Raw genomic sequence first — 144,179 nt, forward strand, 5'->3', positions numbered from 1 at the left:
ATGAATTCCATATATTTATTACTGAGTAAAGCATTTTAATTTTTTAAAAAATCAAACCACTTCCTCAAATTTCAAGGAGTACTCTTCAATTTCTGGTATTCTTGAATATAGTGAAATAGTCCATGTGTATCATATTTCTTACAATTTTTAGATTTTGATAACACATCCCTTTTAGACACAGTTTTTCTAGACAATACTTCAGTTAAAAATGCCCTTTCAACAATATATATGTCCATCATAGGTAGGGCTGCCAGATAAAATACACAATGGCTCATTAAATTCAAATTTCAGATAAACAACAAAGAATTTTTAGTATAAGTATGTTCCATGCAATATTTAACTGGCGTCCTTTATTTGGGGAGGGGGCGGTTCACTCTGGCAGCCCTCATCGCAGAGTACACCTGTCTGTTGAAGCAAGAATATATGATTAATGTTACTGTAAATTTGTGTTTTAAATATACTGTGTTTTTACTGACTGACAATCAGCTATATTATGGGCCCGGGAGGCAAGATGTTTAGACTACTTTGAGGGCAGGGATGAGGAGAAAAAGGAAATTTGTCAATAACTTGCATCTGCTAAGAAAATCACTTCCTGCAATTGGGAGGTCTGCAAAAGTTGCCAGAAAATTTTACATTAATGAAAGTAAGAGATTGCCACTTAGAAAACTTATTCAGGCAGGTAGGACTTTGGGAAGAAATATTTGATAAGGAAGTTCCAGAAGGATTCCATGGGAAGGTAAAAGTTTGAGAGCTGGGCAGGTGGCTGCAGACAGAGCAGTTTTAATCCCTTCAGTCAAAAAATAATTATTAAGGGGCTGTCCCCTTGGCCGAGTGGTTAAGTTCCCGCGCTGCGCTGCAGGCGGCCCAGTGTTTCACTGGTTCGAATCCTGGGCGCGGACATGGCACTGCTCGTCAAACCAGGCTGAGGCGGCGTCCCACATGCCACAACTAGAAGGACCCACAATGAAGAATATACAACTATGTACCGGGGGGCTTTAGGGAGAAAAAGGAAAAAAATTAAATCTTTAAAAAATAATTATTAAGCACCTATTATGTGTCACGCACTGTTCAAGGTACAGACAAAAGTCCCTATCCTCATGGAATTTACATTTCAGTTGGGGAAAGGTGATACGCACGATATACAAATAAATAAGGGAAACATATAGCATGTCACAGTGATTAGTGCAATGGAGAAAAATAAAGCAACGAAGAAAGATACAAATTGCGGACGAGAGAAGATTAAAATAGAGTACAACTGTCCCTCGGTATCCCCGGGGGATTGATTCCAGGATCCCCTGAGGATACCAAAATCCGGGGATGCTCAAGTCCTTTAGTCTGCCCTCCATATCCCCCGGTTCTGCATCCACGGATTCAACCAACCGTGGATCGTGTACTGTGTTTACGACCAGCAGTTGGCGCATTCGTGGATGCAGAAGTCGCGGACATAGGGGCTGACAGTATTCAGGCAATGCCTCATTGAGAAAGTGACATTTGAGACCTTAAATAGTTGAGGAAAAAAGTCATGTTTCTATCTGGTATAAAAGTATTCCAGCAAAGAGAACATCTAGCCAAAGCCTAGCTTTGTGTAGGAAAAGCAAGGAGGTCAATGTGGCTGATGTTCAGTGGAACTAGTAGCAGAGGAAGTAATGGGGAGGGAGATGTAGAGCCTTCCTGTGGAGCCTTATAGGATAATGCAAGGACTTTGTGTTTTACTGTGATGGTTAGCCACTGGAGATTTTTTAAGCAAAAGAATGACTTTTTAAAAGGGTCACTCTGGCTGCCATGTAGAGGATAGAATGTAAGGGGATAAGAACAAAAACAACATGACCAGTTTTAAGACTAAATGAGGAAGAGATTGAAGCTCCCTTCTTTGAATTATGGCTAAAAGTGGTGAAATAAATTTTTATTAAACAGTAAAATGACACCAAGGTGCTATTCTTTTCCTTTAATTAAGCAAGAAATAGTTTTGTGCAGCGGAGTCCTCATGCAACACTCGAGCTCAGCTAGATGCTTTGTTAGAGACTTGAAGAAGTAGGATTCTTGCATTGCATTAAAGGGTATTGCAAGCTAATAGGCTATAAGTTATATACCTTGTCTGGGCCCACATTTTACATCAACCCCTGCCTATCCAAAGTCTCCTACCTCTTCAAGACTGGCTGGAAGCCTCCAGTCCTTAGATAGCAAATTCCTGTGACACCTAGAGCCATTCTTCCAACCCAGGCAAATCATCCCTGCTTACGGTGCTTACAGTGAGCCTGAAAACAGCCTCAGAATCCTCCTCAACACCATATTTTTTTAGACAGCCATTATTGATTCATTAGACTTGGCTTCAAAACTTAAATCTGTTGAGCATCACTGGTTTCACAGCTGCTTTGTTATTCAGTGAACCAGTGCACCTGCATGAGAGAATGCGATGGGGCTGATATCCAACTCATGCTCTGCTCTTTTTTTTTTTTTTACTGAGGAAGATTAGCCCTGAGCCAAGATCTGTGCCAATCTTCCTCTACTTTATATGTGGGTCCCCACTACAGCATGGCTGATGAGCAGTGTAAATCCGTGCCTGGGACCCAAACCCATGATCCCTGGCCACTGCAGTGGAATGCGCCGAACCCAGTCACCGTGCTGTGGGCTGGCCCCGCAATGCTCTGCTGTTAGTGCTCTGGGTCTGTGTTCTGAGAATGCCTTTTTCTAAATCGCACAAAGGCACTGTATGGCCTAGCAGCAGCTCTGTCTGTTCAAGGGGAATAAGCAGGGGGTCACTTGGTATATTTGATTCAAATAATAAGGGAGAGAATATTTAAACCAGAGAGAGAGAGAGATGAGTGGAAGCGTTCATCTTTGAAGAATGGCTAAGATGTGAGTTTTTTCTTATTTTAAGTAGGCAATGATTTGTATGATGACGAGGTTATTGTGAAAGTGGTTTAATTAAGCTGGTTGTTGTAAGTAGAGAGCTGTAGAAGCAGGATTGTAAAGAATGGGGTCGACCTTGCCTAATGGAGATGCTCACTTAAGTGGCTATTTGCCTCTGCCTCTTGGCAACTAAAATAAAGCCAACCTTGGCTTCTGAGCATGTGCAACATTGGATGCCTTTCCGTTAGAGAAATTTAAATATAAACAAACCGAAAGTAGTTTTCTATTTACTGATGCAGTTTCATTGTTTACTTATGTTCTGTATTAAAGAAACACATATAGGACATTCTGGATTTATATAATAGGTAAGTCAAGTGCTAAATGATTCATAGTGCACAGTTCCCCAAGAGATTCTGATGTACATGACTTGGTTGAGACACATGGAGCCTAAAAAGTAAGTCAATTGGCCTGAAGGGGGAATCAAACCAGAACCGTTAAGAAGCAGCTTTCAAGCCCCTTAGCGGTATATAAAGGCATCCTTACATCCCCCATCCTGTCATGTCGTGTCATGTAATGAGGAGGCATTGGATTAGGATAGTTCAGCTGAATGAACATAGAGAAAATGGAAAAGCAAAACTTCAGCCCCAAGGCTGAAGCCATTTGGAGGAGAAACTGTTTAGCACGCGTGCTCTGGCAAGATGCCAGTGACAAAGACTGCCAGCCACATAGCTCTCTGATGAGGCTTACTCTTGGCCAGTTTCTTGACTAAGAGTTGTCATTTTATATGTAGCCTGGCCCCACCCTACTGCCTCACCTTCTATAAGCCCTTCATCGGTTGAGTTGCTTTGCTCTGCATCTTCTCCAATTCTATTATTCCTGTCTTGTACATAGACCAGAACTTCCAGAAATGAGCCCAGGTGTGGACGTCTCAAGGATTTACAGAAAAGTAGAATGACTGCTTACCAGGTTTTTTTTCCTAATTTTCTTAATGATATTCAACATTTTCCTGATTATCTTGGCCAAAGCAACCTTTGGGCAGCTGTCTTCAGGGGACAGTCCACACGGACTTATGCCTCCCTTTCCCAGGATGCAACAGCTCAGAACTCATCATTCTAAAACATGCTTGCAGAGATGGAGTAGTGAGGAGGTCGGAGAGGTGGAAATATAGACATGATCTGAAAAACCAATTTGAATAGAGATATGTTGTTGGGACTGTTCATTTGGGTGGCTCTTTGGAGAAAACACTTCATATCTGCATAATGCTTTAAGGTATATTTGTACTTAACCCTCACAATAACTCTGATGAGAAAGGCAAGTGGACTTTTCCAGTGCCATACAGTAATTATGCAATGACACTGGAATTAGAACCAAAGTCTGGCTCCTTATTTCATGTTAGACTGCTTTATTAATTATTTGTTAGGATCCCCTAGACAATCTTGCCATCACAAAACAAATCGTCTATTTTAGAAAAGTTTTTATTTGAAAGAAAAATATCTAAAAGTTTGTATGGCAAATTTATAAAGAATTTTATGAGACTTAAGGTAACCAATGGGGTAGGCCTGAGAGAATGCCCATCCCCCTCAACCTGAAGAAAATGGAGGGCTCTCTTTGAGCACCCATATTGTAAACTTAATCATGTTTCAGGCTCTAAAACCTTAGTGGTCGAAGATACGACAAAGGACCCAAGGAGAACGTTATTTAAGTAAGATCGTCAACTGTCCAAAGCAGCTGCAGAGGGCGGGCTTCTGCAATTCCACTTCATTCTTGGTGAGCGTTATTTTCATTTCATGCTGGGAACTGTTCTTTCGCCATCTCTCAGATTACTTTGTGAGCCATTTGCTTCCCAAGTATTTTTTTCTCCTTTAATGGAAAAAATGGTTAAGGCTCATTATCAAATTGGAATGCAGAAACACCGGCCCAAAGTTTAAATTTGCCAGTACAGAAACTGTGAAAAAGAAAAAAATATATATATAAAATGAAGTTCGTTACCCACCGAAAAATTCTGAAGAGACCTTGATATATTCAAGGCTGCCAACTTTAGTGAAATATTCAAATTCACTAAAAACACGCAAACGAAGCAAGACATTTCATATTTCTTGAAATTTCAACTGTCCAAAAGGTTTTGACCTTTCAGAATATAAATAGAAGAACAAATCTCCCTATCTATAGATGCTTATGCATATGAAATCACTTAGCAGTCCATTAGCAAACTAAATATAAACCAAACTTTACTACTGGGTGTGAGTAAGTGAATGGAACAAACTAACTGATCTGAGCGAGTGGGAAGAGGCTGATTCTAAAGAAGGAAAGGAAGGACGATTGGGTAGCACATCACCAACTCTAAGGTTCATAGTCTATACACAGCAGTGCATACTGCACCACTGTGCTTTTGAAAAAATATAAAGGTACTCAAAGAAAAAGTAAAAAAATAACAATTTAGACTATACCAGCTGAATGTGCTAAAGAAAACATTGTAGGGAAATAAAAATAACATTGTTGGTAAGACAGGCAAACTGACAGCTGGGCTGTCTACTTGGTTGACTATAAAGCTGTACGCGTCCTCAAAACAGAGCCCAAATATCTAGCCTAAGAATAAAACAGCAGGTACTTTTTCAAAAATGCTACTTTCAGGGACTTTACAATGGGCAGTTGGTAGTCTGCCCTGTGAATGCCTTGAAAGTCGAAATCAAAAGACCATAAAACGTAGTTCTTTGCTTACTCTTAATAATCTGATTTGGGAAAGTACAAAATTCTGGGGTTTTATTTGATTATTACCTTGATATTACTAACAGATCGCGGATAGATCTATAATGCCAATTGATAATTAAGGCAATTATCTGAAATGATTCGGACAAAAAGCTCACTCTCACCTGCATTTGCTCTGCTCTTCAATGCTCAAGTTGCAGCAGTGAGGCGTGTCTTAAATTTGTCATGATAATAAATTTGATGTTAAACTCCCTCTGTCTTAGATGATAAGTATTAGAAGTGAGACAGGAGTGAGTATCTATTAACCACCTGATTTCCTAAGTGAGGGACTCAGGCCCAGAGGGGTGAAATGACTTGCCTAATATCACAAAAATAAATGCTGGCACAGTTGGAGTACAACTAGGTCTCCAGTTTTCCAGTGTAGTTTACTTGTGATTTTAAGAGACTGTCCCAAGTCTGAACTGATTACTGCCAAAAGGATATAATGATTTCTGTTTTATAGAACTTTCTGATTCTAAAGTGATAACAAGAGTAACTGAGTGCCTGGTAGATGCCCCCTCTCTGTGCTAGCTACCTTATATTATTTAGGAGAATTGACATCATGGCAATATCGAGTCTTCCAACCAATGAATATGGTGTATCTTTCCATTTATTGTTTTAGACAATATTTGACTTCTTTTGCCAGCTAGGTAAAGGCAGTTCTTTCTGATAAGGCTGTTGTCTTCGCCTCAAATTATTCCAGCTTTTCGGAACAGTTGCCAGGTCATTCTGCTCTGGTTTTTTTGTTTTTTGTTTTTGGTGAGGAAGATTCTCCCTGAGCTAACATCTGTTGCCAATCTTTTTTTTTTTCTTGAAGACAATTAGCCTTGAGCTAACATCTCTGCCAATCTTCCTCTATTTTTTTATGTGGGATGCCTCTAAAGCAGGACTGATTAGTGGAGTAGATCTGTGCCTGGGATCCGAACCCACGAACCTGGGCTGCCAAAGTAGAGCACACAGAACCCCAACCACTCAGCCATGGGGCTGGCCCCTGCTTTCATTTGTTAAGACGAAATGATAACCAGTAAAATTCCGTAAAAGTACAATGTTTATTCAGAGAAAGTCTGTCATTTGGCTCCAAATTAACATAGAAATGACAGCAAGAAAGTTATACGACATTCAGTATGAAAGCTTTTCAGGAAAAAATATTATGAATTGATATTTAATTTTTAACAGCTTGAGTAGGATATAATTTGACATTCAATAAAATGAGTACATTTAAACTGTACAATTTGATACATTTTGACATATGCATATACACATGAAATCAATGAAATCATCACCACAATCAACATGGAAAACAAATCTACCACCTCCAAAAAATTTCCTCACGCTCCTTCATAATCCCTTCCCCATGCTCAATCCCCCCTCCCACATTCCCAGGCAACCACTGATCTGCTTTTGGTCACTATAGATTAGTTTGCATATTCTAATATTTTGTATATATGTGGACTCATACAGTCTGAACTCTTTTTTTGGGCTAGTTTATTTCACTTAGCATAATTACTTTGAGATTCACCCAAGTTTTTGCATGAATCAAAAGTTCATTTCTTTTTAGTGCTGAGTAGTATTTTGTTGTATAGACATATCACAATTTGTTTATTCTTTCATCTGTGGATGCATATTTGGGATGTTTCCTGTTGGAAGCTATATTACAAATAAAGATGCTATGAATGTTTGTATACAGGTATTTCTATGGACATATGCTTTGATTTTTCTTGAATAATTACTTAGGAGTTGAATGGGTGTGTCATATGGTATGTGTATGTTTAACATTTTGAGAAGCTGCCAAACTGGGTTTCCAAAGCAATTGTACCATTTTACATTCCCACAAGCAGTATATGAGTATTCCAGTTACCCCACATCCTTGCCAACACTTGGTATGGTCACTTTCATCTTAGCCATTCTAACAGATGTGTAGTGGTATCTTACTATGTTTCTTACTATGGTTTCATTTATCTTACTATGGTTTCAATTTTCATTTCTTCAATGACTAATGAAGAGCATCCTTCCATGTGTCTATTTGTCACTCATATATTTTCTTTGGTTAAGTGTCTATTCAACTCTTTCCCATATTTAAATTGGGTTGTTTGATTTCTTATTATCCAGTTTTGAGAGTTCTTTAGATATTCTGCATGCAAGTCTTTATCATCTATATGCAAAATTTTCACCCAGTCCATGGCTTGTCTTTACATTCTTTTAATAGTTTCTTTCAAAGAGCAGAATTTTAAAATTTTAATGAATTTCATTTTACCAATTTTTTGCTTTTATGGATTATAATTTTGGTGTCATATTTAAGAAATCTTTGCCTAATTCAAGGATGCAAAAATTTTCTCCTACATTTTCTTCTAGAAGTTTTATATATTTAGGTTTTACATTTAGGTATATGATCCACTTTGAGTTAATTTTCATATATGATAAGAGGTATGGACCCACATTCATGTTTTTGCATATAGATATGTAATTGTTCCAGCACAATTTTTGGAAAAGACTATCTTTTCTCCATTGAATTGCATTTGATCCATTGTTGAAAATCAGCTGTCCATAAATATGTGGGCTTATTTCTGAACTCTCTATTCTGTGCCATTGATCTACAAGTATAGAAAGATACACTAGTGTAAAAACAGTACCATAAGGTTTTGATTACTGCAGATTTATAATGAGTTTTAAAAATGATACTCTTAGTCCTCCAAATTAGTCTAGATCCTTTGTATTTCAATATGCATTTGAATATATATGGATCTATATATCAACTTGGAGAAAATTGACAAAATGACCAAATTGTGTCTTCTAATATATGAACATCATGTATCTATTTATTTATAATTTATTTAATTTCTGTCAGTAATGTTTTGTAATTTACAATATACAGATCTTGAACATCTTTGTTAGATTTGCACCTATGTATTTCACGTTTTTTAATGTATTGCTAATAGTATTGCTTTATTTAAATACAATTTTTAATTGTTAGTTGCTAGTATATAGAAGGAACATTGATGTTTCTATTTTTATCTTGTATCCTACAACCTTGGTAAACTTGCTTATTATATCTAGAAACTTTTTTGTAGATTTAAGATCTTCTATATAGATGATCACGTTGTGTGTGAATAAAGACAGTGTTACTTCTTTCCTTCCAATCTGAATGCCTTTTATTTCTTGCCTTATTACACTTGCTGGAACATCAGTACAACGATGAATCGAAGTGGAAAGAGCAGACCTCCTCATCTTGTTCCTGATCTTAAGAGCAAAGCATTCGGTTTTTTACCACTAACTGTGATGTTATCTACCGAGTTTTCGTAGACACCTTTTCTCAAATTGAGGAAGTTTCTTTGTATTTCTAGTATTCTGAGAGTTTTACAAGGAACGAACCTTTTTAGTTGTCGAGTTGTAAGAGTTCTTTAAAACTTCTGAATATTGAACACATCAAAAATGTGATTTGCAAACATTTCCTCCCCTTCTGTGGCTTACCTTTTCACTCTCTTGGTAGTGTCCTTTGATGCACAAAAGATTTTGGTTTTGAAGAACTCCAATTTATATACTTTTTCTTTTGTTCCTTATGACTTTGGTGTTGTATTTAAGAAACCATTGCCAAGGGGGCCGGCCCATTGGCACAGCGGTTAAGTTCACACATTCCACTTCGGCGGCCCGGAGTTCGCTGGTTTGGATCCCAGGTGCGGACACAGCACCACATGTCAAACCTTGCTGTGGTAGGCAACCCACATATAAAGTAGAGGAAGATGGGCGCAGATATTAGCTCAGGGCCTGGCTTCCTCAGCAAAAAGAGGAGGATTGGCAGCAGATGTTAGCTCAGGCTAATCTTCCTAAAAAAAAAAGAAAAAGAAAGAAACTATTGCCACATCAAAGGTCATGAAGATTTGGCTTGTTTCTTTTCTTCTAAAAGTTTTATAGTTTTGTCTTTTACATTTAAGTCTTTGATCCATTTTGAGGTAACCTTTTAATATAATGTGAGGTAACGGTCCAATTTCACTCTTTTGCATGTGGCTGTCTATTTGCCCCAGCAGCTTTGTTCAAAAGACTTTTCTTTCCCCATTGAATGTTCTTGGCACTCTTGTGAAAAATCAATTGACCATAAATGTGAGGGTTTCCTTCTGGACTCTATTCTATTCTATTGATCTATATGTCTATCCTTATGTCAGTACCACACTCTTTTGATTAATGTAGCTTTGTAGTATGTTTTAAAATATGGAAGTGTGAGTCCTCCAACATTGTTTTTTTCCAGACTGTTTTGGCTATTTGGGACCCCTTGCAAATCCATACAAACCTGAGGATTGGTTCTTACATTTTTGCAATAAAGGCAATTGAGATTTTTATAGAAATTGCATGGAATCTGTACATCACTTCGGGGAGAACTGCCATCTTAACAATATTAAGTCTTCTAAACCATGAATATAGGATGTCTTTCCATTTATTTAGGGCTTCTTTAATTTCTTTCAGAAATGTTTTGTAGTTTTCTGTGTACAAATCTTTCACCTCCTTGGTTAAATTTATTCTTAAGAATTTTATTCATTCTGATGCCATTGTAAATGGAATTGTTTTCTTAATTTCCTTTTTGGATTGTTCATTGCTACTGTATAGAAATACAATTAATTTTGGCATGTTGCTCTTGTATCCTGTAATTTTGTTGAATTCATTTATTAACTTTAATTTCTTTTTTTTTTTGGAGGAAGATTAGCCCTGAGCTAACTGCTGCAAATCCTCCTCTTTTGCTGAGGAAGACTGGCCCTGAGCTAACATCCGTGCCGATCTTCCTTTACTTTATATGTGGGACGCCTACCACAGCACAGCTTGCCATGCGGTGCCATGTCCACACCTGGGATCCGAACCGGGGAACCCCGGGCTGCCAAAGCAGAAAGTGCACATTTAACCGCTGCACCACGGGCCCTAACTTCTTTTGTGGATTCTTCAGGATTTTCTATACATACAATCAGCTCATCTGCAAATACAGATAGCTTTACTGCTACCTTTCCAATTTGAATGCCTTTAATTTCTTTTTGTTGCCCAATTGCTCTGAGTAGAACTTCCACTATGTTAAAATATGCAGTTTTCATTTTTGAGGATGTACATGAAGTTAAACCAACCTAAGGAAGTTTTCATGCAAAGCCTTGTCAAGATTTTTTTTGAAAAGAATACTCTACAATCAGTATATTAATATATATATGTGCATCTCTGCATGCGTGTGTATGTGTGCTTGAAAAATTCTCAGAGTTCATGTGTTAAGGATTGCAGACTGGATTAATTTGCTTGGCAAATTTTTTTAAATGACAGTAAAAATGTATACTTAATGCTAACCTATAATAGTTTAGCATACATTTTATATTATTAGAATCTTAGTGTGGTTTACTGTACATACTTATTTAAATGCCAATACTATTGTCAAATATATGCATTTTATGGTATGGAAAATTTTTAAATCACTGTAAAAATAATTTTTTATCTACATGTAGGCAATTATTTCAATTTAGTTTCTATAATTAAAGCTTCCTTGGGCAAAAGACATATTGTATAATGTATATAGCATAAAGTTACAAACAGAAAAATTTTTTTTTTGGTGAAGAAGACTGTCCCTGAGCTAATATCTGTTGCCAATCTTCCTCTATTTTGTATGTGGGATGCTGGCACAGTATGGCTTGATGAGTGGTGTGTAGGTCTGTGCCCGGGATCCAAACCTGTGAACCCCGGACCACTGAAGCGGAGTGTGCGAACTTAACCACTATGCCACTGGGTCAGCCCCCCAGAAAAATATTTTTTCAATCAACATTGATGATTGATCTTAAGTTGTGGTTTTGCTTATGTCAGCATTTTGGGGGCGTGATATCTTTTCGAGACTGTGTAGTGTCTGGGGGCTGAACAAAAGATTTAATAATCATCATAAACAGAAACACACAAATATATTTCCATTCAAATATTCCTGAGAGGGCAGACATTACATGTGAAAGTGCCTAGAGTTCTTATTCATTTCTAGAGGCAGCTCAGGACTTACTGCTGTGTGTCCTTCTGAAAATCACTTAACCTCTCTGGACCTCAATATTTCTCATCAGTGAAATAAAGTAATATTGCCTACATAACTCAATAACTCATGGGATTTAAAGTAAGTACAGTACACAAAAATACTGTGTGCGTTTTAACAAAGCATATAAACAAAGGATGGGAGTGTGTAAATAATTTTTAAATTAAAAAGTTAAAGAATTTATACAAAATGCTTGAAAAGCAATAATTTTTAAAAGTGAATATGATTTCAAGGTTATTTCATCATCAAAGATATCTGTCATAATAGAGTTAAAATCTTGATAAGCTGTCTCAGGGTTTCATAAAAAGGTTTTCTTGGGCCAGCCCCAGTGGCCTAGTGGTTAAGTATGGTGCACTCCACTTCGCTGGCCTGGGTTCAGTCTGCAGGCATGGACCTACACTACTCATCTATCAGTGGCCATGCTGTGGCAGTGGCTCACATACAAAAGGAGGAAGATTGGCAGTGGATGTTAGCTCAGGGTGAATCTTCCTCAGCGAAGAGAAAAAGGTTTTCTTATGATAGAATAAAGCAATACTACTGAAAATCTGTAATATTTCTTACAGTTTTTGTTTGCATAATTTGATGTCCCTCCCAAAACTGTTACATGTTTAGGGAATAGTCTATGTTATTCACATCCATTTGTACTATTTGTCATACTTACAATCTGCCTTCGGGGTCGCCTGATGGGGAGGGAACTAATCTCCTTTTCAGATGAGGAGTAATTAAGTAATCCTGGAAGCCACCATCAAAGTATTCAAATGTGAAGAAGATACATTTTTCCTTGCAAAATTGGTAAGAACTAAACACAGCATCATCAACTTTTAAGACAGTTTTGAACCCTGTCATAGAAGTGAGAACTGAATGCTCATTGAAATGGCCAGAACAGGTAAAGCATCTGAGTTATATTTGATGAGGTGAGATTCTTTAGTTAAAGGAAAATTCTACGTGAGGTCTACGTTTTGGCTCACAACATAGCCACTTTGGGTGCTCTCCAATTCTCATTTACAATGTTATTACTTTTTTGACTCAGTTCCTAGACTCCTCCCTCCCCCACCCAGCCCCCACCCCCGCCTCATTCGGGTTGAGCCTGCACACCACGAACAGCAGAGAGCTGAGGCACTTATCTGAATGAGTCGACCCAGACCAACAAGCGAAGAGCAATTGGGATGGCACAAAGAGGGGACCAAAAAGAGGCTTTGTGTTCACTTTTTTTTTGCAGAGCGGTGCAGGGCTTTAAAATAATTCATTTATGTAATGAATAGTCTTCTTCACAGAAGATCTTTCCATTCATTCAAAGAAATCTTGTATGCTGAGGAGACGTGCAGAAATGGAGAAGGATGAAAAACCAGGGCCTAAAAGCAAGCCGGCCTCCTAAAATGTAACCAGCCCACTGGAATATTACGTAACCAAGCAATGCTCTCTAAGTTTAGGGTCGCAAGCTATTGCATGGGTCAGACTTACACTAAAAAATTATTGGTTGTTTACCTCAAATTCAAATTTAACTGGGCATCTTGTAATTTTGTTTGCTGAATCTGGCCACCCTGTGAATCCGTGGCATTTAAAATTCAGAGTCAGGTTTTATAATTTAACCATCTTTAAAAAACAAAGAGTTTTGACACTACTCTGTGGAGAAAAAAAAATGACGTTTTTCCCTGACAGTAAACAAGTTTAACTTTTTAAAAAAGTTTAGTATGGTAATAATTTCATCTACGGAATTTAGATTCTAAGTTCCCACGCAGTATCAATATCAATGTAAGGGTAAGCTCTAGGTTTATAAGTTTTCTGGCTGTCCACGAATTCTCTGCCTTCTTAATTGGGGCCCTATATCTGTTAATACCACACTTTCTGTTTCAGTGAGCTTGGGGGAAGGGAGAAAATTCAGGAACACCCTTTTGCTGTTAGTCCTAGCTCAGGAAGCACAATGTGGACTCTGTGTCTGCTTCGAGCTTGCTGAGCAACAGAGGGTTAAAATCTTTTTCAATATTGCCACTCAAATTGCTGTTTACCATCCAAAGTACAGGGTACAAAGTGAGGAGAAAGGCCACAAGGGTCATTATGCTTTGGTGGCAAAAGACCTATCATTATTTTCATTCTATTCAATGCCAACAAACCATTTATTAAAGGACAAAATTGGAAATTCTCCACTTTGCCCTTTTTGAGAACTGTTTTATTTTATTTCCACAACCTGAGGAAAAGAAAGAAGGCTTTACAGATGCAGCACTGCAATTGTCAGGGGCTTTTGGCGCCCATAGGCTGCCCTTATCCACTGACACTATGCTCATTGTTGAGACAATTGAATTTCATTCTCTTCCTTATATTGAGTTGAAATACCTTAAAATCTTGTTGCTGAAACTGCCTTCATGAGACCGACATAGCATTTGGTCAGTCACTGAGGGAAACTAATCCCATGAGGTTTTCAGCCTGGAGGAATCTCTCCCTTCTCTGAAGTTGCATTCTATTTCCTTTGTGCCCCTCCCCTGGCACTTATCCCTTTATGCTGTGTAGTATAGTTGTTTGCGGCTTATCTCCCCTATTCAAGGATAAACTCTGAGCTCTCAGCAGGGTCCATGTTTACTCCTCCTAATCTCCTCATTCAGAACTTTACATTGCACATCACAAATTCTTGATAAATGTTTGTTGAATGGATTTGTGAACTGTTTTTATTTTGTACTAACCATAGCAGATCAGAGGCACACCCAGATGTGTGGGGGCTTCCAAGCAAATACCTTAGAAAGGAGTTTTTTCCCTTTTGTTAACTCAAAATAAAAGACTTTGCAGTTCTGTCATTCAGGACTACTTGGATGCAGAGAGAAAGAAGAGAAAGGTTTTGGCATTTTCCCCACTGACAAAGGAAGTAAAGCTCAGCAATTAGAATAAGTTCTTGGGCCCCTGCGGGTAAATAGAGAGCTTTAGCTGAAGTGAGTATTGACTGTAAATGCAGTGTATTCTCCAGTCTTAAAACAGGTCTCTTATCATACTCTCAAAGCCAAGCGGTAACAACTCCAGCCTGATTGGATGTCATCCATAATGAGTTGGATTTTAGGTCAGGGTGTGTTTGCATATCTATAGGAAGACTTGAATGTGGCCAGAAGAGGATGACAAACACTGAAGGGCTAGAAAAGTTATTCTGGAATAAGGGGAGGGGAGATTTAAAAAAAAAATCTTTGATACAACAACAAGTTAAATGATGAAAAATAAAAGTTTTAAAAGGGGCCATGAAAAAAGTATGGCGCTAGTTTAGAGAGGGTCCTCTAAGTAGAAGACCAGAGGAGTATATTCATTATTCAGGAGGCTAAGGACAGAACTTTTCATCTAGAGAGACGTGGTCCTAGATTCCAGAACAAAGGAGCCTAGCTTCCTTGGAAATAAAGGTGGGAGGGGGGAGGAAACGTGAAAGAGAAAGAGAGCAAAGAGATGGATCAAGCAAAAAGGGCTAAAACTAGAGAGGAAGAATTGTGGATCCCATAGGACCAGGGCTAAAGTAATGAGTTTAGGCACTATATTAGAAAATCAGACAGGAATTATTGAAATTTGATTAACCAATTAAAAAAGGATATTGGGCACTTACTATGTGCCAGTCATTCTACTAGGTTCTTTTACTATTATATCTGATTTAATCTTCAAATAACCATGCAAGTAGAAATTTTTATCTCCATTTTCCAGACTTAAAAAATGGTGGCTCATATACATCATATTCAAGATCACAAAGATAGTGAAAAATTGAGAGAGAATTCCAACTCAGGAATAATTCAAATGTATCGTGACAGACTGAGGCCCAAGCTCTTTCCACTATACTTAAGGAATAGAGCTTGCATCAGGCTGCATGTATATGCATGTATGTATATCTATATTTAGTGTTATATATATATATATTTAGTGTATATTTATATTTAGTGCTATATAGTCTATTTGTTACCCCTGAGATTTAACAACACAGGAATATATTAATTTTGCAATACCTAAAGGCAACTGAAATTCTATAGAGGAGAGAAGTTCAAAAGGAAAATTAGATTGTTCAAAAAGCATATTTCCCATTTCCTGACATGGTGACAACACAAGTACATACTTGGACTCCTTCCACCTCCCCTCAACCCCCATAGCTCTCAATCCTCTAATTCTAGGAACCAGTTTAACCAAATCACCTCTTATAGGTGTGTCCTTACCTCACACCCTAACCCAATCCTGATTCTAAATGGAGGCAGGTGTGGTGTGAAGCCCCATCAAGGAATTTAGCGGCTATTATTCACACCACTCAGTAAGACTGAGACCACTGAAAGAGCCTTACAGCTTTGTTCCTTCTCTGATGTGGGTCTGCCAATAACTTGTGCTTCTTCTCCTGCAGTCCTTCAGTTGATGTCCTGCCTTCTCCCTCCCCTCATCACCACTCCCCACATCAAGTCTTTCCAGGGACTGGATTTGTTTTTTGGGGGTTTTTGGTGAGGAAGATTGGCCCTGAGCTAACATCTGTTGCTAATCTTCCTTTTTTTGCTTCAGGAAGATTCGTCCTGAGCTAACATCTGTGCCACTCTTCCTCTATTTTGTACGTAGGATGTCGCCACAGCATGGCTTGATGAGTAGTGTGTAGGTCCGCGCCCAGGATCCGAACCCTGGGCTGCCAAAGCAGAACGTGTGAACTTAACCACTATGCCACCTGGCCGGCCTCAGGACTGGATTTTTTTGACCCTGAACTCTAACACTTGTCGACACTGAGTCACTGGTACCTGGTGCCATATCTTCGAGATGTTGACCACCACCAGCACTTCCTTTGATTCTATTATTGACGAAAAAACCTGTGAACTTTACAAAGCACTGTTACATTTGTTATTTCACCTGGTCCTTACAATCCTTTATACTTAGGTACATGTATTTCTTACCCACATTTTAAGGATAAGAAGCCCGAAGAGTTGTGACTCGCCCTAGGACACAAGGATATTAAGTGCCAGAGCTCCTTTTTCTCATTTTCTGACCAGTGCTCTTTCACCTACGCCCTGTTGCATTCTGACTCTCCTTTCTGCCTATTGACCGACATACTGGTTCCAGATCTATCTTTGACCGCAAATTCCCACATACTTACTGTTTGTTCTTTGCCTCTAATGGGTCCACTTCTTAAACTAATGTTCCTCCCTAGCCCAGAGATTCTCAAACTTTAGAGTGCACCAGAATTGCCTGGGATGCTTGTCAAAATGTGGCTTCTGAGAGCTTAACCCCAAGGGATGTGATTTAGTATGTTTGGAGGGAGGATGCAGGAATCTCCATTTTAATAAATAATCGAAGTGATTATGATGCAGGGAGTCCAAAGACCACCATTTAAGAAATTCTGTTTTAGCTATTTGGAAATAAGGCTACAATCAGATAATCCTCATAGTATAAACTGCTGGGGAATTCTTCAATCTGAGTGTGTGTTGCCTTGAGTTACAAAGCTCTTACACAATGTGAAATGAATAATGTGAAACATTCAATCAACACAGTTGTTCACTGCAATAAAATGTCAACATTTCAAGTCTTTTTTCAAAAGACTTCTTAAAAATTACTCTCTCCACACACGGTCCTGTTTAAAAGGAATTACAGCTGCTCCTACTTTTGTAACTGGCACTTCCAAATATGTCTATAAAATATTTAAAATGAACAAAGTGCAGCTATAGTTATATTTGCAGTTGTGTAGAACAAATCCCTTGCCTTTAAAATTATAAGTATGACTAATTAAAGCTACCAAAGAACTCTATGGAATTAGAATGGAATTTTTAAGCATACAAGCCATGGAAGAAATTGCAAATGGAAAAATCAATAGATTTGAACCACACGCAAATGGAAAAAAAAATGAAGCTGAAAAGCCATTACTAAACAAGAAAACCTAAAAGACAAGCCACAAACTGGGAAAAATACTTGCAATGAACACTAAAAAGGGATGATAGATTTGAAATATTAAAAAGCTCACCCATAAATCAAAAAGGAAAATGCGTAAAGAACAAGAACAGAGATAAATACACATGAGACAAGTTCAAGAACCTAATGGCCATATTTTTTTAATGTTCAATATTTAAAAATAGCAGTGGAATCTACCATTTTTGCCAATCAAATTAAGAACTTTTAAATGATTATTTGGGAGAGAGTTCAGTGAAATGGACAGGCACACTCAAAACACTGCTGGTGGCTGGGTAAATTGGTATAAATTTTCTTTACAACAATCTTAAAATTCTTACCATGAATGTTTTTTGGTGAAAAAAAAATCACACACTTAGACCCAGTGAGTATCCTTGTATCTCGTCTAAAGAAACAATCAAAAATTCAGATAAAGATCAAGTACAGAATTATTTTTAAAATGGAAAAATTGGAATCAAACAATGTTCAACAATAAAAGAATGTTATTTTTAATAAACAACCTGTGGTATATTTATATTCATATGACAAAATATTATATAGCAATTTAAAATGGTGTTTTCAAATACTTAATGGTACTTGAACATGTTTCAAATGCAAGGATGCTTTGAAAATCCAAGATATAGCAATTTATGCATAATGTGATCCTGATTTCCTTTTAAAATGTTTTATATGCACAAAAAAAGCCATAAATAAATCAAACTGCTAACAGCTGTTATCTCTAGGTGTTGAGATTTTTATTCTCCTCTAAGTACTTTTCTGTACTATCAATTCTCTACAATGACCATATGTTACTTTTATAATCAGAAAATGCAACAAATGGTATTTCAAAAGTCCCTCTGAAAGAATAACATAAAGAAGGAAAAGTTGTCAACTTAATTAATTTATAGTTTGCAAGTGACAGAGAACACTCACCACTTGTTTCTGCAGCAGGCACTGGAATCCATTTAGGGAATGCCAGTGACCTTATATTCTCAAGACAACTGCTTATCTGTCTCCTTAATTGAAAGAGGGGGATATGGAGTAAAGACAACAGTCTCTGGGAACAGATGTCTGAAGGCAGATAAAACAAGCATCAGAATAAAGCAAAAGGAAATTTTACTAACAATCCTCAGTCTAACTACATTCTAATTTAGAACTCTTAGACCAAAATGTTTCTTCTTGTACAATCCGGTACAACTGCTCAACATGACATCATTAATATTTATGAGTTTTTTTAACAGAAAAAGATTTCCTTCAAGAATTTTAAATTGTAATCATAAGAGAAATGTCTTATTCCTTCCTTGACCGTTGGATGGTTGGGTAGGGGGTTGATTTTGGTAAGTAAAAGACTGAAAAGATGACACGTGGGATATTTGACCCACCCCAACAAAGACCAACTTTACATGAGAAAATACCAAAGAATCTTAGGCATCCATATTAACTTTGTATTGATCACGCTTGATAGACTGATGGGACAGAGATAATTCTAGCACACTACTTGTTAGCAGCCACCGAGAACCCAATTCCTTCATATTAAAATCAGCATGGAAAATGGTCCCTTCTTGGTTGCTGGGCAAATGAAAACAAAGCGAGGGTTGCTTCAGGTAATCTGGAAGGGAGGTAGGGCCAAGATTTTTCTCCCAGCTTCATAGGAGGTCATTACTTGAGCATTCCCAAATTCAAAGCAGGGAATTAGACATGGTGAATTTAATTCTCCATATTTAAAAGGACAGGTTCAAAACTGAGGGATTTCAAGCCAGCCCTGATGGCCAAGTGGTGAAAGTTTGGTCCTCTCAGCACTTCAGCAGCCAGGGTTCATTTCCCAGTTGCAGAACCACATTGCCTGTCTGTCAGTTGCCATGCTGTGGTGGCATCTCACATAGAAGAACTAAAAGGACTTACAACTAGGATATACAACCACGCACTGGGGGGATTTGGGGAAGGAAAAAGAAAGGAAGATTGGCAATAGATGTTAGCTCAGGATGAATAATTCCTGCAAAAAAAACACACAGGGATTTCAAAGGTTGATGCATCATATCTAACATACCACACCTCTCCCAGGGCTAGACATGCCAACTAACACACTGAGTAGTCACCATATACAATGAAATTTGAAAGATAGGCATTATGCATTCAAGTATCCCCCCCAACCCCCTCAAACAAGCTGTCATGAGGCCTGATATACATCATTTGCCAGGACATTACGTTACAGCTAGATTGAGACACAGATTGGGAGGGATAGTAAGGAGTCAGCTAATAACATATTAGCACAGATGAACTTATCTAATCCAAACCTATCCTTTGGTATTTAGCAAAAGAAGGCAGAGACTAAGAGCACACATGGAAAGGCAGATATTTTTAAGGATCCTGTGAAATGCAGGAGAGTTACTCAAATAAAGGAAAAGAATGGGTGAAAGAGCTCTAAAGAAAGATTTTGCCTACATTAACTTAACAGACATTTATTGAACCAGGCACTGTGTCGGCACTACAAACGCAAGGAAAGGGGCCTTCCCTTAGATGTCGTGGTCTAGTGGGGAAGATAGCTATGCGAATTAAAAAGCATAGGCAAATCCTACATTCTAGTAAAAGATGTGGCAGACAACTCAGTCTCTTCTTCATCTTTTATCAAATATTTATTTGCTCCACTACATACCTGGGACTTAGTTAGAAAACAGGGATACAAAGCCCAATAAGGTGGAATCATTGCCCTTCAGGAGCTTCATATATCTAGTTGGGGAAATAGACAAATCAACAATGGCAACACAATGCTCTGAGAGCTAGGTATAAGACGTTATGAGAATGCAGAGGTAGACTCCTTAGCGCTGCCTAGAGGGGCTGGAGAAGTCATCTCCAAAGACACGTCATTTGACGTGGGACTTGAAGGATGGTTAGAGATTTGCTAGGTTAAAAAAGAACATGAAAGCAGACCTCACAGAGGGACAGAGGATAAATGATAAGAGGTACTATTTACCAATACTATTATATATGTGCTATTTGACCCTTCAGCAATAACAGTTAATTGAGCACATACTATACACCTAGCACAAGGCTGAAGTGCTAATTCTCTGAATTTTCACATGAGGTTACCAAGGCATGCAGAGATGAAGTGACTTTCTCAAAGCCACACAGAGAGTAAGAAACAGATTCAAATCCAATTCTGACTCGTTCCTAAACACACGTGTTTTCCATTCCACCCCTAAAACTGGATTGTATAGGTATACAGGCATATCTGGGAAATGAAATATCTGGTTTGGCTAGAATATCAGCGAATATGGGGAGAAGGTGGGAAGTGGCAGCAGAAAATCTGTGGAATGTTTCACTAATTTGCATGTTAAGGTTTACATATCTGATCATTTGCATTTGATTTTAGAAAAGGAGAAATAATTCCTCTTTTGTGCATCCCCGAGAAGATCCCGGAACAGATAAATTAATAACTTTTTAAAGTTTTTAGAAACTTATGACCCCATAACATTGAGGAGGAAAAGAAACCAAGAAGGAACTAAAATAGATTCTCAATGCAACCATTTTTTACTTGCAATTACTTTAAAATGTCATGAATATTTATCACCCAGCTTTCCAGACAACATGCCAGAAGGTAACCAATGATAAGAGAACAGCTGTCTGAAGCAATATGGAGAAGGGTACCAAAGAAAAACAACAACCTTCATGTTGCATCATAACGATACTGTGTTTATCTAATTTCATGTTTTCATATTCCAAAAAACATTGCCAAAATCAGCATGTACCTTGGAAACTCATTTCTTATAAAATTGAATGATCTATAAATGTGTTAAATAGTGTTACAAAAGAAAGTGTTTTGCAATAAAGATTGAGTTGTTGAGCAGTGCAAACCAATAGCCATTCCACAGGATTTCTATTAAACTTTCAGGGAAGTAATTGAAATGACCTATCTTAGTGATCACGGAAAAAAATTGTACCCTGTACTGAGATTTAAGATGTTGGCTTTCAGTTTGTAGATGTTAATGTTTAAGCAAATATTTAGCTTCCACAAAGCAACAAAGCATTATAATTAATGTAATGGCTTTTAATAGGAAAAACTGAAAACATGGAAATTTGCTTTGAGCATGGCACTTTCATTTTACATAATTTTAAATAACTGAAAAACCTACTAATGGTTATGCATTTCTTGAATTTATATCATGCTTTATCCTTTCATCCACGTCATACACATTTTATAAATTATCTATCAATTTCCCTTTTAGAAACTGAATTTATACTGCTAATTATTTATAAAACACTATGAGACATTTGGAAAAACTATGCTACTACCAATAAGCATTCAATTAGCCCAATTTTCTGACCTGCACTTTGGAGGTTGAGTTGTTCCAAACCTTCAGAGGATTTTCTTTCCTCCACAAAAAAATTGAGTTGATATAAATATTAATGGAAGTATTGATTCATCTTTTAAAAATTCATATTTAATTCAAAATGGAAAAGAAGGCATAGGAAAGACCTTAATGTTCTGAATCGTTTCTAGTAAAAAGAATGATACATATTACTATTTTAAATATTCCAAGACAAATTTTAAAGAAGGAAGAATCCTGGACAACTGGTTCTCATCTTGCACATCTGTTGTGTGTATCTGGGGAGATTTAACACATAATCATATGTTGCTAGGAGGCAGGAGAGGCGATATTCATATTTGGGTTTAAAGGAAGTACTGCCAATCCTTTGCAATCTGTTACCTATGTCTCTCACCTTGGTGGGTCTTCAGCTCTGCTAAAGTTGTAACTTACACTGATCCAGAATGATTATGCCATTTTAATGAGCAGTACCTGCTTCAATCAAGGTTAAAAAAAGAAGCTGGAAAAGATAAATAAGGCTAGAATCTATTTCTCAGATTTGATGAAGAGAAAGGGCTTCATTCTCCTCCACCAGAAGAGAAGGAATTTGGTATACTCAACAATAAGGTAAGGGAGAAAGGAGAATTAAGGAAGCAAACTAGAAGTCTCTCCATTGTGTGGTGGAATGACCTGACAAGTGACCTCTTTGCAGACACTGAACTGTTCCTAATCATGTGAATCATTCACTCCGGCTTCCCAAGGAATAAAGTAGTGTCTTTCATGCCTCTTAGAATCAGAGTAATTAATAGAGAGCCGACTCAAAGAGCAGTTGGAATAAGGGATCCTTGCATTGTGTGATCTGTGGGGGGCACTGTCTCAAAACCAGCAAATCCTCTCTGCTGGGTTGCTATACAGGTTTCCTTGCCTTACCTTGCCTCCTTGTCAAACCTTCATTTTGATTAGGTCCTTGAAGCTTGGATTTTGCATTTCCTTTGGTTGACAGAGTTCCTAATCTTGGTCAGTGCTGGCGCTACTTTGTGGTCTATAGGTGCAGGGCTTTTGGAGACCCACTTACACCCTACCTGCTATTTGACCTCAGCCAGTACCCTACTGTTGACCTCCCTTCTCCAGGAAACTGACAGCTGGAAGAGCCTCCACTTTAGTTCCAGGCAGAAGTTACGGCAGTGTCACTGGAATGCATCATTATCTAGCATATTTGCAAATCCACACTTAAAATTGAATTACATAGATAGAAAATTATAATTCTCAAAATGCCACCTGTTAAAGTAACCTTATAAAAGGACTTTGAAAGAACCAAAAGATTAGGGTAAGTCATTTCACTCCTGTGGGCCTCAGTTTTACTAATCTGTAAAGTGAGGGAGATAGTCTATAATGTTCCTTCTAATACAAAAATTCTATGATTCCAATTATCAAATTATTTTACTTGTTAAATTTGTTGCTTCAAGAGACTCTGTGTTAAATAAAATCAAATAAAATACCAGCCATATGTTATGGGTGTTTTTGTTATCAACACATTTATTTTAGAATATATTTAACTTGCTTAAAACCACACTCCCACAATGATTCATGTGACCCCTAATTCAGAGTTCATCACATAGGACAACTTGGGCTGTAATGGTGTATTTTCTGGAAAATCTGATAAATTACACCTCTGTCTATATCCTGCCTAGAGGATAAACTGAAAATCCATTGTTTTGTATCTGTAACAAACAAAACTGGTTTGATAAATTTTTCACTGAAATTATCCTATATTTTAATATCCCATAGAATATAGATTGAAAATAAAACACCCTTCTCTTCCAGTCTTCATAGTACTAAAACATCTACATTATTAATCCTGGACATTACCTTAAAATATTACTAAAGAGGAAGACAGAATTATATTCTTCCTGCTGCGATCAGCGTAAATTGCTATTACATGGATCCACTGACTTAGTCTTCAAAGTTGACAGTGCCATTTGGTGGAATGAAAACACCATGTGTAGAATTATGAAAATACATATATGCTACTATACACAGCTAACACTGGATTAGGCATGAGTGTGATAAACCTGCCTGCTTATCTATGAGATTTACCACTAATGGGCTAACCAATTTTCCATGGAAGTGAGAACGGTGACATACTCAGCTGTGCTCCCGCGCTTTACTCCTTGGGATAAAGTATAGTGAACATTTCCTGTAAGATCCCGTGGTTCAGTGCCAGGCTGTAGAGTCAGACATGAGATGGAATACTCCCCTACCCTGTTTCCTGCGGCCCCCAGCTCCTGCATTACGAGCCAAATATCTTGGGCAAAAGTTACTTATTCCATGGGCCTTAGTTTTCTCACATAAAAATACTGCTTCCATTCATGAAATAGTTATTAGCATTAAATGAAATAATATATGTAAAGTTCCTAGTACAAGTCCTGCCACATAGAAGGAGTTGAATAAGAGGTCGTTGTAGTTGTTGTCACTTTTTCCCCTTGGTGAAACTTTGCCATTGTGATTACATTCAAGTTTGAAAGACGAAAAAGAAATTAGAGTAGAATATAGCCATTCATCAATTGCTTGCTATTAAAGATTGCGAAGACCTAAGATTGTGATAAGGGCAGGGTACTAATTTCTATCTTAATCTGTTTCATATCTTCAGTCATGAACCAACTCTTAAATACTGCTTTAAGAACACAACTCCATCCAGATGCCAAGTCCATATTGGAGCAAGCACAGGAACCTAGACTGGGGTCAGCTGGCTAACTACAGCTGGCAGGCCCAATCTGTTGCCACTGTCCTCATAAATAAAGTTTTATTGGCACACCATCATGCCCATTAGTTTACTTATTGTCTGTCTATGGCTGCTTCTGTATTACAACAGCAGAGCTGAGTAGTTGCAGCAGAGACTATATGGCGTATATGCCAAAAATATTTACTATCTGGCCCTTTATAAACAATGTTTGCTGACTCCTGCTTAAAATATTCCTTAGGAGTCTGATCTCATTTCACATGATGTCCTATCCAGAGGACTCCCAAATATTCAAAAATTTTTAAAAAGCTTAGTTAAGCTTAGTTATGGACCTACTCCATTCCATGCACTAAATGGGATACAACTTACATAATGCTGCCCAATGTGTGAAAGGGAATGCCTCTCTGAATGGACAGCTTTACATTCCGTTTACCCTCTTGTTCAGGTGACCCTATGGTATTGATAAAGAAACAAACCAGTGAAAGCATTCTTGGTTCTGAATTATCAAAGAGATGTTTGTTGATTCAAAATGAAACTTCTTGTCCTCAATCCTTTTGTGACACTTTCTAAGGAAGCTTGTTGTTATTTAGACCCATGATTATTATTATCCAATTATTTCTAACTGCAATTAGTTATTAAAACCTGGGCATGATTTAAATCTTTAAATCAATATAGTAACATGATTACTTAAACTTTTTAAAATGTATCAAAGAAGAAATATCATCTTTTGCTACCTGAGTTCTGTTTCTGGCTTATTTGATTTGCTTAAAATGTTTCTTGGGGGCCAGCCCAGTGCACAGTGGTTAAGTTCAGCACGCTCTGCTTCAGTAGCCTGGGGTCACAGGTTCAGATCTCAGGTGTGGACCTACACCACTCATCAAGCCATGCTGTGGCAGCAACCCATATACAAAATAGAGGAGGACTGGCACAGGTGTTAGCTCAGGGCCACTCTTCCTCAACCAAAAAGAGGAAGATTGGCAACAGATATGAGTTCGGGGCCAATCTTCTTCACCCCCAAAAAATTTAAAAATAAATAAATAAAATGTTTTTGATAATCTTTAAATCTGTTTTCAGCAAATTGAACTGCTTTGTCCTTTCAATGATAGTGACAAACAAGGAATCATGCTGGCTAAGAGGTAGATTACTTTATCTTCCAAGGCCCTTTCAATTTCTGAGTTTAGTTTGTCTCTTGCAATACAGATCCTTCATATATTTGTTTTCTGCCATCCCATGTATATCCTCATTAGTATGGTTTTCCTGTGCTTAAGCAGCCTAATTGTGTCAATCTCTTTTTTCTAATACCAGCTTTGTTGAGATATAACTCACAATACTGTAGAATTAAAGAAACCTCGACAAAATTAGAGTCAAGAAGGCCCCATAGGGAGAGCTCTCACACCCTAGCATATATAGTTAATTACTCCAAACAGGAAGACACTGTAGGCTTGCACATCCAATAGGAAGGCATTTACTACTTTACTACACAACAGAAGGGAGGAAGATTTCTCTCCTTGCCCAGCAACAGTCCAGCCAATGAGAAGTGCTGTAGCTCAGCCAATGAGAAGCCATTGCTACCCTGAACTCTTACTTTCCTCCAATCAACTTTTGTTTTAGAACAGCCCCTCCCAAATCCCCCCTTTTCCCTTATAAAAGCAAATCCCTTCTTTTGTCTCTCTGGATTTGCCTGTGGTTGGCCATAGCATGCACTTAGTGAGTTGCAGTTCTTTTGGTTGTTCCAGAATAAACTCATTTTGTGGCTAAGACAACTGGCTTTTAAGTTGACAATACCATACAATTTGCCCGCTTAAATGATACAATTCAATGGTTTTTAGTGTATTTACAGAGTTATGCAACCATCACCACAGTCTATTTTAGAACATTTTCAAGACCCTAAAAAGGAACCTGTTAGCAGTAACTCCCCATTTTCCTCCAAATCCACACACCTCCCCAGCCCTAGGAAACAACTAATCTACTTTGCGTCTCTATGGATTTTCCATTTTTGTACATTTCATATAAATGTAATCCTACAATATGCGGTCTTTTGTAACTGGGTTCTTTCACTTAGCATAATGTTTTCAAAGTTCATCCATATTGTGACTCTGTCATTTTTAAAATCACATTTTACATATTTAGTAGACACAGACTCAAATATTTATAGCATTTTAAAATCCAATTATATTCTCTCTTTCTCTCTGTCATACACACACACACACACACACACACACACACACACACTCCTAAATTCCCCAAAAGCTGGCCTAACATACTTAGGAATCAAGCAATCAAACATAACAGGCTAGACAGACTATTTTTTAGGAGCCTGATTAGTGGTGTAGAAAATTATGGATAATCCTTATGAATTTTGACATATGCTCTACAGTTTATTCTGAAGGGTCTCCAGTATATCTTTTTTTTCCTGAAGTAATATTGGTTCATCTAGTATATTTTTAACAGACTCTTCTCATAGGAAACCTCCAATATTTGAAATTACATTCTAATGAAGGTTTAGGTTGAATATTTCATCCAAAAGAATGCTTTTATAACTCAGACACACAAAATGGTGAAGTCAAGATATGCATGTGAGCTAGTGCACTCACCTACCTTGCCCTGTAATTTATAGGCATGTTCAATCATCAAATACAGTAAAGTTGCAGAATACAAAATCAACATACGAAAATAAGTTGCATTTCTATACACTAATGATGAACTAGCAGAAAGAGAAGTCAAAAATACAATCCCATTTACAATCCCAACAAAAAGAATAAAACAAAATAAACTTAACCAAGGAGGTGAAAGACCTATACCTGAAAACTATAAGACATTGTTGAAAGAAATCAAAAAAGACAGAAAGAAATGGAAAGATATTCTGTGCTCATGGACTGGAAGAATAAAATAGTTAAAATGTCTATACGAAAGCAATCTACAGATTCAATGCAATTGCAATCAGAATCCCAATGACATTCTTCACGGAAATAGAACAAAGAATCCTAAAATTTATATGGAACAACAAACGACCCCCAAAAGCCAAAACAATCCTGAGAAAAAAGAACAAGGTTGGAGGTAGCACAGTCTCAGAATTCAAATTATACTACACAGCTATAGTAAATCTAAACAGCGTGGTACTGTACAAAAACAGACACACAGATCAATGGAACAGAATTGAAAGCCCAGAAATAAAACCACACGTCTATGGAGAGTGAATCTTTGACAAGGGAGCCAAGAACATACGATGGAGAAAGGAAAGTCTCTTCAATAAATGGTGTTGGGAAAACTGGATAGCCACATGCAGAAGAATGAAAGTAGACCATTATCTTATACCATACACAAAAATTAACTCAAAATAGATTAAAGACTTGAATATAAGACCTGAAACCATAAAACTCGTAGAAGAAAATATAGGCAGTACATCTTTGACATTGGTCTTAGCAGTATCTTTTTGAATACCATGTCTACTCAGGCAAGGGAAACAAAAGAAAAAATAAACAAATGGGACTAAATCAGATTAAAAAGCTTCTTCAAAGCAAAGGAAGCCATGAACAAAACAAAAAGACAACCCACCAATGGAGAGAAAATTAGTGCAAACCATATATCCAACAAGGGGTTAATTTCCAAAATATATAAAGAATTCATACAGCTCAACAACGACAAAAATAAACAACCCAATCAAAAACTAGGCGGAGAATATCAATAGGTACTTTTCCAAAGAAGATATACAGATGGCCAACAGACACATGAAAAGATGTTCAACATTACTAATTATTAGGGAAATGAAAATCAATGTACAATGAGATATCACCTCACACATTTCAGAATGGCTTAATTAACAAGACAAGAAATGTGTTAAGACAAGAATTGTTAGGATGTGGAGAAAAGGGAACTCTGATACACTGCTGGTAGGAATGCAAACTGGTGCAGCCACTATGGAAGACAGTATGGAGATTCCTCAAAAAACTAAAAATAGAAATACCATATGATCCAGCTATTCCACTACTGGGTATTTATCTAAAGAACATGAAATCAACAATTCAAAAAGATTTGTGCATCTGTATGTTCACTGCAGCATTATTGACAATAGCCAAGATATGGAAGCAACCCAAGTGTCCATCAACAGATGAATGGATAAAGATGTACACACACACACACACACACACACACACACACACACACACACACACAATGGAATACTACTCAGCCCTGAAAAAGACACAATCGTCCCATTTATGACAATGTGGATAGACCTTGAGGGTATTATGCTAAGTGAAATAAGTCAGACAGAGAAAGACAAATACCTTAAAATTTCACTTATACGTGGAAGATAAACAAACACATAGATAAGGAGAACAGATTCGTGGTTGCCAGAGGAAAAGGCGGTAGGGGGAGGGCAGAAGGGGTAAAGGGGCACTTGTGTATGGTGATGGACAAAAACTAGACTACTGGTGGTGAACACGACGGCAGTCTATACAGAAACTGAAATATAATAATGTACACCTGAAATTTACACAATGTTATAAGCCAATATGACCTCAGTAAAATAAAATTTAAACATGTGCTGTGTGCCAATTAGTTATGCAAACCTCAAGGGGAGGAATTAATATGCCTATATCTAAAGTAACTCAGAATTGCTGTAACCAAAAGCAAGACCTTCTGTAACCAGCAGTTTAATCATTATAAAACAAGATTCAGAAGTCTTTTCAATCTCTAAATTAAATATAACAAATACTTTATCTTTTAAATGAATTAAATAGATGGAATCTCAAGCAACTTTCTTTCCAATTGATGTTATCACTGGACCTTTACGATAGGCAAATTCGAAGCTTTTGTTTTGTTGATCATGGAGCAGATGCCCAGAAAAGGAAGCGCAATCCCAGAAACTCATCCTAAACTGTCCCTCTGCTTCCTTTCCAGGAATGGAGTGCCTTTCATTTCCACTTAGCTTTATCAAGTTTTACACATCTTTTAAAGCATAGCTCAAGTCCCATCACACAAAAGATGCCTGCCCTGACTGCTTCAGCCCAGTCTTCTCATTCTTTTCAGAATTCCTACAGCATCCCTTATACATTCTATTTTGAATTGCTTTCTCATTTTTTCATGTATGGTAGTTTTGCTATTGAATTATCAGATTATTAATCGCATGTGCATTGAGACCATACTTTTTCCATGTCGCTTACAATAATTCAATGCTGAGAACATAATAGGCACTTAAAAGAACGTTGTCAACTAATTGTGTATTTAACGGACAGCAAACCCAGGGAAACATTTTAATTTTGAGCATTTCCAGTGACGATAGTGACCTTCATTGGATCTATATAGTAAAAGGTTAATGTTGATCAAATATGTCCTAATCCTCGTAAAGACATTTCATTGGATTATTTTGTCTTTTATGTTTTTTAACAAGTGGAAGTGGGAATCTGAAAATACCCTTGGACATGTCACAATAATTCCTTTATGGAAACATGTTTGTAAGATAATTAGCATGCTTGAGCAGACATTCATATGGTAATAACCTCTGAGGCTTGAAAAATATTTAAAAGTGCTTATTCAAGGAATTATCATTCATGTGTTATACATGTGTACATTTTGAGTTGAAAACATAAAAACACCTCTCACTTAGTAAACAATGGAAATAACTTCAAATTTTTATATTCTAGATAAAAAAAATTTTAAGAATTTTCCAGGTCTACCAGGATTTCTTCCGTGTCTGATATTTTAAGGATAAAAGAAAGCTTTAAAATCACACTTAATTTTTTTAAAAGGTTTCATGTCACTATTTGCTGTGGATATTAAGATGTATTTTTAACAAGCTGTAACATGTTGAATAAAAAGAATTGAGGATCAATCCAAGAACCTAAAACATAACATAGAATAGAATATAAACTATAAGATGAAAGGAAAATAGATTGGTTCCTGGAAATTAACTGATAAATTAGGAAGCAATTAATTAAAATAGATTAGTACACAGTTATACATTTAGACACTGAGAAAATTAGGTGAATTAGAAGAAATTATTTAGTATTGAATCAATCGAGATTATTTCTTACTTCTATTATGTAGTGAAATCACCTTTCAATAGACTATAAAAAGGAAGTTTTAAAAACTGGATAAAAAGGATAATTTACCCTACGAAAATTTCAGGAGAAAACTCAGACTATGTGCACATAATAAATTGTGAACTGGACTGGTGAGAGTGTTGGGCAGAGCTACAGGAAAAAGAGCAAAGAAAGGGATGCGCTTGTAAAAAGCAGGAAAGAAAGGTAGGATGGACAGAGAGAAAACCTACCGGGGCAATTGGAGCCTCTTATGACATCAAAGGAGCACAGAAAGAAGAAATGACTTTCGAAATTTTGTGATATTGATTTTAAGTTATTTATTACAAAGATGCGTGAGATTGAAAATCACAGATGGAAGGAAAGGGCAAAAACTTTTAGGCTAATGATTCATAGGATCTGTGAGAGATCTATATGTATACATATAGCTTTTTGTTTTTGCTTTTACTTTTACAAGAATAGAACCATAAAATAACCATTAGTTCAACAAACATTTACTGAACTCCTTTGTGCCAGGTGCTATGCAACGTGCTGTTAAAAAGATGCATTAGTGCCTGTAACCTGACTGGAAGCAACTGGAAGGGACCTTGAAGATCATCTGTGCAAGCCTTTTTTATATAGATAGGAAAGCTACCAATTTGGGTGACTTTGTGAATAATCTTCTATGAGTTAAATTGATGCTGTGAAAGATCAGAAAGAAATGCAGTTTGAACAGAGCTCTGAGTCTGAAGCTCCTTTCTTAGAGAAAATGCTAACCTTTGAAAAGGCCTTTTAGATTTGGGGCAACACAAAGGTAGCGTAGATACATCAAAATGCCTATCTTCATCGTGTTCGTTAAAATGGAGTTCTACCTGGATCATATTGTTGAGCTTGTTAGACAGGAATCTCAACTAGGATCCAAATAGGGGCATCCATGTTTAAGGCATGACTTATCTGCTGGAAATTACCGAGGCAGTGAGAGGTGGTGCCACCACCTGGGCACCCTGGCAGCTTTGAAACTATGGACCACTGCACTTCCATTAAAGTGACATTTCTGGACAAGAAGCTCTTGCTGAATTCTGGCATCTTCAGTGTTAGTGGTGAACAGACGTTTATTAAAGTAAAACTTCTATGTGAGCTTTTTTGACTAAGAAACAGGAAAGCATAAATAGCATATGCATAGAATTCTTCATATTTGGACTTATTCTAAATTCTAAAACTTGAAAAATAAACCAGAATAGAATACTAAGTCAAGTAATTGAGACAAATATATCCATACTTGAAAACTTAGCTTGCAGAGTTCCTTCATGCTCCTTGCTAACTCTGTAATTTAAGTTTAAAAGCAGGTGGAAGCTTTCAATGGTGACTTAGATACCATAAAAGGTAGAAAATTGAAGTACCATAGTTAGTGTATCTAGAAATTTTGTGTAAAGAATTCCAGAAATCATACCCAACCTTGGGCCAATTATTGAAAGCCAAAAATCTCATTTTGGAGCCTATTGTAAATGTGTGTGGCAATGCACTGCACTGTCAACCCAACATCAACATTTTGAAATCAGTATTTTTGTGCTGACCCAAACCTGACCCAGGACAAACTCTCTCATAACAGAAATTTAATGTTTCTGAAGGCATGATTGCCCTCTCATTTCTTTTTCACCTTCCTGTGCCTTTCATAAGTTCTTCCAGTTGGTTAATCATTAATTAATATTTAACAAGCCTTTTTTTCCAGTGCCAAGTCCTTCTCTGCTTGTCTAGCCTTTAGGCAGTATATGAACTCCCCATTCCTTCCCATTTAAGAAGACCTGGCACTCACTACACGTTAATTTCTCTAAGGAAATTCGTAATAGCAGATGAAGTGAGGGTTCCTTTACAACAGCATTCAATCTTTCAGGCCACTCTTAATTTTAGCATTTTTCCTAGCGAATGTAAAACGGGATGTAATTGAACCAATTTTAAATTTTTAAAAAGTTTCCAGGCACACATTTCCTGAACAAAATGGCTATGGCTGGAACAGGAAAGAACTTAGACTTTCTCCTCTACAGCTGTCCCACAAGCCAATCTCTTGACCTGACCCTAGAGAATCCCTCAAAATCAGGCCCTCACAGCTGACTTTGGACCTGAAGTGAGCCAAAGGATTGGAATGCAGATAAGGAGGGGAACCCTTCGCAGGTATTAATGAAAGAGGTCAGCTATGACGTGGAGGCAATCTCATGGGCAAAGAAAAGGTACTCTGGGAAGCAGGAGCACGTCTACATGTTTTCTCTGGTGAAAGGAGACTGATGGGAATTGACATCCATTTCCAGTCAAACGAGTGGAACCACGTTACTTCCACCAGCCCTTCGCACCTCCACCTCTCATCCCTTTCCGCATGGAGAAACATACCAGACAGGTGATTTTGGTCAACAATTTACTTGGCACGAAGCCAAAGACATGAGAGCCCCGTCCTGTCCATATTCTGCTCCCTAGACCTCGTAAGGAAAGGGAGGATTGCTGAGGTTTTCCCTCTGCTTTGTTCCGCACCTGGGCTGATTAGTAGCAGGCGAAACTACTAGCGACGTCCCTTCCCCTGCCGAGATTCTCTTCACGATTCCAGGGAGAAACTGCACGCTACATAGACTTAAACAGCGGCTTGATAACGTTCAAACTCCCGTTCCCGACATTCCCATCTTTTCAACTATTCCACAAGATTTTTTTTTGAATATATGCTCCGAGCCAGGCACTGTGGACTTCTAATCTGTTCTTAGCCAGAGAGAAGGAGAAGCAGGCGCGGGGGACCAGTCTCCGCTCCCAGCTGCAGAGTTACAGTCCCCATCCCTCCCGGGCGCCCATCCCAGTGATTATTCTCCGAGCTCCCCACCCAGTTGATGTGACAGGCTCGTGGCCCAATCCCCTTCCTGGTTCCCAGGCCGGCCGCTAGCACCACCCGAGCCAATGGCGGCGGCCGAGGGGCGGAGGGGGCTGGCAGGAGGGGAGGGAGCGCTGGCTTTAGAACCACAGCCGCAAAGATTCCGAGAGGCAGAAGTTGTCTGAGTGCGTCGATCCGAGGCTGTCGAGCCAGATCCAGTACTCTGCGACTTTATGTAAGTGCTCTGTAGGCACGAGAGGGCACAAGGGGAGCGGGGTTCCCTGGGCGTGGGCAGGAGTGGGTCCAGGGGAGAGCATCTCCGGGAACCTCAGCAGGAACGCGCCTCGCACGGGAGGCGGGGGGCAGAGAGGGACGCTGGAGAAATTTCCGTTCTAGCCTTTGGGCGCCAAAGCGATCATTTGCATCAAGGATGGATGAGAGTGACAGAGTGTTCCCCACGACCACCGCTGGCCGCAAACAGGTTTTCTGTCTTAACTATAGAGATGGTGCTTTCTCACCAGTTGTTCTTAACTTGTTGCCAGCCTTGGGCTGGCGTCCTTGACGCCAACCCATGCCCTTCTCCCCTTCCGTGGCTGCGGCCCCAAAGTGGAAACTGAGCGCCTAACTTCCCTCTGTCGTCCTTCTCCAGCTACTGCCACCCCCACCCTACCCCCCTCCCGCCCCGGACACAGGAAATCCCGGAGCCGGCAGCCTGCGACGCCTCCAGCTCTCGCTCGCCCGCCTCGGGTGACCTCGCGGGCTCCCCGGGGCCCCGGGGCTCTGGGGGTGTGCTGTGCCCCAGGGAAGGAACGAGGCTCCGGTTGCCTGCCTTCCGCCAGCTTCCCTTGCGATTAGCGAGAGCGTCGCGATCGCACCGCGTCTCCCTATGAGTAAGCACTTTTTTCCTTTCAGTAGCAGAACATCTCCCGGGCCGTTTGGGCAGTACCTTTCCGTTCTCTCTCTCCAGACTGCGCGCCGCCCGTCTGCTCCTTTCTCAGCTCCTCTGGCTCTGCAGCCCCGAGCGCGCTGTCCGGGCAGCGGCAGCCGGGACCTCTCGGGGCTCTCTGGGAGGCAGAGCCAAAGGGGCGGTGGGAGGGGGGATAATATCCACCCTCCCCCGACACAGCTGCACTTGCCGGTGTTTACTTTTCTCCACTCGCAGTACTTAAGCGCTCTAATGAGAGGCCGGGGGACGCCGACCACCCCCGCCCTGGCTTCTTGCCAGTCCCGAAGTTGCCGCCGCCGCCGCCGCTGCTACTGCTCTTGCGTGCTGGCGGCTCCGACGGCTTGGCTCCAGGGCAGGAGATGATCCCAGCCTGGGAGGTGCAGTGGGGTTAATGCTGTCTGACACTTGCCTTACGCGATGCTTCTTGCTCCTCACTTCATCTGCACAACATCCCTGGAGGTGCAGAAGGTTGAGTTTAGAACTAACTGGGTTGGAGAGCCTCGCCATTTAAGAGCAGATAGCTAGGGGCCCGGCTTGTTATGAGGAGTGGGGGTTGGGGAGGAGAGCTTGGCTGGGCACACAGTAGGTAGAAAACGTAGGTGAAATTAAAAACTGCTGAGAGAGAAGCACTTACTCTACTGGATGTCGCAATGTATTTGGGAGCCTAAACTTGATCCTGGAGATGCAATTTACAGTGAATTCCAACGAAGTGGCCGAAGTCCCACACATGCCAATTGGCATCACGTGTCCCAAGTCTCTGATGCCCCTAGGGTAATGGTCACATGGCTTATTTTGACTTTAAAACTGGAATGTAATGGCTGAAGCCCATTTTCCAAAAATTACTGGGACAAAAAAGGGGAGGGGGTGTGAACTACCCTCTCCTCGAGGGAATTCGACTTGGATTTGGATGAGAGGAACAGAGAGAGAATTTGTTGTTCAGATTTTATCCAAAATAAAAACAGAAGCTGTTTTTAAAATAAGGTCTTGAAATATGTTTGTGCTGGGACATATCTCTCCCTTGTGGCCCTTCAATCTAGTTATGGCTTTTCTAAATTTTAAAAATATCTTACTAATTATTTTCTAGGAAAATCTCCCTTTTATTCATGCCCTATTTCATCCCTAAATGATAGATATGAAACCATATCCCATAAGGTAGTGTTAAAAAAATAAGGCTTTGTCCATATTCCTGGATCTACCCTCTATATTCTAATTGAACTGGTCTCTATGTTAGGCATCTGCTGGAAGGTGGTGGGTAATCTGACTAAAATTAATCATCAGTTATTGTGATTTGGAATTAATTGGATCAGAAATCAGGCACAAAGACAGTGGACACTAAATTTGATAAATCCAGCTGTTTGGGTTTTTGCCTGTCAATAGTTGGGTAGATGATAAGACGACACTGAAATAACTCCCGTATTGACCAACACCCGCCCATGCGGCCCAAGTTAAGGTTACTGTTGGAAAAACGTGGCAATTTCGCTGTTCGGATTATATATTGCAGAGTATAGAAATGAACAGAGAAATCTCGAGGTCAGGAGTGTAAAAGCTGTCCTTATTTATAAAAAGTGGATCCAGTTGATACGTAATTCAGCCTTGAAAACAACTAGGGCAGCTAAAAATGAAACTGGGAACATTTCAGAGGTTTTGGCTTTGTATGCCTTAGCCAAAAACCGTTTGACTACTGCAGCAACCTCCGAATGACGGGAGCGCTCCATTTTCGCGCTGTGCATGGGTTTCTGAGCCTAAAAGCTAGAACTGCTTTAAAGCACACAGTTCTGACCCCAAGGCTAGCCTTGCAGCACAGATTAGTTAGAACTGGATTTCATCTGCACCTGAGTTATTGGAGTTAACTACACTGGTAGATAGACCCCCCTAGTGGAAGTGAGGTGATAATATAATTTTAGACAACTAATAAATATTTAACCTCAAAAAAAGGAGAGTACAACTATCCAACTAGGTTGAAGTGGTAGGGAGATGAGCTCTTTTTAAAATATTATTGATGTCGAAATAGGATCATCACTAGGCACTTGGCCCACAGCTTTTCGTTGTCTTAGGATGTCCACTCATTTAAAACCACTGACTTCATTTTTTAGAGGTATGATCTAATGAACTCAGGTTTTATTAAAATTAGGGAGTTGTGAGTCTAATTCTTAATTTCGACTATTAGATCTAGCAAGTTTGCAACCTCTTTACATCAAGTGGGGCCCCAAACAATTGTGCTCTACCTTGACTTAACACAGACGGTCAGCACGGAAGTGCAAGGTCTCTGGTCTGCTGCTGTCATCTAGATTCCATTGTTAAAAATGTCTAGGTTTATGCATTTGGGGTAGGATTAATTATAACGAGTAATATTTTTATTGAGATTAAGTCTCTTCTACAGATGGTTACACTCACATTAGACTTGACCATGACTGTTGTGGCAGAATGTCAGTGTCCAAGGCGCCATCAGAAACCAAATGAAATTTTGCTCCCAAGCAAACACTGTGACTGTTAGTGAAAAGAAGGGGGTAGCCTGGCCATGGTACTTGAGCACTAAAGTGATTCTTTTTGGTGAGACTGAAAGTGAAAAAGAAGAAAATCCACTTGCCACTATTCCATGTTTGTTTTAGGCATTATTTCCACTTGCCTTTCCAAGAAATTTACTGACATAATATTTTTAGCACATGTGATAAATTCATGCATTTGCTACTGTGCTTGATGTAGCATAATCTAGTTGGAATGTGTATGCCAAACTGTTTTTTGCTGTTTAGTACAGATTCCATTTAGTACAGATTTATTTAGTATAAAGTAGCTGTTATGAAATTGAAAATGAACATCTATCAGGACATGGCAACTTACGTATCTGTTTTTAGAATCACTTTGTACTTGCTCATATGACAGTATTTCGTTTGGTAAAAAGTAATCCAGAGGGGGGAAAATTTGATCTGTGAAAATAATAAAACTCAGTTTACAAGAAAACAGCTAGATCACGTTTTGAGTCTGTATAATTATTCTAGAGAGTGATATACCGTATAACGTATGTTCAATGTGTTGGAGGTTTCAAAAGCTTTTTGGATACATTACCAGCGGTCACAACTAGCTGTTTTTAGTTATGAGAGAGCTTTGGTTAAAGTATGGCTTAGAAATATAAACAACTGCCCAGTCATGCAATGTCAGTCTCAGGAGAAGTTCTGATAATACTTGGGCCAACTTGTAGCGATGGAGGTGAGGCAGTTTCCAAAAAATTCAGTTATGTTTAATAATACTGAATTTGCCTTATTCTTAACACTTGAAAGACAAATATTAGTGAGTACGAACTGCTTTAGGGATGAAAAAGCATTGTTGAATGAAAATTAAAATTCTAGGGGGGAAGTATGTTGGACTTGGCTCCAAAAGAACTGGATTCTAGACACGGCTCTGCCACTGACTCATCACATGACCTTGAGAAAGTCACTTAACATTATTATATATTTTTTTTCTGCTTTATCTCCCCAACCCCGGCCCCGTACATAGTTGTATATCTTAGTTGCAGGTCCTTCTAGTTGTGGGATGTGGGACGCTGCCTCAACGTGGCCTGACGAGCAGTGCCCTGTCCGCGCCCAGGATCCGAACCCTGGGCCGCCACAGCGGAGCGCGCGAACTTAACCACTCGGCCACGGAGCCGGCCCCATAACATTATTATATTGATAACTAACATTGAGTACGTACATGTCCAGACACCATGCGTTTTCTCATTTATAAAATGAGGGCATGACTCAAGGTTTTTGGTTTTCTGGGAATTTTTTTTCAAATACTTATAGTCTGGCTTATTTCAGTTATATTTGTCAGTTGAGTTGTCAAATTTCAATACACCTATATTGAACCAAGCTAAATACCTTGTTGGCAAATTGGTGACTCCTCAGGAAGATAATCACCAGTGGCTTATACATGACTAATGTTAGTTCTTTAAAATATAGAGGTACCTTTTTTTTTTTTTGAGGAAGATTAGCCCTGAGCTAACTACTGCCAGTCCTCCTCTTTTTGCTGAGGAAGCCTGGCCCTGAGCTAACGTCCGTGCCCATCTTCCTCTACTTTATATGTGGGATGCTTCCCACAGCATGGCTTACCAAGGGGTGTCATGTCCACACCCGGGATCCGAACCGGCGAACCCCGGGCTGCTGAATCGCAACGTGCGCACTTAACCGCTGTGCCACTGGCCGGCCCCAGAGGTACCATTTATATCATTCCTTAACAAGGATTTTTTGTACATTCAACCTATTGATTTTATATTATGAGAAAGCTTAATTTTTCCTAACGGTCTAGAAATTTTTTGGATGGTAAGGAGGTCGTGTTGTTAATTGGAAAAGGCATTGAGCCAGGGTCTTTTAGTCCTCTACAGTTGGGACAGATGGGCCATCTTAAGTAAATCATGGAAGCTCTCTGTGTTCATATCTGAATTTTACTTTATTTGTAAGCCATCTGTTTCCAATCTATGTATTTCACAGGCAAGCTGAAAGGCTAAGTGAGCAATGTGAGCCTTGGCTCTTCAGCAGACAGGTGCTGTATAAATCCAAAGTACTGGAGTAGTATATCATAGGAACACTGAAGCTTTAACAAGAGTTAACAGAAAAGGTAGAATTCTCATCACTTAAGTCTTGCCGCATTTTTATTTGTCTGTAAATGTTCCCCAGCCATCCAATTTTACAAGCAAAGGAGAAATAAAGCCAGACATCATATAATGAAAAATAAGAGAAGCGGTTGATAACAAGAGAATAAAAATCTATATGCAATACTTAGTATTTTTTCCCTCGAACATTGTGCCAAATAGCCTGTTAAAACCGTTACTGTGGTGGTGGTATTTTTTTTTTTTTACCCTTCTCAGGTAACTGCTGAGCAGTATTTTGGTGTTCGTTGGTAACCGTTACAGAATCCGTTGGCTTATCATATTTCATTCTTAGTTTTGTGATTGCCCATAATAGGAGGTTTTGTGCAAAACTGCCAACAAAAAATAGTGTTTCTCCTTACAGTTGTTCTCTAAAAGAGGACAACATGCAAGTATGGAAAAGCACATAATGGAGGAGATAATCTGCACATTTAAGTGGCATGCCATCATTAACACAGAAAAGGTGAGAAGTTAGTGTAGATCTTCATTGGAAAAGCAAACATGTTGAGCTAGATGATCTCTGAGAGGTCATTTTCAACCTCTACCCTCAAAACTATTAACCTGGAATAAATTTTCAATGTTTGTTATCATGCCAATTACATGATGGTTCTTTAACTCTGCCATTCTTTGAATTATCATGAGTTTTTGTTTTGTTGGTTAAAATTATGTTTAACATTTGTTAAAATGTTATAAATATGTATAAATATAATGTTTTTATATTTATATATAAAGTATATATATAAAGTTTTTACCTTCTATAAAATGAAGTTTTGGAAAGGGAGAATAGCTTTGATATTGGTATCACTGCATTCTGCATTCTATGCTCTAACTACAGAGTGTTCACTCAGATTGACATTCTGCTATTGACACTGAATAATACACTCTTTCATAGACAAATGTAATTTTTAAGCTTTTTTCTGTATTTCTTAATTTGATTGTATATACCCATTTTTGCCATTTCTTACTGTTCTTTTTGATATTTTCGGGCTTGTATTTCAAGTCAGGGAGAATAACCATCATAGACTGCAAAATATTTTCTCAGAGGTGAAAATGCTATTAGGAAATGGTTCCTGGGGCATATCCTTTGGCTGTAGTAGTCCATATGTATGTATGATTTAGTTAGTGTACTGGAGAAGTGTCTTAAGTAGTGCATACTTATGATGATTTTAATCACTTTGGATTTAAAAAAATACGTCATTGTAAAAATAAAATAGAAAAAGTAAAAGGGTTTTTAAAGAAGAAAATAAAAATTACTCATAATTGTACCACCTGTTCGTATTTTTTTAATCTATTTCCTATGTAGAGAGAAAGATATTTTTAAAATTGGGATCATATTGCATATACAGTTTATATATCCCCTCTTTTCACTTTTACATTATGAAGATGTTTTTACATAATCAAATATTTTTGAAAATCTTTAAAATCATTACATGATATCCTACATAATGGATATTTCATAATTTATTTCACTATTTCCAGGTTGTTGGAAGTTTATGTTGTTTTAAAAACCATTTTGCGGTTATTTCTTTGAGATAAATATTTAGAAGAGAAATTCCAAAGATTTTGTTTTTAAAGATGAATTCCCTTGACAACCTCTGAAATATAAACATTGGCTTAAGCAAAAAGAGCCTTGATTTCAAACAGTGGCACTCAAAAAAAAAAAGCTGTTCTTTATATCGTGTATTGTATGTGACTCTAAACTGGAGCTGGTTTAGGTAAAGTATATGTCTTGGAAATATTTTGGTGTCCTCTGATCTAGTTAACAGGTGCAAAGCAGGACGAAGTAGAATCCTGTGCGGTATACAATCATAGGAAGTTCTATTTTTTAAAACGGAACTGTTAATGGGGGAAGGGAGACAGGTTTGTTTTGAAGTCGCCTTTAGATTTCAGGTTGCTATAAAACTCAGTTCAAGTTACAGGGCTTATTTGTGACCATAATCCTTCAGTATCCTAAAGAAACTTTTAATCCTGGAGTTGGTTAAATGACTGTGTTTGTTGATAGACTTTTTTATCTCAGGCTTTTCGTCTCTTAAATGACTTTGACATCACTCAATAAACTCAAAGTTTTATATTTCATTCAGGTTGCCTAAATAACTAAACAGAGTCCAATAGTGGTAAAAATTCTGATGCTGCCACTTAATTTGTGCCTAGTTTCAGTGTATGGTGATTCCCCAAATTACAAACACGTGACTTAAATATTTTGCGTATTTGAATGGCTCGTTGTACACTGCATATCCCTCTCCAGACTTATCCCGTGCTGCTTCACAGACCTTTCCCTGATGTTTTTCTCCTTCCCTCGGTTCACCAGTCTCAGTAAGGGAGTGTTGGTCTAGGCATTCCGTGATGACCCAGAAGCCATATGGGAGGTTTGTCTGACCTGACAACTTGTTGTCATCACCTTCGCTTTTTTTCCTTCTCAAAAGGATCACGGGCATGCTGTGTTTCATAATCAGAATAAATTTTAGCATAAAATAATGGGGTCCAGTGGCTTTGCTGTTTTATATCTCTGTGACATTGGGAAAGTTTCTCAACTCCTCTAAACCTCAATTTCGCCATCTATAAAATGGGGATAATACCAGTTGTTTTCAGTGTTGGCCTTAGAATTAAATGAGAACATTTGTAAGGAAATTAGTGTATAGGAGGTGCTCGATAAATGTTCCCTTTTACTGGTCAGTTAATGTTGGCTTAGATAATCTTTGTCAGGTATCTATTTTTACCTCTTCCATTTTCCTCGAATTCAAACCCTTTTTCCTTAAGAATCACCATTCAAGATAGATAAGATAGTTTATTTTTTCTATTTTATTTAATGGCATTGTAAAAAATTTGCTTCTATTGCTTTTCATTGTGAATTTGAAGAATTTTTCTAAAGTTCCAGGTTGAAAAAGCTTCTTGGCTTAGGTATGAAACCTATTTACCATTTAATTTATCCTTTTGCGACGATATGCAATCCAACAGACTAAAGAACTCGTCCTCAAAGAAAAAAAGAAAAATTGAAAAAAAAGAAAAATTGGAAGCATGACTCTTTTAACACATTACAAACACCGTTATAAACTCATTGTCACCAATAAATATAGCTTAGATCAGGATGAAAGGTAGTAGGAAATGTTAATGCCTGATTTTAGGAGGAGGAAAAGAATGCTTCAAGTTCTTCAGTGTTTCTGCAATAGTAGAAATGTGAATGATAGAAAATTTACTTTTGAAAAAATAGGAGAAAAGAGAAAATAAATTAGTGAAAACTTAAAATGCTGTGGAAGGCAGAGGGTTATAAATTAACTCAATGTCTTTCCAAGATGACATGTAGCCTTTAGAAATGGGTGAATCCAAAACATATTAATCTTGAATTTATGATGTCCATTATTTCCTCTAGTGGAAGCTTTCAAAAGCAAAGGCCAGGAAATGATGAAGGACATTGACACATTCAACAAATATTTTGAGCAGTTTGTGGGTCTCCAGTTTAAAGCTACAGTTGAATCATTTTTTCAAGTGGTTATGAAGAATTAAAATTTTGTATTTTGTCTTATGACAACTAAAAAAACCACATATAGCCAAACTATTGTTGAATGTAGGGAACAAAAAAGTAATATTGATAGATTTACGTGTTTAAAAATATAAGCCAACCCATACATTTGGTGTCTCATCCTAAAGCAAGGTGTTCCAGCATTAGTTGGCCCTCTGAAAAAAAAGCAAACTAGAATATATATATAAGTGCTAGCAAAAGGGGGAAAACTTTCCTAGCCAGAGATTTGTGTAAAGACAAAGAGAAGGTTGATATATCAAGTACCTTGAAATATGTATTATGTAAAAGAAGGCGTATAGGTAATTTATCAATAGATGTAAAACTCTGGAAAACTTTAAAATGTGCCCAAAGTTCTCAAGTATATATTGAGATAGTACAAACTACAGATGGAGTAGTAGTTAGCCAAGGATAGTAACATGGACCATGCCTTCATTAGTCTATGTGGAATCGTTTCAGCATTCATTCAACTAAAAGTTTAATGAAGATGTTAGGTGCCAGGGCTATAAGATGGATAAGATTTCTCAGTCTAGTAGAAGAGAGAAACACAAAAGTAATATTGGATTTCATGAAACTAAAAATATTCCTACATGTAAAAAATGAATTTAAATATGGCCTTTTTTCTCAACATAAAATAATTTCCAAATTTAAACCTTGTGTGAACAAAGACATTCATTTATAATCCAATATAATCAAATCTAAACTAAGAACAAATCAAGTTTAAACATTGTTATTTCTTTGCAATAATTATTGCATCCTAAAAAAAGTGCCCACTATGAGTTAATTTTACTTAAATAGAACATTGCTCAGCCTATAAATGAAGGTCAGCAGACACCAGTGTCTTGGAATAAAATAGCCCTTTGGCAAGAAAATGAGCCACACCCCATTTAGTTTTTACAAAAATAAAATTCTTTCCAGCTTTACTAAATTGTAGATGTGGTGCACAGCATGTACTTCTGCAGGAGTTGGTCCTGCAGCTGTGGAAATAGCCATGTGTGCAGAAGCCCTAAAAAACATCGATTCAACATTACTCGTATATGCGGCTCTCATACTTCCTGTATTATGGTATTCTGTTAAGTTTTGTCTGACTCAAGGATAATAGCAAGTAAAGACAGGTATAGCTGATACCTTAATTTCTTGAACGTCTTGATTGTCACAGACTTTAAAATGAGCAGAAAAACCCGGGATTCCAAATCTGATCGTTGTTTCATTTTGGTGGGTGAGGATCAAATGGATGGACTAGGTCTGGATGGACTGTGTTTACTGTTCAAGGACAGTACTTAATTCCTGCCGTGTACCATGGAAAGAATTGTACTTCTAGGGAGAAAAGAAAAGAGGCCCTGAGGGGAAGCCCCATTCTCCTTGCTCTTTCACAGTACACCTGGTGCACAGCAGGTCTCCTTATGTGCATTTGAAAGAGTGCAAAATAAATGGCCATGAATGGTCCTTGCTGATAAAGATTAAGTTGTGAAAACCTAATCAGCAAATTAGTAATTTATAAATCACATTGAATAAAATATGTAATGATATCAACCTAGAAGAAAACTAAGCAAATGGCTTCCTTTGTTTTCTTTCTCTTTTAGTTCTTTTAAATGAATGTAATCCATGAGTGAATGTAATGGATGGCGCTTTCATTATGAGAACTGCCTAACTTTAGAATCAGAGAGGAAATTGGGACATAGTAATATTTTTTCACTTTTTAAAGCAGTTTTATTGAGATATAATTCGCATTCTATAGCACTCATGTAAAGTGTACAGTTCAATGGATGTTAGTATCTTCACAGTATGTAAAACCATCACCACAGTCAATTTTCTAACATTTCCATCTCAAATAGAAACCCCAAATTCTTAAAGCTGTCATTTGCCCCAGCCCCCCACCTCCCCAACACTAATTAACCACTAATCTACTATCTGTCTCTGTAGATTTCCCGATTCTGGAGTTTCATATGAATGGAACATATAATTATGTGGTCTTTTGTGACTGGCTTCTTTAAGTTAGCTTATTGTTTTCAAGATTCACTCACATTGTAGCATGTATCAATACTTCGTTCCTTTTTTATGGCTGAATAATAGTCCACTGTATGAATGTATCATAATTTGTTTATCTGTTCATCCATTGATAGACATTTGGGTTATTTCCACTTTTTGGCTATTATGAATAATGGGACATGTTAATACTAAATGTCTGACCACAGGTCAGCTAATGAGTTAGAGGTGGTACTGACAAGATAGCAGTTTATCACTACTCTGCTGTTAATGTAAATCCTTGCTTTGATTGACTCTGCAATTTTGATTTCTGCATCTAAGTGTAGCTATTTTTTCTTGTTTCCTGATGCTGAGTAGCTTATCATCAACTTGTTCCCAATACCTTTTTCCGTAGTAATATTTTTACCTGAATAATGGAAAACGTGTAAAAGTTGTATAATCACCTTTTCTAAAACTTATTGTATAGCAGATATATACAAAATGCCTTGTTTATACACATTTTTGAACATCTATAAGGAGCAGAGGTAAGTAGTATTAAATAGTGCAGAATTAAATGATAAATGCCTTGAAACACAATGGTTTCAGTCAACCTAAAGCATTTTTGAGTACATCTAATGTATTTATTTTTTAAATTTACTTTTCAAATATGGAATATATCCATAGAACAAAACTCAAAAGCTATAAAGAGTCATGAAGAAAAGAAGAGAAGCCTCCTGCCCCTGAGCCCAGTCTCCCATTTCCCTTCCCAGGTGGTGACCGTTAGTAGAAGTTTCTTGAGGATCCATCCAGAAATAGTCTTGAATACACTTAACGCTTGACATTCTCAGAAGAGCTTGGTGTTTTACATTTAGGAAGTGTGGCACTAAGTTTGAGGGAGTCTTTTATCTTTTGGCTTTTTAGGGGTGAATATGAGAATGAGGAATTATCAAAGGATGATAAAAAGAATCACCTTCAGTTTCAGATCAAAGGTTGACCTGAACCTTGACCTCAGATTCACCTGTGTGGCATCAGGTCAAAATAGCTAATGACACCTAGTACTCAACTCTGCCATGATCATCTGGATTCAACCCACAGAGAAATTCCCGGACCCGGTCTCCTTAGTCTTATGGGCAGTTAGTACCTGGTAGACCCCTTAGGAAAGGATAGTCTTCCCTGAGAGAGGAAGGCTGTAGTTCAGTCACGAAAAGATAAAATTTCCAGGAGACCCATTTAGAAGTTCCTATATATAATTAGTTCATTTAACAGGCCTTTATTAATTATCAACAGTGTGCCAGGCACTGGTATCACTAAGATAAATAAAACAATGTGCCGTCATTTGAAGAGCTCAGAGTCTAATCCAACCACTGATTTTTACAAATGAGGCGACAGAGGTCTAATTGATTTTGACTTGCCCCAGCATACAGTGGTTGAGGACAGTGATGGAGGATGGGGTCTCCTGAAACCTAATCCATTGCTCTTCTTACCAGAGATTTAATCACCACTAGGAATGCCTCTTCTTCCCTGAATCCGCTTAGACTAACTGGTGTTTTCTTTCAGATGTTAACGAAGTGGCAGGTGCCATGTCATGAAAGCTGATAGGAACTCTGAGAAATTCACTTCACCTATAACTTGCACAGCTTGGTTTGACTCTTCCATAGCTAGTGGAAATTCATTAACAATAGCTTTAAAATGGTAAATTATTTTTCTAGGTCATATATTTAATCCAGGGTACTCCTATGCTGACAAAGCTGCAGTTCTGATCACTGATTTTAAGAGTTTCTTTGCGGCAGGATTGGAGGGTATGGAGAAAATTAAGGCAGGATTGAGGGTATAGGGAGTGGGAAGAAGGGCACTGCCATTTCAAATCATGTGGTCACAGGCGGCTTCACTGAAAGGAAAATAATTTGAGGCAAGACAGGAGATCAAGGAGTGAGCCGCGTGAACATCTGGGGAAAAGTGTCACTTAAGCAAGTAAATATTTCTAGGAAATACCTAAATTGCAATGCCTTGATGGGTTTTAGCCCTGAAATTCTCCTTTATATCACCTTTTTATTTTGGTATTGAACAAAAAATAATATCTTCTACCCAGATCAAATACTCTAGTGGAGTCATGAATTGACTGTATATGCTAAGACAATAGCAATAGTTATATCAATAATGTTTTGGAAAGATTAGTGAGAATAATGTTTAAAACAGGGTATGGAATTACGGCAAGCAGATTTTCTTCCCTTTTCCCTATCAATTTAGTTATACTATATTCTGTGTTTAATTCTGAATTAGATTTTTAAGTTAAACTTTTTACTTTGTGATAATTGTAGACATGTACTTATAAGAAATAACATGGAGAGATCTTGTGTACCCTTTACCCAGTTTCCCCCAATGGTAACCTCTTGCAGAACCGTAGTACAATGTCAAAGCCAAGATGTTGACTTTGATACAGTCAAGATGCAGAACAGTTCCATCACCACTAGAATCCCTTTTGTTACCTTTAAATAACACACGTCTTTCCTCCCCCAAACCCCTCTCTACCCCTGGAAACCACTAATCTGTTCTCTGTTTCTGTAATTTTCTTATTTCAAAAATATTATATAAATGGAATCATAGTGTATGTATCTTTTTGGGATTGGCTTTTTTCACTCAGTATAATTCTCTGGAGATTCATCCAAGTTGTGTAGATTGGTACCTCCTTTCTCTTGCTGAGTAGTATTCCGTGGTGTAGATGTCCCACAGTTTGTTTAACCATTCACTCATTGAAGGACTTCTGGGACATTTCCAGTTTTAGCTATTACAAATAAAGCTGCTATACCCATTTGTGTACAGGTTTTTGTGTAGATGTAAGTTTTCATTTCTCTGGGATTAATGCCCACAGAGTGCAATTGATGCATCATGTGAGTATTGCATGTTTCGTTTTATAAGAAACTTTCAAAACGTTTTCGCAGAGTGACTATATCATTTAATTTCCCACTAGCAATAATATGAGTGGTCCAGTTTCTCCACATCTGTGTCACCATTTGGTATGGTCACTTTTTTGTTTTAGCCATTGTGATTGGTGTGTAGTGATATCTCATTGTGGCTTCATTTTGTATTTCCCAATGGTTAATGATGTTGAACATCTTTTCATGTGTTTATTTCCCATCTGTATATCCTCTGCAGTGAAATGTCTCTTCATGTCTTTTGCATATTTTCTAATTGGATTTTTTTTAATATTTGAGTTTTGAGAGGACTTTATATATTCTAGATAATAATCCTTTGTTAGATAGGTAGTATACAACTATTTTCCTAGTCTGTAGTTTGTCTTTCTATCCTCTAAACAAGATCTTTCACAGAACAAAAAATATTTATTTTGATGAGGCCAAATTTATTAATATTTCTTTTTATAGATTGTCTTTTTGGTGTCATGTCTAAGACCCCTACACCAAACATAGTTCCTGAAGGATTTTTCAAAAATTTTTTCCCAAGTTTTGTGGTGTTGGGCCTGGCCCTGTGGCTGAGTGGTTAAAGTTCCACACACTCCACTTCGGCAGCTTGGGTTCGCATCCCAGGCACAGACCTACTCCACTCACTAGCCACGCTGTAGACATGTCCCACATACAAAATACAGGAAGATTGGCACAGATGTTAGCTCAGGGCTGGTCTTCCTCAAGCAAAAAAAGAAAGAGGAGGATTGGCAATGGATGTTAGCTCAGGGCAAATCTTCCTCAGCAAAAAAAAAAAAAGAAAGAAAAAAGTTTTATGGTGCTGTGTTTTACATTTAAGTCTGTGACCTGTTTTGAGTTAATTTTTGTGTAAAGATCTGAGGTTTAGGTTGAAGTTTTTGTTTCTTTGTTTGTTTTTTGGTTGTCCAGTTGCTCCAGCACCGTTCCTCCACTGATGTGCTTTTGTACGCTCATCAAAAATTGATTAATCATATTTGTGTAGATCTATTTTTGGGTTCTCTGGTCTGTTCCATTGCTCTATCTCTCTCGCTCTGCCAATACCACACTATCTTGATTGCTGTAGCTATATGGTAAGACATAACACCAGGCAGAATGATTCCACCCATTTTATTTTTGTGTGTTTTACCTGTTCTAGTGTTCTAAGACCCATTTCTTTCCACATACATTTTTAGAATAAGCTGGTCTATGACTACAAAAATCTGTATTAGGATGTTAATATGAATTGCATTAATGAATTGAGTTTTGAGATTGCATATTCAATGCTAATTAAGCTAAAAATGGTAGTTCCATTAAGGCAGAAAATTTAATATCTTCTATAGTCTCATGCTACGTCTTATTTTCTAAAGTCGTACCTATTTTAGTGATTTTTAAATCATTGAATGAATATTATTTGGTCATTTCTGTTTAGAAATAATTTGGATGTCTTTTTATAATTGCTGAAATTGAAGCTTTTTTCCCCCAAAGGAATGATACATTCTTAATTTGGGTATATAACTTTCAAGTTCTAAATCATTGATTGTTTTTGAATTTAAAAATTTTTTGAAGAGTTACATCCAGAATGTTAAAGATCCCCTCCCGTTGGATTTCTGTTTACAAGAACCTAAACCTATTGGTCTACCTTAAGGAAAGCATGGTTTACTTCTTTTGTTTCAAACAAACACTTTTGCCAAAATAGCAAAATAGAGTATGCCACTACAGCATTGGGATTTAGGGTATTGTAGTTTGGAATGCCTTTGTTATTCATGAGTAGTAAATCTAAAGATTTTAAATGAAAACTTTTGTGCATTCTCATACTTTGATCTTTGAGTCTGCAAAATAGAATCTTAAAAATTACAAAGAATCTGGTAAACCTCTTAATTTAAAAAGGAAACTTGGAAACTTACTATTAGGTATGAAAAAAAAGAAGGGGACTGTTAAACTGATTAGAGCTGAAGAACTCAAGAGAAAAACGTCACCTTGTTGCTTTTAGGTGAAGTAAAAGTGAAAGAGATCATGCTTTCATTTCTGTCTTGCTTTCTCAAGATAAAGCTTTTGCACCCTTGTTTCTGTTTAATGATTCAGGGTGGAGGCACAAAAAAACCTTCTGGCTCTCTTTCCCATCCTGTTTATATCCTAAATTGGCTTTTATTGTTTTAGTAAAATATTATCACTGGTAGCCTAGAACATTATGAATACGGTATTAAATTGTTAGACTTAGAAAAAAGGAATTTGAAAATCACAGTCCAATTATACTACCTTAAATACAGTTAGCAGCTTTACCAATGAAAACTTACCTGAGTTAAAGCATAGGGCTCATAATTTTAGTATCATCATTAAAGAGAAATTTACTACCACTAATATCAGCAATTTGGTTCTTCTCCACGTACCCCTAACTTTGTTTAGGTGATGGTCACAGCTGCAGCATATCTTTTGCTGTAATTGAAAAAAGTGTAATTTAAGGAAGAATGCAATATAATGGCACTCATCAGAAACAGATATTCCAGTTTCTTTCTTCACATGTAAATTATCTGCATTTTTTATATTTATGTGGTCTAATGAGAGCCTTTTAAAAGCTCCTTCTCTAAAGCAGTGAATTCTCAGAGCCAGTGAGCCTAAGACAGTCGACAACATCAAAAGAACCCTGCTAATGGCGTTAGCCAGTTTCTGAGGTAATATATATAGCACCGGGGGAGAAATAAACTGGGAGAGGGAAGAAATTACTCTTGTGTGGATGACTTTTTGCTAACTATGATTTTTAGCAAGTGAAAGCCACAAAAGTCATTTGATTTGTGGCAGAATTAATTATAATGAGACCTTTTTAGCTGTACCAGGTAACAGACTGCCAAATAAAACACTGAGCAAGCAACACTGGTCAGTTACAATTCACTCTTTAGAAATCTGAGCCAGCCTAGCGTTATATTTATGAACTCAACTCCGTTTTCAAAGAAATAGAATTGAGGCATCTCAGCAAAATTAAATTAATAAAATTTATGGAGCATCTCCCATACATTTGAATGGTAAGGGCATATAACACTTTATGAGACCATGGTATTTTTGCAGCCAATCTTAAGGATAAATCGACATTGTGTTCAGGATTCTGCATTGGGCCAAACTTAACAATGACCATTATGTGTAGAAAATAGCAACCATTGTTGTTGAATTAAACTCTCTCTGGAGATTAAAAAAATATTTTTTAATTAAGCTAATAAAACCTTAATGTCAACATAGCCAAAGAAATAAACATAACCAGAGAAGAATGGGTAGCAGCAGATAACACAGTGCATTTGTTGGACTATTACTGGTAAAGGAATCCTAAACTGTGTAGAACTGGTGACTCTTTACTTGTCTAAAAAAGCAATTCCAGAAGTTACACATATGCAAATTTGGATTTTTCAGCTAGACCTTTAAGCAGGCTGTCCATGACAGACTCCCAATGAAATGGAATTAATTTGTGTTGTGTTTTGAAAGTGTATATATGTGCTTGCTCAAGAATTACATGGAAGAGTTAGACTGACGTAGAGTGCTTGGTGATTCTTGAAGTGAATGTTGGCAATCTTAAGGACGTTTTATTAGAGAATGAGGCAACAGTTTTTCTCGGGGAGCATGTCTCCACAGTAATAGCGGAAGTCAGAAAATATTTCACATGCAAATATTTCTGAACCTCTTCATCAATGCATTTAACACTTTGAAGTGATGGCAACATCTGGTAACAAGTAGAAACCAGCGTCTTATAAACGATGGCTTCGTGTTACCACTTCATCTGAATTAGTCATTTAAAGGGGTTTTATATGTCTTCCTAAAAACTGACAAGGTTAATCTTGGGCTAGGGCAGGCCGGCAGGAAATGCTAAAGCGGCTCTTTCTTTTGAAGGTTTCATTATTCCTTGTGAGGTCAAAAAGTAGTCGTTTTAAAGTTTAGAAAGCTAGAGAAGTGATATCTTGACAGCTAAGTGAGATTTTTCTTTCTTTTTTTGTGTGGCAAGTATCAGGGAAAACTCAATAAAATTCAGAGTTGTTTGTATTTTCCACTCCACTTCTTTTGTCTGAAATGCCTTTATTTTCTAAAAGTGGAGAATTAAAAACATCATTTCAATTACCAATATGATCATGGATTCGATGTAACTAGAAAGATATAACCTGCCGTTTGTTTGGCCAGATTAGTTCTCAGCAATCATCCTATTTTGTAGAGTTACCCAATGTAGATGCCTTTTATGTTTGTTTATTTGAGTTGCGTTAAAAGTGCTAAAAGTTGGTTCTTGATTATGTAATAAACCACTACAGCAAATGACAGTGAGTTTAATTCCTTTAGGATGCAATGTCGTTATCACAGATTAATTTAAGAGACAACTTAGTGAGTGTCTACTGTGTGCCAGGCGCTGTTCTGGATGCTTGAGACAGATTAGTGAACGAAGCAGACAAATCACTGCCCTCATAGAGCTTAATGAATATTAAATATTAAAACACTAGAGCTATCACTCAGTTTTTAAAGACCTTCATTGAATGAGTTTTGAGAACTCATGCACATTTTATTTGAAGTTTGAATAGGGAGAAATTGACATTTTATTTGGAAGATATGGCAATAAACTAGAAGCTGATAAATATTTGATTTTTTGATTCTCACTTTTATTTTTCATTTATCAGTGTTATAATTGAACCCCTTGAATAACCAGGGAATGTTAATAGCTTAACTTGTGGATTTATTCTTTGGGACGGGCTTAATTTGTGTGGAGGAGGGTGGTGAAAGGACCTAGTAGCCCTGGAAATTAATGTTCAAGTGTGGCATTTGTAAACGTTGTCTTCTGTCATTTGAAGCATTATAGAATACTTAATACATGTAATGTTCACCATGGAAAATGAATGTATTACTCAGTTATTTTTGCCTATGTGAGTAGTACAAGAGCTGACTCAAAGGAGATGACATGATGGTTCCTGTCCTGAAGTGAAATAAGATGATGGGTTGTGGTGGAAAAATGATGTGGTCATGCCCATATTTGCACACATCTCTTGTTCGTTTCCTTTTATAGAGGAAAACCAAAGAGAGTCTCATTTCTTATTTTTTTTTATTTCCTTTTTAAATTTTCTTTTCATGCGAATTTTTCTTTCTTTTTTCTTAAAATTGCATTATAATGATTTGCAATTCAGTTGGCCCAGGTTGTGCTTTGTAATAGCATAAGTGCCACTTAAAGTGGTCATAGTGGAGGCATTATACCCATGTTAGGGAATTAATTACGTAGATGGACACAGACACTCTGAGCCCTTTGGGTGTGAAAGGCATGTTTCATAAATCTTTATTTTCCAGATGCCATCTAATACAGTGCCTTCTACAGAGTGGGTGGCCATTCAGTATTTGTCTAGTGAATGAATACGAGCCAGGAGTTTTATTTTTGCTTTCCAAAATTCCAAATTCTTATAAGCACATGGAATTTTTTAAAACTTATTTTTACGGAAATTTACAAACATACAAAGCAAAATAGCATAATGAACCCCCAGCTTCAACAATTATCAATATTTGATATTCTTGTTTCATCTTTTCTCTCCCTTCTTTTTTATTTGTTCTTTGGGATTTGCTTTAAAATAACCCATATATTATTTTACCCATAAATACTATAGTGCACTTAGTTTTTAATATTTTAAAATAGTTATAATGTCTGCATTTCATGCAGAGTTTAACTTTTAAACCCTTTCTGTTCCAGTTTATCTCAGAGAAGGAAATTTTTACTGTTTATCAGAAGAAAAATCTGATTTGCTATACATGAGCTGGCTATTTTTAAGTAGTTTCGTAATAAATATATTGTCTTTCTTAATCTTCTAAAGAAATTTATTAAAAGTTTCTAAGCTACACTATCATGAGAAATTTATGTGTTATGGACCTGAACCTGATTCTGAAAAATGTGCTTTGGAGTAGATAAGCTGTAGATTGGTCCCCTCAGAATTGATATTAATAAATTAATTTTTCTTTTCACAAGGCAACAGCCACAGAACTCACATTAAAACCTATATATGCAATTCTGGAATGTGTTCTCAGTTTTGAAATTTCTTGTTAAAACTTTCAGACCTTATTTTTTTGTCTCTTTAAAATCAGATGAATCCATCACAAATATTACTAAATAAAGCACCAGTTCTCAAAAAAAAATGTGGCATATGGTCCCTTGGGGACCAAAATTACTTGCATAATAACACTGAGATGTTGTTTGCTTTTCACTGTGTTGACATTTGCACTGGTGGTGCAAAAGCAATGGTGGGTAACACTGCTGGTGCCTTAGCAAGAAGCAAGGCAGCGGCACCACACTGTATTACGAGTCGTCGTATTCAACACCATTGGAAATAGATGGTATTGAACGGTTTCCTCACCATTGGAAGAAGACCTACAGCATGCATTTCATTTAGAAATGTCCTTGATGAAGCAGGAAAAATTAATTTTATTAAGTCTCGACTCTCAGGTATACATCTTTTTAATATTCCATATGATGAGATGGGGAGCACACATAAAGCATTTCTCCTGCTTATGGATGCACAGTAGTTGTCTTGAGGAAAAGCACTTGTGCAGTTGTTTGAGTTGCCAGCTAAACTACCTACATTTTTAAAAATAGAAAACCGTGGGGCCAGCCCAGTGGTGCAGTGGTTAAGTTCACACGTTCTGCTTCCTCGGCCCAGGATTCACTGGTGCGGGCCCCGGGTGTGGACATGGCACCACTTGGCACACCATGCTGTGGTAGGCGTCCCACATACAAAGTAGAGGAAGATGGGCACGGATGTTAGCTCAGGGCCAGTCTTCCTCAGCAAAAAGAGGAGGATTGGCAGCAGTTAGCTCAGGGCCAAGCTTCCTCAAAAAATAAATAAATAAATAAATAAATAAAATAGAAAACTGTTATTACTTGAAAGATCGAATGACATATTAGCTGATTATTCAGATCTGAGTATTTGGCAGATATTTTATCAAAAATGAACTAAATGTGCCTGTCACTGCAAGGAAAGTAACTGAGAGTATTTGTTACCAATGATAAAATCAGAGCTTTCAAGGAAAAATTCAAATTTTTGAAAACTTGTATCGGCTACCAAGTGTCAATACTTAGACTTTTCTAATGAGATTGGTGGTGTTTTTAATGAAAGTGACTTGTTAGATATTGTAAAATAAAGTGTGACAACATTTGGAAGATTTGCATTAGTCAAACAATATTGTTCCAAATGACCAGTGCATGATGTTACAGCATCAAGCATGGATAAAAAATTAAGCATTTAAAGTGTAAGGTAGACCAATGTATTTTAATGTAACAGAGTATGAAAAATTCATTTATATGGTATCAGATTCCATGCCACAACTAACGTTTTAAGAAACTACCACTTCTCAAGTTTTAGTATAGTATTATAAAGAGGAATATTCCTAAGTATCTGAAAAAGTTCTTAAAGTCCTTCTTTTAACAATGTATCTGTGAGAGACCATATTTTTTTCACATACTTGAGCCAAAATGACATATTACGACAGATTGAATGCAGAAGCAGATATGAAAATCCAGCAATCGTTGTATTAATGAAAATCTAGCTGTCGTTGTATTAAGTTAAACAATAAAGCAATTAAAAAATGTGAACAGTGTACTCTTCTCACTAATTTTTTGAAAATATAGTGATTTTTCATTTAAAAACGTTATTTCAGTTAACATGTAATGGGTCTATTGTTGTCTTTAAATAGATAAATACCTTAAAAATTTCCCAGTTGTAATTTCTAACATGATAAATGCATTGATGGATCTAACCCGCAGATCAAGAAGCAATTTTGGGTCTTCAGGTCCTGAGGCCAAAAATTTAGGAACCGATGAATTACTTGGGTTTTTTCTTGTTGTTTCCTCTTCTTTCCTTTTTCCTCTCCTGTCTCTTTTTCTTTCCTCTTTCCTTTCCTATCCATCTTTTTTTGAATGAGACACCCTCAGGGTAGAAAGGTGTAGAGCATATGAGTTATTCCTTTGTATGATTTTATTAGCTATGAACAGAACATAGATGTCTCTTTTTCCCAGTTTCATTGAGATGTAATTGACATACAGCATTAGGCTAGTTTCAGGTGTACAGCATGATGATTTGATATGTGTGTATATTGTGACACGATCACCACAATAAGTCTGGGTAACATCCACCACCTCACATGGTTACAGTCTTTTTTCTTGTGATGAGAACTTGTAAGATCTACTCCCTTAGCAACTTTCAAATATACAATTTAGTATTGTTAGCTATGGTCACCATAGATGTCTTTTAAATCAGTTTCTTGCCCTGTGTGTAGTTCAGTTGATAATTTTTGGAGGACTTAAAACTACCTTCTATTTATTTCAACCTTTTGTTATAGTGTGTTAGGACAAAGTATATCATTTAATGTATAATAAGACAGAGCTAATAAATATTTACTATTGTGAAGACATCCCTTGGAATATTGAAATTAAAATATTCTTGTGGCTTATTTTCTTCTCAAATATGAAAAAAATGATTACATGAACCAGGTATATTTTATTGTTAAAACTTGACACATCCATGCAACAAGAAGTTTGTGTACCTAATACTACTCCTAATATAAATTTCCTAAACTTTCCAATATAGTCAAAAATTACAGTAGCAGTTTCCTGCATGTTAATTTGGCTCCTGTTTTATGTTAGATCCTTTCACTTCAATGCTTCACTTGCTGTGGGTATTATTTGTTTGCTTTATAAGTCATGAAGATGGGTAAAATCCTGTTTCATTAAAGGACAATAGATCAGTGTTATTGAGGTGTGTCATTAAGCACTGTGGGAGAGGCTTCAAGTGTATATGTCACACATAGAATATACCTAGTACTGGGTGTGGTGGAGAGCATGACGTCTGAATGAAAGTTCGAAGAGACTAAAAATACTATGCCTAGGTCTAGCGTTCTAACTGCATGTTACACTGATCCATCTATGAAACTCTTATGTGACTTTGGGCGTGCCTCTTTCCTTCCTTTCCGCCTGAGGTATGTGTGTGTGTCCACAGGTGCATCTGTGTGAACTTTTAACTTTGTGGCTTTGTTCGTAACATCTGAGAGAGAGAGAACTTGAGAGCTTTACGTGTGCAGATAAAACATAGTTTGGTTTCCATTGGCTTTCCTCAGCATTCATCCTGGTGAATGTGGAATGCAATGTAAAAGTTGTTTTCATTCTGTGACCTGCTTATAAAAATATGAAACCTATTACACAACATTTGCCACCATTTTCTATTCCCAAACCAATTTTCATTACCCGTGGTAAAAACAGAGATTCTGTTCACACAGACAGACACACACATGCACATATACAAACACACTCCTCCTCTCCCCCCGACCCAGCCCCACACATCCACATAGACCTCAGATGATGAGTGAGACATTTAGAAGGTTACAAAACGGGCCCCAGACTAAAACTGGTTGAACTACTGATGTGATAGAACAGTCTTTTAGGAAAAGTCTTAGTGTTTACTAAATAGAAGATGTGCATTTTTGAAGGGAGTATCCATTTCTTGAACTTTTCGCCACAATGTTTTCCAGTTTAAATAAATTCTATTCTGTTATGGTGAACAGACCTTAAAATCAGCAACATGGTCTTGACAGATTTCACTCTGATCAAAGATTAGCTTTAGAGTTCAGAAAGCTGGAAAGCATGTACATTTCAGATGACCAGGAACGGGAAAGTTAAGGAAGCCATTTTTAGTTAGCATTATCATTAAAGAAGTTAATAGCACTTGGGACAGACCCATCTAAGCGGTCTGCAGTGACAAGTATGGCTGAAGAAAAGGTAGGGCTGGGAAAACGCAGTATTTCTGCTCTAACAATGATCCTGTCTTCTTACCTGAGGCAATTTTCTGTGCCCCAATTTTCTCTGTCTGTAAAATGCATGATAATACATACATGTGTATCCAGTTCGCTCAGAGTGCGTGAGCGTTGCTTCGTATCTCATGTATTCCCTGACAGTCACAGGCAGATGATGCTATGCTTATTTTACAAATGGCGAAATTGGGACCTGGGAAAGTTGAAGAGGCTTCACATAGTGAGTCAGCGATGAAAACAGATGGAAAAACACATCCTCTGGCTCCTGCTGCTATATTCCTTCTGTTCTGAATTGTGTTGTCTTTTGATATTTCATGAAGTTTTTGTTGTTGATGAAATAAAGTGCTTCCATTAAGGAGACAAAATGTAATCCAGTGTCTGCTAAGGTGGTTAGTGATGAGGACAGGAGAACACTCTGCCTCATATCATGGACTGTCCCAAATCTTTTTACAAATGAGGGCAGTGTGAGTTGCCTCCTTACTTTGAGATTTCACTATGTTATCATAAAGTGCTTCATTTTGTTTGTTTTATATTATTTATAAAGGACTGGAGTGTCTATTATCTCACTTTCGTTCTTATTAGGTAGACAGAGCAGATCGTATTAGGTGTGTTATATCCCAGACAGATTATAATAATTTCCGCCACTTACTGAACACCTCGCTGGGGGCAGATGCTCTTATGTACTTATATCGGCTCATTTAATCGTCATAGCAACCCTGTGAAGTGTGTGGAATTAGCTTCACTTTTATAAATATGAACCTAGGGCTCAGAGAAGCTAAGGAATTTCTTCAAGGTCACACAGACTTCAATTCCAGTCTGGCAGACTCCTAAGACCCTGACGCTCCCATTGTGCTCCATTTCCTTTCAGATGATTGGCTTGCCGTGTGTCGGTCTTAGAAATCGCCTCCTGAGACTAGCACAGTACTCCTGTTGATTTTCTGTTCTCTCCCATAAAGGGCGCGCACAACTAACCAGTTGCTTAATTTAGCAATTAGCTGATTAGAGTTGCTACACCAGTTAAAAAGCAAATTTTAATAAGAAGAATAGCAGTTCTCACATATCTAATGCTTACCATGTGCCAGGCTATGATCTAAATTTTCACTACACGTTAAATCATTTAAGCATCACAACAATTTATGAAGTAGTTATTATCTCTGGATGAGAAAACAGAAGCACAGGAACTTAAGCAACTTGCCCAGGGACACATGCAGCTAAAAGATTGTGGCGACAGGGTTTGAACCCAATCTGGCTCCAGAGCTCTTAACTACTCTGCAGTACTGCCTCTCGATGGAAAATTCAGTTCAGCAAGTATTGGCTTACTTCCTATACACTGTGCCAGTAGAAAATATAGTTCCTACACTTAATAGCTTACCTGTTCAACCAAAATCAGGATGTAGATACAATAAATGCTACAATACCTCGCATATGGAGTGTAAATGTTGTATGAAGGCATGAATAAGTATGGATCGAAATGAAGAATAGAGAACATAAGTGGTCCGAGACAGTTAATTAGCCTTTCTGAGTAATGTAGTCTACTATGAACAAGTGATTTGGGCGCTGGGGAGAAGCTGGTTCCATGTGTTCTAAAATAAGCAGGTTACTTGGCTAACGTTCAAATTCTAAATAGGTATGTGGGTTGTAGCTATTTGACCTGAACCAACTTTAAACTCCCTTGTGTTCTTGCATGATTTCAGTGGAGCTAGAATGAAAAAATTAACTTGCCTCTAATATTGTGAAATTAGAATTTATTAATACTTGGCGTTAATACTGTGAGGCTGACAGGAAGGGGATTCATAAGTATTGTATCATTCTTTTGTCAGGGTGTTCTCTTTTTCTAGCAGGAAGTGTTATGACTTGCTCTCTCAAGTTGCGATTGTAAGAAGAATGTTGGGTTTCCAGATTGGCGTTCTGGGCGTGGGAGATTCCTTCTATTAGTGCTTCGAGAAAGAAACAGGTTTGCTCTCGTCTCACAGAAGGGTAACTATTTTAATATTATTTTATTAGGCTCAAACTTTTAGATTACTGAATATTTAAGCAGAAATTTACTTTAAAAATCTTGAAATTCTTATTATGTGTTTGGGTAGTTAAACATTTGGAGACACTTCCTAAATCTTATTTATTCATATAGAATCCAGTTTGTCTTAAGAGAAATGTTTGAAGTTTAGATGCTAATCTGTTCTCTATATATTCTGTCTTTTCTTTATTTGGGGACTATTTTAGGGACTTTGTACTTTTTTAAAATTGGTTTTGAAATTGTAATCATATGGCCGTACCTATCAAGTTAGAAATGGTTTAAATGATAGAAACCATTACTTTATGTCTTGGGTAAGGGGGAGGTGGGATTTTGAATGCCTTTGATCCCTGTTAAATTGTTTTTCAAAATTCTGTGAGATAGAAGTTGAGGTAGCTGTCATGAGAGAACATGTCATGATTAGATTGGTATTCTACTCTTACAGAATGACTTATGACACAGTTGTCTAGAGTTTGTTTATACTTTACAAGATACATGAAAATCATTGGTGAAGAAAGTTTGGTAGAGTTGATATAACGTGATCATGATAGTGACTTACACTGCTCACAAACTCACCAGGGTTTGCCATCACTTGGCGATCATATAAGTTTTATTTTTCCTTGTTCCAATATAGCTAGTTATGTAAATCCTGACTCTGACATGAAGGTAACCTCTCAGCTTGGTTGTACTTAGTACACTCATATGAAGTAAAACAAGTGAAGTATAAAACAAAAGAATCTAGTTTTCTCAATTAACAGGTACTGTATCTGAGCACATATAAGCAGGGTATATAACACTGCCGAGGCACTTTCAGAGACTAACAGGTAAGCTTTGAGCTTAGCTCCAAGTCTAAGCTGCAATTGTATCTCTGGTGATTTTGAGTTGTACATCGTAATATCTTGTTTTGAGTTGAAGCACGTTAACTAGTCTGATCTTGCCTTGTGATGTATGTATATACACCTGAAGATTGCCCTTGGCTTCGATGTTAATTTTCATAGGAAAGGAGAATGTGTGTGAAGGTTTATTAATTCATTCTTTAATTTTATTAGCAGCAGATTTATTTTTTCAAGAGTTATTCAGACATTTTTGGAAAGTGTCAAAGGTTACTTAGGAAGTATGGAAAAGATTAGACTTTTTAAAAGGAGAACACCCTGTTTCAATCTAAGGAGTTGTAAACCTTAGCTTTGTGAAGATGGGGGAAGGAGAGGTGTCATTTTGTTGTCTTTGGGTTTGCTGTAGTATTCTTCATCGCGGGAAAAGGGGCTTTTAGAACATGAGTAAGACGTACATTAAATATCTACAAAACGCTTGTCTGACAAGAATTTAAAGAATGTCTTCAATCTGACTGAATTGAATTGAATGTTTCTATTATTGGAAAAGTTATTAACTTATTTTTAAATAGCCATTGCTTTAAGATCTTATCTTTTTTTATCAAGACCAAAAGAGGAAAGGAAACTTTTACTTAAAATGGAGATATTTGATAGTCTTCCAGGAAATGACACAGGATTGGGCACCCTTTGGGGTTTAGGTGACTCATAGATATTGGTACTTAAAAAAAAAGATCAATTAGAATCTAGCTAGTGCTAGATTCTAGAATAGAATAGAGATATTTCCAGAAAATGAACTCATTTCTTAATAGCTATGTAGGGTGAAATCACGGGTTTGCTTTAAAATAATTCAGGAGACAGAGAGAACAGGGAGGGAGGGGAAAGGAGAGGGAGGACAAGAAGGGAGAAGAGACGAAGCACTTATGGGAAAATCCTAGCAAATGTGGAGTCTGGATGATGGGTTTATGTGCATTTGTTGTACTATTTCCTCTTACTTTTGTATATATTGAAAAGTTTCATTATAAAAATTTATAGCTTTAGTTTGGGGCCATTTACATTTATTTCTAAACATTACTTTTATCTATAAATTGCAGATTTGTCAAAACATGATTTGTGCATAATGTGTATTATTATGCAGGTGAAATGTGCTGCTTGATTGCCAAAATCGTTGCGAGGCAAAGCTGTTTCTGAAAAAAAAACCTTTCTGTTTGACTTTCAGTTAAATTCAAAGGACTGGTTGCAAACATCTTGAAGAGTTTTTTCGTATCTTGAAGTATTAAACAAGAGTAGATAGTTAAAGCACGCTAACAGGCCAATTGCATGTGAGGAATGTGGGAACATTAATATGTCTTGACTGTTTTGTTCCCAGCTTTCTCTACAGAGCATGCATTTTTAAAACCGCATGAGACGGCTGTTTAGCCTGCATTGTGTTTAAGTCTGTTCACTTTCCCTGCTTACCTCCATCAGAGTTTATTTATTCAGCAAACATTTGGTGGGTGTTCACTGTGAGCCGAGATACAAGGTCAAGTAAGATCCCAACCCTGCTTTCAAGGAGCTCACAGACTAGTAGAGGAGATAGAGGAGAGGTTGGTCATCAGGCACTGAAAGGGAGTTTGGGGTTAGCAGCTAGGACTCTATAGTGCATCTCCTTTAAAACAATACAAACGAAATTGAAGATGGCGTAATTAGTCGTTGTTGTTAGAGAAGTAGGAAGAGGGCTAAGAGAGCTTAGTTTAACTGTGCAGTCCCCCACGCGTGACTTTGCAAACAACAGCAGTCTCTGCTCCCCTGCTCTTTTCAAACCTTCCTGCCACTCTCCTGCGTCTGTAGGCATTGTTGGAGCAGCATACATGCGGGAGATAGCAATCCCTTTTTCATATTAAACAGTAACTAATGTTTGTCTCCTTAAAGTTTTTGGGTATATCCAAGGCAAAATTGCAATTATAGGTAGGCAGCTACTTGGAGTTGGGTAAAAGGTAGAGTTAGCCTTCAGTCACTGATAGAGCCTTCCAAAGTTCGTTTCTCCGTCGATTTGGAATTTGAAACATATTTTTCAGTAGGTAAGATTTTTCAGGTCACTTCACAAATGTCCCTGAAATGGTATACTATGTTACCTGAAATGAAATGGTTTTGTGTTCAGATTATTTTAATCTAAATGGATTGTAGAAGCATAGTTGCTAAATATATCCAGATTTCCGTTCCCTCAGCCAGTTGCTTTATTCTCTAGTCCCGAATACTGTATAACCTAACAGCATATGTAACACTGCCTCATGGGAAAATACTGTCGGTTTCATTCCGGGTTATCTAGTGATGTCCTCTTTAGTTTTACCAATTTGCGGCTGAAACATCAAGTAGAATTATCAGGAGATGTAGGCCTGAAAAGTATGCTGTACATGTCAACTATTGCTTTCATAGAAGTTCGCTCTCTGCATTGACTATAACAAACAATTTTTAATAATGCTGAGGTGCGAGAATCACGAACAGTAAAATCCTTGACCCCTTTACCTTCTGTTTTAACCTTTCCTAAACTTTTAGGACTAGGCACCTGTGACAGGTGTGAGGACATTTAGGGTGTGACTCACTTGTTTTGACTTTCAGAGCAAGAAATCATTAAATCGAGAAAGATGCATATAACCTCTTAAGCTATTAAAATTACTCCTTTACTGAGATTCTGTTAAAATTTTCTCAAAGGAAGCAAACAAAACTCCAGGCTGCTTGCTCCTTGAGAAAAATCAGTTGTAATCGCTAAAATACTATGGGTACCATAGTGATGACTTATGCATGAAAAAAATCCTAAAATAAAAAGTAAGTCACATAGATACTTGAGTGTTTGGTTATGTTTATATTAACTTATTAGCACTGATACAACTGGAGTGGCTGTTCACAGTACTTCACATTTAAGAGGCAGAAATTAAGCAATATTAAATACAGTGAAGCAGAAGCATGTCATTCAGGAATGAATTTGCCACAAGAGAAGGTGAGGGGCCCGCCCAGCAGCACGGCAGTTAAGTGCACACATTCCACTTCAGTGACCCGGGGTTCACCGGTTCGGATCCCGGTGCGGACATGGCACCGCTTGGCAAGCCATGCTGTGGTAGGCATCCCACATAGAAAGTAGAGGAAGATGGGCACGGATGTTAGCTCAGGGCCAGTCTCCCTCGGTGAAAAGAGGAGGATTGGCAGCAGTTAGCTCAGGACTAATCTTCCTCAGGAAAAAAAAAAAAGAAGTGAGCATTTGTGTCCCTATTTTTAAAAAATATGACCTGTTTTATTGTCAGTACCCATTTAACACCAATGTTGTGAAGAAAGACCTTTTAGAACTCTAAAATATATAGTCTTTACTAAACCTCTTGCCTGTATTCAGTATGTTTTACACAATTACAGTTTTGGTGATTTCAGTTCAAGGATTAAATGAATCCCTTATCCATTAAGTAACGAAAACAAGTTAGTATTAGCTAGAGGGGTCACTATCTACATTTTCTGGCAACAGTTCATTCTCAATATCATGGTCACATGTGTTAGGAGCTTGTAAATTACTTTCCATAGGGTGTAATAGGCATGGGCCTTCTTTCCACAAAGTGATGTATAGCCTCTTTGCTTTTGTTTTTATGGTAAGAGTAGTTATTACCTCTCTCACACACGCTTTTTTACTTTTACATTTGCTGCACAGCTCTGTCTTGGGCAAAGTCACTTAACTACCCTAGACTCTTGTTTCTTCCCTAGTACAGTTTCAATAATCATTGGGTATTGTGCATGCTGGGAATTATCACTACCCTTGAAACATTGCAGTCAGTTGGAACGTTTTTTGAGCCATGCCTCTGTACCCAGCATCCAGCAATGGATTATTATTGTGGGAGTATATGAGACGAAGATGAAGTTTAGACTTTGTTTTTGAGAAACAAACTATCTTGAAATAAGATTTGCAGAGCAAGTAGTTAAACAAGAACTTGTGTGCTGTTGATAGGAATGGTTCCCTTTTATTGGAGATTATTCTCTTTGACCAAATGTGCCCAGTGACCATCTGTGTGGAGGAGGCAGTTGAACTGAAGCAAGTAGGATGTCCCAGCCAGGCTGTCCTCACATGCACTTATATAACTATAGGAGAAAGTCTATAATTAAATTGCTAAATTTTGTGGCAAAATTCTAAATCCTGTGGGAGTTGAAGAGAAAGATCAACAGGGAGTGGAGTCATTGGGAAACATGGTTTGGGAGAGGATGAGGCTTCTGCTGAACCTTGAAGGTAGAGTAGAATTTGGATGGGGGAGAAGAAAAATAAAGAGGAGGTCATTATAAATGTGAGAGGTAGATACAGAGAGCCCTTAGTGGGACAGAAGGAAAGAGGAAGGGGGGGCAGGATAAAACAAAAGGTACTGATGTAGGAATTAGCAGGACATGTTCAGGAGGATGGCTGTGATCGAAAAGGTAATTTTGAGCGTTGTTGAAAGGTAAAACTGGTTAGATGTGACTAGTAGGACCACTCTAGAGAACCTGGAATATCAAGCAGAGATTAGGTCATCTGTTTAGACATAAGCAATTATAGTTTCTTAAAAGGGGACTCACATGGTCAAAATGATTGTGGGCGATATTTGATTCAAAAGATATTTATTGAGAATGCACTGTGTCCATGCATCGTACTAAGCTCTGTGGTCAATACGGAGATAAGTAAGCTGTATTTCTACTCTCATAAGTGTATGGCCTTGTTGGGGAAAGAAGTTCATTCAATAAGCCATTCTCAAAGAGGCACAGTATATAGCAAAATGGTTGAGAATACTGCCTTTGGTGTCGGGCGGACCTAAGATTGAGACCTGGCTCTACTCTCTAGCTGTGTGACTTTGAGCAAATTACTCAACTTTTCTAAACCTGTTTGCTCCTCTGTAAAATGGGAATAACAATATTACCTGGTTCATAGAGATTTTCTGAGAAGTAAATTACATAATGTATATATTTAGCACAGTCCATGTAAATAACAAGTGCTCCATAAATGTTAGCTGGTATAATATAAACTTACAATGATATGTTATTATCTTAATTATTATTATTATTACTACCTACTCTGTAGGCACTGTGAATAGTGGCTGGGAATATGAAGATGAGTGGGATATGGTCCCTTCCATCAAAGACCTTTATATAATAGTATTAAATGCTATCCTTGTGGTGACTATATTTTCTCATTCAAAAATTGGTACTTATAGTGTGACGGTAAAGCAAGATATCTAAAATTGGAGCTGTCTGAAAGAATCCAGCACTGGCTGTAATAAAGAAAACACACAGTTCTGTGAGAGTACTGGGAAGAGAGAGCTTTTATCTCAAGTGGGGACAATCTGAAGAGACTTCCTCAAAGATGCTTTTGAAGAGTAGATAGGAGAAGGGTGAAGAGCATTCCACTGGAGAGAACCACAGAGGAGAAAGAATGGAGGTAGGAAAATATATGGCGTGCTTGGGGATTAGGGTATCTTTATAAAGTGTGATTCAAGGGTGCAGTGTATGTAGTGGGAAGTAACATTGGCAAGATAGGCAGGTATCAGTACAGAAAAGTGTAGGGCCTTGAATGTTGTGCTTAAAAACTGGGTCTTTCTTTTGTATGGAATATATCATAGATCTGCTCTTAAGGAAGTTAGCAGTGTAAAGATTACATTGAAGGGAGACAAGACTGTAGATAGATCAGCTAAAAGGCTTTTGAAATAGGCCAGACGGGAGGTGATGAAGGGTATGATAGAAGAATCCAGAGTGCTTAGTGATTTACTTCATCCTCCCTTTGTTTCTTGTGGTCAAACTGCAGTCTCAAATCTGTAAGCCCTGGAGACTGAGGAAAGGGGAAATTGAAGAGGAGACCTGATTTGGCAGGAGAGAGAATTGAAAAGGGGAGAAATAATGTGGCAATAAGTTCAGTTGTAGACACTTAGACTTTCCTGACTGGAGTCCTCCTCATTAACCTTCCTTCTGCCTTGGCCAGAGGGTCAAGACCAGATTTTGAGTGTAGCCCTTCAAAATTGGACCCCGACCTTCTGCTCCAGTTGTGTCTTGTCACAAACCCTAGGCACAGTGCTCCAACCACACTACCTTTCCCCAGCTCCAGAATATCATTTTCTCTTTATGTCTCTGTGCCTAGAATGCCTTTACAGTGATGTCAGTCAGAGGAATTCTACTTATGTTCTGAGATAAAGTTCAAAAATCATCTTCTCTGGAAAACCTTTCTTGAGGCCCACCACTCAGTAAATATGACTGTAATAGCATGAGAGCACTCATATTATGTCTTTGTTTTTCAATCTGTTTCCCCCAGTAGACAGTAAGCTCTTCGAGAGAAGAGGACTTTGGGTGCTAGTTCTCTATGTCTGCAGCACCCAACACAGTGCCAGGTACATCCTAAGCCTTCAGTTAAGGCTTGACTGTAAATGAGTAAGTTGGTGAATATGGTAGACATTCAAGTAGAAATCTTCTAAAGTCATGGGACTGGAGTTTGAGTAATCACGGCAAGAGTAGGTGAGCTTTAGCTCAGAGTAGCGCACACCCATCTGGCCTGGAGACTAATGCTGTTGACGTACCTAACTAGGGAGGAGGCAGGGTGGCAGTTTCTGTTGGTCCAGGTAGGTTCCTGAAGAGTGGGTGTTCCAAAGCACGGCTTGTTTTGGACCAAGGAAGGTGACAAATACACTCTTTTGTTGACCACTGTTGAATTGTTCACACATAGAAGTGACTATGGCTTTTTTAAAATTTATAGTGAAATAATGTGTTCTTTCATGTTTTGTCCACCCTTTGTTGCTCTCTTCTGCATGACACGAGCTTCAGTACGTGTTGCCAAATCTCTGATTTAAGTAATCAGCCTTTCCCAGTTCTACTTACCGGGCATGCTAGCGGCTGGGAGAAAGTCTTTGGTGAATATCCTCTGCTTTTACGTTTTAGTTGCCTTTCGATTTCAGGAAAAAAATATGAAGTTCATACTATAATTATCCATGGATGAGTTTCCCAACGTGTGTGCCCTGCCTCCTGACCCACATGGTACTGAATGACACAGATTAGTAAATAGATTATTTAGTCAGCTGCATTCCTAAGGTGAATTGCTTTAGGGGATGAAAACAGGCACCCCTCCTCATCTGCATCAAATTCCTTTCAGAATTTGAGTAATAGTTTCAGGTAGTTAATTGTAGCTACACCTTTCTCAGCAAAGATTTGTGTTCAGGGTTTAAGTATAGTTAAGTGAGCCAGTGGAGTGGTTTCATAATTGCCGTATTGTTAGTCAAACTCTGTAATTAGGGATGACTTCATAGGCATACGATTCCTCTATGGGTGACGCCCTGAATTCAGACCCAGTTGTACACCATATCCTTTTATGAAAAAACAAACAAACAAGGTTTTGTTTGCTTTTGTTTTATTCCCTTATTTGAAAATCTGTTTTCCTGTGCCTCGGATGTTTAGGGAGTGAGAGAGTTTGCTTTCTTCCTGCTGCTTTCCCTTTACAGAGGACGCGGCACAGGAGCTCCGGAGGAAGCAGAATTTGGGACGGAGCAAAGTGCTTTGCAGATGAGAGAATTCAGAAAAATGCAGAGATCTTGGGAGTTTTTATTTTTCATTAGCATTTCACTTGCTAAGTTTAAATGGAGGGAAAATATATATATATTTTTTTTAACATCAGCGCTCCCTCTCTCTCTCTCTCTCTCCCCTCCCCCGCCCCTGTAAATAAAATTCACTTTTGTGGGAAGACAGACAGGGGAAAAGGACATATTTCAAAAGTCAGACTTTCTTATTGCCTGTCAATCACGTACTCTGAAATTAAGTTAAAAAAAGAAATTAAACTTTTATTCAGCAAATAATATTTACGTTTTACCTCTTCACCTTTTATTTTTCATCGCTCATGAAAAAAATGTGCACATTAGGAAGAATGTGACCATATTGAAAAGCTGTCAGCTGTTTTTAAAAGTGGTCCTGAAACATTTGAAGTAAAATTTGTATTTCTTTCTTTTACATCTTCTGGCTGCTCTTCAAGTTGTGTTTAGAAACTGGCCTTATGAAGGAGCCAAACTGAGTCATGGGTAAAAAGTGGCTGACGGGTTTTCTTTAGGCCTATCCTTCTTAAATTACTTCGACTAAAAGCTTATAATTTTTATATAGGAAGGACATCTATTATACTCTGTATTCAATGATTATAGGGCAAAGGGGATAACTTTTCATGTATCCCATTTAAAAATTTCTCAGTAGAACCTATGCCTTATATTTATATAGCCTCGCACAATTACTTAGGCATTCTTTTACTCGCCATTTTCTTTCATTAAGGATTTCAGGGTGTTGTATAATACTGTATACGTAATTTACCGTCTGCCCTCACATAAGCCATCTGTAATGTTCATGAGGACCCTGGGGAAGCAGGTACATAGTGTTATCACTATTTTCAAATGAAGAAACTGAGGCTCAGAGAGATTAAATAAACTTGCTCTTGCTCGTGGACACACTGCCAGGAAATAGCAGAGCCTGGACATTAATTGCTGTCTTGTGACTCCACACCCCCACCCCGCAGCCTCCCCATTACAGCACACTACGTCCTTGGGTGAGGCACAGCCGCTTGCTCCAGGTGCTCCGGATCGGGTGAAGTGTCTACAGGGCAGCAATGATGGCAAATCCTCTGTTTTGCTTCATAAGCCCCAGTCTGGATGTTTTAGTTGCTTTGAGAGAAAAAGACCCTACAGTACAATGACTGCCCCCTGAAGAGGAATAGAGCTTCCACAACGTTAGTGTGTAAAATTTTAATTTTTAAAAATCTGGACGTCTTGGGGCTGGCCCCGTGGCCGAGTGGTTAAGTTCGCGCGCTCCGCTGCAAGCAGCCCAGTGTTTCGTTGGTTCGAATCCTGGGCGCGGACATGGCACTGCTCATCAGACCACGCTGAGGCAGCGTCCCACATGCCACAACTAGAAGGACCCACAACAAAGAATATACAGCTATGTACCGGGGGGCTTTGGGGAGAAAAAGGGAAAAAATAAAATCTTAAAAAAAAAAAAAATCTGGACGTCTTTCCTAAGTTACTTAAATGTGATGTTTTCTCCCAAGATAGTGCTTAATTGTTTGATTTCCTTAAAGATACCGTCAAGTGCCTATGAGTAGTCTTGAAGACAAACCTTTTTTCATTCATAATGGGGAAACATCTGCATTAAATAGCTAATTTAAAAATCTTGATTTTTATCGACTAAAGCGTATACTGTGAGCCTTTCAAATTTGACTTTGTGGTTCTCAGTTTGGGCTCAGGTGCTTCAGGGTAACGTTTATTTATTTACTTTCAAATAATTATTTAGGTAAATAAAATTGAGTTTATTTAACTGAGAGACTCCTAAATTAAACTATTCTGTTGTCCTGGACCAAAGCTGCCTGGAAATGTCGTTTTGGGGGTATATGCCCGCTCCAGCTCTTCTGTGTATTCTGATTCAGGCGTGCGTCTTAATGTCTCCTGTAGATGAAAAATCTGAGTTACAGGTGTAAAAGAAGTCATTTTAGGGTTTTATTAAGACAAGTTAGGGATAAGAAATTAGAAAAGTTGAAAGTATATCTTGTTTTTTTAAATGCTGTGTTATATTAATTTTATTTAAGTAAACCGGTGCCTTGAAATCATTTCTATGAGGTCTAAGTATTCCCTGATTTTGTAGGAAGAGCAAAAGTACTGCTTTCCTGGCCTACCTGGGGAGGAGTCAATAATCCTGAAACTCCAGAGCCTTTCCCCCTTCTACACTTTTTACTGCAGCCGCTAATTTACTTTGTGTCGAATTATAATTATTTACATGTTGACTTCCCCAGATTGTAAATTCCTTGAGGGCAGGAACTAGGCACATAACAGATGCCTAAAATATCGGTCAAATTGTGTGAGGATAGCAGTGTATGCGTGTTGAGGAGGGGTATGAAGAAGATGGAGAGAGATTTCTACCCCGCTCAGCCCTGCTGCCTGCACAGGGGAGACGCGGGAGAGAAGGATTTAGTCAGATCCACCGGTCAGCAGGGTTGGAGGCCGGGGGTGGGGGGGTATGTCCAGAGCCATCTCTGTCTAATTTTCTCTTGTATAGAAATGGTACAGTAGTATGAGAATAAAATCAATTGCCTTTTTTTTAAACTCACATACTTTAGATTATTACTCAGCAACTGCCCAAACTGGAAAGGACCTTTAGAGATAAAGGAGAGGCCACATGTTTTGGATTTTCTGAGATGGTCTCACTTTCAGACTTTCTGTGCCATTGTTCTACGTGCTATAATTCATGGACATGGGGAATAATTTCGTATTGAAAGCATGATTACTTAAAATATGCGTAAAGAAAATTGGAGCAAATCCCATATAGTATTTTTGTAATCAGAAATGTTGAACACTATATTGGTAAAATATAGAATACTTTTTAAAATTACTGCCATTAGGTTGCAGTTTAACTTACGAAAATTCAGTTTTTACTCTTAATATTTAAAATACCTGACTTCATACCTAACTGAAGATCTTTCTTTACCTTATAGATCCTGAAACTCCTCTGAAAGGTGTTTTTACTCAACTTAGCTACTGAGAAGTTGTCTGTCTTTAGTGTCATCTTAAAATCATAGGTAAGAAAAGTTTGTGAACAGGCAAATTTTGTTTTATGGTTTTTGTATTTTGTTGAGGAAGATTGGCCCTGAGCTAACATCTGTTGCCAGTCTTCCTCTTTTCGCTTGAGGAAGATTGTCACTGAGCTAACATCTGTGCCGGTCTTCCTCTGTTTTATGTGAGATGCCGCCTCAGCATGGCTTGATGAACAGTGCTAGCTAGGTCCATGTGGGATCCGAACCTCTGAAGCCGGGCTGCCAAATCGGAGCATGTGAACTTAACCACTATGCCACTGGGCCGGCCATGTTTCATGTTTTTTAAAAGTCTGTTTTTATTTAATTTTTTAAAATACCAGTCATTGTGAATGTGTATTGCATTATGGTGGAAACTTAGCTAATAGTATCATATGGTCATTTTAAAACTTCTCAGAGATTTGAGAAACCGGAGTTTGAATTCCAGTTCTGTGGTCCCTCTGAACCTAAGTTATCTAGGAAGACAAAAGGAGGTAAGACTATTTACCTCATAAGCCTGTTGTGAGGGTTCAGGAAATTAATATGAATATGAATTTATCTAATGTAGTGCTTGGCACATAGTTGTTGAATGGGTGAGTTTATTAAAGTACTCTTTTAGTGAGTGCCTTACTGTGTGCCTGGGCCTGTGATAGGTTCTAGAGATGACAGCTATGACTGTGAAAAGACAGGTGTGGCCCAGCTCTCTCTTGAGAGCCTCTCTGTACTGAGTATTAGTCTGAATGGCAAAATGATGAGTTGGTGAGTAGTTTTTTAACTTTTAATAAAAATGTCTAAAAGGGATAAATGTAAGATCTCAAATTTGTATTTTGTATAGTTTGTGAAATTTAACACATAGAATACTTTTTTGAAAAGGCAACACATTTAGGGCAGTGAAACTGTTCTGTCTGGTACTTTGATGGTGGAGGTATGTCATTATATATTTGTCAAAACCCATGCTATGTACAACACCAAGAGTGAACCTAATGTGAACTCTGGCCTTTGGGTGATAATGATGGGTCAATGTAGGTTCATCACCTGTAACAATTGTACCACTCTGGTGGGAGGTATTAATAATGGGGGAGCCTATGTGTGTGTGAGTGCAGGGGGGTGTATGGGAACTGAATTCTCTGTACGTCCTGCTCAGTTTTGCTGTGAACCTAAAACAATTCTAAAAGGTAAAGTCCTTAAAAAAAGATCAAAAGAGAGAAGAAAACAAAGCCAAAAAAGGCAACACACAATCGTTTTCATTTCCTTCTGTCCCAAAATTGTTAATAGGTTCGTTCATATTTGGGGATCATCCATTGTGATACAGACCTCTTTTCTTTATTGCAAGGCTCAGTAAAATTTCTCTGTGAAGGTCCAAATCATAAATATTGTGCGCCAAGAGGCAAAAACATCAAGAATGTTGTATTGTTTAATATCAAGGATAAAATATATTATTTCCACAAATTTTTACTGACAAAATTCAAAATATAATAATAATTGAGTACTTTGTTTTGGAAATATAGATCTACTGATGAGAAGAATGGAATTCTTTTTATTCTGGCATAACATTTCACTTAATTGGGGTTCAAAGTTAATGTGCCTTATCATCAAAATTGACCGCAAATGTTTATCTGTAAAAACCAACAAAAACAAGCGGTGGTCCAGATTGTGGCCCATAGGCCATAGTGTGCCAACCCCTCTCTGTTGATTAAATAGGTAAAATAGGACCAAATCTCAAAGGGTGTAAACTCAAATAATATAATTAGTTCTGTGCATGAGGCTGTGTTCATTAGCACACACTGTGTGTATTTCTATATCAAAGCCAAATAGAATTTGTTTTCGTTGCCTCCTTCTTTAATGGGAGTGACTGATAGGTGTTAGGATGCTATTTGAAAATCAGTGTTTTCACAGTGAGTGATTTTAATGTGGCCTAATGGAAAAAATGGTAACAATGTGAGGTAATGGATGTTCACTTACCTTATTGTGGTAACCATTTCACAATATATATGAATATCAAATTATCGCGGTGTTCACCTTGCTTTCACAATATTATATGTCAATTATATCTCAATAAGGCAGAAAAAATGGAAATAGCCAGTAAGATGGATAGATGGATGGATGGATAGATAGATAGATAGATAGATAGATAAAGGCTTAATGGAAAAGTTCTATTTTACATGAATCTTTGGTCACATAATTTTGACTTTTAGTTTTGAAACATATCACCAAGAATTTCTATTATGTGTCTCTTTCGTGTCATTGTTGCGTACCTTGGCCCTTCCTTACACTCTTTGAACGTAATATAAGATGTTGGCCTCAGAAGGAAGATTCAGAAATATTTTTTTCTGAATAATTTTTGGTAAAAGATGACTTCTCATCTTTCTTTTATTATGGCTGTAGCTACAAATGTGGGAACCTATTCAGAGGTTTTAGTAGTTTGCATTTCTGTTTAAATTATCCCTGAGATGAGAATTTCGCAGGAGTGACTATAATATATTCATCCCCCAAATTTTTGAAAGTCTTAAACCTTTTTGGTTTCTCTTTAGATCTTCTTTAGAAATGGATGAGATGGCTACCACTCAGATTTCCAAAGATGAGCTTGATGAGCTCAAAGAGGCCTTTGCAAAAGTTGGTAAGTAATTTTTGTAGTGTAACTATAGTAAAGCAATCTTTAGCCCTAATCAAAATTATTACTCTAAAACCTTAAATGAATGGTTAATCATGAACCTTAGGGCAAGATAGTTAAATTGGTGGGATAAAGTTTTAGAAGTTATGCTTTAAACTGTATTAGTTCTGATTATATCTACTATCTATTATGGTCAGAGGTTTTTAGTCCAGGGTCGCAGTCCTTAACTGGGGGCTGCTGTGGCTCCTAAAATTTTTAGACAAACTGCGTCGTTATAGTATTTAATGTATCGTATTTTCTGAGGAGAGGATTTGGAGCTTTTACCACACTCTCCAAGGGATGTGTGACCCCTGAAAATGTTAAAACCCTTGGCTTTATTGCCTTTTTCATGGATTCTGTGCCTTTGGATAAAGGCGACTGTTCTACCTTCTCACGTTAAACTAAAGCATCTGGCTAAGATGGAGAGGCAAAGCATGCCATTTGGTTTATCCTTTTAACATCGTATAACATGTCTTAGAATTTAGTAGCTTTGGAAGCAGTTTATAGTATTTACGTTCCAAATTTCAGTGCTCAGGTCAAGTCAGTAGAAGATAATGAGAAAACAGGGTAAGAACTGATTATTGATGTATGTATAAGTCAACATGTGCTTAGAGAGGTGGACTGTGTCACTATTTGGTATCTCCTTGTTTAAAGCATATAAAGTTAGATCATAATAATTTGTTATTTAAATCAGAATCTACTCTTTGACCTATGTGGAAAATCAACATTTTCTCTGAAGGCATTTAGTAGTAACAGCATGTCTTGGGACAGCCAGAGTGACTATTCATAATCCCATCAGAATTCTAACTAGAAAAAAATCGAATAGTCCTAAATCTAACACAATTTTGTGTGTCTGTATGAAAAAAGGCAGTCGATTAATTTACCATAGATACCACTTACTGTAAGAAGGGTACTACCCAGTCTGATATTAGATTGACTATGAAAAAATAGCAGGTGAATTCTTGGTTGCAAGATTTTTAAAATATCATTATTTTATAGAAATCGCCTTATCATGGTGTTTAGGATTGCATTTCTTTTGAACCTTCTGTTTTATTTACATTCATCTTTCAGTGTTGGGGGCAGCCTGATTTGTTTCCTTATGAATACAATTTTGGGGTAGGGACCATAACTTATTGTTGCTATTGTTTAATCTTCAAGACCTCACCTCCTCAAATAAATGTTTATTGTTGAATACAGACCTTGTTCTCACGTGCAGCATCTTGGAAATATTTGTATGCGATATTTTTTAGAAATTAAAGCTAATTCAAATATTGTTTACCTGATGGAACTGGAATACTTTCATCAGTAAAAGAGCTGAGTTGCTCCTTGAAAGCTTAATGATATAAAGAGGGTTGACCAATTATCTTCATGGAGGAAATGGGGTTAAATTGCACTAAGTGAGGGCTCATTTAGAGTTTGGACTGCAAGAAAGGGTCATTGTAGAACCACTGTCTTATTTTAAGTCATACGTCTTGGGGGGTTTAGGGTAGGCAGCTTCCCAAAGGTAGAAGGTTGGACTATATGTCTCATTGAAGTCCCTACCAGGCATATATTCCTAAGATATGCAGACTCTTATTACTCTACATGCTGTAAACAGGAATTCTGGAGTCCAAATGCCTGTTCCGCATATTATTCTTTTGTATTCCCCCTTCAGTATCTAGCTCAGTGATGCACACATGTTAAGTTCTCAATAAATATTTAACTGATTGAATCCCGAGGAATTATATACAGTCTGTTCATCTACTGGGACTTTGTCATTATCAGCTGTAGACTCAAAGGGCCTTTGTTATGAAGATTTTCATCATAGCGGAATTTATTACTACAGGTTTTGGCCATTTACATTGTAGCGCATAAAATTTATATGTATTTTCAGCATAAGGCTTGTGCGTAGTTTGTCTTTTAGAAAAGTATTTAAAGACCCAGCTGAATCTTTTGATTTTCCTTTAAAATCTTTGTAGTTTTTAGTTGTTGTTGGTTATGGAGCCCTCCGGCAACTGTCAAAGGTGTTATGGAAATCCTTTTTCTTTTATTCAAGGAAACTAGATTTTAAAAACAAGCTCTGTGACTTATTTTCCTGTCAGGGACAATTTTTTCTTATTTTGGTGGGTAGGGTAGGGAGGACTACTTTGTCTCAGTTCAATTGTGACAAAATATGGAAATCATTATATGATTTTTCCATCTATTAACAATAATAGCCTTGATTATCTCTTTAGAAATTCAGCAAAATCATAGTGTGTGGAGAAAATCTCTGTAATTATCACTAATCATAGGTTTTGTGCAATCAATTAATAGTGCTTTGAAACTCTCTTTACTAGCAATAAATTGAGTATTAGGATTTGAAGTTCTCCTTTCACACACTTTCTGCACCTGCTTAGTGTTAAGCTCCAAGCAGTATATTTTCATTAAATTATTTTAACTTTCTCAACATTTGTTTCCAGTATTTCCCACTGGGATAGCAGAAGCCTTTGCTCTCATTTTTTCCTACTTCATAATGTTTCTGTTTTAATTTAAATGCTGCAATGCTGCATAAGTTCTTTCTAAAGACAAATGAATAAAACTTTTCAGAACACTTAGGAAGTAAATATTTTACCAACTAGAAAATGTCTTCTACGTTTCGAGACTTTCATCTTGTTATGGAAGCTGGGGGTCATTTGGATGATTACCTGGCATAAAGATAAATTCGTGTAATATAAATCTTTTCAGTTTGACTTTAGTCTTCTAAATGCTTATATCTGACTTTTTTCTCTCCTAAGCAATTGCTACTAAGCTTTTTATTTTTAATGTGAATTCAGCACTTTTGAAATGAAAGAATAATGGGGTTTCATAAATGACTAGGAATAGTGTGGGTATATTCCTTTGAGGCCGCCCATCAAACTAAGCCAAAAATTTTTAGTTATGGTGTTATAGTTGTACCAGATTTTCTCATCTGAGGAAATTGAGTTGTTTCAAATTACTTCATATTCTCTAGTATATAAAAACCACGTCAGGATGATGCCACAAAAAGGATGGTGGTTTAATTTACTTGTAGTGTTCAATGAAACTGTACCAGGGCATATTGGTTTAATTAAGACTTAAAAAATAAAATCTATAGCGCAACCGAAAAAATAAACAAACTAACCAGTGCTCTTTCACCGTGCCATCTGGTTAATTATCGATGGAATATTACAAATGAAGGTCTCGGGAAAAACATGTTTTAATGGCGTGGAGGATAGGAGTATAAGTGTGTGCGTGTGCACTCGTGAGCGTGTGTGTCGGTGTGTATGTATTTTTAAAGCTAGAGAGTGGCAACAAGCGGAAAATGATGGCCAAATTGCTGGAAATTATGAGTTGGAAAAGGATTGATAGACGACATTTTTGATTGCCTGGTCTCAGCCCTCTTAACCTGTCCAGCCTTCGCTGTACTTGACCTCCACCTTTGGGGATCCGGTATTTGGATGAGCTCTTAGGTAACGACCTCTATTCTACCCTTAGCTGGGTCTCATTAAACTGCCTCTTATATTTGCTGGAACGAGCTACCTCAAAAGGTAAAAGCTGTGAAAGGCAAAACCCGTGTTTAGCTAAGCATCTGGAGATGTTTAGCAGCTGCCTTTTCTAAGGTTTTAATGCCTAATGAAAGCTTGACTTTACTGCTTAGATCTTAGGGTGGAATATAATCTAAATTCTTCTGCACAAGTCTTTTGGCTGAGTCTTTTAAATCAATATTTCGTGTGCTTTCATAGGCATTCAAGATTATGCGTGTGTGTGTGTAAATCCATTACTGTTAGATGTATAGATTCCTTTTGTCATTATTTTTAGTGCAAAAAATTTGTGGAATACATTGGTTAAACTGAGTGGAACTTTTAAACCCCGCTTTTCTGAAAGGACGTGCATCCGCACTTGGTTGGTTTTCTTCTTTGGTCCAAATGAGCCCTGTCTGTAGTGGGTTAGTAAAGAGGTTGCATATGTGTTGCAGATGAGGGCACACACATGCGACCTCTTTATAAAGAAAGACGCTAGATTTAAACAGATTCAAGGATGGTTAAAGCAACACACGCACACACACAACCTGGAGGTCAAAGGAAATCCCAGTCGTTTTTACTGTCAGATTTATAACACAAAGTAGCACCCCAAAAGATGCGTTTGAAGTGATCGATTGCACCGCATACCACCTGGACATGGGCAGTGTAAAACAGCAGCTAAAATCAAAACCACTTGAATTCTGGCTCAGCTTTCTCCAGACAAGTACTTAAAATAGCTTAAATAACAGGATGCAAGGGGAGGGAAAACATTTCCTTTTAAGGATATGCATTCTTGGTGTGATTCAAACTTCTGCAGGGACATGGCTGTATAATAAGTTTATTTACTTTAAGATCACTTGGGGGGAGGGTGTTGGGAGAGTTAACTAGCATTTAAAATAATACTTAGTAGAACAGCATAAGGAGGTTTCTTTTAAAACAGAATGCAACTGTGAACCTACATGTGTCATCAGGGAGAGAGAGACACAGAGACAGACTGAATCTGTTGTTACAAACAGTTGGTCTCTTTCTGATGAATTCAGTAGCCAATATGAAAGACAGGCCTCTCCGGGGCGGCATTGGGAGCCTCTTAGTGATTTTTTCAAGTATAGTGATTTTTCTTTAAAAATAAGGACACAGTCGCTTGATTGAAATTTAGCTCTTTACTTTCTACGGGAACTTTCTTCAGTGCGTAGGTGGAGTTTCTTCTCTCCTACCGCCTGCTCCTCTCTGCCCATACTGACCATGTTTTCTGAAGCAAAATGTTGAGACGTGCTTGTGGAAACATTGAGAGTGCTCTAGATAATACAGGCTGTATGATAATATCTACTTTATCAGGTGGTTGAAAATGTGGTGCTGGAACAGAAGAGTCTGTGCAATGCAGAATCTGTTCCACCCCGTGCCAATGTGTAGTCAATGAAAAAGTGGCACATGAGCCAGAAAGGGGTTCCAGAATATTGGCAGCTTTAATGAGAAAATAAAAAACCATCATCATGCCAGGAAGTTGTGATTTTAGTTTCCAGTTGTTAAAACTGTTTTCAATCTAGGTCTGTGTTTTTTTAGGTCAGTTTATTATGAAATTCTCATGTTTACGTCAAAACTCAGAATAGGAAAAGTTCACCGTCAAACATGTTGAGCTCCCAGCTGATAACGTTGCTCATGAGATAGAATCTTTCTAAAATGCCATTGTGCAATGTTGTTTTTTGGCCTTCCAAAGCACAGCACATTAGATCTCTGATATTGTTTAAGGGTGTGTGTGTGTGTGTGTGTGTGTGTGTGTGTGTGTGTGTGTTGGCTGGGGACTGGAAATAAAATTAGCATAAAACTCTTTAAAAATAATTGCACCCTATTTTGTCTTTCAAGTACTTTACCAGCTGGGAGATTTTGTAAAATTAATTGCAAACCGCCTTTTTAGGCTCCCTCTGCCTTCCTATTGAAATTGAAATTGTTTTCTTCAAGAGATATGATTTAGGAGCTCTAAGAAAGGCTTGCTATAATTTACTAGTACTAACACTAGAATGCCTTTGATCGCATGAGGTTGTACAAGCTAGATCTGCTGATAAAATGTGGAAAAATTACAGAATAGGTAAAACTCTTAAAATATGTAAAACTGGATGACGTGGGCAATGATTCTTTTCCCATCTCAAGAAAGATATAGGATACATATTCCAATTGACTCAACGTTTTAGCAAGGATTTTGAAGCTACAGTTTCAAGTAAGAACCAGGGATTCTGTCTGATAAATTTCTGTATCTTTAGTATCTGGCTCAGTACCTGCCACAGAGTAGGTACTCACTTTGCTCCAGAGGTTGACTCATGCTAAACAAATGCACACAGTATTTCTTAATAAAGCCAAAGCAGGTTTCCAGATTTAGAATGAGAGAGAGGTCCTGACCTGACAGCCATCGCTGGTTGTCTACTTGGGTCCTCCTTGGTGGGTGTGTCCACTTAGAAAACCAAATTACAGATCTGAAGGCTACTGGGTGGGGACAGGATTAGAACAAAGGGAATGAGATTGAATGTTATTTAAGGGATATTTCTGTCGTTATGGTTTCCTGATGAATTGCTATTCAGTCTTTTAGTGCTATTTCTGTATTTTTTGTCACTGTTGTTTGTTTAATTTTGTTTTTAAAATTCTCAATAGATGAAGCATTCTTTTCCTGGTTAATACTTGAGAATCACTGGTTCTACAAAAATAATTTTTCCCATTGCTTTGTTATATGCAAGGTACTGTGCTACATATTGGGCTGGGAGATAACAAAATTTAGAAGAATCTTTATCCAGAAATTTGCAAACTAATAAGATTGTCGTGTAATGACAAGTTCTTATTCCTCCAACCCCCTTTAAAATGTTCCTATCAGTTACTAAAAGCATCTGTTATTACTACTCTTACTTCAAAATGGAGTTTCCACATGTGGTTATTTTATGTTGGTTATATTTTAGGGTGGCTACTTCCTAGCATCTTTTAATCACATCAGTGAACTTCTAATTAATGCTCAAGAGAGCTTATTTCAGAGAGGGTTCACGCAAGTAGTAGTTCTGCCCATTGCCAGCACCTCTGTTCCGCCTAACGTGAATAAACTGCCAGATAGACTAGACTCTCAGGGCCTTGGTCAGTTTCATGCAGCTCTGAATTCATTATAGTTCTCCAATATTTATTTTTAAACATCTCTACCTTCCACTTCTAGTATATCACTGAGAATACAAAAAGAACGATTAAATATCTTTTACTAGGTATGCTAGGTCTAAACTGGAGTAAATAAGCAGATTAAATTATGCTCAGATAACGTCATTTCAGAAGTCAGGGAAAAATAGAATACATTTAAAAATCTCTTTCTATCAGAAATTGCTGAAGTGGACAACGTTTTGATAGTTGCAAGGAATAAGCTACCTCTTTCAATAAAGGTATAAAACTGAAGGACTATTGTATTTAGATAATCAGGTGTAGTAGTCATCAGAATGTTATTACTCTATATTTGTTTTTAATATGTCTTATGATATCTCCAGTTTTTTTTTAAGAAAAAAAAGTGTGTCTGTGTGTGGTTTGTGAGATCCTGTGTACTTGAATTTCCAATCAAAGTGTGTTAGAGCCAAAAAGGGACCTTGGAGATCATTAGATCCAAAGCACTCCTTTTACAGATGAAAAAACTAAGACCTGGGGAGGTGAATTGTGCAAATTAGTAGCTAAGATGAAAAGAGATCCTGTTACGTTACTCCCATTTGTTGTGTCCCTTCACCTATGCTGTGTATCTTTCACTATGCCACGCTTACTCCTTAGTACAGAGCTTTATTTTAACCTGAATTTAAAGAAAATGAGAGAAACAGATTGGTATAGGCATGGGAGAAGGTATATTTAAATCCAAGAATTTTATTTATCAAAAGTTGCTAAAATCCTGCCACAGCATCATGTGGATTACTTTGTTCTTTTTAGCAACTGCAGATGTTGTTGCTGGATTATTTTCTAATAAAGAGTTTGACGTATGACCTTTTATAAATTCGAAGCAAAGAAAGTGAAGATGTACCCTAGGGGAATTAAATGCTTTACCCTGAAGGAAATATTAGTGATTTTTAGAAGTGTTGGGTAGTTTGAGGATGATGTTTTAAGAGTATAGATATTTTAATTGATGGATTCAAATATAATAATCTATGTTTGAGAAAATTTGTTTGACTCTAGAAGTATACTTCGTTAAAACTAGACATAGAATTTCATCAGCTTTCAGAGTATTGGGGAAATGGTTTCATGTAGAAGACTTCATTTAATGTTTTAATAATTGGCAAAAATTGGCTAATATGAATCACGCTTAGATTGCACTCAAAATAAAAGCCAGAGTATGTTCCTTGGCCTATAAGAGCTTTTATGATCAGCTCCCTGACCTCATCTCTCATTTTCTCCTGTGCTCACTCTGCTCAAGTCATACTGTATCTTTGCTGTTCCCAAAACACACCAGACACTCTTCCACATCGCAGACTTTGCATTTGCTCTTTCCTCTACCTGAATCTCTTCCCCTAGATACCCACATGATTTGCTCCCTTACCTCCTATAAGTCTTCATTCAAATATGTCCTCATCAAAGTAGCCACCCTTGACCATTCTGTCGAAATAGCACCCCCACTAGCATCCCCTCCCCAACGTGTCACTATAACCTGGGGTTACTCAGCTTCAGCACTATTGACAATTTGAGCTGCATAATTCGGTGTTGCAGTCAGGGCGAGAGGGGGTCATATGCATTGTAGGATATTTAGCAGCATCCTTGGTGTCTACACACTGGATTCCAGGAGCATCCTCTCCCCACCCCACACCCCCAGTTGTAGCAATCAAAAATGTCATGTTAAACATTTGCATTACTCAAGACTGCGTTTATTTTTATGAACTCTATGGTTTTCTTGGATTAATGTTTATTTCCATTAACTAGAAGAAAAAGTTGGGGCTGAAGATGGTAGCTTAATTTCAGGTTTGCTTTGTAATATAAACAGCATTAATTCATAAACTATTCTGTAGGACTAATGGAAGAGTAAGGGGTATAAAACCCTTAAATAGCCACAATAAAAATTGTTTTATACCATGGCAGTGTTTTATTGGTGTATAATCTATTAATTTTTTTTAAAGTCCTGTCAGCTTCATGATTTAATAATAATTTTATTAAACAACTATGTTTTTTTAATAATAGGGATGCTATTTTTAAGTAAAGCTACTCATACACTGTTTAAAATACAGGAAACGTGTTGTAAGACCATGCTCTTTCAGTTAAAATTTGCATTTGCATTTCAAACGACCTTAGGTACCAAACAATAAGAAAGGAAAACGTTGTTATTTAGGCGAGCTAATGAACTGAGCCTCAAGTGAAGAAAAATACTCTAAAAGGTTAACTTATTTCTCCTAAAACTTCTTTTTCTTTTTTGCTTGCTCTACCTTTTTACAAAGATCTCAACAGCAATGGATTCATTTGTGACTACGAACTTCATGAGCTTTTCAAGGAAGCTAATATGCCATTACCGGGATATAAAGTGAGAGAAATTATTCAAAAACTCATGCTGGATGGTGACAGGAATAAAGATGGGAAGATAAGCTTTGACGAATTTGTTTATGTAAGTATGTGAAAATCCACCCTTATTACAAGGAACGATTATTCGTTTGTCTAGTGGGATCTTATAGTCATAAGCCCTATCATATTAAGTTCCTAAATATATCATATTCGTACTGTTATAACTAATACTATTTCTCTCATCTTACCCACTAAATTTTTTTAGATTATCTTAAGAAAAGAATTGAGAAAAAGAATCAAAAATAGCACACATTGCTCACTGTGTAAGCTGAGCAGTCCCCTTTGGGGGCATCATTAAAAGGAGAGTTTTCAAGGTGCTACATGACATCCTGAAGGGCTCCTTCTGTCTCCCTCGGTGAACGGTGTGCTCCCAAATTTTAATGACACACCCTGACTCACAGTCTTGGAAGCTTCCTGAGTTGAACTTTCTGATTAAAAAGATGTATGCTACTCTTATGGTAGTAGTATTTAACTGTACCATTTTCTCTAGGATGATAATTTTGATAATTAAAAGTTAGAAGCATATCTTTTTAGTCCATTGGAAGAGGCATTTAAAATTGTTTTCTTCTCTAGTATCAAATACTCTTGAAGGTTAGGGGCTGATTTAATCTTCGAACCCCGAGCACCTCGTTTATTGTTCTGTACTCAGTGCTTGGAGCGTGTGTGTGTGTGTGTGACGCTCATTACTGAAGCTGACTGCTTTTAGCTACTGGTGTGCAAGGTCTAGATTTTCTAGACATACGCCATTTTCAGTCAGTATTCATTGGCAAAATATTTGAGGTACGTGTTAAAGAATAGATGTGGCCTCTTCCCTCAGTTAAGAACACCCTTAAGATTTTATTGTTTTTATTTATTATTAATTTAAGGCTGAGTTTGACTAGATCTAATTAGGCATTCCTGAAAGTATATTACAAACAGATAATTAGTGCCTAATATTTGTCACAAAGTCCCTAGCACTCCTGTCCTCCTTCTCCATGGTTTATTTTTGCCCAAGACACCTGAAATGATAACATATACTCCCATAGGTAAACATGGCTCACTATAGCAAGTGAAATTCTGATATGTTCTCTCCAATTAGAATTAACTCCTTTAGAACACCGTAAGAGTTCAAGAAGCAACTTGACTAAGTAATGATGTCTACTTAGCTGATAGCATTTTGTGGGGGGAGTTACTGTTGTAAAAATGCAAACGTGTGTCATAATTATCATGATACAGTTCTTGTCATCATCTTTCGAAATACTGATTTCCTCCCCACCGTTTTTGTCTCCAGTTATTTCCAAAGCCTTTTGTTTTGAATTCTGTGTTCAATAGTAAGTTGCAATTGACTTGCAATATGAGCACTTGCATGTCCTCTGATGTATAACTTGCTCCCCTTGTAACTGCATGTTTGCGAATTTAAAGCAGCTTAGAGCAGCAGTTAACTATGATGGGTTCATTTTGATATAATTTACTGCTCAGAATTTTTTAATCTAGTGAAAAGAATAGACTTAAATCATTAAGATTTGCAGTGTGCCAGTATTGTTAAGGATAAAATTCTGAAAGTGTCATTAAGAAAAATGATCTTAGGGAAATATTTAATTTTGCGTATTTTGAAACGTTGCAGTTTCTGCACAGCCGTTTGTGGCTTTTGAGTGAAGAGTTGTGATTATCTTAGTATATTCTTAAAAAGTAGAGAACATGCATGATTTAGCATCATCAGGGATTTTTTAAAAAATAAAATATTAACAAGAACATTTTAGGTTAAAATGTACATTTTAGAATTAGAAGGAATCAATAGGTTCCTACTCCTTCATTTTTCAAATTAAAAAAAAAAAAGCCTGGGTTCCTGAAAAAGGAAGAAATGACTTGCCCAACATTACACAGGAGACTAGTTGCTTCTTCTAGTTACCTCCTTTCTATTCAAGAAACTGGAAATATGAAGGACAGTAAAATAACCTGCCTGAAGTTTCAGAATGATACCACCATGACTGTACCGAGAGAAAGAAGGGCGTTTAAACAAATGTCTGTCCATTCCCCTCTGCTTTGTCATCAGTGAAACATCTTACAAATTGTTGTACAAAATATGGGTAGATCTTAGTTACCTGAGAAGGAGGAAGCACATTATTCCTGTCAGATATTAACATAAGGAAATGGAAATAAACATGTTCTTGCATGTTAGGTTTTGGTTTTTTATTTAAATTGCTGCTTAAGAACTGTTAATTGCAAACCAGCCTACAAACAAAACCAGTTTACGTTAATTTTGGAGAAGAATATATATATATAGGGTAGAAAAGAGTCCCTAAATTATATGTAAACTTCAAACATTAAAATTAAATTTAATACCTTGATTTTGTTTCTTCTAAGTATTTCAAAACTAAATTACTAGATTTTTATACTTACAAGATAATAGGGGTTTTTTTCTGCATCTGTGAAAAGACTGTATGTCAGTTTCTTTCAGCAGAGATGTCTGCAATAAACTCTTATTTTCACAGTGAGAAACTTGCCCTTGCATAATGGTAATAAGTTGTTGACCTGTTTTAAGACTTTTACTAATAGTGTCGACCTCATAGGATTAAATAACTTCATACAAGTAAAATGCTTAGACCAGTGCCAGCTATGTAGCAAACGCTATGTAGTGTATAGGTGTTAGTTGTTGGAGTAGCTATTTCTATTTTTTTAAAAAGTAGTGTTCTTTTCCTATTATTACTAAGGTTAGGCCTACAACGGATTCCAAAAAAAGGAAAAATTCAAACCTGCTACTTTGGAAGCAAACCTCAAACACTGGAAGCCAGTCAATATTTTTTTGCAATTTTTTCTGAAATCTTTCCTTCTTCTCTAAAGTCATATGCCTCTGGGTTGCTTTGGTTTGGCCACTACTCCTGTGCTGAGCTAGAAAGGTGATGAAACTTTTAAAAGGAATAAGAAACATATGTACTCCATAAAAGAGACTGGAAAAGATGTATAGGACAGTGTATACCAGGAGTTGACGCGTGATAAAGCGAGTCCTTCCTCATGGAGGGAAAACAGCATGAACCAGTGAGCTCGTTAGTACCGCAACAGGCCGCTTTGAAAAGATTCATTGAGAAGACTCCAGCACAGTAGTTGGCCTTGTGTATCTCTGATTTCAGAGATTCTTGTTAAACCAAGGCTTATACTCAAATAGCTTTATCATCCACTCAAGCAATTTCTTTACTAAAGTAGGAAATAAAATGCAAATTCTTGTCTAGTGAATCAGTTTAATAGATACATAGATCTTCAATTAGCTCTTTTAACTTTTTTTAATTTAAGGAGCAGAAGAAAATACTATGAAACGGAAAATTTGAGCTTGACTGGAATAATTTATTTAAAAGTATTTAGAAAATGAAAGTCATGTAACTTCTGTGAGGCAGTTGAAAATTAATTTAATTGCAACTTTGTATGTCATTCCCAAGTATCAGGAGTTTAACGAGAGCCGTGTAAGTAATTGCGTTAGGATATCATATAGCAGATGTTCTTTTTTTTATTATTATAATTTGTATTATTCCTCTTTCCCATGATGTATACAAGTTGGATTTATTTTTCAGTTGAAACTGGGATCATGGAAACAACTTAATTTTTAGAGGCAAAAGTAGTCGTAATAAGAAAAATGTTTCCATGTGTCATTTGGAGGCAGAAACTCCAGTAACATTTTGGACATTTTTTGTCATTCCAGTGATTGATGGTATGTCAGTCTTGAGGAAATTCACACATTTAGATTGTAATTTACTAGACAATGTTTTACCAAATGAAGAATGAGGTAGAATAGTGAATACTATTTTTTCGCTGAGCAGATATGCAGTTATCACAGGGGGAGCTCTGGGAGCAAAATGCATCACAGTTAAGATCACCACGTTCCCGGATAAATATTTTGTTGTGTAATCTTGGCTTGAAAGTTAAGGTAAATTAAGTGAAATTAAACTTGGACTAAAAAAATCAGAGTGTAAGTAAAAGTAACTTTAATAATTTGAAGGTTAACCAGAGTGCATGAGTCAGCTCCATACTATTGCTACTTAACAAGAGTCAGTATAATGGCCTAAAAGGAGGAAGAGTGATTTCCTTGGTTGTATGCAGTATTTACAGTAGTCAGTATGTACGTGTGTCTACATCCATACACAGACCTAGACACACACACATCCATTCTAAAATTCTACCTCTGAACTCACAGGTATAGCATGAAACCACAGCTATGGAAACTGAGTAAGCTTGATTTTTGTAAAACTTACTGTTTACTATTTTCCTAAATAAAATTAGGTTTATGAGTCCAAGGAAAGTCAATATTTAAGAAACATAACAAGAAAAGATGACTTTGTGATGGGACCGCTGACAACACCTACAGCAACCCTTTTAGCAGTTAGAAAAAGTCACTGTCTCTGGGTGGATTAATTATTTAAAAAATGCCATCCTGGAAAGACTAAGTATAAAAAGGCACTCCTGCTTTCTGCCTGACACAGTCTTGTACAAGACACAAGGCTTGGGTAGTGGAGCATGGGCTGAATTTCAGCTTCTACTCGTGCCTGCTCTCACGGATTCACCCTGAACCGCTAGATATTGTGACCCTGTTCTCTGAACTTACACATAGGCTGTACCTCCTGAAATGTGTGTGTGTATGTACTTGTCAATAATGCCAAAGGCCTTTGACCTATTTTCTATTTGTTCAGCAACTTTTGCGTTAGGGTCATAAATTTCTTTCGCTAAGTCCACTTATGAGTTCTAAACATCTTTTAAAGAAATATTTATGAAGATGGTACATCTTGCTCTTGTTTGACTGGCAGTGGCTAATTTAGCCCTGCACATTGGTAGATCAGGAACAAATTTGGAGTTAGGTAAGTTCCAGTATTTAAGGAATATACAGACAGTCCTTTAGAATGTCCATTCATTCAACCAAGTGGTTAGAGTGTAGCGTGTGAACTTTGCTTTGTTACACCCTGCTCTTGTACAATTAGAAAGTACAAGTTAATTTCGTTAGCCATGTTCCTTATTGTGAAGAGAAGCCGGACTTCGTAAATGCTCAAACAAGACAATCACTGGACAGCCTCGTTTCTGTCCAGATGACAATAGTCATCTGTTGCTGCCAACTTAACACATTTTTGCACATTATTCTATACATTTTGACTGAGCACACTCTTACAGAGCTACCCCACTGTACCAAAAACTAGTTATTTTGATTGAGTCATAGGTTTTCATCTTTCTTCGCACTAAGAATTGTGATTAAAGAAAGGGATGCTTCAGCTTTTTCTCTCCAGGAAAAGCACCAAGCCTTACAGTTGTACCTATGCCTTTGACCCACGCTAGCTTTTGGCTTAAAGCGAGTTCAATGCATGTGGCACTTAATGTTTTTGACAAGTGTGTGCAATTGAATTTCTGATGCTTCCTTTTCAAGAGCAGTATTGTAGTATTTGTTTAGCATTTTGAAAACTCAAGCCCAGCTTTCCATATGTCTTAACACTCATCACCTATGGAGGAAAATGTAGGTGATCAGAGTATAAAGAAGATAAATATGCTTATTGTGCTTGATTTAAAATTAATGGTGAATCAACAACATATTTTAATTAATAGATTTTCCAAGAGGTAAAAAGCAGTGATATTGCCAAAACCTTTCGCAAAGCGATCAACAGGAAAGAAGGGATTTGTGCTCTGGGAGGAACGTCAGAGCTGTCCAGTGAAGGAACCCAGCATTCTTACTCAGGTAATCGTTTTACGTGCATTAGGTTGACACAATGACCTAAGTAGAGTGCATGCTCCAGTGCCAACATGGGGCTCTAGAAAAACATTGCCTCCTTATCAAGAATACAGTAGATGTCTTTTGTGACCTGTATTTGGACTTGGGACTAATACTTGCCATAAAGGCATTATAAGTCTTTATTGTATGGCTTTGTTAGCTTGCAAAAAACATGATACAGTATGTGCAATGATAGGCTTTATTACAGTAGAGTTCTATGGTAACATAAATATAATTCTTAAAGAATTTTGTAACTCCTCTAAGGCTCAGTTAACCCTGCTCTATTCTTTTTGTTAACTTTGTAATTCCTAATAGCCACTGTGTTGCATTCAAGTGTCTGGGTTTCCAAAGAGAATAACCATATGTTTGTGACATATTAATAGTCAGCACAACTGTACAACTATTTTAGGCTTTGGAGTCAAATATTTAACCTAGAGGATGAACTGATTTCTTGTTATTCAACGTAATTTTAGAGGAAGAAAAATATGCTTTTGTTAACTGGATAAACAAAGCCTTGGAAAATGATCCTGATTGCAGACATGTTATACCAATGAACCCAAATACTGATGACCTGTTCAAAGCTGTTGGTGATGGAATTGTGCTTTGGTAAGATATTGGCTTATTGTTATGTCCAGATTGCTGAAAATAGTCTTCCACGTAATTGACATATTTGTTTCTGGGTGCTTGACAGCTTCACTTCGGGAAATAGTTAGAAATGAAAATTGTCTAGGTTCTGCTCATTTCATTTCATCTCTAGGTCTGTCTGTGAAGCCACTATCAAAATATGAATCTAGGGGCCGGCCCCATGGCATAGTGGTTAAGTTCGGGCATTCTGCTTCAGAGGCCCAGGGTTCACAGGTTCAGATCCCGGGTGCGCACCTAGCACTGCTGGTTAAGCCACACTGTGGTGGCATCCCACATATAAAATAGAGGAAGATTGGCACAGATGTTAGCTCAGCAACAACCTTCCTCAAGCAAAAAGAGGAAGATTGGTAACAGATGTTAGCTCAGGGCCAATCTTCCTCACACACACAAAAAAAGAATCTAAAAGTCAGTCATTTAGACTGAGGACCTCTTTGTAGGGAAGCTCTCTGCTTTCAATTTCATCTCATCACTAAGCAGGCAGAGCATTATAACTTTGTTGAACTTAAGTGTGTCAGTATCTCTTTATTCTAAAGTACCATAGCTTCCAAAAGAAAAAAAGAAACTACTCTTCAGTTCTCACTCTCCAATTGCTTATTTCTGAAAAATGCATTTGTCACTGCTGCTTCCCTAGAGCCAACAGCATCTTGGCAGAAGTGATAGAAGATTATCAACACTTTGTCCGTTTTTGCACCTTTTTATTAAGGCAATGTAGCTCAGTGGTTAAGAGCATGCTCCATAGTCAGTCTGCCTGGGTTCATATTCAGGGTCTGCCACTCAGTAGCTGTGTAACTGTAATCAAGCTATTCAGCCCCTTTACCTGTCAGTTTCCATCTATTATGATCCCCATATTATTGTACTTACCTCCCAGGGCTATTGCGAGCACAAGTGGCTACATTTAGAGTGCTTAGAACAGTGAAATAGATTTCAGATGACAGTGTACAATATATAAAATCTGGTTTTTTACAATAAGGTCATTTTGGTTGTTTGAAAAGCTGATGTTAAAAATGCAAGGTATCTCCTATTTTGTCCATTTATAAGCACTAAAGAAATAATTCCCCATGTGTTTTGATAGAAAGAGATTATCATATAGTACTATTTATTTAATATTTATATTTTGCAAAGAAAGAAGCATGGTTTTCCCTATGCAGAATAAGTTTGAAGGAGCATTATAAACATCTAAAATGTTAGAGTCTAACTCCAAATTTCACCAAATAAGATTCTTCCTTAATAAGTCACAGATTCTAGTCTAGTTAGTGTAACCTTTCTTTCTCTCACCACTGTATTACCAGCACCAAATACAGCCCCTAGCTCATCATTTAGGCACTCAGATATTTGGTGAATGAAGAATCTCCTGCTCAACTAATTTTACCTCTTTGTGGATAGATGGTAATTTTAAGTTCTGAATTATATAATCTAGAAAAGACACAATTTTATTGTGGGATTTTATCTTTTTAACACTTATTCAATAAAGTTTTTTTCAATATCCCAGTTACTCATTCTTATAAAATAATGTGGAAAATACCAAAAAATTAAAATGAGCAAATATTCCCCAATCCCCAACTCAGGAATACCCTACTACTGTAAATATTTTGGCCTTTTTTTAAAATTTGCATTTTTCATATGTATAGTTTTTTGTGATCAACATGATAAAAGTCATATTGCGTTTATTTTTTCAGATTACATGAGAGACATGTTTATAATAAGACTTAAAATATTTGTGAATATTTACAGACTTTTTAAAAGTAAACCAATTCATTCTTTAATTTGTGTTTCAGTAAAATGATCAACCTTTCAGTTCCTGATACAATTGATGAAAGAGCAATCAACAAGAAGAAACTTACACCCTTCATCATTCAAGTATGCGTTGTTCTCCCTTCCCTCTTCCATGAAACTACTGGTTGAGGACCTATTATATAGACCATAGGCTCTGCACTTCGTATCTTCTCATTTATTTCTTATAACAACTCTGAGTTTAGGATTATTATTCAGATTTTACAAAGAAGAGAGCTGGGACTCAAGTTTTCGAGCTTGCTCGAGGTTAATGTTAGAACTGAAGTTCAAATCCAGGTCTAACCCTCTGGATTCTTTTCCTTACATATTGTGTACAAACATGCAGAAATAAGCAAAAATCTTTAAGCTCTTAATTAGTTATCATACTTAAGGAAAGGAGCGTTTTTCTTTTCCATCAAGTGAGTATTACACTATTAGCAAAATTCCCTCAGGCAAGAGCACCTCTTGGGATGTGGAGATTGAGAACTTCTGGAACTCTTTCAGGAGTATGCAACAGACTCATCGAGGCATTTTCAGAAATACAACACAACTCACATGGATATACTTATTCCAGTCACTCGGCCTTTTCCTTTAGTGTCAGTGTATTTCAAAAGGGATCAAATGAAAATACCAAGTTAACTTCCCATGGAATTCTGGAAAAGACAAAAGCAATAAGGCTGAGATTTGTTTGAGCTATGCTTTTAACACCAAAATCTGGTGTTTGTTTTCTCTGGATCATACAAAATTAATACGAGGTATTAATTTCCTCATTGAGTGTTGTTTTCAGTGAGGGGAGAAGTAGACTCCTACAAAATGGAAAGGTCAAGAAGCAAGTGTTTAAATTGGCTGTCTTGCAGGAAAACTTGAACTTGGCACTGAACTCTGCTTCTGCCATTGGATGTCACGTTGTGAACATTGGTGCAGAGGATTTGCGGGCTGGGAAACCTCACCTGGTTTTGGGACTGCTCTGGCAGATCATTAAGATCGGTTTGTTTGCTGACATTGAATTAAGCAGGAATGAAGGTAATGGAACACAGTCACTATTTTGGAAGTTGTTTATTGGTTATTTTTTCTAGTCATGGAGACTGTCATGCTTTCACTTAATTGAGGTGATTAGATGGTAACTAGAATTAACCAAAGGTAATGCTATATAGTGTTATTCAGGAAAACAGCCTAATTATAACTTTCTTCTCTAGTAGTAATTAACATTTGTCTGGCACTTTAGAATTCATTTTACAATAAAGACAGAAAAGCACAGTGAGTTTGGGGAACTTCCCCAAGGTCTCCAAACGTGATATTTATTCTTTTCTGCTCTGCCCACACAGCCCCACCCCATCACCACCCTCAGCTCTACCACTGTGCACCAGCTCCTATTATTTTTAATACTTTTCATATTCTCTCATGGATTTAGACCTCTTCAAAAATATTCTAACCTGCCCTTGATGGCCTCCTATTTCCTGAACCAGCAGAAGCATCATCCTTCTTACAGCATAGGTTTTTGTGTCACATCGCATATGGATTCATAGAATATATGAGCATACGCATGTGCAATACAATTGACATGGGGTCTTAGGAAGGGCTACGTTATCCTCTCCAGATAAAGTTTAAAATATTAAGCACTACTCCAAATATTTATATTTTGTTTCATAAATCACCGTTGTAATCTTCATTTGCTTTGGGGGAAGAATATATATTTGGGGTTCTCAGTATTTTCAAGGTCCCAGAGTGTCTTGTCAACAGTCTTATTTTTCACTTTTATCCATGATAATACTTTTGCACTTTCAAGACTTTATTGCACTTACACTTTTAATCTACTCAAAAGTGCCTATACACACACACACACACACACACACACATACACATATATATATATTGGTGAGGAAGACTGTTCCTGAGCTAATATCTGTGCCAGTTTTCCTCTATTTTGTATGTGGGACACTGTCACAGCATGGCTTGATGAGCAGTGTGTAGGTCCATGCCCAGGATCCAAACCCACAAACCCTGGACCACCAAAGCAGAGCACACAAAGTTAACCACTATGCCACTGGGCCAGCCCCTGTTTATCTTTTTTATTAGACTATGAGTACCTGAAAATCAAGAACTACTTGATTTTTGCACTAGTTTTCTAGTCATACAATTTTTTTGCACGTCGATACTTAACAGAATGTCAAAAGACTGAATGAACTTGTAATTGACCATTATCATACAATATGTTGGTTGTGGGGTTTTTTTTCTTACAGCCTTGGCTGCTTTACTTCGAGATGGTGAGACTTTGGAGGAGCTTATGAAATTGTCTCCAGAAGAGCTTCTGCTTCGATGGGCAAACTTTCATTTGGAAAACTCGGGGTGGCAAAAAATCAACAACTTTAGTGCTGACATCAAGGTAACTGTGCAAAGAACCGTTAACACTTTGGGGGCATATAATGACTTGGGAGATTTCATCCCACCATAACAGAGGGAAATCCTACCAGTAATCGCCAAGTTTTGTTGCCTCTTGGCTCTGATGATAGATTTCAGTAGAGAGGTGGAGACCAGTAAACAGCCCTAGTACAAGGACTAGCTTTCATTTAGTGGAAAAGGGTAAATATATTATGGTCTTAACATTTTATGTTTGCCTACTGTTGAACATGGAGTATGAAAGGATGAGCCATGACTATTCTATTCCTAACTGCCTTTCTTAGTCCTAGGTGTACCTGTTAGTAAAGACCTAGAAGAGAGAGAACGGGCCTCAAGATTCCCCTTTCCCTTTCTTGTTTGACTCCTTTCCTGTGGTGTGCTGCCTCCTTCAGATGTTGAGTTCTTGAGGATAGTGATAGCTCTTACGGATGTATATGCCTCCTTCCTCAGCCCCTGGTCCAGTGCCCTCCTCTTAAAGCCCGCCTCTAACACGACACCTGGCGCATAAAAGACCCGCAAAGATTTCTTGTGTTGAATGGAATTTTGGCCCTCACTGCTCTCCATGAGCAGTAGGGAAAAACTAGCAAGGGCGGAAGACATTGGTGACAGTTATTTACCGCATGTTGCCTTTGGCCCCTCAGGGAGAGAGGGCCGAAATTACCCTAGCAGATATGGTGGGGCTCTCATTAACTGACTCGACTCTCTCCAATCCGGATGTTGGAACACAGGGCACAAACGCGGGGATCTTCACCAGCTGTCCCTGACCCAAGAGGGCTATGACAATTGTGATCATATCAATTTGTTTAGTGGTGAGAGGAAGTAATGGGATAGTTGCGCTCCTGATTTCATCAGTGAAAATTAAGGATAGCCCCCAAATTATAAGACCAACTGGCCCCATCCCTTCTTTTAACTTACACATGACTAGCCAGGCGTATTGGCCTTATGCATTAGATGAGTTCCTGAAAACTATTCATAAATGGATATTGTGTCTAAGCCATATTTGAAATGTACAAAAGGAAATCTTATTTAAAAATGAAGCCTGCTTTGAATATTTTTAAGAAGCAAAGTATTGCTTGGTAATGTGAAAAGGAACTTCCAATTTATCTGTGTTCAAGTTCTAATTTTCACCTGTAAAGCCCTTTTCCCGGTAGTAAATACAGACTGCTGGGTCTGCTCTTCACCTGTTTTTCTGTTAGATTGTGAGTTGTTTATGCGCCTTTAGTGGGTAACTGTTTACGTGAAAGCACTTTCACAACTGTAATGCACTGTTCCTGAGGGGTAAATCCCATGCCCACTAAGGGTAGGATCTGGGTTTGCTTTTCACGAATTGGTCTGAAATGGCTTTCACTCACCTGATTTTTCCCCTTAGAATCATTTATGGCAAGTGTATCAAACTCAACTTGGGTAGCTCGTGTAAGATGCAACTTTCTGGGCAGCTCCTGGAGATTCCTATTTGGTAGGTCTGGAGTTGGATCCACTCATCTGCATATTGAACAACTTCCCTGGGGGTTAGGATGCACATATTCTGTGGAGTTTACTATGAGAATCATTCCTTTATAGACTGTCCGGACTGTCAAGGCTCAGTAATAGAAAACTATAATAGCTGGGAAGGTGGCCTTTGGATATAGCAGGATGAAGGAATCTTGACTCCAGTTCCTGTCCTCTCGTATTCCAGAGAGGCAGAATTTTACTTGACATGTGCATTGAAGACCCATATTAAGCATTTGCACTGGTACAATGGTTTTCAAGTTGTGTTCTGTGGAGTGTCCTGCCAGCCCACCCCTGATATGAGCAATGCCACTTTGTTCTAGGTATTGAGATTCCAAGTGTTCAAGTGATGAAAGAATACAATAGCTTAAAACAAAAAGAGAAGCGTATTTGGATAAATGTGTTCAGATCATAAAGGGTTAAATGTTATTTCACCAACTCAAGTGTTACTCGTTTAAACATTTTTGTCATTTAAATTTACAATTAAATAATCTTTAATCCAGCTAATCTCTTCTCCACAGGTTATGGTATATATTGTGCTTTGTAATGATGTAACCTGTTTATTTTCTCTTTCCCTATGCTTCCTGGATTTCTGCTCTCCTACTTTTTTTTCTTGCTTGTGTTATGTACCAAGCTTTTTGACTTCAGTAATTCAGTGAAGGTACAGAACTAGTTATGTGTTTGCTAGCGTTATTATGTTGATGACGTCAATAAAATTGTAAAGTCATGACAAAGTTTGGTCCATCTATATTCAAGACAGACATAAAGCCAGAGAGATGGACTTTTCTGGGGAAAAGATCTATTATATTAGAAGACAAGAGATTTGTGCCATCTATTCTCACAAAATCCAATGCAAATATCCTTCCAAACATGGGACAATAGGATACATTCATTCTTTGTAAATGTGATCTCACTGACATTTTCAATTCATTTGTAGGATTCCAAAGCCTATTTCCATCTTCTCAATCAAATTGCACCGAAAGGACAAAAGGAAGGTGAACCACGGATAGATATTAACATGTCGGGTTTCAATGTAAGTATAGGTGTTTCTTTTGAATTCTACAGCCTTACAAAATTATTGTCAATTTCTTATAAAAACAAGAATCTTTATAATTGCATGTAGTGGTGTTGGCAATTTTAAATATTATTATAAAACTTACTGCCGTAGGTGTAATTCAGAGGCAGAAAGACTAGCTTTGATTTAGTTGATAGTTCATTGGTGAGTTCCATAATTATGGTGGCATTGGTTTATATGGATGGCATAAAATATTCAAAGCAATTGTGGGGAAATAAGCACAAGAGACTAACCTTTTCCAAGTATTCGGATTGTAATCACAGTGATAGATTTAATAATTGCATATTCATATCTGTGTCTGGAATATTCCTGTGTTAAGAGTAGTGTGAATATGTTTACAAATTCCTGACCCCTGAAATCCACTTTGGGGAATCGCTGTCATGGACCATGTTCCCTGGTTACGTCACTCATTTGTTCAGTCACTTTGGACAAGTTCCTCCCAAGATTGGATCTCACTTTGCTCATTCATAAAGTAAGGAGTTGGCCTAGATTATTTAGTCTCAAGTTTCTAGGATCCTGTGGTTCCTTGTACCCATTAGATATGGAATGCATTCTACTAATTTTAAAAATCCACATTCCCAGCCTATCATGCAGTAGGATTGAGTGGATAACACTGGCTAAACTGTTTACACTGCCCTTACCAGAACTGAGTTTGTAACTGACTGGTGTGCTTATATTTTTGTCTGTATGTTAAATATGAAACTCACCTGCTCAAGTTACCCTTGATACAGATGAGGTTAACAATGAAGGGTAACAATAAACACACATTGTTCTGGAGTCCTGTACAATCAAGGCACCTCACCGGAGATTAAAAAACTAGTTAAAGATAGCATCACACATTAAAGACAGAGTTAAGACTGTCAAATTATACATTCAGAGCAGCATTGGTTTATAACATTTCTCAAATTTCCTTTATCTCTTTTCTTTTCCCCCCAATTATAAAACCTTTTTCACATGACACTGTTTTCCAGAAGTTCTACTTTTGCCCTGGGGCATACTGGGGTGGAGACGTCAGTAGTAACTGCCAAGAGCGCTGCTTTGGCCATTTCCAGGAGTAGGTTGCTGCAAACGGAAAATCCACAAGCAGTTGCTCCTCCTGCAGCTCCAGGTTTTTACTTTTAGCATTAGGAGGTGGGAATGGCAGGCTCCTGAGAAACTATTTTTTACATCGGTCTGAAATCATTGGATCTATAACAAATTCTTCACCAAACCCTATGTCAATCGAGAGATCAGCGTGAATCTTTCCAGGAAAAAAAGAATGGGGAAGAAGGTAGCAAGTTAGGAGTCATAGGAATTAGTTGAAAGTAAGTATTCTTTACAGAAATGGACACCTTTACTTCGTGGATGGAAAAGTTAAGTAAAATAAAACAAAAAAATAGTTGAAGAGAAAAACTACAATTTGAAATATGCAATTTAAACCTGTAATTAAATTATTGGAACCTGCTATATACTTAGTATTATTTTTAAATTTTTTTCTCATAATTCCCTCATATTTTTCAGCCTTACAACTTTTTTGGGGCCTAATTTAAGAATGTGAAGAGTTTTACCTTTTTTCTTGATGCGTTTTGGCGTGAGAGATATAATGCCTTGAGTTAAATGTGTTCTGTCCTTAGTTATATGATCTGGCGCCATCTAGGGTATTTTCAAGGTACTGCATATCCAGCACAACCAACTTAAAAAATTTTTTTTGCATTCAAAACAATTTTATAATAAGTATCCTATGTTGGGTAAGAGAAAGTGGAATTGTAGATCCAGCCTATCATTGTAGAGCAACATTTCTATATATTTAGTATGGCTTTTTAAAAAATGTCTTATTTTACTTCAACAGGAAACAGATGATTTGAAGAGAGCTGAAAGTATGCTTCAACAAGCAGACAAATTAGGTTGCAGACAGTTTGTTACCCCTGCTGATGTTGTCAGTGGAAACCCCAAACTGAACTTAGCCTTCGTGGCTAACCTGTTTAATAAATACCCGGCACTAACTAAGCCAGAGAACCAGGATATTGACTGGACTCTGTTAGAAGGTAACGAAAGATTCCTCAAATTCTAATGTGTGGGACTACAGGGTAGAAATACATAAGCAGTGAAGATTTCCTTGATTTAGTGAGTTTCCTCATCCACTTTCCCTGAGCAGGTATCTGCTAAAAGTACCCCCAAGGGCTGAGGAAAAAGTGGCAGCTGATAGAAAGGGATGCTACAGGAGAACTTTTCAAGTAAAGTAGTCTGGGGTCACTTAATTTAAGGCCACTTAGTAAACCAATGTTTTATCTTAATATTTTAGAATTAGATCACTTTTTAAACTTCACACCAGAAAAATGCAGATATGCATAAAATTTGACCTATAAATATACTGTATTTATGTTTCATTTGTCCACAGTCAGACTAACTGGAACTAGCCCCAGTTCCTTTCCTACTTACCTACTCAAAAAATAAAATAGTGTATAGTAACTATTTGTTTAAGTGTGGGAAAGGCGGAGACTACCTTTTCCAGATTATATATGCATGAAGTATGGTATTTAAAAATTAACAAATGTAAATAATAGTTTGTTGAATATCCACTGGCATTACTATAAAGTCCTTAAATTTTATGCTTCTGAAGTTTCAAGTAATTTGTTGCTGTAATATAGGCATGCAAAAGGACTATTCGTGTGTAGCTTAGCATTTAAAGATGAAAAGAGGGCCAGCCCCAGTGGCCTAGTGGTTAAGTACAGCGTGCTCCACCTCAGCAGCCTGGGTTCGGTTCCCAGGCACAGACCTACACCACTCTGTTAGTGGCCATGCTGTGCTGGCCGCCCACATACTAAAGAATAAAGGAAGATTGGCACGGATGTTAGCTCAGGGTGAATCTTCCTCAGCAAAAAAAAAAGGATAGACAGAAGACATAAATTAATATTAGTATAGAGGTTCATGTGACCATAGCAGATTTTTAAAATATAAACTAAACTGATAACAGCAGTTACTTTTGAGGTATGGGAATTTTGGGAGATAATTGGAGAAGGATTAGAGAGGGAAGGAGACTGTAAGAGGTTCATAAGCCTCTAAATTGCTTAAATGGTTATAAGGTTGCGTTCTTGAAAATAAATTCAAGAAATTAAAAAGATAAGCATGTATCTAGAGAGAATGTATTTAGAATACTTGGAGATTCATATGGTGGAAACGTCGAGATCCGTACAGAGGAAATAAAATAATCTTATGTATGGGTTGATATTATGTGCACATATGCAAGGTGTTTAATGAATATACAAATTTTGTGATTATTCTTAATAGGAGAAACTCGTGAAGAAAGAACCTTCCGTAACTGGATGAACTCTCTGGGTGTTAACCCCCATGTGAACCATCTCTATGCGTAAGCCTTCCTCCTGCTATTGTAAACAGTAGGAACATCAGGAATGGATGCTGCACAATTAATTACAGCTCTAAACATTTTCTAAATGTTAGTTTGTAGTGATTATTTATGTTGGAAAATGTTGAGTGGTGACTTCCATTATCATTTTCCGAATACATAAAAGCCCAGATTCTTTCTTTACATGATCATTAACATTAAGTAAAAGAATATATAAATGTCTTTCTAACATGCTAGGGAACAGATACTTTATATTTTGAAACAGAGACCAGGGAACACCTTAAGTAGATCATCCATGATGCCTCGAGGCCTTTGTGCTCGCTGTTCTCTCAACCTGGAATGTTACTCTCTTACTATATTCCAGCAACTCATTCCGACCCTGACCCACCACCTACCACTCCCTGACTTCTAACCCTAGTTCATTTTTTCTTCATAGCCCTTATATACACCCCAAAATCATTTTATCCGTTTAGCCATATACATGTTTATTGTCTTTTCTCTCTGCACTCTAATGTAAGGCCAAGGATTTTTGTCCTGTGTGCCCAGCTTCTAGAACAGTACCTTGCAAACAATAAACTCTAAATAAATATTTGTGGGTGAATGGGTGAAGTTAGCTCTATTTTCTGTGCAGATTGGTAGAAAATATGAGTCTTGGGTATTGTCTATGGTTTTATATGTCTGGTTTAGTAGAGTAGTGTTAGATTTTTATGGAAACAAAGGCCCAGCTGTCTGAAAACACTGATCAAATAATTTTTAAATCATTAGTGACCTGCAAGATGCCCTGGTAATCTTACAGCTCTATGAACGAATTAAAGTTCCTGTTGACTGGAGTAAGGTTAATAAACCTCCATACCCAAAGCTTGGAGCCAACATGAAAAAGGTAGATAATTAAGTTGCTGCATATATTTGTTACAGACTATTTTTATTCTCAATTTGTTTCTTTTGTTTGAAAACTCTTATTTATGGAATAAGGTTTTTTATTATTATGTCTTGCTTTCATAGAGGATTGATAAAATATATACTCCTACCAAGTAAGATATGTTAGGCTTGTATAATCATATTTGCACACAACTACCATTATATACACTGCTTTTATACTTAAACGCTCTTGGCCTGATCTTTAAACATTCAAATGCTGATGATCTCCATGCCATTAATAAGATACCTATGTTAACTTTATTTCTTTATTTTTTAATTTTTTATTTAAGTCACACTGGTCTATAACATTATATAAATTTCAGGTGTACATCATTATATTTCACCTTCCATATACACTACATCATGTTCTCCACCAAAAGTCTAGTTGGCATCTGTCACCATACACATGTGCCCCTTTACCCCTTTCACTCTCCCCCCAACCTCTTCCCCTCTGGTAACCATTAGTCTGTTCTCCATGTCTATGTGTTTGTTTGTTTATCTTCCATATATGAGTGAAGTCATAGAGTAATTGTCTTACTCTGTCAGACTTATTTCACTTAGCGTAATACCCTCAAGGTCCATCTATGTTGTCACAAATGGCAAGGTTTCATCCTTTTTATGACTGAGTAGTACTCCATTGTATATATACCACGTCTTCTTTGTCTGTTCATCCATTGATGGGCACTTAGGTTGTTTCCAAGTCTTAGCTATTGTGAATAATGCTGCAATGAACATAAGGGTGCATATATCTTTTCAAATTAGTGTTTTTGTGTTCTTTGGATTAATACCCAGCAGTGGAATAGCTGGATCATATGGTGTTTCTATTTTTAAATTTTTGAGAAACCTCCCCACTGTTTTCCTCTGTAGTGGCGGCACCAATTTGCATTCCCACCAGCAGTTCAGAAGGGTTCCCTTGTCTCCACATCCTCTCCAATAATTGTTATTTCTTGTCTTTTTAATAATAGTCATTCTGACGAGTGTGAGGTGAAATCTCATTGTGGTTTTTATTTGCATTTCCCTGATGATTAGTGATGTTGAGCATCTTTTCTTGTCCCTGTTGGCCATTTGTATATCTTCTTTGGAAAAATTACCTTTGCCCATTTTTCGATCGCATTGTTTGTTTTTTTGTTGTTGAGTATGAGTTCTTTATATATTTTGGATATTAACCACTTATCAAATATATGATTTGCAAATATTTTCTCCCAGTTGGTACGTTGTCTTCACTTTGTTGATGGTTTCCTTTGCCGTGCAGAAGCTTTTGAGTTTGGTGTAGTCCCATTTGTTTATTTTTTCTTTTGTTTCCATTGCCTGAGGAGATGCGATATTCAAAAAGATACTGCTAAGACCAATGTCAGAGAGCATACTGCCTATGTTTTCTTCAGGAGTCTTATAGTTTCAAGTCTTACATTCAAGTCTTTAATCCGTTTTGAGTTAATTTTTGTGTATGGTATAAAATAATGGTCTACTTTCTTTCTTTTGAGTGTGGCTGTCCAGTTTTCCCAAAACCATTTATTGAAGAGAATTTCCTTTCTCTATTGTGTGTTTTTGGTTCCCTTGTCAAAAATTAGCTGTCCATAGATGTGTAGGTTTATTTCTGGGCTCTCAATTCTGTTCCATTGATCTGTGTGTCTGTCTACCAATACCATGCTGTTTTGCTTACAGGGAGTATATTTTGAAATCAGGGAGTGTGATACCTCTAGCTTTGTTCTTTTTTCTAGGATTGTTTTGGCTATTCAAGGTCTTTTGTCGTTCCATATAAATTCTAAGATTCTTTGTTCTATTTCTGTAAAGAATGTGATTGGGATTCTGATTGGGATTGCATTGAATCTATAGATTGCTTTAGATAATATGGACATTTTAACTATGCTTATTCTTCCAATCCATGAGCATGGAATATCTTTCCGTTTCCTTATGTCTTTGATTTCTTTCAATAATGTCTCATAGCTTTCAGTGTATAGGTCTTTCAACTCCTTGGTTAAGTTTACTCCTAGTATTTTATTCTTTTTGTTGCGATTGTAAATGGGATTGTGTTCTTGATTTCTCTTTCTGCTATTTTGTTGTTAGTATACAGAAATGCAACTGATTTTTGTATGTTGATTTTGTACCCTGCAATGTTGCTGTATTTGTTAATTATTTCTAATGGTTTTTTTGATGGACTCTTTAGGGTTTTCTATATATAGACTTGTGTAATTCCCAAATAGTGACAGTTTTACTTCTTCCTTTCCAATTTGGATCCCTTTTATTTCTTTTTCTTGCCTAATTGCTCTAGTTAGGACTTCCAATATTATGTTGGATAAGAGTAGTAATAGTGGATATCCTTGTCTTGTTCCTGTTCTTAGAGGAATAGCTTTCAGTTTTTCACCATTGAGTATGATGTTGGCTATGGGCTTTTCATATATGGCCTTTATTATGTTGAGGTACTTTCCTTCTATACCCATTTTATTGAGAGTTTTTATCATAAATGGCTGTTGGATTGTCTCAAATGCTTTCTCAGCATCTATTGAGATGACCATGTGGTTTTTATTCCTCATTTTGTTAATGTGGTGTATCACATTGGTTGATTTGTGGATGTAGACCCATCCCTGCATCCCTGGAATAAACCCCACTTGATCATGGTGTATGATCCTTTTAATGTATTGCTGTATTCGATTTGTTAATATTTTGTTGAGGATTTTTGCGTCTGTGTTCATCAGTGATATTGGTCTATAATTTTCCTTTTTTGTGTTGTTCTTGTCTGGTTTTGGTACCAGGGTGATGTTCCCCTGGAAGAGTGAGTTAGGAAGCTTCCCCTCCTCTTCGATTTTTTGGAAGAGTTTGAAAAGGATGGGTATTAAATTTCCTTCAACTGTTTGGTGGAATTTACCAGAGAAGCCATCTGGTCCTGGACTTTTGGGGGTTTTTTTTGGAGGGGGGGGCGCGGTGTTGATTGTGTCAGTCTCTTTACTTGTGATTGGTCTATTCAGATTCTCTGTTTGTTTGAAAACTCTTAACTCTGAACTTCTTGAGGATAGTAGCTGTGTCTTATTTATTTTTGTATGCTAAGCACCTAGCGTCAAGTGCACGCACACACATATACACACAAACACGTACACAGATTAAATAAATGAAAATCTTTAACCATTTACTTTGTGTGTTTGCAGCTAGAAAACTGCAACTATGCTGTTGAGTTAGGGAAGCATCCTGCCAAATTCTCCCTGGTAGGCATTGGAGGGCAAGACCTGAATGATGGGAACCAAACCCTGACTTTAGCTTTAGTCTGGCAGCTGATGAGAAGGTACAGTACACCATTTTAGCTGTTTAAGCTTCACTATAATACAGTTCTGTGGTCTAGTCCTTATTAATTTGAAGCAAATGTGTCAATGACTACACCTTTGAAAATTTTGTATTTAGACTCTGAAGTAAGCTTAAGTAATGAAGATATGTAGGATATTCAGTGGGAGACGCCTCTGTGAAAGTTATGCAGCAGAGCTGTGCATATTTCTTTCTTTTTCATAGGAAGCCTGACACATAGACTTGAGCTTCATTTAGTGTCAGTGAATAAAAAAATAGTAAAATTTATGACCATCTCACATATCCATTTGAAAAAGATCTCTTAACTATAATGCTGAAAAGCATTCATTATGACTGGGTACCAGCCAAAGCAGAGCTTGAGTCATTACCACTGTTGGACTAGTACAAAATGTGCCTGCAGTAGACTGTTGGGCTTGCTCATTAAAGCACTGAAAATCTCACCCCCACCGCTGCAAATGGGAGATCAGGAGCAAGCCACCACTACTTGAAATATAGATATTTTTTGTATATAGTGTGAATCTCTTTCCATTAAATCTTTAGTCTGTCAACCCTAAGGAATAAGAGAAATGGAAGATAAAGCATCTTTCTAATGTTGCATTTTTTCTCATAAAGTAGGTTGGGACCTTTTCTTTGCTTCTTTTAGATATACCCTCAATGTCCTGGAAGATCTGGGAGATGGTCAGAAAGCTAATGACGACATCATTGTGAGCTGGGTGAATAGAACATTGAGTGAAGCTGGAAAATCAACTTCCATTCAGAGTTTTAAGGTAAGAATTTCATATTTGACTGATAAAAATTGTGTTTGCTAGAAAGTATCTGTAGTTTGAAAGGACAATCTTCGGTTTCTTTGTGAGTGAAAATTATTGTTAGGCTAATGGCAAGACTTTTTTAATTCACTGGGCTTTGTTTTTGGCAACTTTATATAATTAATCACATGTTAATTTGTACATGTTGAAATTCTCAGATTTATTGTCCTTTTGCACTAGGACAAGACGATCAGCTCCAGTTTGGCAGTTGTGGATTTGATTGACGCCATCCAGCCAGGCTGCATAAACTATGACCTCGTTAAGAGTGGCAATCTAACAGAAGATGACAAGCACAATAATGCCAAGTAAGGGACACTGCGTAAGATCCTGGCAAGAGCGTGGGCTTTGTAGCCAGGCAGATCTGCATTCTCATTAAGGTTCTGCCACTTAAAAATGGTGTCACCTGGGGGAAACCTCTTTGAGCCTCAGATGCCTCATCAGTAAAATAGGAGCAATAATACTTACCTTAGAGATTTTGAAATGAATGAAATATATAAGAGCCTGGTATTGTGCCTGACCTAGTAGGTGGTCATTCAGCTGTTGCTTTAGTGGATTACAGAAATAATGTGGTGTACGTTCTAATGCAACTCAGCTACAAAGTTAAAACAAGGCAAAAATCAGCCAGGGATATTCTTGCCTCAGATCAGAGTATTTTTCTGTCTCTCTCTCTCTTTTTTAAAATGTATTACCCACTGATGTCTCTGTTACTGTGCATAGATCACCATTACTACATATGTGAAGTTTACTATCTTGGTGCCTAAATGGGCAGGATGCTTAACCCTCAGCTGAGACTATGCCTTGGAAGTTTCTTGCATTTCAACAATATTGAGAAGGTCTTTTCCACCTGTCTCTTCCCTTCTTCACTGAAGACCTAGACTGTGACCAGGTTTCATGGGCAACCCATGAAAGTTTTACTAGTATACACTGAAAATTAGTCCACAGCAAGGCTTCATAGACTAACTAACAAGCACTACCATCAAGCTTTGGAGTTAGGCACACTATTTCTTCCCTCCTTTAAAAATATTTGTAGCATATATAAGAAAGACTTAATATCCATAATATATGGCGAACTCTCGAAACTTCCTTTTCCAGAAACTTGATCACCTTTAAAGATTCCTGTCACAAAAACACCTAGAAATGCCTCGTGTATTAATTGAGGTGTGCTCCTGCAAATTTCCCCAGCTGAACACGTCAGTTCTTTCTTCCCTTCTCTTGTCTACCCTTTCCATTCCTCGTTCTGGCCGCTCTGTCCATGTACCATGTAGACTCTCTCCTCTCCCTTGAATATTTGGAAGTACTCACTGCATCTACCAAAGCAACGTGGATTTTGCATCTGGCATAATTTTCCACCCCATATCTCTAAGATCACATAAGAGTGTCTGTTATTACATATCAACACTGATTGTACAGCCAATCTGGGTAATTATATATATTTTTTTCATTTTCATATCAATTCGTCAGTGCTCCAAAATTCATTCTTATTTCTTATTGAAGAAAAGGAGTGAATAAGTATTGTCAGTCCCAAATAGTAGAGCTTGAAAACCTGGTGTCACTTAAGAGTGACTTCAACAACAAATAAAACAACAAAAAGTGAAGTCATTCTGATTTGAACTTTCGATACAGAAGTTTTGCATCCCAGGCAAATGATTATATAAGAGGAAATAGATATCTCATATTTTGTCCTTGACTGACAAGAGTTTCATCTTAATTTTTGTTTCCTCAAAAAATAGGTACGCAGTGTCAATGGCCAGAAGAATTGGAGCCAGGGTGTACGCCCTCCCTGAAGACCTTGTGGAAGTGAAGCCCAAGATGGTTATGACCGTGTTTGCATGCCTGATGGGCAGGGGAATGAAGAGAGTGTAAAATAACCAATACGGATAAAAACAACCTTGCTCCCAGGTGCATGATTAGGTCAGCTATTTCCAGGTGAAGTGTTCGTGGCTTAAGGAACTGTTGGTCAATTTAAAGGACTTTTGGTTTTGATTAACAAGACTAGCTCATCATGAGAGCCCTCAGGGGAAAGAGTTTTAATAAAAACAACTCCTCTTTCCCATAGTCAAAGTTGGATCTGTCAGGCACACCTGAAATGTGCTTATAGCCAAATCATTTACTCTCTCCTCCTAGGTTGCTGCCCTTGACATTCCCAGTTGCTGTATGTTATTTCTCTCTATGTATCTTTCTCCCTCTTAGAATGTCCAGCTCCTGGGACTTGCTTAGATGATTGGATATGAATATTATTACAATAATTTTGCTTTCCACCCAGTGTGCTAGTTCCTATTTGAGAACTGTGGTCAGAGGGTATTTGGATATGAGTATCCTTTGCTTATCTTTATAGTACTGAAAATTTGCAGAAGTAACTGGCTGTGCAGAATGTAATAGAAGCTTTTCATATTCTTTTATTCTTAAAATCAGTATCTTTTTACAGTATTCTTTCTACATGATCCTTTTTTGTACATTTAAGAATATTTTGATTACATTAAATAAGACTGCTGATTTTGCTACTTTTTTAAGGGGTCTTCAAGTAAGTAGAAAACACATTATAGGTAGAGGAAAAATGTACCTTGAATTTGCATCTTCCCTCTCACACCCAAGCTGTAAACAATTGACATATTTTGTCTTAAAACACTTTGTTCAATATATGCTTATTTGTTTTAAAACCTGTATCATCAAACTCTCTCTTTAGATTTAAAATGCTGTTGACTATGACATTTTGAGGAGAGAGTGTGCTCAGAACTTAGGACACAGTAGGCCAAGTTTGCTAAGTGTACAATAAATTTTCTAATTTTACACCTAAGACAAGGAGATGTGGGCACTAAAAAATAAAAATATATATGTAGGACTTAATGTACTCTTGCTTTGTCAAGCTGTTTGCTATAGTTTTCAGGATTATAATGTTACTCTAACTCTGAAAAGTGATGTAATCTGGTAGCAATGTATTAGTTCAAATAAAGGCATTTACATAATAATTAGTGTCTTCATGCTTCTGTCCCTTAGTAGCATACCAATGTTTGCCAGTTTTTTTTTTCTCCAATATTCTAACTCTTTTTCTGGTGTACTGTGTAAAATGATGTTTGTTAAATTTAAGCTTTTGGAAGTAAATTACAGGGACTGAATTAAGGATAGTACCAATGGAGTAAAATGGTTTTCTCCAACTTACCAAAATGTCCTTATCCAGTTCCCTTTTTCTTTTTTTCCCATCTCACTCAGTCTTTTCAATATTCTATAATATACATAAGACCAAAACAACAGGGATCTGAGCAGCCAGGGAGGAGAGAGGGTTTATGGCAGGTTTTCTCAACCTCATCACTATTGATTCACATTTTGGGCTAGGTAATTCTTTGTTGGAGGGGACAGAGGGCTGTCCTGTGCATTGCAGAAGATTTAGCTGTATCCCTGGCCTCTCCCCACGAGATGTCAGTAGCACACACCCAGTGTGTAGACCAAATGTGTCTGCAGACAAGGCCAAATGTCCTCTGGAGGGCAAAATCATCCCTAGTTGACAACTGGTGGTTCATGGTACCATTTTAAGGCTTTGTGTGAATAAGTTCTATGAAATGCAGTCCTTTGAGGAACTGCATGGTGATATTATAAAATATTTTGTATTTATAGTCTAAGAATAAGAAAGACTTTTCTCAGGGGCCGGCCCCATGGCCGAGTGGTTAAGTTCACGTGCTCCGCTGCAGGTGGCCCAGGGTTTCGTCAGTTCGAATCCTGGGTGTGGACATGGCACTGCTCATCGAGCCACGCTGAGGCAGTGTCCCACATGCCGCAACTAGAAGGACCCACAACTAAGAATATACAACTACGTACCGGGGGGCTTTGGGGAGAAAAATAAAAAAATAAAATCTTAAAAAAAAAACAGAACGACTTTTCTTGTATGATACAAACCCCAAAGACATAAAATAAAAGAATGATAAATTCGACAATTCTGCTTTTGCAAAAAAGTATATAAATACATACAGTAAACAAAGTCAAAATATAGATGGCCAAGAAAAAAGTTTAGTCCCAGGGGCTGGCCCCGTGGCTGAGTGGTTAAGTTCGCGTGCTCCACTGCAAGCGGCCCAGTGTTTCGTTGGTTCGAATCCTGGACGCGGACGTGGCACTGCTCATCAAGCCATGCTGAGGCAGCGTCCCACATGCCACAACTAGAAGAACCCACAACGAAGAATATACAACTATGTACTGGGGGCCTTTGGGGAGAAAAAGGAAAAAATAAAATCTTTAAAAAAAAAAAAAGTTTAGTCCCACATTTTAGTCCATTTGGGCTGCTATAACAAAATATCATACACTGGGTGGCTTATAAACAACGAAATTTGTTTCTTCCAGGTGTGCAGTCTGGGAAGTTCAAGATCAGGGCACTGGCAGATTTGCCGTCTACTGAGGGCCCACCTCCTGGTTCATGGAGGGCTGTCTTGCTGCAACCTCACATCGTAGAAAGGGCAAGGGAGCTCTCTGGGGTCTCTTTAATAAGGCCACAAATCCCATTCATGAGGGCTCTACCCTCATGACCTAATCACCTCCCAAAGGCCCCACCTCCAAATACCATCACATGGGAAATTAGGTTTCAACATACAAATTCTGGGGGAGACACAAACATTTGGTCTATAGTACCCATGTGATGGATTAATTTTCTCAACTTAAAAACAACTTTTATGGGACCAGCCTTGTATCCAAGTGGTTAACGCACTCTGCTTTGGCAGCCTGGTTCATGGGTTCAGATCCTGGGTATGGACCTACTCCACTCATCATCCATGCTGTGGAGGGATCCCACATACAAAAAAATGGAGGAAGATTGACACAGATGTTAGCTCACGGTGAATCTTCCTCACCAAAAAAAAACACAAAACAACTTTTATGGATAAATGAAAGACAAGTCTTCTGCAACCATATCCCAGGATAACTGATAAGGACAATCACATCTTATGACCTGTCTTCCTCTTTGTATTTTCTATGAATACCCACATTTGTCTTCTTCCAAGTACAAAGGTCCTTCTCTATAAGTAACTATGGCCCTAATGCATTGAAATGCCTTTGAAGCAATATAGAAAAGGTTTATTCCATCCTGCCTTTTCTTCAAAAAAGGAGCTGATTTCTTGGGTGGTTCACTGTACAAGGCCCATAGTCTGTAAGAATGCACCTTTGGATAGTTAAGTGCTCAAATAAAGCAGTGAGGCTTGAACACACCGTTTCTTCCTTCCTCTAAATAATGGGCAAAATGACTAATATATTAAGAGTTCTAGCAAATCTATAAAAGACAATGTTCCATTAGAAAAATGGGCAAAGGAGATGAATATCCAATTCAAAAAAATTTAATTAACCAATGATTTATAAAGAGAGAATGCTGAATCTCAGAAGTAATGAGGATTCTGCAATTCAACTCAACCAAGAACTGCCTTTTTCAGCAGACTTTATTTTTAGAGCCGTTTTAGGTTCACAGCAAAATTGAGTGAAAGGTACAGAGATTTCCCATATATTCCCTGCCCCCACACCTGCACAACCTCCCTCACTATCAATATCTTGCACCAGAGTGGCACACTTGTTACAATTGGTGAACCTACATTGACACATCATAATCACCCAAAGTCCATAGTTTACATTACCATTCACTCTTGGTGGTGTGCATTCTATGGGTTTGGACAAATGTATAACGACATGTATCCACCATTACTGTCTCATACAGAGTAGCGTCACTGCCCTAAATATCCTCTGTGCTCCACCTGTTCATCCCACCGTATCCCCTAACCCCTAGAAACCACTGATCTTTTTACTGTCTCCATAGTTTTGCCCTTTCCAGACATTATATAGTGGAATCATACAGTATGTAGCCTTTTCAGATTGGCCTCTTTCACTTAGTAACGTGCATTTAAGAGAACTGCCTTTCACTGATAAAAAAAAAGTGATTGATAAGTTATCTGATGCTGATGAAAGTATTAGTATACAGACACTTTCTAAGACCACAGATGGAAGAGTGAACGGTTTACTGACAATTTGTTAAAGGCAATTTGGTAATTATAGTCAAACTAAAAATTGGCATATCCTTCAGCTTTGCAGCCAGCGTGTATAGCAGTGTGCCATGATACACCTTGTATTGTAATAAATGATTGGTGAAGTAAGTTGTGGTCCTTCTATACAATGGAATATTTATGTAGTTGTTAAAAAGACAACTGTAGCTCTATGTATACAAAAAAGGAAAGACATCCTGTGTTATCCCATTTTTAAAAAATAAATGGTAGTATACACATAAATAAAAATCCAGAGGAAGCTACATAAATACATTTGTGAGGCGGAGTGGGATAACCAGGGTTTTTTACTTTTTATGTTATGTGTTTCTATAATGTCAGGAAAATTTAAAAGGAAAGTTAAAATTAAAATATAATTTTAGGGGCTGGCCCCGTGGCCGAGTGGTTAAGTTCGTGCGCTCTGCTGCAGGCGGCCCAGTGTTTCGTTGGTTCGAATCCTGGGCGCGGACATGGCACTGCTCATCAAACCACGCTGAGGCAGCGTCCCACATGCCACAACTAGAAGGACCCACAACAAAGAATATACAACTATGTACCGGGGTGCTTTGGGGAGAAAAAAGGAAAAAAAATAAAATCTTTAAAATATAATTTTACCATAATCAGGCAAATAGAAAATCTTTTAACCCTCAGAGAAGTTAAAAGACTATTACAGTGAACATCTCTATATTCTTCACCAATTGTTAACATTGTGACATATTTGTTTTATATCAGCGTTGAACAATTTGAAAGTAAGTTGCAGACATCGTGACATTTCATTCTAAATACTTCAGCTTAAATCTCCTGAGAACAAGGACATTCTCCCACATAACTACAATAACATTGTCATACCTCCAAAATTTAACATGGACATCATATCTAATACACAATCTAAATTCAAATTATTCCAAAAGTATCGTTAAAGATTTTTTAAAATCCAACATATAATAAAAAATTACACATCGAATTTGATTTTCAAGTCCCCATTCTCTCCTTTAACATTTAAGATACTGGAACAATCTGTTGCTTTTTTCATCTTTGGTGCCATTGACATTTGTTAAGAGTTCAGACTAGTTTTGTTGCAGACTATCCCACAATCTGGATTCGTCTGATTGTAAAAAGAAAAAAAATTCTTTGCAATTTAGGCAAAATAATATTTACAAAGCCTGGTATAAATAAGTTCATGATATGAGTTTGTAGGGTTTGCTGGGCAGGTACAGTTGCAAAGGTGACATGGCTTTCTTGGGGAGGTGAGTTATTTCATATGTTTATTTCGATTACAGGTTAACAGGAGTGGCAGAAAAAATGAACAAAAGGCCCCATGCACCCTTCATTCAGTTTTACCCAGTAATTACATCTTATATAGTTATAGTAAAATATCAAAATCCAGGTGGACAAAATGGGTGACAGGGGTCAAAAAGTCACAAACCTTTTGTTTGTGACAAAACTGGAACAAACTTCCAGTTATAAATAAGTCCATGTTGACATAACATACAGCATGGTGACTATAGTTAATAATACTGTATCGCATATTTGAAAGTTGCTAAGAGAGTAAATCTTAAAAGTTCTCATCACAGGAAAAAATATTTTGTAATTATATATGGTGACAGATATCTAGACTTATTGTGGTGATTATTTCACAATATATACAAATGTTGAATCATTATGTTGTACGCCTGAAACTAACATAATGCTGTATGTCAATTATATCTCAATTAAAAATAAACAGGAGCTGGAAAAGAGTAAACAGTGAAAAAAAACCCTACCTAGTACATTGACATTGGTACAATACACAGAGCTTATTCATATTTCAGTTTTAAGTGCACTCATTTGTATGTGTGTGTGTGTATATATATATAGTTCTGTGCAATTGTATCATGTGTAGGTTCATAGGACAACCACCATAATCAATGCTCCCTAGTGCTACTCCTTTATGGCCACAACTACCACCCTTCACCCTTAACCCCTTGGTCTGTTTGTGGGTTCCCTATTATGTTTCATTGATCTACGTGTCTATCCCTCTGCCAATACCACACTGTCTTTATTGCTGTAGCTATATAATAAACCTTAACTCAGATTGAGTGATTTCTCCCACTTTATTTTTCTTTTTCAAAATTGTTTTAGCTATCCTAGGTCCTTTGCTTTTCCCTATACATTTTAGATAAGCTTTTCTATGTCTACAGAAAAATTTTTGCTGGAATTTTGATAGGAATTATGTGAAATGTATAGATCAATTTCGGGAGAATTGACATCGTAATATGTTAATTCTTCCAATCCACGAACATGGTATATCTCTCCATTTATGTAGGTCTTCCTTGATTTATTTAATCAACATTTTAATATTTTCAGTATCCAGAATCTGTACATTTTTTAAAAGTTTATACCTAAGTATGTCATTTTATTCGGAGTTTTTTTTTTTGTATGTCCCTTGGGATTTTCTACATAGACAATCATGTCATCTGCAAATAGGGAAAGTTTTACTTCTTCCCTTCCAATCTAAAACTTTGCTAACGGTGTAGCTCTCATGTTAAATGTTCTTCTCACAATAAAATAATTTCTTTTAAGATGAAAAAAGCCATAATTGCTTATTTAATTGGAAATGATCCTATGTCCCTTATATATCTTCCTGGGAACACTTCGTGGGAAGGTAAATTTAGAGGACAAACAAGATGGAGATGACAACCACTTACTGGGAAACAAATACTATTTGTGAAATATTTTTATATAAAACCATTAAACACCGGGTATAAGAACTTGCAGTGATTCATGAAGGATTTATCGGATTTTGTTCACTTTGTGAAAAGTCCCTAAGTGGAGAATTTAGGACTGTAGTCTTCCTCTTTCATCATTTTTTATTAACATACTTCCTGTGGATGGAGAAGTTTTCAAAGTTACATTTTCCATTCAGTCTTCTGTTAAAATTTTTTATTAAAAATTAATTAGTTAATCAATTAAACAATATTGAGTACCTGCTTTGTCCTAGGCTTTTGTCTAAGGCCTGAATAAGATGAATGAGACACATTCTTTTCCTTGAGCTCTGTAGTGTATCTGAAACATAAACACTTACCATAAAGTGTAACAATGGAAGTTTGTACCAGGTAGAGGCACAAAGTCAGAAAGGGTGAATTTTGACAGTGGTAGACAGAACGTGTATGGGTTAGGGGTGGTGGTGGTCAGCAAAATCCCCAGCGTGAACTGATGCTTCAGGTGGTAGTTTCTTACAAGTTTGACTGGAGATAAAAGCGCCCAGATAGGTTTTTAAAAGTCCTGCAGGGGATGTGAGGGTGATATGGCTGTGACATCTGTCACTCATTGATCACCAGGGTTCATTGGGCTGATCCGGCTGGCTAGGCGGGTTTCCCCTTCCTCCCCCACTGTTCCATGTGTGTCCCTCTTGAAGCGGTGCGCTAGGTCGAAGAAGACAACCTTCCCCAACAGAGGAGGACCGTTCTTGGGTCAAGGTTATACGAGTAGCTGCGCTGCCCTGCTAGAACCTCCAAACAAGCTCTCAAGGTCCATTTGTAGGAAAACATAGGGTAGTCAAGCTTCCAAGACTCCAGGCACATCCAAATGAGGCACTGCATGTGGCAGCCTGCCTTTCTTTGGAAAAAAAAACAAAGAAAAACAAATGGAAGAAAAAAATAAAAATTTTGCAGACTTCTTCTTGAGGTCCAAATTTGACCCATATTTACTCCCTGGTTCCAAAATCCTATTTCAAAACTGTGCTACACTCATTAGATTTCAGGGAAGCAGCTCCTTGTAAGGTTTGACAGCTTAGACTTAAAATATATGTAAGACAGATTTAAACAGCATCACCAATTTCTCCTCTCACGGTCCAATATCACTGAGGAGAAAGAGGAAAATAGCCCCTGACATACGGCAGCTGACATGGCACTCACAGCTAGGCCTTGTTGTTCTCCTGTGGTCATAAATAAATTCACAGAATGCCAATATCTGACAAGGCTCTGTGACGGTGATGAAGTGAGACACAAACAAGCCCACTGCATTATCATGCCTGAACACAGACAAAACGTGATCGTCCAAGTCTCGGAATTGACCAAACATCCCCCTCTCCTGGCTAACATGAGACACTGCTGCTGGGTTTTTTTTTGTTTTGTTTTGTTTTGTTTTCCAATACAGCTTTAGCCTTGGTATAATCTAGCATGGTTTTGCAGTGTTGATTGTAAACTTTTCTTGTCTTTAGACACTTATGACATACCTTGTCTCCTCTACAAACTATTCTTGATTTTTCCTTTCCCAAATCCAGGCTCCAAATTCACAATAATAAAGTTATGAAAATATCTTTTATGCCTAAACTATCTTTGGGTTTCCCGAAACAGCCATTAGGGAAAACAAAGATTTGCTCTTCAATCCTATAAAAGAGAAAAATAAGAATAAATTTTTCTAACTTCCAACTAAGTCAAAGGTTTTATGAGAGCTTTTGTCTGCCAAATGTAATAACAATAATAATTGGGGCCGACCCCGACGGCCGAGTGGTTAAGCTCGCGCGCTCCGCTTCGGCGGCCCAGGGTTTTGCTGGTTCGGATCCTGGGTGCGGACAGGGCACCACTCATCAAGCCATGCTGAGGCGGCGTCCCACAGGCCACAACTAGAAGGACACACAACTAAAGATATGCAACTGTGTACCAGGGGGCTTTGGGGAGAAAAAGGAAAAACAAAATCTTTAAATAATAACAATAATAATGATGATGATAATGATAAATTTGACAGATTAAAAGAGTCGAACTTCTTATGTTAGTTAAGCATAAACAAAATATAGTAGTTACATATCTTTTAATGATTTAATACATTTAAAGTTAAAACAAACATACTCACGTTTAAACACTGTTGGTGGGAATGCAAACTGGTGCCGCCACTATGGAAAACAGTATGGAGATTCCTCAAAAAATTAAAAATAGAACTACCGTATGACCCAGCTATCCCACTACTGGGTATCTATCAAAGAGCTTGAAGTCAGCAATTCCAAAAGTCCTGTGCACCCCAATGTTTATTGCAGCATTATTTACAATAGCCAAGATGTGGAAGAAACCTAAGTGCCCATCAACAGATGAATGGATAAAGAAGATGTGGTATATATATATACAATGGAATACTACTCAGCTGTAAAACAACAAAATCATTCCATTTGCAAGAACATGGATGGACCTTGAGGGAATTATGTTAAGTGAAATAAGCCAGATAGAGAAGGATAATCTCTGTATGACTCCACTCATATGAGGAATTTAAAAATGTGGACAAAGAGAACAGATTAGTCGCTACCAGGGGAAAGGGGAGGTGGGGGGTGGGCACAAAGGGAGAAGTGGTGCACCTGCAACATGACTGACAGACAATAATGTACAACTGAAATTTCACAAGATTGTAACCTATCATTAACTCAGTAAAAATTAAAAACAAACAAAGAAACAAACATACTCACATTTAAGCATAAAGACTGATGCGATAATTAGCTGCCAAAAATTTTTCCAGGATTCTGGATTCACAAACGATTTTCCCTTTTTATTCAAACTATTTGTGGATAGGCATTGGGGGTACTGACTCAGCTACTTAGGACTCTTGAGGGGCCTATTGCTTAGATCCAGTAACTAAGACATATCCACTTCGTGAGCTATAAGAGCAATAGCAAAACATGTAAAAACCTCAGTAAGTTTAGCTCTAAGGTCTTCACTGAGCATAATGCTTCTCCATGCTGTATAAACTCTTCTATGGAACAAAAGCGCTCACCACTTTTCAGCTAGTCACCTAACTGCCTAAGAAATATTATTGCTTTCTACTTCATACAACACTATCCACTCCTGCAATACTCCAAACCCAGTCACTCTTCTTTCTTTACCTGAAACAGAGAAGCCCCATGGTCGCTTATCTCTTTCAGGGATTATCTATGCTCTAGGCAGATTTTCTAGAGATTCTCTTAAATAACTATGATTTAGTTGTATTAGTTAATGGTTCAAACATAAAAAGTACAACCAAAAATTGCTAAACAGGATATACTATCACAGACTTAAATTTCCCTGTAAGATATAAGCTTCTCAGAGCCAGCCCCGTGGCCTAGTGGTTAAGTTTGGTGACTCTGCTTCTGTGGCCCTGCTTCGGTTCCTGGGTGCAGACCTACACCACTTGTTGGTGACCGTGCTATGGTGGCAACCCACGTACAAAGTAGAGGAAGATTGGTATAGATGATAGGTGTTAGCTCAAGGTGAATCCTCCTCAGCAAAAAAAAAAAGGAAGATTGACAACAGATATTAGCTTAGGGCGAATCTTCCTCAGCCAAAAAAAAAAGCTTCTCATAGAAATAAAGTCAGTTCAGATGGCTAAATTAATTTCCCTTGCCCAGACTTACCAGCTGACAAAATATATAAGAGGATAGTTTACACTGATAGTAAATATGTGATTTTAGGTCAGTCCATGACATCAACATGCTCTAAAAACAAAGAGATTTCCTGACCTCTCCTGGAACCCCTATGAAATAAATGGTGAATTAAAAGACCTTGGGATGCTTTGCCATTATTTAAGAAGATAACCATAATAAAAATAGATTTTAGCAAAATGCTTCATGATATCACCCTCAGTAGCAGAAATAGTTTGGCCACAACACTGAACCAACTATAGTGGGGGAATGGGAGAATGTTACGAGGTACTGCTGAGGATGTTTCCAGTGCATGTCCGACCTGCAATTGTGCAATCCTGAAAGACTGTAAAGGTAGGACATGGACAGGAACCAAAGACTTGAGGCCCCTTTAGACATCTCCAAATGGGCTATGAGAGTGTTCTGGAAATTGCTGTCTATTCTTAGGGTGGATTGAGGCCTCTCTTTGTTGGAGAACTGAGTGAAATGATTTCCCACTCCTGATGGGGGAATCCCAAGGTGTTTCTCTAGGAACAGCGACACACATTTTGCTGGTATTGTCAGTTAAAAAGCCTTTAGGAGGACATCAGCAACATGGTGGAGTGAGCTGCTCACTTCGTCTCTCCCCCTTTTGAACTGCAACTAAATGGACATTCACTGACCAACAGAGGGATCCCACACAGCACAACAGGACACCTGAGAGACACACGTAGGTATACATCTGAGGGTGGATGGATTGGCCCCCCAGGGAAGTGGCACAGATAGGTGAGCATGCCTTGCTCTCTCTCAGTAGCCCTGAGCATGCACAGGAACACTTGCCGACCTGGTGCAAGGGCATGGAAAGTGGGAACACGTACCACGGTGACCGTTAAGAGGAGGCGGCAGTAACCCTCAGCCGGCACTCATGGCCACTCTCCCAGTGGGCAGGGGGAACCCATCGTGCCCCTATACCAGCCAGGCAGCCATAGCTGGGTCCCAGTGAGGAAGCCCCATCCACCAAGCACAGGTGCCCCACTGACTGTGAATTGTAAACAGAGACCTCAGCAGATCTCTGTGCTGGGGCAAATTCTTCCCAGGTGTGTAGACCAGCACTCACAGTGCTGCTGAGCCCTCAAACTGGGAACAGGACCCGGGCAGCTGTGGGAATAGGTGCGGTAGCTTTGAGCCCACTGGTGATCACTTTCTGGTGGGCAGGGGGAGCTCAGAGTACCCCTGAGGTGCCAAAGAGTGGCCCTAGCCCAGCAAGGAAGCCCCTCCCAACAAGGACAGTCCACACAAGTGTCTGAACGCATCCAGGCTGGGGCAAGCACCCATAATACCCCCACAGCTTCCAGCAGATGGGGTGGGGCCCAAAACACTGCTCCTGCAACTCACTAGCAGTAAGGGGGAATCTGCATCCTAAGAATACCACAAATGCCCCAACAAAAGATTAGTTCATCAAACACCATGAGAAACTGCAGCAACAATTCAGAACAGAAGGAAAATGAAAATTCTCCAGAAACCAACACAGAAGACACAGAAATACACAACCTAAATGACAGAGAATTCAAAATAGCCATCATAAGGAAACTCAACAACTTACAAGAAAACACAGAAAGACAATTCAAGGAGCTCAGCAATAAAATGAATCTCTTCACCAAAGAGATTGAAACAATAAAAAAAATCAGGCAGAAATTCTGGATGTGAAAAACACAATTAATGAAATAAAAAATAATCTAGAATCATTAAGAAATAGAGCCGATCTCATGAAGGAAAGAATTAGTCTTCTTGAGGATAAAAATGTAGAAATCCTATAGGTGGAGGAGGATACAGAACTAAGATTTTTAAAAAATGAAGGAATTCTTTGAGAAATATCTGACTCAATTAGGAAAAGCAACATAAGGATTATAGGTATTCCAGAGGGAGAAGAGAAGGAGAGAGGAGCAGAGAGCTTGTTCATAGAAATAATTGCCAAGAACTTCCCAACCCTGGGGATGGTTTCAGATTTACAGACAAATGAAGCTAATCAAACGTCCAACTTCATCAATGCTGAGACCTTCTGCAAAGCATATAATAGCCAAAATGGCAAAAGTTTGTGATTAAAGAAAAATATTAGGAGCATCAAGGCAGAAGAAAATAACATACAAAAGAAACCCTATCAGGCTTTCAATGGATTTCTCAACAGAAACTCTAAAGTCTAGGAGAGAATGAAATGATATACTCAAAACACTGAAAGACAAATCTTTCAGCCAAGAATACTCTATCCAGTGAAACTTTCCTTCAGATATGATGGAGAAATAAAAGCTTTCCCAGATAAACAAAAGCGGAGACAGTTCATCACCACTAGACCTCCTCTACAAGAAATAATGAAAGATGCTCTCACACTGGCAACAAAAAGGCAAAGGTCTACAAAGCTCAGAGCAAGGAGATAGATAAATAGACAGGCATGGTCAGAAAGCTTCAGCTCCCTACCAGAACAGAGAGGCAAAGACTCAATTACAACTTAAAAGGGAAAGGGAAAGAAAGTATCAAAAGTAATGATGAATAACTTCAACTTAGCCAGAAACTCACAAAATTAAAAACAAAATAATTTGTAAGAGTAATTACTCAGAACGGGAGAGGAAAGGGAAGGAACCTGCTTAGGTTAATGGAGATAAGAGGCTATAAGAAAATGGACTATCTCATCTCCAATATCTTTCATACAATCCTCAGGGTAACCACGAAACAAAAAATCAGAGCAGAGCCACAATTCTCAAAAAGAGAGAAAACTGAGAAATCCCTCTCAGAAAACCAACAAAATGAAATGGCAGTCAGAAATAGAAAGGAAGAGAAACTGGAAACATAAAACAACCAGAAAACAAGAGATAAAATGGCAGCATTAAGCCTTCATATGACAATAATCACTCTAAATGTCAACAGATTGAACTCTTGAATCAAAAGACACAGATTAGCTGGATGGATTAAAAAACAAGACCCAACAGTATGCTGCCTCCAGGAAATGTACCTCAGCTACAAAGACAAACATAGGCTTACAGTGAAGGGATGGAAGACAATACTCCAAGCTAATGGCCAACAGAAGAAAGCAGATGTTGCCATACTTTTATCAGACAAAGCAGACTTCAAGTTAAAAAAGACAATGAGAGAAAAAGAGAGGTAGTAGTTAATGATAGAAAGGACATTCCACCAAGAGAACATAACACATTAATATATATGCACCTAACACAGGGACACCAAAGTACATAAAGCAATTATTAACAGACTGAAAGGGAGAAATTAACAGCAACACAATAATAGTAGGGAACCACAACACCCCACTTACTTCAATGGAAAGATCATCTGGACAAAAAGTCAACAAGGAAATAGTAGATTTAAATGAAACACTTGACCAGATGGACTTAATAGACAGCTATAGAGCATTCCTCCCAGAAACAGCAGAATACACATTTTTCTCAAGAGCCCATGGAACATTCTCAAGGGTAACAACAGAAGCCCCAATAAATTCAAGAAGATTGAAATCATCCCAATCATCTTTTCTGACCACAATGCTATGAAGCTAGAAACCAACCATAAGAACAAAACTGGGAATGTCAGAAATATGTGGAGACTAAACAACATGCTACTGAACAACCATTGGATCATTGAAGAAATCAAAGGGGAAATTAAAAAATACCTAGAGACAAATGAAAATGAAAATACAACATACAAACTCTTATAGAATGCGGCAAAAGTTGTCATAAGAGAGAAATTCCTAACAATACAGGCCCACCTCAACAAGCAAGAAAAATCTCAAATAAGTGATCTTAAAATGCACCTAATGGACCTAGAAAAAGAAGAACAGACAAAGCCCAGAGTCAGCAGAAGGAGGGAAATAATAGAAATCAGAGCAGAAATAAATGAAATAGAAACTTAAAAAAACAATAGAAAAAAATTGATGTAACTAAAAACTGGTTATTTGAGAAGATAAACAAAATTGACAAACCCTTAGCTAGACTCACTAAGAAAAAAAAGACAAGATTCAAATAAATAAAATCAGAAATGAAAGAGAAGAAATTACAACAGATACTGCAGAAATACAAAGGATTATAAGAAAATACTATGAAAAACCACGTCCACAAATTCAATAACCTAGAAGAAATAGATGAATTCCTAGACTCATACAACCTCCCAAAACTGAATCAAGAAGAAATAGAGAATCTGAATAGACCAATCACAAGTACAGAGATTGAAACAGTAATCAAAAACCTCCCAAAAAACAAAAGTCCAGAATCAGATGGCTTCTCTGGAGAATTCCACCAAACATTCAAAGAAGATTTAGTACCTATCCTTCTCAAACTATTCCAGAAAATTGAAGAAGATGGAACACTTCCTAACACATTCTATGAGACCAACATCACCCTGATACCAAAATCAGACAAGGACAACACGAAGAAGGAAAACCAATATCACTGATAAACTTAGATGCAAAAATCCTCAACAAAATATTGGCAAACCGAATACAGCAATATACTAAAAGAATCAAACACCACAATCAAGTGGGATTCATTACAGGGGTATGGGGATGGTTCAACATCCACAAATCAATCAATGTGATACACCACATTAATGAAATGAGGAATAAAAACCACATGATCATCTCAATAGATGCTGAGAAAGCATTTAAGACGATCCAACAGCCATTTATGATAAAAACTCTCAATAAAATGGGTATAGAAGGACAGTACCTCGACACAATAAAAGTAATATATGACAAACCCACAGCCAACATGACACATAATGGCAAAACACTGAAAGCCATCCCTCTGAGAACAGGCACAAGACAAGGGTGCCAACTCTCACCACTCCTATTCAACATAGTACTGGAGGTATTGGCCAGAGCAATTAGGCAAGAAAAAGAAATAAAAGGAATCCAAATTGGAAAGGAAGAAGTGAAACATTCGCCATTTGCAGATGATATGATTCTATATATAGAAAACCCTAAAGAATCCACCAGAAAAGTATTAGAAATAATCAACAAGTACAGCAAAGTTGCAGGGTACAAAATCAACATATAAAAATCAGTTGCATTCCTATACAATAACAATGAACTAGCAGAAAAAGAAATGAAGAATACAATCCCATTTATAATCGCAACAAAAAGAATAAAATACCTAGGAATAAACTTAACCAGGGCCGGCCTGGTGGTGCAGCAGTTAAGTTCACACGATCCACTTCAGCAGCCTGGGGTTTGCCGGTTCGGATCCCGGGTGCAGACATGGCACTGCTTGGCAAGCCATGCTGTGGTAGGCGTCCCACATATAAAGTAGAGGAAGATGGGCATGGATGTTAGCTCAGGGCCAGTCTTCCTCAGCAAAAAGAGGAGGATTGGCAGCAGTTAGCTCAGGGCTAATCTTCCTCAAAAAAAAAAAAAGGTTAACCAAAGAGGTCAAAGACCTGTACAGTGAAAACTATCAGATATTGAAAGAAATTGAAGAAGACATAAAGAAATGGAAAGATATTCCATGTTCATGGGTCAGAAGAATAAACATAGTCAAAATGTCCATACTACCTAACACAATCTACCTATTCAGTGCAATCCCAATCAAAATCCCAATGACATTCTTCACAGAAATAGGAAAAAAACCCAAAAATTTATGTGAAACAAAAGACCCTGAATAGCCAAAGCAATCCTGAGAAAAAAGAACAAAGCTGGAAACATCATAATCCCTGACTTCAAAACATACTACAAAGCTATAGTAATCAAAATAGAATGGTACTGACACAAAAACAGACAAACAGATCAATGGATCAGAATTGAAAGCCCAGAAATAAAACCACACATCTATGGACAGTTAATCTTTGACAAAGGAGCCAAGAACATGCAATAGGCAAAGGAAAGTCTCCCCAATAAATGGTGCTGGGAAAACTGGACAGCCACATGCAAAAGAATGAAAGTAGACCAATATCTTGTCCAATACACAAAAATTAACTCTAAATAGATTAAAGATTTGAATGTAAGAACTGAAACCATAAAAATCCTAGAAGAAAATATAGGCAGTACACTCTTTGATATTGGTCTTAGCCACATCAAATACCATGTCTACTCAGGTAAGGTAATCAAAAGAAAAAGCCAACAAATGGGACTACATCAGACTAAAAAGCTTCTGCAAAGCAAAGGAAACCATCAACAAAATGAAAAGACAACCCAACAACTGGGAGAAAATATTTGCAAATCATTTATTGGACAAGGGGTTGATATCCAATTATATAAAGAACTCACACAACTCAACAAAAAACCCCCACAAACAACCTGATCAAAAAATGGGCAGAGGATATGAACAGATGTTTTGCAAAGGAAGATATACAGATGGCCAACAGACACATGAAAAGATGCTCAACATCACTAATAATTAGGGAAATGCAAATCAAAAGTACAATGAGATATCACCTTACACCAGTCAGAATGGCTATCATCACCAAGACAAAAAACAACAAATGTTGGAGAGGTTGTGGAGAAAAGGGAACGCTCATACACTGTTGGTGGGAATGCAAAGTGGTACAGCCACTATGGAAAACAGTATGGAGACCCTCAAAGACTGAAAATAGAACTACCATATGACCCAGCAATCCCCCTACTGGGTATCTACCCAAACAACTTGAAATCAACAATCCAAAGTAACATAGGCACCCCTATTTTCGTTGCAGCATTATTCACAACAGCCAAGTAATGGAAACAATCCAAGTGCCCATCGACTGATGATTGGATAAAGAAGATGTGGTATATATACCCAATGGAATACTACTCAGCCATAAAAAAGACAAAATCATCTCATTTGCAACAACATGGATGGACCCAGAGGGTATTATGTTAAGCAAAATAAGCCAGACAGAGAAAGAAAAACACCATATGATTTGACTCATGTGGAATATAAACAAATACACAGACAAAGAGAACAGTTCAGGGGTTACCAGGGGAAGTGGGTTGGGGAGTGGGCTCACGGGGTGAAGGGAAGCACTTACACGGTAACAGTCAAGAAATAACGTACAACTGAAATTTCACAATGATGTAAACTATTATGAATCTCTATTTTAAAAAAGTAAATAAATAATTTTTTAAAAGCCTTTAAAGTATCAGCTTTCACTCAGAAATTCCTTGCTTACAATAGTCAAATTCAGAAAATATGAAGAAAATTAATAGAATTCTAAAATTATAATTATCAAAGCTCTCAAAAACCGTCAGTCTTCCCGGGCCCAAAGTACTGCCATTAGTCCTGATGAAAATAAGATCAAACCTTTCAAGGAGCCATAAGTTATCTCCTTATCAGTTAATAAAAAGCCACCTCATGCATCTGTAAATTTCACTTTCAATCCCAAATTGTACTCTATTACAGGCTAATGTGACTGAATATTCCAAGAGACTCATAAAATATCTCCAGCTTTATGACCATTGGATTCAAGGTACATTTTTTTTAAAAGATTTTATTTTTTTCCTTTTTCTCCCCAAAGCCCCCTGGTACATAGTTGTGTATTTTTAGTTGTGGGTCCTTCCAGTTGTGGCATGTGGGATGCCTCCTCAGCACGGCCAGATGAGCGGTGCCATGTCGGCGCCCAGGATTCAAACTGGCAAAACCCTGGGCCACCAAGTGGAGTACACAAACTTAACCACACAGCCACTGGGCCGGCCCCCTCAAGGTACATTTTTGAAATACACACCTAAACATCCTCTGCATGATCTGCCACCCGGAGATTTGGTCTTCTGAAACAGGCAACAGAAATAAAACTTAATACTTGATAAAAAAATATCCTGTTACTTGATACTGTTAACAAATGACATAGTAAAACTCCAAAGTATTGCTACTTAGATCTTTTTTAAGTATATAAAACTTTTAACTTAAAAGATATACATTACTTCCTCCCACACTACTGGACATCCATTTCATCAGAAGACTTTAAACTGAAGATTCTTAGGAATCCTCCAAAAGCTGCTGATAGCACAAGTGGACGGCTCTCACCCAAGACAACAAAACAAGCAGCTGACTTCAGAGGTGGGTAAGTTCTGTCCAAGATGACACAACAAGATTAATTTTCTTATTTTTCAACATTCTTTTCCTGTCCCTTTGCCATTCTACTAATATTACCTATAATTAGACTTTTATACCCTCTGGAACACTAATATGATCTCCCTTATCTTCGTCCTATTATTTTTGAGCCCCTATGGTCCTCTTTTGCCACTTAACAAAAAAACAAAATTCTCCTCTATGCTTTTCCAAGGCCATAGCTACTGCTCTGAGTTTAACTGATTGCTGAATCTAACATCCTCCACCAGACCCTGCTGACAGTAATTTAATATCAATTCCTTTAAACATCTCAGAAGGCAGTTCCCTTTTATAGGCTCCTTCTGGTACTTAAACTTCCCTCATATCATTAATCCCGACCTTCAGCCTTGTAAAAATGGCCCTTGACCTCACATTATCAGAATGCTTCTCCTAAGGTTATTATAATACTGTCAGCCAGACCTTGCCAATCAGGAGTAGACAATAAAATTCACGCTTTCCTGACCACTACAATCAGTTCCTTCTCTTCAGAAAACATGTCATCCTACTTTGCTGAACTATTCAGCTCCATTCAAAAAAAAAATTTGCCTACCTCGATGGACACCAAGCAGGCTTACTCCTGTTGTGATAAGTGATGCTTATACTTCCATACAGTTTACCCCCAACTGGAGTACTACATTTTATATGGATAGACTTACACCTGTCTGCCACACACTAATTTATCCTGTGTATTCAGGATAACTGTGAAACACTTTTAAATATTTAAAAGTACCATCTCTTAAAACAGCCCACTAATTGGGAAAAAATATTTACAAGTTATTTATCAGACAAAGGGTTAATCTCCATAATATATAAAGAACTCACACAGCTCAACAACAAAAAATCAAACAACCCAATCACAAAATGAGCAGGGGACATGAATAGACATTTCTCCAAAGAAGATATACGGATGGCCAATAGACACATGAAAAGATGCTCATCATAACTAATCATCAGGGAAATGCAAGTCAAAACTACACTAAGATATCACCTTACACCTGTTAGAATGGCAAAAATATCCAAAACCAAGAGTGACAAATGTTGGAGAGGCTGTGGAGAAAAGGGAACCCTCATACACTGTTGGTGGGAATGCAAACTGGTGCAGCCACTATGGAAAACAGTATGGAGATTTCTCAAAAAGTTAAAAATAGAAATACCCTATGACCCAGCCATCCCACTACTGGGTATCTAGCCTAAGAACCTGAAATCAGCAATTCCAAGAGTCCCATGCACCCCTATGTTCATCGCAGCATTATTCACAATAGCCAAGTCATGGAACCAACCTAAGTGCCCAGAAACTGATGATTGGATAAAGAAGACATGGTATATATATACAATGGAATACTACTCAGCCATAAAAAAGGACAAAGTCGTCCCATTCACAACAACATGGATAGACCTTGAGGGTATTATGTTGAGTGAAATAAGCCAGTCAGAGAAAGATGAACTCTGTATGACTCCACTCATAGGTGGTAGTTAACATATAGACAAAGAGAACTGATCGGTGGTCACCAGGTGAAAGGTAAGGGGGGGTGGGGGGAGGGCACTAAGGGTGAAGTGGTCTATCTACAACATGACTAATAATGATGTACAACTGTAATTTCACAAGGTTGTTAACTATCATAATCTTAATTAAAAAAAAAGTACCATCCCTCCAGTGGATCGTGTTTCTCTAGAAAAAAATACGATGCAGAAGCCTCCAAAATGCAGTATATGCAAGCTTATTTTTTAAAAAATCACAAAACTCCCAGAAGGCATAACTGACTCAGTTTTCATGCATACTATGTAAGCTGCAATTCCTCCATTCGAGATACTATCACTGGCAAACACGGCCCCAAACTTGCCTTAGACCCTAACAAAAATCATAAATAACTTCAACTCAAAACTAGTCTAAACTCATTAATTAGGATTGTTATTGACAATCACATAGTCCTTGATTGCCTCTTAACTAGCCAAAGGGGAATTTATCCTATGGCAAACACTCCTTACTGTACCTATTGATAAAGTTGATTCGTATATCGGGACCCACAAAATGGAGCCTGCTCCCACGGCCCACCCCACATCACAAATCTAAATCTAAGTCAGCCTGCACTTACTTACGGGAAACACCTGTACCTAACATACTCCAATCACAACCCTCGAATTCAGCTTTAGCTAGTTACCCTAGAAAACAGGACCTGCTATCCTCATAAAAAAATCTCTGACCTCCTAACCAATCATGCCCTGTTTCCACACTGCCCCTTATAACGTTCTATGAACCTCACTCTTACCCAAAATCCCTCGGGAAGAGCGCTGCACTGTTTGTGAGGCACTGCATTCCCCCAATCCATGGATGGTTTTCCCTTGAGTAAAGAACATTGAACTCGTTACAAAATTGTTTTAGTTTTGTCATTTGACAGTTTAGGCAATGAGACGGGACCTGAAGACAGCTGCTAAAGATTCCCGAAACGATCCCTAGACGGAGGTGAAGGTACCCACAGAGCCCTTTTGTTTCGCTGCCGCTTCAGTTGCTCTGCAGGATCCCTGCTGAGCTTCTCTTGGATCGAGCTCTGCTTATTTTGTGCTAGAGCTCTTTGTGTTTGTCTGTCCTGATCCTTCTGGGTGGAAAATTGGGGTGTGAGAGACTCGAGATTTTTCGTGTTGTGTCTTAATGGGCCACAACATTTGGGTTTGTGGCTAAACTCATCTACAAGGTAATTGCCTTTGAGAAGCCCTGACGGGTCTCAGGGATTGTGCACAGGCAGAGAGAAACAGTAAGTTTGGTTGAATTAGGGAGGATTATTTCAACAAGGAAAAATAACGGGTACCCCCTCAACCTAACAAAGGGAGATGGCAGCCGTTAAGGGATTCACAAAGCCTCGAGGTAAGTCCGCAGCATAAACCACTGGGGGACTTGAGGAAATAAATTAAGACAAGAAATTCGGACTGTTTTGACCAACTGCACATCAAAATCTAAGTAGGCACAAGTCGGACTATTAAAAGCCATTAGGATCTCTGCCATTATGAAGAAATCTTCTGGTGAAAAGAATAATAGATCTATCGCTAATGGGAATCTCAGAAGCCAAAGCTGCAAAATTAGTGGGCCCCAGGTTGAGCACTTAAAAGTTGCTAGAGAGCTCATCACCTAAATCTAAGACTCCCATGCTAGGATAAATTGGTGACAGAATGGGTTAGATTGATACTAGGGCACTTGCCAACCTCAGGAAAATTTCAGTGCAATGAAGTACACTCTAAAACACCGCAAAATTCCCAACCCAGCAGCACATTCTTCTTAGGTATTAATTCGGCTCTGAGAGACCTAAGACTTAGCTAAAGAAATGGGATCCTCAAATTTCAAGGAATTGAGTGCTCCACCTTCTGGCACAATTACTTATTTTATATCTTAGAACTGTGGTCTCAGAAGCTGTAGGTACCTACAAAAATGGCAAAACCTTACCAAGACAATCTATAATTACAATGGCCATTATGGGGAACATTCTAATTAGACAAGATCATTCATTTAAGGAGTGCACTTGAAAGTAAGGGTTCCCATATCAAACAGAATGGGATACCTACTTTAACTGGCATACAAAAGCCTCTGAAAGGCTTCAAAATTCGAAGATAGCTTCATTGCAAAAGGCTAAAGAAAAGTTGAAGACACAAGTCTATAAGACTGATGTGCCTCCTACTGCTCCCCTCCAGCCTCCTTTCCCTGAGTACTCACAGTCTACTAATCCTCTCTCTCAACCGCCTTTCCACTCTGGAGAGACCACAAGACCATAAAGAAAAGTCATCTCAAAGTCGCTGGGCATACAGATGCCCCCTTATTTCCCTTCGAAGGAGGGCCCTCAGGTGTGCCTCTCCCAGGGTTGGCAGCACTGAGGGATTCTTTGGTAAACTGCTGCAAGTTATTCCCTTAACCAGCTGAGGGGGAACGGAATATACCACCTCAAAATGTGCCACTTGTGGGGGCCGGCCCGGTGGCGCAGCGGTTAAGTTCACACGTTCCGCTTCTCGGCGGCCCGGGGTTCGCTGGTTCGGATCCCAGGTGCGGACATGGCACTGCTTGGCAGCCATGCTGTGGTAGGCATCCCACGTATAAACTAGAGGAAGATGGGCACGGATGTTGGCTCAGAGCCAGGCTTCCTCAGCAAAAAGAGGAGGACTGGCAGTAGTTAGCTGAGGGCTAATCTTCCTCCAAAAAAAAACAAAAAAACAAAAAAAAATGTGCCACTTGGGCATGTGGATTGTTTTGAACTGAAAGCAATTAAGACCCAGCAGACTCAGGAAAAGCTTTTGCCTCTCCCTTCCCTGCCTAAAGAAATTTAGATAGGAGGCCTGTACCAGGAAGAGAGCTATTACCAGAGACAACGTTTTATATCAGGAAGACTAATCTGCATAGCATGGCAAACATTTGCTCTTCCCATCTTTCTGTGAATTGTCTCCCTCCCCTTTGAAGCTCTAGACCCCTACCCACTTCTCCTTAGCTCAAGATGACAAATAAGCCTCAATTGCCTGACTGCCTTTGAATCTTTCTGGGCTCCTGTATGTGTGAAATTAAATTTGTTTTTCTCTCGTTAATCTGTCTTATGTCAATTTGATTATTAGCCAAGCCAAACTAGAAGGGAAAAAGGGAAAATTTTTCTTGCCCTACACTGCCAAGGAGATGAGAAATTAAAATTAATGGAAAACCTTGTCAAAATACTGATAGATACCAGAGCTACATTCTCTAAACCCCTCTTGCTCCTGAGCCTACAGATGGGATCATGGGAAAGCTGGCAGAAACTGGTGAAGGGTGAGAATTCGTACAAGAGTCAGCTGTCCCAGACCGCTATCTGTAGTGCTCAGTTGAGAGTAAGGAATGTAAAATTTCATGTTATCGTTTCCTTTCCAAATCCAGACCCATTGGTTATTGATCCTTTCTCTCCTAAGGACAGCTATTACCTTCTTGTTTGTCTTATTTTGTGTCCTAGGAACTTGGCTTGGCAGTCATCAGGTTGGGGGCCCCCAAAATATGGCCAGGCAGAAATGTGTGTTGCACTACATTTGTGAGTAGGATCCTACCATTTGCCAACTCTCAGGGGAATTGTCTAAGTTTCTCTTGGCTATCTTGGGAGTGGCTCTGGGTCTTGGGAGGGTAGTATCTTTTGTGCTCTCTTCGGGGACAACTCTTGGGTCCGTGAGATTGTTCAATAGCCAGGAATATTTACTATTTGTCCCAGCTGATACCTAACAAAATATTTTAATGGATTTTTTAAAGTAAATCTATGGTCAGAAGTTGGCCTAATTGAAAGCTGATATTCAGAGCCTGATGGAAACATTTTTTTAGGACTTCTCCTCTAAGTTAAATGAAACTACATACCCAGAGGGAAAGAACATTCCAAAGGCAAAAAGCTCTAAATCTAGAAAGTAGAAATATTTTGATTTCCTTCTTAGTTGAAGATCTTCTCCCTGATAAAAGAAGCAAGTTGAAGATGATGTAGTTGGATGGGTAGGTCAGCCCTTTCATGTCATTCAAGACATGTAAAAACGAAAGGCTATTTGAAAACTAAGCCTAAGAAAAATCTTAAAAGTCTTCTTCACAAATATCAGTAAAAAAATTTAAGCCATCTGAGCAGGTAGCCTTGACTTATTCCATCTTCCAGAAACACAATTTGGATCCAACTGTTCTTTTATAAACCAGTTAGTTTTGCATTATCATATCTATCTCATGGTTAAAATGTTTAAAACAAAAGCTATAATGTCTCTGTGTGCATTTGTCTGTATGTTTGTGTATGTCTATGTATGTATGTTATAAATGTGTGATTTTTTTTCTACCTTCAGATGGTATTGCCAAAATTAATTTATATAGAGTTCTATTTGATTGGCTTAAAGAAAATTAAACAATCATATAAATAAAGTATACTCTCACAAATATAGAAGCTAACAAAATGTTTTTCAAGTTCACATGATATAGGATAATCTTCAATAAATAAAAGCTAGTTTAAGATTATTGGTTTAAATAGGCATCTCTTTAGAGTTATTAGCATTAAATACAATGTGAACATACAACTTTTATTCTACCAAGGTTTACTAAACATCAAATAAATTCACATTATCTCTGTTACAAAATTTATCAGCAAAAAAGATAACTTAAGATGATGGTTGGCTGTTTAATGTCTCAGGAAACTTTCATGAGCAATCTAAACATAATTGTCAAGAATAAGTAAATTAAAGAGATGTAAGATAAAAAGTTCATGAGTGAACTATTTATCAGTAATGATGCTTTAGGTTATGTCTACTTAAAAATAGTTTACAAAATCTTTTTGGCAACTTGAATCTTAAAATTATACTGAGATAAGTTAAATGATGGCTATTCATTGACTATCTAGATTATTTCCTAATAAGATAAAATACTGAAACATTAATTACTCAACATAGGTTTATCCACCTTTGGCTTCCTTTTAAGAGGAACTAAAGATATTTGGGCCTATTAGTAAAAACGTTTTGTGCCACATTGAAAAATTTACTATGAGGAAGAGTATACTTCCAGAAATTATGGAATGTATTTATAAATTTGCCACTCCACAGAATGCCAGTGTAACAGCCCACAATTGCTTATTTCTTAATAAAGAGATTTATTATGAAGAATTAGCTCATGTGATTATAGAGGCTGAGAAGTCCCACAATCTGCTCTTCAAGCTGGAGACCCAGGAAAGCTGGTGATGTTGTTCCAGTAGTCTGAGTCTAAAAGCTTGAGAACCAGAGCACCAGTGGTATAAGTCCCAGTCCCAGGGCAGGAGAAGACTGATACCCCAGCTCAGACTGAAAGAGAGAATTATCCCTTCCTCTGCCTTCTTGTTCTTTTCAGACATTCAACAGATTGGATATGCCCACTCACCTCGTGGGGGTGGTAATCTGCTTTACTATGTCTATTGATTCAAATGTTAAATCTCTTCAGGAAAAACCCTCACAGACACACCTAGAAATAATGTTTAACCAGACAGACGTCTGGGCGTCCTATGGCCCAGTCAAGTTGACACATAACATTAACCATGATAATGAGTAACTACTATGGTTTTTTTAAACAAATTACAGCTTCAGCCTCACTCTATATTCTTGTCTCCTCCTGGATAGACTTAGTAAGATTCTCAGTCATAGGTAATGTGGGCATCATGGTGGAATAAGAGGTTCCCGTTGTATCTCCCTTCTAAGTTACAACCAAACAGATATCCATTGGCAAACAGAGGATTCCCTACACTGCACAACAGGACCTGAGAGATCCTGGAAGTTATACATCTGATGGTGAATGGACTGGACCCCTGGAAAGCAATGGAACTAGAGGAGAAGCCCTCTGTCCTACTCCCAGTGGCAGTGATCCAGGACATGGATCCTCATACAGCAGTCCATGAGACTGTCAGTGGAGGCAAGGGTGGCCCAGCCCGGTGCACTGGAAGCAGCAGTGGCCCTGCCCATGTGCAAACGCCCCTGGGGAGGCAGCCATAGCCATCAATGGCCAGCAGCGGCCCTATGTACATGCAAATGCATGAGGAACAGCAGCAACGGCCAGCTGTGGCCCTGTGTGCATGTAAATGCCCCCAGGGAGGTGGCAGAGTCCAGCACAGCCTCGTACACACAAGTGCACATGTGAACACCCAAGGGACACTGGTAGAAGTGCAGCAGAAGCCCTGCCCTGTGACAATTGGTGCAACAGTGGCAGAGGCAGTGTCTTGACCCACACAAATACAAGCAGACAGGGCAGAAGCACCCAGTCCCCAGTAGAGGCACTCCTGACACAAACTCCGTCAGCAAGGGAGCTCCATACAAGTCCCCAGGTCCCTGAAACCCCCTCAGTGACAGTGACACCCACAAACCCAGCACCCACAGACAACAGGGTAACAGCAACACAGGTGGTGCATGGGACAACAGGATCTAAGCCTGCAGAGTGCCAGTGGGGGAAAATGAGACACAGGTGACCAGAGCCAAAGTAACCAAAGCCATACTCAAATAAGAGAAGGTGATTACTAGCACAAATGTGCAGGCAGAGGATCAATTCATCAAATACCATGAAGAACTATAGTAACACTGCAAAACAGAAGGAAAATGACAAGTCCCCAGAAACCAAATCTGAACTCACAGAAATTTACAATCTAACTAACAGAGAATTCAAAATAGCAGTCATAATGAAACTTGATAAGTTACAAGAAAACTCAGAAAGACAGTTCAATAAGCTTAGGAATAAAATTAATGAACAGAAGGAATACTTCACAAAATAGATTGAAGCTCTAAAAAAAAGCCAAACAAAAGTTCTGGAGAGGAAGAACACAATCAATGAGATAAACACATAATGTAGAAAGCATTAAAAATAGAGGACATCAATGGAGGAGAGACATAGAGACCTAGAAGATAAAAATATAGAAATGATTAAGGTGGAGAAGGAGAGAGAAATAAGATTTTTTGGTTTTTTGCTGAGGGAGGTTTTCCCTGGGCTAATATCCACTGCCAATCTCTGTCTTTATATACATGAGCCACCACCACAGCATTGCCACTGACACACAACTGGTGTGGTCCATGCCAAGGAACTGAAGCCAGGACAATGAAGTGGAGCACACTGAACTTTAGCAATAGGCCACTGACATTGGCCTGAGAACTAAGATTTTTAAAAAATGAAAAAATTCTGTGAAAAATGTTCAACTCAATTAGGAAAAGTAATATAAGAATTGTAGGTATCACAGAGGGAGAAGAGAGAGAGAAAGCAGTAGAGAATTTGCTCAAATAAATAATAGCTGAAAACTTCCCAAAACTGGGGAAAAAATTAGACATGCCAGTTCAAGAAGCTAATAAAACTCCTAATTACATCAATGCAAAAAAGACCTTCTCTGAGGAATATAATATTAAAACTCTCAAAAGCCAATGACAAAGAAAAAATATTAAGGACAACAGGACAAAAGAAACTAACCTACAAAGGAACCCCCATCAGGCTTTCAGCAGAATTCTTACCAAACACATTACAGACTAGGAGAGAGTGGAATGATATGTTCAAAATACTGAAAGAAAAAACAATCAGCCAAGAATACTATATCCAGTGAAATTATCCTTCAGATACAACAGATAAATAAAAGCTTTCCAAGACAAACAAAAGCTGAGGGAGTTCATTACCACTAGACCTGCCTTACAAGAAATGATGAAGGGAGCCCTCTTACCTGAAAAAAAAAAGCAAAGGTTTACAAAGCTTTGAGCAAGGAGATAAATAGACAAAACCAGAAAATTTCAGCTCTCTATCAGAATAGGTTAGCAAACACTTAATTATAACATAAAGGATAAAGGGAAAGAAAGCATCAAAAATAACTACAAACACTTCAATTTACTCACAAAGTCACAACACAGAAAAGAATAATTTGTGACAACAAAAACATAGAAGGGGAAGGTGAAAGGGATGGTAGTGCTTAGGCTAATAGAGATAAGAGGCTATCAGACAATAGACTATCTCATCTGTGAGATCTTTTTACAAACCTCATGGTAACCACAATACAAAAAATCAGAGCAGAGTCACAAATCGTAAGTAATGAGAAAACAATCAGAGAAAACCACAACTGATATGGCACTCAGAAATACAAGGGAAAAGAAACAATGTAAATATAGAACAAACAGAACACAGAGATAAAATGGCAGTATTAAGCCCTGATATATCAATAATCACTTTAAATGTAAATGGATTGAATTCACCAATCAAAAGACACAGAGTGGCTGGATGGATTAAAAACCAAGACCCAACAATATGCTGCCTCCAGAAAACACATCTCAGTTCTAAAGACAAACAGGCTAAGAGTGAAGTGCTGGAAGAAGATACTCCAAGCAAATGACAAGCAAAAGACAGCAGGTGTTGCCATAGTTATATCAGAAAAAACAGACTTCAAGACAAAAGGATAAACAGACAATAATGGACATTTTATATAATGAAAAAGGGACATTTCACCAAGAAGACATAACACTTATTAATATATATGCACCAAACATAGGAGCACAAAAGTATGTAAAGCAACAACTAACAAATCTAAAGGGAGAAATTGACACCAAAACAAGAGTAGGGGGCCTGAACACCCCACTTACATCAATAGATAGATCATCCAGACAGAAAGACAGTAAGGAAATGGTAACCTAAAATGAAACACTAGACCAGATGGACTTAATAGATATATATAGAGAGAGAACAATACATCCAAAAATAGCAGAATACACATTCTTATCAAGAGCACATGGAACATTCTCAAAGATGGACCATATGTTGGGAAGTAAGGCAAGCCTCAATAAATTTAAGAATTCAATAAATCATATTAAGCATCTTTTCCAAAAACAATGGTATGAAACTAGAAATAAACTAGTTCAGTGGAGACTAAACAACCTTCAGTGAACAACCATTTGATCAATGAAGAAATCAAAAGAGAAATAAAAAAATACATGGAGACAAATGAAAAGGAAAACACAATGCACCAACCTTTATGGGATGCAGTAAAAGCAGTATTAAGAGCGAAATTTAGATCAATACAGACCTACCTCAACAAAAAAGAAAAATCTCAAATGAGTAATCTTAAACTACACCTAAAAGAACTAGATAAAGAAGAAAAAAACAAAGACCAAAGTCAGTAGAAGGAGGAAAATAATAAAAATGAGAGCAGAAATAAATGAAATAGAGATTTTAAAAATGGAAAACATTCAATGTAACTAAAAATCTGGCTATTTCAGAAGATAAACAAAGTTGACAAACCCTTAGCCAGACTCACTAAGAAAAAAAAAAAGAGAAGACTCAAATAAATAAAATCAGAAATGAAAGAGGATAAATTACAACACATGCCATAGAAATACAAAGGATTGTAAGATAATACTATGAAAAGCTATATGCCAAACAACTGGATAACCTAGAAGAAATAGGTAAATTTTTAGAATCTTACAACTTCCCAAAACTGGATCGAGAAGAAAAAGAGAATATGAATAGACCAATCACAAATAAAGAGATTGAAACAGTAATCAAAAACTTCCCAAAAAAGACAAGTCCAAGACCAAACAGCTTCTCTGGTGAATTCAAACCAAACATTCAAAGATTTAATACCCATCCTTCTTAAATTATTCTGAAATACTGAAGAGGACAGGACACTTCCTAACTCATTCTACGAGACCAACATCACTCTGATACCGAAACCAGACAAGGACAACACAAAGATACAGGCCAATATCACTGATGAACATAGATGCAAAAATCCTCAACAAAATATTAGCAAATGTAATACAACAAAACATTAAAAAGATCATAAACCATGATGAAGTGGGATTTATTCCAAGTGTGCAGAAATGGTTCAATATCTGCAGATCAATCAATGTGCTATATCACATTAATAAAATGAGGAATGAAAATCACATGATCATGTCAATAGATGCAGAGAAAGCATTGGACAAGATCCAACAACCATTTATGATGAAAACTCTCAATAAAATGGGTATAGAAGGAAAGTACCTCAATCTTTTAAAGACCATATATGACAAAACCACAGCCAACAGCATACTATTTTTTTCAGGTGTACATCATAATACATTTCAAATTCATTGTAGATTACATCATGTTCACCACCCAAAGACTAGTTATCATCTATCACCACACGCATGTGCCTAATCATCCCTTTCACCCTTCTCCCTCGCCCCTTCCCCTGGGGTAACCACTAATCCAATCTCTGTTCCAAGAGTATTTGTTTGTCATTGTTTTTATCTTCTACTTATGAGTGAGATCATATGGTATTTGACTTTCTCCCTATGACTTATTTCACTTAGCATAATACCCTCAAGGTCCATCCATGTTGCCACAAATGGCCAGATTTCATAATTTCTTATGGCTGAGTAGTATTCCATTGAGTATATGTACCACATCTTCTTTATTCATTCGTCCCTTGATGGGCACCTAGGTTGGTTCCAAATCTTGGCTATTATGAATAAGGCTGCAATGAACATAAGGATGCATGTATGTTTATGCATTTGTGTTTTCAAGTGCTTTGGATAAATACCCAGCGGTGGAATAGCTGGATCGCATGGTAGATCTATTCTTAATTTTCTCAGGAAACTCCATACTGTTTTCCATAGTGGCTGCACCAGTTTGCACTCCCACCAGCAGTGTACAAGGGTTCCCTTCTCTCCAAATCCTCTCCAACACTTATTGTTCCTGTGTTGTTAATTACAGCCATTCTGATGGGAGTGAGGTAATATTTCATTGTAGTTTTGATTTGCATTTCCCTGATAGTTAATGATGTTGAACATCCTTTCCTGTGCCTGTTGGCCATCTGTATATCTTCTATGGAGAAATCTCTTTTCAGATCTTTTACCTATTTTTTAATTGAGTTGTTAGTTTTTTTGTTGTTGAGCTGTATGAGTTATTTATATATTTTGGATATTAACCCCTTATCTGATATATGGTTTGCAAATATCTTCTCACAATTGTTAGGTTGTCTTTTCATTTTGTTGATGGTTCCCTTTGCTGAGCAAAATATTTTTAGTTTGATGTAGTCCCATTTGTTTATTTTTTCTATTGTTTCCCTTACCGGGTCAGACATGTTTTAAAAAATGCTGCTAAGACCAATGTCAAAGAGTGTGCTGCCTATGTTTTCTTCTAGAAGTTTCTTGGTTCAGGTCTTACATTCAAGTCTGTAATCCATTTTGAGTTCATTTCTGTGCATGGTGTAAGATAGTGGTCTACTTTCATTCTTTTCCTTGTGGTTGTCCAGTTTTCCCAACACCATTTATTCAAGAGACTCTCCTGTCTCCATTGTATGTTCTTGGATCCCTTGTCAAAAATTAGCTGTCCGTATATGTGTGGGTTTACTTCTGGGCTGTTGATTCTGTTCCCTTGACCTGTGTGTCTCTTTTTGTGCAAGTACCATGGTGTTTTGGTTACTATAGCTTTGCAGTATATTTTAAAAATATGTAATGTGATAGCTCCAGCTTTGTTCTTTTTCCTCAGGATTCCTTTGGCTATTCAGGGTCTTTCATTGTTCCATATAAATTTTAGAATTCTTTGTTCTATTTCTGTGAAAAATGCTGTGGGAACTTTGATGGGGATTGCGTTGAGTCTGTAGAGAGCTTTGGGAAGTATGGACATTTTAACTATGTTAATTCTTCCAATCCAAGAGCATGGGATATCTTTCCATTTCTTTTTGTCTTCTTCAATTTCTTTCAACAATGTTTTATAGTTTTCACAACACAGATCACTCACCTCTTTGGTTAAGTTTATTCCTAGGGATTTTATTCATTTTTTTGCAATTATAAATGGTATTGTATTATTAATTTCTGTTTCTCCTACTTCATTGTTGGTGTTTAGACATGCAACTGATTTTTGTATGTTGATTTTGTATCCTGCAACTTGACTGTATTCATTTATTATTTCTAAAAGTTTTTTAGTGGATTCTTTAGAGTTTTCAATATATAAAATCATGTCATCTGAAAATAGTGATCATTTCATTTCTTTTCTAATTTGCATCACTTTTATTTCCTTTTCCTTGCCTGATTGCTCTGGCTAGGACTTCTAATACTATGTTAAATAAGAGTGGTGACAGTGGGCATCCTTCTCTGGTTCCTATTCTTAAAGGGAAAGCTTTCAGTTTTTCTCCATTGAGAATGATATTAGCTGTTGGTTTGTCATATATACCCTTTATTATGTTGAGGTATTTTCCTTCTATATGCATTTTATTTAGAGTTTTTATCACAAATGGATGCTGTATCTTATCAAATGCATTCTCTGCATCAATTGAGATGATCATGTGAGTTTTATTCTTCATTTTGTTAATGTAGTGTATCACGTTGATTGATCTGTGGGTGTTGAACCATCCCTGCATGCCTGGAATAAATCCCACTTGATCATGGTATATGATCTTTTCAATCTATTATTGTATTCAATTTCCTAGTATTTTGTGAAGGATATTTGCATCAATGTTCATAAGTGATATTGGTCTATAATTTTCTTTTTTTGTGTTGTCCTTGTCTGGTTTTGGTATCAGGATAATGTTGGCTTCGTAGAATGAGTTAGGAAGCTTCCTCTCCTCTTCAACTTTTTGTGAGAGTTTGAGAAGGATAGGCATTAAGTCTTCTTTGAATGTTTGGTAGAATTCACCAGGGAAGCTGTCTGGTCCTGGACTTTTATTTTTTGTGAGGTTTTTGATTACTGTTTTGATCTCCTTACTGGTGATTAGTCTATTCAAATTGTCTACTTCTTCTTGATTCAGTTTTGGAAGGTTGTATGATTCTAAGAATTTATCCATTTCTTCTAAATTATCCAATTTGTTGGCATATAGCTTTTTGTAGTATTCTCTTATAATCTTTTGTGTTTCTGAGGTTTCCATTGTAATTTTTCATCTTTCATTTCTGATTTTATTTATTTGAGCCTTCTCTCTTTGTTTCTTGGGGAGACTAGCTAAGGATTTGTCAATTTTGTTTATCTTTTCAAAGAACCAGCTCTTGGTTTCATTTATTTTTTTTCTATTGTTTTTTAAGTCGCTATTTCATTTATTTCTGCTCTGATTTTTATTATTCCTTTCCTTCTGCGGATTGGGCTTTATTTGTTCTTCTTTTTCCAGTTCCTGTAGCTGCACTGTTAGATTGTTTATTTGGAATTTTTCTTATTTGTTGAGGTAGGCCTGAATTCCTATAAACTTCCATCTTAGAACCACTTTTGCTGTATCCCATAGATTTTGGCATGTTGTATTTTCATTTTCATTTGTCCCCAGGTAATTATTGATTTCTCCTTTGATTTCATCATTGACCAAATCGTTGTTCAGTAGCATTTTGTTTAATCTCCACATTTTGCTGGCTTTTCGGATTTTCTTCCTCTAGTTGATTTCTAGTTTTGTACCTTTGTGGTCAGAAAAGATGTGTGGTATTATTTCAACCTTCTTCAATTGTTTGAGATTTGTTTTGTGGACTAATATGTGATTAATCTTGGAGAATATTCCATGTGCATTTCAAAAGAATGTGTGTTCTGTGGTTTTTGTATAGAATGTTCTATATATATCTACTAAGTCCATTTGGTCTAATGTGTTGTTTAAAGCCAGTGTTTCCTTATTGAGCTTCTGTTTCGATGACATATCCATTAGTGTAAGAGGAGTGTTAAAGTCCCCTACTATTATCATGTTACCGCCTATTTCTCCTTTTATGTCTGCTAATAATTGCTTTATATATTTAGGGGCTCCTGTGTTGGGTGCATAGATACTTACAAGTGTTATATCCTCTTGTTGGATTGTTCCCTTTATCATTATGTAGTGCCTTTCTTTATCTCTTGTTACAGTTTTTGTTTTAAAGTCTATTTTGTCTGATATAAGTATTGCTACCCCAGCTTCCATTTCTTTGCCATTTGCATGGAGTATCTTTTCTCATCCTTTCACTTTCACTTTCAGGTATGAAGTGTGTATCTTGTATACAGATTATATATGGGTCTTGTTTTTTTTTAATCCAATCAGCCACCTTATGCCTTTTGATTGGAGCATTTAGTCCATTGACATTTAAACTACCTGTTGATAAATATGTATTTATTGCCATTGTGTTACTTTTTTCTGGGTGTTTTACTAGTTCTTCTCTGTTCCTTTCTTCTTCTTTTCCTCTTCCCTTGTGGTTTGATGGCTTTCTTTAGTAATATTTCTCTTACTTATTTGTGTATTTATTATAGGTTTCTGGTTTGTGATTACTGTGAGTTCATATATAATATTCTATGTATATAGCAATCTATATTGAGTTGATACTCTCTTTAGTCTGACCTCTTTCTAAAAGCTCTACTCGTTTACTCCCTTCCTCCCACAATTAATGTTTTTGAAATCATATCTAACCTCTTACTTTGTATGTGTCTATCCATTACCCTTTTATCATTGAAATAAGTAATTTTAGTACTTTTGTCTTTTAACCTTCATATTATCTTCATGGGTGGGTGTTTTGATACCTTTACTGTATTTTTGCCTTTACCAGTGATTTTTATTGCCTGATTTACTTTAAAAATAATTTTCTTATTCCTGTTTGTGGTCTTCTCTTTCTCACTTCAATAAGTCCCTTCAGCATTTCTTATAGAACTGGTTTCTTGGTGATAAACTCCTTTAGTTTTTGCTTGTCTCAGAAATTATTTATCTCTCCTTCCATTCTACATGATAACCATGCTGGGTAGAGTATTCTTGGCTAGAGGTTTGCTTCCTTTCAGCACTTTAAATATGTCATGCCACTTTCTTCTAATCTTTAGGGTTTCAGCTGAGAAGTCAGCTGATAGCCTTATGGGGTTTACTTTGCATGTCATTTGTTGCCTTCCTCTTGCAGCTTTTAGGATTCTCCCTTGATCTTTAACTTTGGACATTTAATTATAATGTGTCTTGGTGTGGGCCTCTTTGGGTTTATTTTGTTTGGTGCTCTATGTGCTTCCTATACTTGGATGTTTGTTTCCTTCCTTAGGTTAGGAAAGTTTTCAGCTATTATTTCTTCAAATAGATTCTCCGCCCCTTTGCCTCTTTCTTTTCTTTTTGGACACCTGTAATATGAATGTTAGTGCAGTTGATATTGTCCCAGAGTTCCCTTAGACTATTCTCATTCTTTTATTTTTTCTTTTATCTGTTCAGCTTGGGTGATTTCCTCTAACCTTTCGTCTAGCTCGCTGATCTGTTCTTCTGTATCATCTCCTCTGCTACTGTATCATCTATTGTCTTCCCTCTAGTGAATTTTTCATTTCCAGTGTTGTATTCTTCATTTCTGATTCATTCTTTTTTCTATTTTCCAGTTCTCTGTGGACTTTCTCTCTGTGTGCATCCAGTCTTCACTCAACACCAGTGATCATCCTTATGAGTTTCTGTTTGAATTCTTTGTCAGGTAGATTGCTTATTTCTGTTTCATTTAGTTCTTTTTCTGGGTTTTTGTCCTGTTCCCTTGCTTGGAAATTGTTTCTTTTCCTCTTAATTTTGCCTCTTCCTCTGTGCTTATATGTATGTATTAGGTAAGTCAGCTGTGTCCCCTGATCTTGGAGAAATGGCCTTACGTAAAGATGTCTTTTGAGGCCCAGCAATGTGCTTCCCTCTTGTCAAAAATCCAAATGTTCCAAGAGTGACCCCTATGTGGGCTATGTGTGTCGTTCTGTTGTGGCAGGGTTGCTCTTGCTGATGGTACCCAGGGAGTCTAGGCTTCCCGCCCCCAAGCTGGCTGTTTGTCACTTGGGTTCAGGAAGGCCCAGCACAGTTGATGGCAAGCTTTAATAGCACATTCCTGTTGCAGTTTTTTGTTAAGTGAGTGGGTACCCAATGTGGCTGATTGCTAGGCTCAGGGACTTACAATTGCTGTATGCCTCAGGCCTGCAAGGCTGTTGTCAGCTCTCTCAGGATTGCAGCTGAGTGGGGCTGTCCCAAAGGACAGGATCATCCAATTGTTTCTGGCTTTGGCAGGTGGGACCAATCCCCTTTGTGGCTATTTGTGGATCACAGGTCTTCTGCCACTGATAAGCCCCACCCCCCATTGTCAACACATTTCTGGACTGTGCACATGACCCGACCCCCTGAATTTTACCCAGTCACCCCACTGCACAGGCTGCCCCACTCTCCACCAACGCCCCCCACACTCCACCTGCTCCTCACACAGGTGCTGCCCAAAAGAGGTGGATGCACTCCCCTGTCTGCAGAGGATTGAGGCACCCAGTCTCTGCTGGCCAACAATTAGCCTGAGGGCTTTCTGTTGGGTAGGGCCCATCCCTAGGGTGGGCTTCTGCCCTGGATGAGCTGGATTAAACTGGTGCTCTAGTGAGTGTGTCAGACCCCTGGGCTTATGGGCCAGGGGAAGAACTTCAATGGTGTCAGCCAGCATCTGTGTCAGCATGCCTGTACCATATCACAACAATGTCTGCCACCAATGTCTCAGTCCCTGAAGAGGTCTCACCTCTCACCAACATGCACCCAGAGCCTACTAGGTGAGTCTCGTTTCACCAAAGGAAAGTGCACCTTTCTTTCTGGTGATTTTAGGTTGCCTTCTGAGATGGATGAATTTGTGCATGGGCCCTTTAAGAGCTAGGTCTTTCTGCTTATGTTGGTAGCTTTCCTGGTGGTATTCTCCACTGCAGTTAATAGCCAGTGAAACCAGATATTATGAGACTTGTCTCAGTTGTCCTGAATCTGAAGGAGGCTTATAGTGGTTACATGCCTCTGATAAGGTCTCCACTTCTCCAGGGAAGGCTGTGTACCTTAGAGTGGGTCCCACCCAGCTGTCTGTGAAGCTCTGCCACTCACAGAAGTGGCTTTTTTCTCTCCAGAAGAAATTTCTGCTTCTTCCGCCTCAGTCAGGACTGTCCCTTGTTGTGGGGGCTCTATTTATCTAGTTTCCAGTTCTCTCTCCAGGGTAATTTTTCCAAGAATAGTTGTAACCTGGTTGTGTTCATGGGAGGAGGTGAGTTCAGAGTCTGCCTACATCGCCATCTTGACAAGATCTCATTCCAACATCATACTTAATGGTGAAATACTGAAAGCCATCCTTCTGAGAACAGAAACAAGACAAGAGTGCCTACTCTCACCACTCTTATTGAACATAGTACTGGAGGTTTTACCCAGAGAAATTTAGGCAAGAAAAAGAAATAAATGTGATCCAAATTGGAAAGGAAGAAGTAAAAGTCTCACTGTTTACGGATGACATGATTCTATATATAGAAAACCATAAAGAATCTGCCAAAAAATTATTAGAAATTATCAACTACAGCAAAGTTGCAAAATCAACATACAAAAATCAGTTGCGTTTCTATACACTAATAGTAAACTAGCAGAAAGAGAAGTCAAGAATACAATTCCATTGACAATCACAACAAAAAGAATAAAATATCTAGGAATAAAGTTAGCCAAGGAAGTAAAAGACCTGTATACTGAAAACTCTAAGACATTATTGAAAGAAATCAAAGAAATAAATAAATAGAAAGATATTCTATGCTCATGGATTGGAAGAATAAACATAGTTAAAATGTCCATATTGCCTAAAGCAATCTACACATTCACCGCAACCCCAATCAGAATCTCAATGACATTCTTAACGTAAGTACAACAAAGAATACTAAAATTTATATGGAAGAACAAAAGACCCCAAATACCAACGCAATACTGAGAAAAAAAGAACAAAGCTGGTGGTATATTTTGACTTCAAAATATATTACAAAGCTATAGTAATGAAAACAGCATGGTTCTGATACAAAAACAGACACATACATCAATGGAACAGAATTGAAAGCCCAGAAATAAAACCACACATCTATGGACAGCTAATTTTTGACAAAGTAGCCAAGAACATACAATGGAGGGAGGAAAATCTCTTCAATAAGTGGTATTGGGAAAACTGGACAACCATGTGCAAAAAAATGAAAGTAGACCATTATCTTACACCATACACATAAATGAACTCAAAATGGATTAAAGACTTGAATGTAAGACTTGAAACCATAAAACTCCTAGAAGAGAACATAGGCAGTACACTCTATGACATCGGTCTTAGCAGTATCTTTTTGAATACCATGTCTACTCAGGCAAGGGAAACAAAAGAAAAAATAAACAAATGGGACTACATCAGACTAAAAACCTTCTGCAAGGCAAAGGAAACCATCAACAAAACAAAAAAAGAACCCAATAACTGGGAGAAAATATTTGCAAATCATATATCTGACAAGGGGTTAATTTCCAAAATACATAAAGAACTCGTATGACTCAACAATAACAACAAAACCCAATCAAAAAATGAGCAGAGAATATTAATAGGTAGTTTTCCAAAGATGATACACCAAGGGCCAACAGGCACATGAAACGATGTTCAACATCACTAATCATCAGTGAACTGTAAGTCAAGAGTACAATGAGATATCATCATACACCCATTAGAATGGCTATTATCAAAAAGATGAGGAAAAATAAGTGTTGGAGAGGATTTGTAGGAAAACAGAATCCTCATACACTGCTGGTGGGCATGCAAACTGGTGCAGCCACTATGGAAAACAGTTTGGAGATTTCTCAAAAAATTAAAAACAGAAATACTCTATGATCCAGCTATCTCACTACTGGGTATTTATCTGAAGAACAGGAAATCAGCAATTCAAAGAGATTTATGCATCCTTATGTTCATCACAGCCTTATT

At 37.7% G+C, this 144,179-nt stretch overlaps 1 protein-coding gene across 8 annotated transcripts; it reads left to right on the forward strand.

Moving 5' to 3' along the window:
- Positions 1-33,449: 33,449 nt before the first annotated feature.
- PLS3 (plastin 3) lies at positions 33,450-106,634 on the forward strand. 8 transcript variants are annotated; one of them, XM_044763387.2, is made up of 18 exons: positions 33,497-33,626; positions 70,460-70,543; positions 70,953-71,028; positions 73,066-73,151; positions 82,099-82,262; positions 87,773-87,902; positions 88,409-88,541; positions 90,356-90,437; positions 91,208-91,373; positions 92,591-92,733; positions 95,173-95,268; positions 97,139-97,334; positions 98,578-98,656; positions 99,419-99,533; positions 102,712-102,845; positions 103,506-103,629; positions 103,849-103,973; positions 105,399-106,634. In XM_044763387.2, the coding sequence occupies exons 4-18, from the start codon at positions 73,079-73,081 to the stop codon at positions 105,529-105,531; spliced, it is 1,893 nt and encodes a 630-aa protein (XP_044619322.1). In that variant the 5' UTR covers positions 33,497-33,626; positions 70,460-70,543; positions 70,953-71,028; positions 73,066-73,078; the 3' UTR covers positions 105,532-106,634. The 8 variants fall into 8 exon arrangements, with proteins under 8 accessions (XP_014689750.1, XP_014689752.1, XP_044619322.1 ...); XM_044763388.2 differs by lacking the exon at positions 33,497-33,626 and adding an exon at positions 58,994-59,124; XM_014834264.3 differs by lacking the exon at positions 70,953-71,028 and having other exon boundaries at positions 33,450-33,626.
- The last annotated feature ends 37,545 nt before the right edge of the window (positions 106,635-144,179 follow it).

Source organism: Equus asinus, chromosome X, assembly GCF_041296235.1.
Source record: "Equus asinus isolate D_3611 breed Donkey chromosome X, EquAss-T2T_v2, whole genome shotgun sequence".
Classification (NCBI taxonomy): domain Eukaryota; kingdom Metazoa; phylum Chordata; class Mammalia; order Perissodactyla; family Equidae; genus Equus; species Equus asinus.

Coding starts and splice junctions, on each gene's coding strand:
- PLS3 (XM_014834264.3), top strand. CDS start 73,079: ATGGATGAGATGGCTACCACTCAGATTTCCAAAGATGAGCTTGATGAG. Junction 87,903..88,408: donor AACCCAGCATTCTTACTCAG/GTAATCGTTTTA, acceptor ACGTAATTTTAG/AGGAAGAAAAATATGCTTTT. Junction 97,335..98,577: donor TGACTGGACTCTGTTAGAAG/GTAACGAAAGAT, acceptor TATTCTTAATAG/GAGAAACTCGTGAAGAAAGA.